General features: G+C 47.2%; 1 protein-coding gene across 4 annotated transcripts; it reads left to right on the top strand.

Annotated features, from left to right (window-relative positions):
* The first annotated feature begins 31,766 nt into the window (after positions 1-31,766).
* SPTLC1 (serine palmitoyltransferase long chain base subunit 1) lies at positions 31,767-135,903 on the top strand. Of its 4 annotated transcripts, XM_070400903.1 has the most exons (15): positions 31,767-31,851; positions 39,281-39,388; positions 41,892-41,986; positions 51,099-51,192; positions 53,345-53,417; positions 71,517-71,649; positions 97,728-97,857; positions 103,340-103,429; positions 116,487-116,594; positions 117,085-117,180; positions 117,440-117,536; positions 119,731-119,785; positions 130,726-130,843; positions 133,244-133,317; positions 134,640-135,903. In XM_070400903.1, the coding sequence occupies exons 1-15, from the start codon at positions 31,795-31,797 to the stop codon at positions 134,731-134,733; spliced, it is 1,422 nt and encodes a 473-aa protein (XP_070257004.1). In that variant the 5' UTR covers positions 31,767-31,794; the 3' UTR covers positions 134,734-135,903. The 4 variants fall into 4 exon arrangements, with proteins under 4 accessions (XP_070257004.1, XP_070257006.1, XP_070257007.1 ...); XM_070400904.1 differs by lacking the exons at positions 31,767-31,851; positions 39,281-39,388; positions 41,892-41,986; positions 53,345-53,417 and having other exon boundaries at positions 51,113-51,192; XM_070400905.1 differs by lacking the exons at positions 97,728-97,857; positions 103,340-103,429; positions 116,487-116,594; ... (4 more) ...; positions 133,244-133,317; positions 134,640-135,903 and adding an exon at positions 71,897-72,703.
* Positions 135,904-143,654: the final 7,751 nt, after the last annotated feature.

Genomic DNA, 143,654 nt, shown 5'->3' with positions numbered 1-143,654 from the left:
GATGACATCACTGTCTTTTCCCTCTCAACTGGGTTCGGCTTTAGGTCACTTTGTTTGTTTCTGCAGCTGGGTTCAGCTCTTTTTTTTTTTTTTTTAATTTTAATATATTTTATTGATTTCTACAGAGAGGAAGGGAGAGAGATAGAGAGCCAGAAACATCGATGAGAGAGACATCGATCAGCTGCCTCCTGCACATCTCCCACTGGGGATGTGCCCGCAACCCAGGCACATGCCCTTGACCGGAATCGAACCCGGGACCCCTCAGTCCGCAGGCCGACGCTCTATCCACTGAGCCAAACCGGCTTCGGCTGGGTTCAGCTCTTTATTCTGCTTCCCCTTTCATGGTCCCATCCCCAACTATCTAGCCCTCTTCCATCTCCTCACAAGCATCCAAGAAACTCAATGAACTCAAACCAATGATGAATCAAAGAGAGCCACATAAGGACATATCATAACCAGTTTTTTGAAAGCCAAGCTCAAAAAAGTAATCTTGAAAGCAGCAAGAGAGAAGGAATTTGTCACATGCAAGAGATACTCATTAAGATTATCAAAAGAGCCCTGACTGGTTTGGCTCAGTGGATAGATCATCGGCCTGCAGACTGAAGGGTCCCAGGTTCGATTCCGGTCAAGGGCATGTACCTTGGTTGTGGGCACATCCCCAGTAGGGGGTGTGCAGGAAGCAGCTGAATCAATGTTTCTCTGTCATTGATGTTTCTAGCTCTCTATCCCTCTCCTTCTCCCTTCTTCTCTATAAAATAAATAAAAAAATATTTTTTTTAAAAAAAGATTATCAAAAGATTTTTTATCTGAAACATTGAAGGCCAGAGACAATGGGCTGATATATTCAAAGTGCTAAAAGAAAAAACTGTCAATGAAGAATCCTGTATTCAGCAAAACTGTCCATCCTAAGTGAGAGAAATTACGACATTCCAGTAAGTGAAATACAAGGTCTTTTGTTACCACTAGATCTCTCCTGTAAGAAATTCCGAAGAGAGTCCTGTATGTTGAAATGAAAGGACTTGAGGCAAAGGTTTAAAGCTGCCTGAAGAAATAAAGTCTCAGGAAAGGGAAATACTTAGGCAATTATAAGAACTGGCATTATTCTAACAACAGTTTCTAACTACACTTTTGTTTCCTACCTGATTTAAGAGATTAACACACTTAAAAGCTAGTATGATTGTAACTTTGGCTTGTAACTCCAATTTTTCACAATTTCAGAGATGAATGAACTTTAAAACCAATATTTATTGGACATGCAATGTATAAAGATGTAATTCTGTGATATCAATAACTGAATGAGGTAGGGACAGAGCTGTAAGGGAGTAGAGTTGTATGTTGTTGAAGTTAAGATGGTATAAATTCAAATTGCAGTTATATCTTAAGGGTGTTTAATGTAATCCCCATAGTAACCACACACACAAAAAATCATTAAAACATGGAAGCAATGTAGTGTCCATGGTATACTAGTATGCACACAATGGAATGCTATTCAGACTTAAAAAGGAAGGGAATTCGGACACATGCTACCACATGGATGAATCTTGAGGGCGCGATGCTGAGTGAGATAACCGTCACAAAAAGACAAACACCGTGAGATTCCGCTTACATGCGGTAGTTGGAGACGTCAGGTCCTGGAGAGGGCGAGGAGGATGGTGGTTGCTGGGCCAGGGAGGGATAATAGGCCGTTAGTATTTCATGGGGCAGAGTCTCAGTGCTGCAAGATGAAGAGTTCTGCAGATGACTGGCCACTGCGGCTCAACACTTACTGCCTCTGAACAGTACAGGTAAGAGTGGTTAAGATGGCAATCTCCTAGCCACTAGGACCTAGTGTGTTCACCACATAAAGATGGGGGAAGTGGCCGAGTCCTGAGCCCTGGTGTGTGGGTGAGGGGACTGCCAGGGCATCAGAGAGCAGGATCCGGGCCAGGCATCTGCGCCCACCGCAGCCCACCACACCCTCCCCTCCCTGGGGCCCTCCCTGAACCCCTCCCTGAGCCCCTCCATGGGCCCCTCCCTGAGCCCCTCCATGGGCCCCTCCCTGTGCCCCTCTCTGAACCCCTCCCTGAGCCCCTCCCTGAGCCCCTCCCTGGGCCCCTCCCTGAACCCCTCCCTCGGCCCCTCCCTGGGCTGCATGTTGAATATTTGCTGGAGCCTCACAGTCACTCTGTGAAAAAGGCCTTCACGTCCCCCAGTTCAAAGGCCAGGAACCAAACACCCATCCCCTCACAATGGTTTCTCACGGGGAGGCCAACGGGACTTAAGATGCACCGTGTCCAGACCGCTCTCCTTGGAGACGCACCGAACCGGGACGGAGGCGAACAGGGTCAGGACCCGAGAGCGCGGGCTGGCTCAGCGGCCGGCCTCTGCGGGGCATGGGCTCCAGCGCGTGGAGGACAGTCGGTCTGTCCCCGCCACCACCCTCCCCACTTCCTCTCAGGGACCGAAAGTTCATTAGCGGCCACATTTGCTCCAGGAGAAGGAAGCGGCGTCGGGATCTGAGCCCCAGTGCCAGGAGCTCCCCTCTGTCCTGGGTCACGAGGCCGGGAGAGCGGAGGCCCAGATCCCTGAGCCCTGGAATGCCCTGATGGGAACCGCGATTGTCGACAAAGCAAAGCACGCTGCTATCTCAGCTGTATGAGTGTTATTTGTATACGTGGTATGTGCTTCAAAAGATTGCTCTAGTAACTAGAATCTAGTTCCTATTTTTGTCATCTGGCTCTTAGTTTGGGGGTTTTTTAAAATAATTTTTCTTAATTTTTATTTTTCAATTACAGTTGACACTCAATATTCTTTTTTTTTTTTTTTTTTTTTTTTTAGTTGGATCCCACGCCCCTGACACTGAGACAGAGGCTCATTCTTTATTTTCCTGACAGGCACTGGCTCTCCGAGGAGCTGCCCTGAATCCCCAGGGTCTGGGGGAGTAACAGAGGAGAGTTGGGGCCAGGCTCTGCCTCCTGCAGGAAGCAGCTCTCTGAGCGGGGCCCTCCTTCCAGCCCCTGGGCTCCCCTAAAGGCTGCATCTAGGAGAGTAGCCCAGGGTGACATGTGGGGTCAGGTGCTGCTCCTTTGCCCAGGGGATGGGACTGGGCACACGCCACAGGCACATTCACATGCAGGAGCATATGCGCGGTCTGGGCCCCAGCACAGAACAGCACGGGCAGGACTGCAGAGACCTGGAGTAGTCCTGAAGGTTCCGAGAGGCGAGGTGGGAAGGGATCAGATGGGCTGATCCTGACGGGAGAGGCTGGGGGTTACCAGTGTGTGTGCTGGGAAGAGGCGTGCAGGCTGGGCTGGGCTGGGGCCCTGACCAGGTCAGGGTGGGGTCTGCACAGTGGATCAGGTCACCAGGCCCAGTTCACCTCATCAGCATTGTGATCAGGGCCACCCAACCTGGTCACCGCAGGAGAGGCCCAGAGCAGGGCAGGAACCCCGGAGGGAGGGCGAGGCTGTGGATGGTCAGGCTGCTCCAACTCGCTGTGATGGTGGCACTGTGGGCAGAGGGCTCAGAGCAGGGATGCACTCCGGTGGGGGCCGGACCTCCAAGGGCAGGCAGCTGGCAGCCAGCAATGGGCCAGGAGCTGGCCAAGAGTCCAGACAAAAGAATGGCTTGGCCACCACCCCAACCAAGGCTGAGGGCAGGGAGCTTTGGGCCTCCCCTGGGGGGTCCCCTATAGAGCTCTCAGTGCCCAGGCCCAGTGCCCAGGCTCCTCAGCACTGCCAGCAAAGATACTGTTGGGGGAAGGGCAGACAGAGGCCCCTCACAGGACCCCCAGGGCAGCTGCTGGGGAGAACTATGGCTCCACCTGCCTGACAGCCTCCCCTCCAGCCACAGGGGTGGTTCAAATGACACTGACCCAGGACCTAAGACCCACACTGCTTCGCGCTCAAGTCAGCCACCAGGATTGTGTGAGCAGGGCTCACTCTGGGTGCGGCTGGCAGCTCCCCTTCTTCTTGGCGAGTGAAGGGAAAGTTAGGAGAACCTCGGAGCTGCAGGGAGAGGGCTCAGGGAGAAAGTCCTGCTGGGAATGAGGTGAACACAGGGAAAGACAGGGGGAAGAAGCAGCTGTCTCCGCCCCTGGATGCAGCTGTGCCTGAAGCCCATTTCCTGGATGCTCCAGCCGTGGACAACATGAAACATTCACTTCCTGAAGCCTCTTTGAGTTGTAGCCAAACCACAGCAACTGAACCCCTGGCTCTCCTGTCCTCTCTCGCCTTCCTGCCATCTGGGCCCTGGGCCCAATTCAGCCCTGACCCTCAAGGCAGGGAAATCAGACATGGCTTTTATTTCAAATCTGTGGCATCAGGAGCCATTCTGATCACACCCGAACTCTGAGCTCATCAGGATGCACCCATATCTGGCTCAGAATGTCACTAGGGAAAAAAAGGCAAGGAACAAAAAAAGAAAAATCTGCATTTCCTTATTTAAATGAGCTGCCATGGAAGGAGAAAGCAAACATTGGTTCCTTCAGAGGGTCACAGCGCTGACCCTGGAAACGTGCCTGGGCCACACTGGCAGGACAATTGCCCGGCAACTGGCCTCGGCCTCCCGGCTCCTCTCATTAATTCTCATTTTGGGCCATGTCCCCACGCACAGGGCAGAACACTGCGGGGGCAGCTGTGGGCCTGCAGTTGGTTGGAGGAGAAAGGTTTTTCTAGCACAGTGAGAGCGTGGAGGCACAGCCTGCTGCCCGTGACAGCGCCCGACACACAGGACGTGCAGAATCACAGGACACATGGGACAGTGTTTTGCTGGCCTGACACTGGTCACCCCAACTTTGTGTCTCCAGTGCAGAGCTCCCCTGGCCCCAGACCCAGAAGGAACAGGGCAGGCCGCTGCCGGCCCAGGCTCTGGTTCCAGGCCCGGGACTGGACCCTGGGGGGCCTAACAACTTCCCCGCCAGAATGTCCAATTGGCATCAAGCTCGACACACTCCTATCAGCACTCCATCATCCCTCAGCCTGCTCCACCCACAGACTCCCCGGCTCATTCCCGTCAGCACCATCCTCTGAGATGCCTGAGCCAAAACCCTGGAGTCAGCCTTGACCTCTGTCTGCCATACCTCTCACATGTCAGCTTCAGAAGACACCCATGTGCCCAGGTAAGAGTGCACCCCCTGGGGAGGGGACCGCTAACCCTGCAGAGCCCAGAGGGTGGAGGCACAATTTCCCCAGAGGGTCACTGGGAGGGGCCAGGGGCCCAGTCCCGCCTCCACCCCAGCCCCGGTGCTCAGCTGTCCTTGTTGGAGATGCGGTGCTGTGTACTTCTCATGTTAGACTGCACAGCAGGTGGTGCCCACCTGTGTCCTGTGAAGCAAGTGGCTCCAGGACAGTGTGTCAGGCAGTGCAACCAGTGCATCCTTGTCTGGGAAGTGGGCCCCAGGCCGTGTGGGATTCCACACCCGGATGCTGGTGCAGCCTTGCGGGCAGGGGTCAAGCCCACACCTGAGCAGGTGTGTGGACACTCAATATTCTATTAGTTTCAGGTGCACGGCATGTTTCCACGTGTATATAACTTAGAACTTGACCTCTGTTTCTCGGTTTTAAAGCGATGCTCACGTTGATGTGTGTGCGTGCCTGTGCGTGTGTGTTGCTTCTGGTCTCTTTGTGGGGTGCATCTGTCCATTCGGGACCCCGAGAGGGAGGCCCGAGATGGGAGTGCGTCTCGGGATGTGGGTGCCCCTGGCTCCCGTGGCCCCTAGAAGCCCTAGGAGCGCAGTGGGGAGTAGGGTGGGGTGACGGGGAAGCTGGTGGATGGCCGCGGGGAAGTTGGTTTCTTCTGTGGCGCTCGGGCTGCCCTGAATCGGGCAAAACTGGCTCCCGCTGCCGTACGAAGCTCCGGGGAAGGAGGTGCAGGTGCCGGAGACGGAGACGGAGACGGGGGTGGCGGGGGGCACGGCGTCTGCTACCCCCGTTCCTCATCTCCCTTTGCAGACCTCAGCTTTCTCCTCCCTCCACTCGCGGGGTGTTGACTAGCCTCACCCGCGCCCCCTTCTGGCCGTATGTGGGAGGTTTTCTAGACTATAAGCCCCGGAGTAGAATTCTTGGTGGAAGAGAGACATGTGCTGAGTTTCGCCAGTGCAACCAGACTGCTCTTCTCAAGAGCGGGCCTGACGGAGTCAGGGCCAGCAGTGCACGGGGTCCCAGCCAGCACAGAAACTGTTTCGGGCCCTGTCCACCGTGGGGTCCCACTCACCCACTGTCCCACCTCACATGATCAGGTCCGTTTCTCATCCTGTCCCTCAGACAGGTGGACAGTGGTATCCTATTCTGGTTATGAGTTAATTTTTTATACTTATTAACTACTAGAGGCCCGATGCACAAAATTCATGCAAGGGGCTTGGCCCTTAGAGCTGCGCAGCTTGCTTAGGCCCTCGCAGCCCCAGCTTTGTCCGGAAGGTCGTCCAGAAGGACATCTGGAAGGTCGTTCAGCTGTTTGATCTAATTAGCATATTATGCTTTTATTATTATAGATTCAGATATTTGTAGGAGAAAGAAAATACTGCCTCCTTCCCCCACACCATACACAAAAATAAATTGCAGATAATATCATTAAAATTAAGAATATTAAAATTATTAAAATACTGAAGTGTATGTTTGAAAGTTGGTAAGAAGGTAAATCTTAAAAGTTCCCATCATAAAAAAATTGTAACTATCTGAGGTGACAGATGTTAACTAAACTGACTCTGGTGATCATTTCACAATCTATACAAATATTGCGCCATTATGCTGTAGACCTGAAACCCATTCAATGTTGTACGTCAATTAATTCTCAACAAAACTGAAGGAAAATGTAAGTCTGAAGACGGCCTTTGCACACAAGATACAAAACTCAAGGGCCAAAAATAAGAACTACGGCATACTTGACTACAAAAATATTTGTAATTGTTAAAGGATACCAAAACAAAAATTTTTAAAAAGTGATGCAGTACCTGTCTGAGTGGCCATCCACAATAAGTCAACAAACATCACGTGTTGACGAGGATGTGGAGAAAGGCACACTCGTGTTTTATTGGGGGCTGATGGGATTGCACACTGGTGCAGCCACTGGGGAAGACAGCATGGAACTGCCTTATGAGCCACTGGTTCCACTTCTGGGTATACATCCAAAGAAATCCAAAACACTAATTTGGAAGATATACGCACCCCTATGTTCATTGGAGTGTTACTTATAATAGCCAAGATATGGAAGCAACCTAAGTGTCCATCAATAGACAAGTGGATTAAAAAAGCTGTGGAAACTATATACAATGGACTATTACTCAGCCACAAAAAAGAATGAAATCTTACTATTTGTGACAGCATGGATGGACCTAGGAGGTATCATACTAAGCGAAATGTCAGTCAGAGAGAGACAAATACCATAAGATCTCACTTACATGTGGAATCTAAAGAACAATATAATAAACAAAGCAGGAGCAGACTCAGACACAGAGAACAAACTGACAGTTGCCAGAGGGGAGGTTGGGAGGGCTGGGTGAAAAGAGGGAGAGGATTAATAAGTACAAATTGGCCGTTTCAAATAGCCAGGGAGACATAAAACAGCGCACAGTCAGTAACCCTGCAATAACAATGTAGGTGCCTGGCGGGACCAGACTTACCAGGATCGCCTCATGAACTATGTAACTGTCTACTCACTGTGATGTACACCTTAAACTAATATAAAATACTGAATGTCAACTGTAATTGAAAAGTAAAAAGTGATGAATATAGGAAAACAATGTAGTGCAACATGTATAAAATGAGATAAATATACAAAAAACATAAAATTATATAAGAAAATAATAACCCTCTGGGGAAATGGGCAGAAGGTATGCCCAGACGGTGAGCTGAAGAAGTTCTACAACAGGCACTAAGACAGCACTCTACTCCCTAGGACTTGGGGTGTGGTCACACCCACCTAGCAGCATTTCTCCAGCATCTGGGGACGGAGCAGAGGGCTGTGTGGGCACGATGCAGGGTGATGGGCACTTGCCAGTCCTGTGGGGGGCAGGATAGACCCAGTGAGTCTTGCCCAAGGCTCCTGGCTCTCAGGTCACAGCAGGGAACAGCACACAGAGGAGACACGGCGGCACATCAGGTCTCCCACATGTTCACGTCTCCCCTGAGAGGTTAGCTGAGTTCAAGCACAAAGTCCCTTTGCTCAAGCCTCCTGGCGGTTGCTAAGAGTCTCCCCACATCCACCAAGACCCCCTCATTCCGAGGCTGGGCAGCATGGCAGGGGTGTGGTGGGGCCCTCATTTGGACGTTTGAACATCAGAACCCTGAGCCGCTATTACAGCTCTGACTGCCAGGTGTGCTCCCAGAGTTTCCAACTCAGTGTGAGATGGGCTCAAGAATCAGGGGTCTCATGGACAGAGACAATAGTGTGGCGAAGGCCAAGGAGGGGGAGGGAGGGTGGGTAAAGTGGGTGTAAATGGGAAACTTCTGCAATAGTGTCAACATTAACATGTTTGATAAAAAAAAAATCAGGGGTGCAGATGGTAAGCATGAGAAAAACGAGGTTTTCATGATTGTATTGGTTTTCTCAGGCTTCCGTTACTGAGTACCACAGACTGGGCAGCTTCAACAACAGAAACGTGCCTCACCATCCTGGAGACTCGGCCGGCGACCGGTGAGCGGTGAGGGTGGGTTGGTTTCTCCCAGGGCCTCTCCCTTGGCTTCAGACGGCCATCGCCGCCCAGTGTCCTCAGGACTGTCCCCCGTGAGTGCCTGTGCCCTGGGTCCTCTTCTCATTGCCTCATGACAAGGCAGTTCCTCACACACCAGTCGGACTGGACCGGGGCTCACCAATGACTTCCCTTTCACTTGCTTACCTCTTTAAAGGCCTTACTCCGAGTACAATCACATTCCGAGTTACTGGATTTCGGATGCCGGCATGTGAATTTTGGAGGACACAATGCAGCCCCTCACAAGGACCGCATCCAGGATTCTGGGCCAGGTCTTGGGTTTTTTCTACTCCCTGTGGCCAGGACACCCACTCACCTCTTTTCCTATCCATGTTGGGTCACCAAAAGGAAAACTTCAGAAAGCTTTTGGGAATAGCAATTGATTCCAACACTACTTATTTTTCTTGACTGTGTAATTTATGCCCACATTCATCTCTCTCCCTTCATTGATGTCTCCCACCACCAAAATATAATCTCCATGAAGGCAGCTTCCTTTACTATTGTACTCCCAGGACCTAAAACAGTGCCTGGCATGCAGTAAGTGATCATAAATATATAACAGATAAATGAAGAAATGACTCCCCCTCCCCCAGCATCAACCCACAGGGCATGCTCATCACACACAGACACACACACACACACACACACACACACACACACACACACCTCTAATGCATACAATATCTACCCAATTTTCCAATGTGACTCATTTCTTGCAAAATCTCCTTGTGTAGCTTTTGTCTGTGAAAAGGAAACTATCGAAATGCTCGCTGTGCAGATACTGATGAGGAAATGTCCTAAGACATCTTTGACTTTTAAAACAGAAGTCACAGAGCCTTTCCTCCCTCGCCTTGTCCCATGGCCTCGGCTCTGCGCGGCTTGTCTCCTTCCAGTTCCTTGAGCGGCCTTTGCACACTCTTCCTTCCGTCTGGGCACGTCTCATCCACTCTTTAGTAGCACCTGTCAGAGCTAAAATCTTACGGGCCTGTTGATAACACTAATTATTTGTGAAATATATATGTGAGTATATTCATAAGCATGACTGTAAATGCTTTAAGACCCAGGAATATACACACCAAATGTTACAACTTTTCCCTGGCCATGTAGCCCAGTTGCTTAGAGCATCATCCCAGTCCTCTGGGTGTCAGGTTTGATCGCTAGTCAGGACACACACAGGAGCAGTCTGAACGCTTAAGTAGGTGGAACAACAAATAGAAGTTTCTCTCTCTCTCTTTCTCAAAATCAATCAATAAAAATGTTTCATGTTCACCTCTGACACAAATGAAAGTGACAATGGGGCCATGGGTAAAAAAGGGCTTTCATATTTTTCTCTATCTCCTCAAGCATTCCTTGAGTCTTTTACAACAAAAATCCATTCAGGTATTCCTTGTAGAGTACTAGTGAAAACATCAGCAGGCCTTTGGGGTTTCCAGGCCAGCAAGCAAGGAGCTTGGACGTCACCACACCATCCTCACAAGTAAAAGCTGGACAAACTGAAAATCAGCAATTCCTAGACCAGCTGCGGAGTAAGGTCACAGAGGAAACCATGGTGCCCCAAATCAGAGAGCCAGAGAATCACAGCTCACTGGAGCAGACACCTCGGTGGGGATCGGGGCTGGGCACAAAAACCTGAACTGAAATTTATGATTCGCTAGAGACTCTGAGTGGACCAGTCTGAAAGTTAAAAGCTCCAGGAGCTCCGGTCATGGGGTTGGGCTTGGGAGGGGGGACTTCCATGCTTTTGTGAGTTTTACCTCCACAAACTCCACCAGGTTCTCACAGTAAAGATCAGAGAAAAATCTCCTCCTGCTTCTGGTAGGAAGAGAAAACAGTTGTGTGAATACATGTGTGCATGGGCCAATAATCTCTCTCCCTTACCCCCACCCTCCCCTACCTTCCCTTTGAGGTTTGATAATTGGGGAATTTAAAAGAACTGTGATTAATATGCTAAGAGATTTAATGGAAAAAGTAGACAATGATAGATTGGCATTGTAAGCAGAGAGATGGAAATTCTAAGAATAAAAAGAAATGCCAGAGTTCAAAAACATCTATAATAATAAAAGCATAATATGCAAATTGACTGAATGGCTGAACAGCAGAACGACTGTCTGAATGACCATCCAGACTATCTTCCAGATGACAACGCTATGACACCCACTGGTGCCAGGCCAGTCAAGGTGGGTGCAATGCGATTGGTCGGGGGGCCCCACCATTGCCCCACAGAGGGAGGCCCAAGCCACCCTCTGTGGGATGATCAATTGGGGGGGAGCTCCATGATTGATCGCCCCAAAGAGGGAGGCCCAGGTCACCCTCTGCACAGCGATCGATTGTGGAGCTCTCGCCAGGTAGGTGGGGTCTCCCAGCAGGCGGCCACAGAGGGAGGCCCAGGCCACCCAGTTGGTGGCACTGCGGCGGGTGGGTGGGAACTCCCTCTGCATGGTGATTGATCTGGGGGCCCTGCGATCGATCACCCCACAGAGGGAGGCCCAGGCCAACCAAGTGATTGCACCCCACGCCTGTCAGCTACAGAGGGAGGTGACCGGTGGTGGGGGAAGGAGGGCAGAGCCGCACAGATGGCAAGCAGTGGCAGCGGTGGGGGCAGGGTCAGCTGCCAGCAGGCAGCCAGGGGAAGAAAAGCCCTGATAGGCCCTGATCGCTGGCCAGGCCTAGGGGCCCTACCCAAGGGGTCCTGGATTGTGAGAGGGCTCAGGCCGGGCTGAGGGACACCCCTCCCCATGCATGAATTTTGTGCACCAGGCCTCTAGTCTAACATAAATGAAGAATGCCTTTGATGGGCTCAGTAGTACTGGACATGGCTCAGAAAAGAATCTCTGAGCTTGAGGCTGTCTCAATAGAAACTTCCAAAACTGAAAAGCAAAAAGAAAAGAAGACCAAAAATAATAGAAAAGAATATTCACAAGCTACAAAAAGTTTACCATACATGCAATGGGACTACCAGAAGGAGAAGAAGAGAAAGGAACAGAAGCAATGACTGAAATTTCCCCCAAATTACTGTCAGCCACCAAACCACATTCAGAAATTCAGAGAATACCAAGCAGTATAAATGTCCAAAATAAATTATACCTAGGCAAATCATACCCAAACTTCAGGAAATCAGATAAACACCTTCCCTACAGAGGAACAAAGCGTTACATTCAACTTCTTAAAAACCATGCAAGCAAGAAGACAGTGGAGGGCAATGCAAGTTGGGGCACAGTAGGTTTACAGTTGTGAGTGCACGGAACAGTTGATTCTTGTATTATTGTGTGTTAATTATTGCATTATTTTCCAGATGAACAGCTGTAAACGTACTTGTGCCCCACCCTGTATTTAAAGTATTAATTAAAAACCACCAACCTAGAATTTGTACCCTAAAAATTACCATTCAAAAGTGTAGGAGAAATGAACAAAAATTGAGGAAATGTGTTGCAAATAGACCTGCCTTGCAGGAAGTGTTAAAGAAATTCTTCAGGAAAAGGAAATTAATATAGTCCAGAAACTTGGATCTACATAAAAAAGGAATAACCCTGGCCGATATGACTCAGTGAATAGAGTGTTGGCCTGTGGACTGAAAGGTCCTGGGCTCAATTTAGGTCAAGGGAGCCTACCTTAGTCCCAGGCTCCATCCAGCCCGTGCGGGAAGCAACCAATTGATGTGTCTCTCTCACATCTATGTTTCTCTCTCTCTCTGCCTCTTCCCTAGCCTTCCACTCTCGCTAAAAATCAATGGAAAAATATCCTTGGGTGTGGATTAACGAAACATAAAAAAAAAGAAAAGAAAAGAAGAGCATCAGAGAATGAATAATTTGAAGGTAAAATACAATCTACTGATATCCCACTCCATGCAGTTGAAAATCCATGTATAACTTTTGACTCCTCAGAAACTTACGTTGTCTCTCTGTATCTGCAGGGGATTGGTCCCAAGAACCTCCCCACAGATACGAAATCCGAGAACGCTCCGAGTCCCTACACAAAATGGCATAAATCAAAGCACACAGTCAGCACTCCACATCTGTGGATCCCAGATGCGATCAAAAAGAGTACAGGTATTGATTTTTTTTAATCCATGTATACATAGACCCGTGAAGTTCAAACCCATGTTGTTCAAGGGTCAACTGTAGTTTTTATTCTATTTTTTGCTTTATTGGGGTGACATTGGTTAATAACATCATATAGGTTTCTGTCTATAATTTTATACTACATCATCTGTATACTGCATTTCTTATTTGTATTAATCTAACAGATAAGTCTGTTAATAATAATAATAGCAACAATGTATCTGACTATGGATGCTTATGTATGGGTATATATTAAAGATACTCTTACTATACAATCCCAGAATGGAGCTTTTTTTCTTTTTACTGAAATGAATTGAAAATATATGACCCCCCCCCCAAAATCTGCACAAGGATGTTTGTAGAAGCTTTATTCATAATTACCAAAACTTGGAAGCAACTAAGTAGGTAAATGGATTAATAAACTGTGGCACATCCAGACAATGCAATATTATTTAGTGCTAAAAAGAAATGAACTTCCAAGTCACGAAAAGACATGGAGGAAACCTAACGCACATTACTAACTGAAAGAAGCCAGTCTGGAAAGGCTACATACTGTGTAATGCCAATTCTATGGCATTCTGAAAGGATAAACTAGAGAGACACCTAAAGGTCAGTGGTTGTCAAGGGGAAGAAGTGAACAGGCAGACACAGGGTTTGGGGGCAGTGAGCCTACTGTGTTCCTACAGTGGAAACAGGCCATCACACCGCCGTCCAGACCCACAGAGGGGCCAGCACCCGCGTGGACCTTCTGTAAACCATGGCTCTGGGTGATGATGATGCGTCAGTGGGATTCGTTGGTGGTGACAAGCATTCCACTCTAGGGGGCTGGGGGGGGGGTGGCTGTGCCTATAGGGGGGCAGGGGTACATGGGAAATCTCTGTACTTTCTGCTTAATTTTTCTGTGAACCTAAGACTGCCCAAAAAATAGCTTATTATTTTTTACAACCCACAAATAACAGAGCCACGAGCAACATTGTTCTGTGATTATTTTTATGGTTGAATACATTGCTGGCTTTCCTTATAGTGTTCCAGGTTAGTAAATTTCTAACCACCTACTCATTCCTTCTGGGATTCTGAAAGGTTTTAGAACTCCTATGTCAACAACACTGGTTTGGATGGGAAAACTTTTTACTCTCCTGGACACGCAGCTCCCGGGTTTAAATCCACAGGAACACAAAGGGAACAGTTAAGATGCGTGGCCTTGTAAATGTCTTAAACGTGCAAACCTGCCATTGAGCAATCCGGCTCCCGGCACTCAGCAAAGGGAGGTCAGGAGGCTGCCTAACTCGTCCTGCTCCCAGTGGGTCCTGAATGGCTGCCTCCAGAAACCCTGCACTTAATTCTACTCAAGTGACTCAAGGAAACACAGGACACTCCTGCTTTCCTTGGCCCCGTCACCATTTCCCACTCCAAGACGCGCTCTGCGCTCAGCCTCAGCGCTGCGGCGCACCTGCACACTCGCCTGTCTGGAATGAAGAAGGAGTGGTTGTTCCTTTCCTCCAGTCTGTGATGTAAAAACAAAATTAACTCTGTTTGAAAGTTTGAGGTTAAGACATGATAGAGTTTCATGTTAAAAATCTGATTGAATCCAACTCACTTTGGGTGAAGGAAGGTCTTTGGGGCTCCACCTGGGAGGGGTTGGGCCTGCATTTTTAGGGCACTTTGTCCAAGATAGAGACCAAGCCATCTTCCCAAATCAAGTAAATGTCAGGTGGGTGGGGGACTGATAGGGGCCCCAAGGGATGTAAAGTCCCCTGAGGCCTCCCTTGGCCCTGAGCGGTTCCACACCTGAGCACCTACCAGTTGGACCGACATGCTGGATCATGATGAGCAACAGCTCTGCCCGTTTCACACGTGGCTGTCTGACCGTGTCTCCCAGGCCGACTCAGTTCATTTCAGCCCGTCCTCAGGCTCATCCAGGGGACAAGGCGACTGTGGCAGCCACAGAGTGGGTGAGGGGCAGGGAATCTCGGTGAACCCCCTGATGTGCAGATCAGGAGAGGACAAAGGTCAAGAGAGGTGGAGTGACTCACCTGAGAACACTGAGCAAAAGGGCAACACACACAGAAGGTGGTCAGTCACCAGAGGGTCCCACTTATTCCCTGGGCCAAAGTGAACTGGACCAGCATCGGCTCCTTCCTTGAACTCTTCCCCCTTGACCCGGGAGGAGGAAGGGAGACAAAATTGTAAGCATGTCCTGAGTCCTTCTGCATTATGCCCGGGCCACATTTCTGTTCAAGGCGCATGCAAATGCCTTCTTCAGTCTGGATGCCACAGAGGAAGCCGCTGGCAGGCACGCCTGGTCCCGTCTCAGCTGGTCCCTCCCTGAGCTGGTTCTGGACAAACCCTCCAAAATTTGGCACAGGCTCCCGGCACATCATCCCCACTGAAACTGGGACTTTTCTAATGACAACTTCCAGTAATTGCTCCACTACTGTGCTAGGCGCTTCATGGTAATTAAACCATTTTATCTTCGTGATAACCCAGAGCACATCACCACTCCCGTGTTACTGGGAGCAGTGCATTAATTAATAATACATTAATCTTATGTAACAGTAGATTAATAGCACATTAATTTATTCCAGTCTGTAACGTAAAAATCAGAGAGAACCAAAAAAGCAGAGGGATTTTTAAAAATATACTGAAAATGTCGTAAGTGTTTCCCTCCACGTCTCACGTGGATCAGGGTTAGGGTCTGGAAGAGGAGCCGCACACAAATGAAAAAGAAAAGACAGGAGATAATTTGGGAATATTAGGGGACCAGGCGGGCAAGTCCAACTCAAGGAGAAGGACTTCCACTGTGCTCAGGCCTCACCAAGCTTTTTATAGTCAGAGGTAAACAAGGTAGTGGTTACCATAGTTACACAGTTCTTGTGAGTTTCACTTGTTTTGACCATAGTTACACTTCCTGCACTTCCTCAGCCCATTGGCTTCCCAGATAAGATCTAGGGAGTGTTATAAGGTCAAGCCTAATTATGCTAAGAGGACTGTGCCCTCTAACCTGGGACTTGTTTGTGACTTTGCCAGCAGGTCAGTCCCAGGCTTAACCCTGTATCAGTTTCCCACATGAAAACCTCAAAACTAGGCCTGGAGGCCAGACCCATCCAACGGGCTTGACTCAGAGGCTGTAGCCTCCTGTCCCCACTCCTGCTCCCAGATGAGGCCTGCACAGCCCTCCTGGGAGAGTTCAGCTTCAGCTTTCCGGATCCTTCCGTGCTCATGCCACACCTGGAGCCCATGCAAGATCCAGAGCCTCCGGTCCTGGAGTGTCTAACAGGTAAGACTGACTTGCCTACTTTGTTTCAGGACTTTCATCCAATGAGGAAATGGAAAGGAGAAAGAAGAAGGGGGAAGGGAGGGAGGGAGGGGAGAGACCTGCCGGGGCACAGGCTCCCTGTACGGCATTCCAGCCGGGCACAGTGGTGTGTCATCCACCCACTCGAGTGCGTGCTTATGTGCAGGGTGTGTGCACATACACTCGGAGAGGTAATGTCTATGTGTCCTCAGCACAGGAACCTGGAAAGGCTCTGTGTGAGTGACTATGAGTTTTTCAAAGCTGAAATGCTAAAGGCATTTGGAAGCAGCTTCCTGAATAACAAATGCACGTCACCCATCTCAGCCAGCGGGCAGGAGGCGGGCGTGGGCATCCATGACCCCCTGGCAGGGTCTGAGTAGCTCTGGCCTCTCGTCTTCCTGTCACCAGGGAAGGTCACTGACTGTGCGGGTGGACAGTGCCCCCCCCCCCCCCCCCCCCGTCCCTGTCTCTGTGCCTTTGCCCAAGCCCTGCTCACCACCTCTCGTTCCTCTGCCACCTCCTTACATGGTCCTGTTTAAGTCTTCTGATCCCAGAAGGTTTTCCTGACCCAAACAAGCGCACAGTGTTAATCTTCTTGCAAGGCAGTTATGAGAAGTCAGGAGATGAACGGCACAAGAGCTCCCAGCAGTAAGTCTAAAACATGACAGGTCTGTGCTCCAAAAGGAAGTCATTGTGACTGTGCTGAACGTAACATAGAACAGGAAGAACACGAAAAATGTAAGCTTTTGTAGAAACTTTTCATTTTAAAAAATCAGGATGTTTTTCAGACATAACAACAGTAAAGGTCTATGAATGCTGGCTGTGCCAGGCCCGCTTCGGAACAGGAGCGTATACCCTCTCATTTATCCCTACGGCCCCCGGGAGGGGACTTCTACCATGGTCCCTGCTTGACAGGTGAGGAAGATGAGGGTCACACAGCTGCGGGGAGGGGGAGGGAGGTGTCACCCACCTCCTCGCCTCTCGCCTCTCGCACCCCTCCTATCCTCCCAGGCCAGGGCTCCCTGCAGAAGGCCCTCCAGAGCCCTGCACCTGGGCTTGTGAGCAAAATACTTCACTTTCCAGAACAGCGTGCTCAGCTCCTCTCGGCACTTCTGGTCATATTGGTCCGGACCTAAACGTGTGCAACATAGTGACTATAGACTGGAGAGATGAATACATTTTATTATTATTTTAAATTGCTTATTTGGAGTATCCTAAACTGAAACTTAAAAACGTGTGCATGCCGATGGACACAGACAGCAGCGTGGTGAAGGCCTGGGTGGGTGGTGTACGGTGGAGGGGGTCGATGGGGAAACGGGGGACATCTGTATTACTTTCAGATAAATTCTTGTATTGAATATCGATTAGAAACTTGTAAACACAGCGATGAAAGTATTGACACAGCTTCTCCTTTCGCCTATGGAGAAGGCAGACATTACTCCATCCATGTGCAACCACACACTCAGGCTTCATTCCCCAAACAAGCGGTGGGAGGGGGGGAGAGCATGCAGCTGCCGGGGGAGAAGCTGAGGCCTAAAGCGCAGACACGGGGGCTGCGAGCCAGGCACAGGCACCAAGGCGCTGGCAGCGCCAAGGGACTGGAAGGGCTGGCACGTCCAGGTCCGCTCCCTCCTTCCTGGAAACCGAACCCCATTTTATTGGAGCGGTGGCCAGAGACCCCTCGGCCTCAGTGAGGGCAGGCCCAGCCTCCCGACCCGGAGAGGTCCTAATGGGCGGGCTAATGCTCCCGCCCCTCCGGGACGGGTGGGCGCCGGGAGAGAGGTTCTCCCGCCCTCCCCGGCGGCGCCCGCGGCCCAGTGGGGTCTGGAATCACACCCCCACACAAAGCCCCGGAGGCCTGCGGGCCGGAGCAGGAGGGCGGGGCTTGGCATTGTCTCCGGGTGTAGTGGAGGATCACTAACGTCCTTGTGGTCACCGCTGTCCAGATTCCTCTTACCTGTAGCCAAACGCAACCTAAACCGCACTCTGTGCAGAGGCGTCTGCTCCGCCCTCCGATGCTCTGGGGCCCTCAGACCTCAGCAGGTGCGCTGTGCACAGCTGGGCAGCTCGCACTTGGGGGCGCACAGACGTGCTCATAGGGGAGCTAGGGCTGCCTGACCCCAGTGGCTGGTGCCGGCAGCTGGCTGGGAGCTCAGCGGGGGCTGCCAACCACACCAACCACTGTGCCTGCACACGGGGCTCTTCGGGTGGCTTTAGTGTCTCACAGTATTGTGGCGCCCTCGAGGGAGTATTCAAAAGAAGGGAAGGGAAGGTAGGAGAGGGGAGGGGAGGGTGGGCGTCCCTGGAGGCTTGGTCACGTTCCCATGGCCTGCCTTTGGAAGTCACAGGGCATCACTGGTCAGAAGCAAACAGCCAGTCTAGGTTCTGGGGGAAGCGCGGGTGCGCTCCAGTGAGAGGGCCATGGAGAGCGGGCCAAATGGGAGGCCAGCCATTGAGAGGCGCCAATATAATCAGGAGGGTCAGAAAAGGCAGATGGAACAAACAACTTTTGTGGGAGACAGCTGCAGCCAGGGAGGTTACGGGAGATGGCTGCAGCCCGGGAGGGAACTGAAGGACAAACGGCCTGATAAGAAACCAGACAGGCATTAACTCACTTAGAAAGCCAGATCATTAGTGAAAAATTCCAAACTACATTCCCTCCCCGCCAAAAGCAGATAGGTATGTTGACTCACACGGCGCCAGATCTCCAGTAGAATGACCTCAGGTTACTTCCCCCGTTTGCTAAAAAGTATATAATGTGTGCTTAAACTCTTGGTCGGGGCTCGCAGCCGCTGCTCTGTGCTCAGAGTAAGCTGTGAGCCCCAGCATGCTGGAAACAATAAACCCTTTGCTTTTTGCATGAGAAGCGTCTCTTGGTTCTTTGTGACAGCGGCTTGCGTCCAGGGCGTTACACCATGCGCTCCGGGGCTGTGGTTGCCTCCCGGGGCCATTGTCCCTGGCTGTGTGTCAGCCAACTACCCCTTCTCTCCTGTGGCTGCGAGAGGGCAGGGCCGAGCCATTTGGGCTCAGGAGGCTGGAGCAGAGCTCTGAGGGTTCTGAGAAAGTCGGTTCCTTGCTCTTAAGGAAAAAACCTCAAGAAACCAATCTCTCTGGTGGCCTAGGCTTGAACATGGAACCATGCAAAACTGCTTCCCAGCAGCCGCCGTCTTAGGTCTTGGGGAGCACTGGTCTTGAGCTATCCCGATTTTGGTCTTAGAAGGACGTTCACACTGGGGAGTGGAGCAGAGATCCCGGAAGAACCGTCTTCCCAGCTTTGTTGAGCCACAGGACGAGCTGTCCAGGATGACCGAACCTCACCGTTTACTTCTTCAGGAATGACTTGCGCGATGAGTGTCGCCCCGTGTTTTGCACGGCTCCAGGTACACCTGACATTCGAGTGGGGGTGCAGGACGACACGGACTGGGAATGGGCAAGGGGACCTTGGGCAAAAGGGGAAGTAAATGGGTGGGTGAATAAATGACTACAAACTCAGTTCTCTGAGTAACTCAACTTTCAATCCCTATGGTAAAAATAATAATAATAATTAACTGAGAGCCTTAAGAAACATTATCTAAGGAAGAGTTGCAGAAATGGGTTCCAGGGTGTGCTACATATAAAACTACTGTTGGATATGTTTGTGGAGTTACAGGAGAATTAAGGGATTTTCAGAGTTAATTTTATTATGTCAACAAATATACAAACAGAAATCCAAACAGAAATCTTTCCACATCCCACTGTTTAATACACATAAATCATTAACAACAGTAACTGGCACATAATGCTAAACATGTTAGGGGAAATGTTACTAAGGACAATGAAAGATATAATTTTGGTTTAATTTTTATTTTTCTCCAAGGTGTATGTATTATAGCTTAAGAATTCAAATAAAAGCACAAGGTTTATAAGAAAAAACATTAGTCGTGGCCCACTCTTTATTCTATTTGTGTTTTCATCTCACTAGTGTTCATTAACAACTTACTAGAGTAGATAAAGATTTGGGCGAGCTGAAACCGGTTTGGCTCAGTGGATAGAGCCTCGGCCTGCGGACTGAAGGGTCCCAGGTTCGATTCCGGTCAAGGGCATGTACCTGGGTTGCGGGCACATCCCCACTCTATCTCTCTCCCTTCCTCTCTGTAAAAAATCAATAAAAAAATATATTTAAAAAAAAAAAAGATTTGGGCGACTTAAATTATCCCTGACACATTTCACCAACTCCCATCTTCTCAATATAGTCTTAATCCACTTTTTGGTTTAAGTTCATTCAGAGTGTTTTCATTTTTGGGTGTTTTTAAGCCAAATGTTGATTCCTCTCTGTAACTTTCCCCCCTGAATTTAACCTGCTTTGTGTTAGACCCCTAGGTCCATTCCTTCTACCCTCCACCCCTTTCATCCAAGGCCTGGTCCCTTCAGGCCTGTCATAGCTGTCATCCTCAGACCCTGCCGCTCTTTTTTGTGTGAGGTGTCTCACGGCATCTTCTTTCTTGTTTTGCTGACTTGTTTGGGAACAGTTTATCTCCCAGGAGTTTCTTGAGAAAGGATATCATGATAGATGAGTGTTAAAGCACATGTGTGCTAGCCATCAGTGCTATTCACCAAATATTTCTGGCTCTGTTTTCCAGGCCTGGGGTAAGATCACACCTCCTGACCACATGCATGGAAGTGGCATGTCACCATCATGCCAGAGCATGTCACTGCCAATATGCACGTGGCACTAAGGCTGTAGGTGGCTGTTATGTTGGCCTGAGTTATGAGAAGAGAAGACAGGTTGCAGAATCTCCCAAATTTACAAAATGGTGAGCAAGAAATAGACTTTTGTTGTTATGAAGCACAAAAATGTGGGGGATGGCTGTTGCTGCAGCATCACCTAACCTATCCTCACTGATATACACTGTTTGTCTTCATTCTACTTTTATTATTGACTAGAGGCCCGGTGCACAAAAATTTGTGCACTCGGGGGGGGGGGGGGGTCCCTCAGCCCAGCCTGTGCCCTCTCGCAGTCTGGGACCCCTCAGGAGATAACGACCTGCTGGCTTAGGCCTGCTCCTCGGTGGCAGAGGGCAGGCCCAATCCCTAGGTGCAGCCCCTGGTCGGGCTCAGAGCAGGGCTGATTGGGGAGTTGGGGTGCCGCCCCCTGTCATGCACAGAGCAGGGCGGATTGGGAGGTTGTGATGCCACCCTCAGTCATGCTCAGGGTAGGGCTGATTGGGGGGTTGGGGTACCGCCCCCTGTCACACTCAAGGCAGGGTCAATGGGGAGGTTGCGGCACCACCCCCTGTGATGCACAGAGCAGGGCCAATCAGGGGGTTGGGGCGCTGCCCCCGTCACTCACAGAGCAGGGCCAATCAGGGGGTTGGGGCACTGTCGTCCCCCCCCCCCCCCGTCACGCACAGAGCAGGGCCCATCAGGGGGTTGGGGAGCTCCCCCCTCTCATGCACAGAGCAGGGCCCATCAGGGGGTTGGGGAACTCCCCCGTCACGCACAGAGTAGGGCAGATAGGGGAGTTAGGGCACCGCCCCCTGTCACACACAAAGCAGGGCAGATCAGGGGGTTGGGGCACCACCACTGTCACACTCAGGGCAGGGCCGATGGGGAGGTTATGGCTCTACCCCGTCACAGACAGAGCAGGGACCGTGGTGGGGGGGGGGTGGTTGGGGCGCCACCCCCTGTCACACACAGAGCAGGGCCAATCAGGGGGTTGGGATGCCACACCCTGTCACACACAGAGCCGCAGGGCGATCGGGGGTTTGGGCGCTGCACCCTGTCACGCTGATCTGGTGCCAGGAGACCTCTCGGCTCCGCTGATCCTGGTGCTGGGAGGCATATTACCCTTTTACTATATAAGATAGAGGCCTGGGGGCCGGCTGGTTTGCCCTGAAGGGTGTCCTGGATCAGGGTGGGGGTCCCCACTGGGGTGCCTGGCCAGCCTGGATGAGGGGATGATGGCTGTTTGCAGCTGGTCACACACCCTTCAGGGTGGGGGTCCCCACTGGGGTGCCTGGACAGTCTGGGTGAGGGGCTGAGGGCTGCTTTCAGGCTGGCGGTTGTTGATTAAAGCTCCCAAACACTCCTTTTTTCTTTTTTTTTTTTTCTTCTGGGCCAGCTTTAGCTCTGGCTCTAGCTCTGAGGCTTCCGCTGCTGGTTTGTTTCGGTTCTATAATCGAAACAATGTATAACTTCAGCTCTGAGATCCCAGCAGGCTATATTTGTTACAAAGTTTCAAACTGCCAGCTCAGAGGCCAGCAAGTCAGGCGGGGAACGTTGGAGTCTGCAGTCACTGGAGCAAGCAAGCCTCATGTTTGCTTCCAGCTGCCTGGCTGCCGGCCGCCATCTTGGCTGACAGTTAATTTACATAAGGATATGCTGATTAGCCAATGGGAAGGGTAGCGGTCGTACGCCAATTACCATGTTTCTCTTTTATTAGTGTAGATTAGACTCCTTTGTTGGAAATCATCTCCTTTGGGAGCTTGAATGCATTGTTCTGGCTTCCAATAGTGCCAATGAGAAGTCTGAGGCGTCCTTACACCTGGTCCCTTAGTATGCTGTCTGTCCTCATTTTCTTTTACTTTATAACTAGGGGTGGGGCTTCCTATAATCACTGTGTGGACACCATGGGAGTCCTGAATCTGGAAACTCGTGTCCTGGGAATTTTCTCACATTACTAGAGGCCCAGTACACGAATTCATACATGGGTGTGGTCCTGGGGGGCGGGGCGGGGAGGAGACACGATCAGTCCTCCAGGTGGGCAGTGGGACGCCTTGCTGGCCCGGGATCCAGATCTATCCCGCTCTCATTCGAGTCAGTTGTCAGGAGCCACCTGGCGGCCACTTTTATATTGTTTCTTCCATGCGGAGTGTCTAGAGAGGGGAAGCGGCCTGGTGCCTGAGGCTGACTTCCAGGAGTCTGGCGGTGCTGTAGGGATCTTGCCAGTGGCACTGGTCCGTCGGTGCCTAGCCTGTTCTCTGGAGATTGGACCTGCAGGTCCACCTTGTTATTGGACTTGAGCTCCTGAAGGCTGGACTGCAGACCCTCCCCTCCCCCTCCAGGACGAGGTCAGGGTCCTGCACAGCCACCAAATCAAAGAATGTCCTGTCCTTGTCTGTTCTCAAAATGTATTTCTTTTCTGAGTCATGGACTCAGACCTGCAGGACTACTACTACTACCCGCCTGGATGGGTCGGTCAGCTGAGTGGCGCTCCTGCTGTGGGAATGCATTGACCACCAGGGGGCAGCTCCTGTATTGAGTGTCTGCCCCCTGGTGGTCAGTGCATGTCATAGTGACCAGTAGTTCTGGTTGTTCTGGTCATTCCGGTCATTCCGGTTATTTGGTTGTTCGGTCTCTTAGGCTTTTATATATATAGACTAGAGGCCCGGTGCACAAAAATTTGTGCACTGGGGGGGGGGGGAAGGGGGGGTCCCTCAGCCTGGCCTGTGCCCTCTCGCAGTCTGGGACCCCTCGGGAGATAACGACCTGCTGGCTTAGGCCTGCTCCTGGGTGGCAGAGGGCAGGCCCAATCCCTAGGTGCAGCCCCTGGTCGGGCTCAGGGTAGGGCTGATTCGGGGGTTGGGGCGCCGCCCCCTGTCACACTCAAGGCAGGGTCGATGGGGAGGTTGCGGCACCACCCCCTGTCACGTACAGAGCAGGGCCAATCAGGGGGTTGGGGAGCTCCCCCCTGTCACACACAAAGCAGGGCCCATCAGGGGGTTGGGGAGCTCCCTCCTGTCACGCACAGAGCAGGGCCGATAGGGGAGTTGGGGCACCGCCCCCTGTCACACACAGAGCAGGGCCCATCAGGGGGTTGGGGCACCACCCTCTATCACCCACAGAGCAGGGCCGATCAGGGGATTGGGGTGCCGCCACTGTCACACTCAGGGCAGGGCCGATGAGGAGGTTATGGCTCTACCCCGTCACACACAGAGCAGGGCCCGTGGGGGGGGGGGAAGGGTTGGGGCGCCGCACCCTGTCACACACAGAGCCACAGGGCGATCAGTGGGTTGGGGAGCTCCCACCTATCAGGCACAGAGCAGGGCTGATCAGGGGGTTGGGGCGCCTTCCCCTGTCACGAACAGAGCAGGGCGGATAGGGAGGTTGTGGCCCCGCCCCCTGTCACACAAAGAGCCGCAGGGCGATCAAGGGGTTTGGGCGCTGCCCCCTGTCATGCTGATTCCAGTGCCGGGAGGCCTTGTGGCTCCGCTGATCCCGGTGCTGGGAGGCATATTACCCTTTTACTATATAGGACAGAGGCCTGGTGCACGGGTGGGGGCCAGCTGGTTTTCCCTGAAGGGTGTCCTGGATCAGGGTGGGGGTCCCCACTGGGGTGCCTGGCCAGCCTGGATGAGGGGATGATGGCTGTTTTCAGGCTGGTGGGTGACTAAAGCTCCCAACCGCTCCTTTTTTTCTTTTTCTTTTTATTCTGGGCCAAGGCCTCTGCTGCTGAAAGCAGGTATCTGGTTTGTTTGGGTTCTATAATCAAAACACTGTATCATCTCCAGCTCTGACATCCCAGCCAGCTGAAAGCTGGTTTCTGGGGTTTTGTTTAGCTTCTATATTTGTTAGAATGTTTCAAACTGCCAGCTCAGAGGCCGGCAAGGCAGGCGGGGAACGTTGGAGTCCTCCATCACTGAAGCAAGCAAGCCTCATGTTCTCTTCCAGCTGCCTGGCTGCCGGCCGCCATCTTGGCTAGCAGTTAATTTGCATATCGCCCTTATTAGCCAATGGGAAGGGTAGCAGTTGTATGCTAATTACCATTTTTCTCTTTTATTAGATAGGATGTCTTAGGTCACTTTCTCCCACTTTTTTCTATGTGCTCTCTTTCTGAAACTTAAGTATTTGACTCTTGCAATTCCTAAACTGATTCTCTTATCTCTGTACCTTTGTTCCTATTTTATATCTCTGCTTTTTTGTTCCACTTTCTGAGAGATCCCTTTAGGACAATATCTCTTCAGAGAGGACTTCACTGGATATTCTCTGTAATTCTTTATCTCTAAATGCATTTTCATTTTCTTCATAGCATTTCATGACATTAAACCACATGCTTAGATATCTGCATGGTTACTTCCCTCATTTATAAGGTTGAATAACAGACTAATCAAGACTAAAAAGTGAATTATTGAGCATTTGTATATCTGCAGTCCCTAAGAAAGGGCTCAATAAACATATGTTGATGAATAAATGAATGAATGAAATGAATTCCATATCTAGAATTCTCAATAATTACCATTCCCACCAGCCTCATCCTCTTCCATACCTCAGGCGATCTCCTCGGGCGTGTTTAAACACACACCTTCTTTCTGAATACAACTGCCCCACTATCGTTTTGGTTTGCATTTTCCTAATAACCTATGATATTGAGCAACTTTTCATGTGCTTGTTGGCCATTTGTATATTTTCTTTGCATAAATGTCTATTTAAATTACTTGCTCCATTTTAATTGTATTATTTCTGTTGTTATTGTGTTGTATCTGCTTTGAACTTACAACATGTGTAGTTATAGAACTTTCTTCAGTTTTGGGTTGTTTTTATTTTTTAAGTTGGGGACAGTAGTGGGTGGCCCCACAGGGTGCCAGTTCCCTGGAATGTCCTGGTGGCATATGGACAAGTGCCAGGTGCTCCCAGAAAAGCCTGTGCCTTAGCCCTGTGTCATGAAGGAAGATGCTCCTGAGGCACACCACCTAAAGGTCCACCCTTTCCCCTCTTCATTTTTTCTCTACACTCATCACCCTCTGAGGTGACACTGAGAGACTGGGTGCTGGCGCTGCGATGGGTGAAGTTTGCTGCATCTAGAAGGCTGCACTGAGATGCCGAGTACTGTTGAATGAACAGGTGTGGAGCTGAGGGGAAGGACCAGGGCTGATGTTGTCCCATGAGGACTCACCTCACTAACTCTGGATGAGAGGCTTCCTTACAGACCCCGGGACACTGGAGGTGGAACAAGACTGTAGAAAGATAGGGTGCCTCGGGGGGGTCCATGACTCAGAAAAGAAATACATTTTGAGAACAGACAAGGACAGGACATGCTTTGATTTGGTGGCTGTGCGGGACCCTGACCTCCTCCTAGAGTTTGCCTCAGGAACGCTGACCATTCTCCGGTCCCAGGAATGGGCTGAGCTGTGTGTGACATCATAAATTAGCCACCTTGTTATTGGACTTGAGCTCTGAGCTGTGTGTGACATCATAGGTTAGCCACCTTGTTATTGGACTTGAGCTCTTGAAGGCTGGACTGCAGACCCTCCCCTCTCCTTTCCCTGTTACACTTGCTGCTCACAGCTGCACATAGCTATCTTCTCCCTCATGTGCATATAACCAGCCAACTGGCGAGGGGGTCAGAGCAGAATTTCCAGGGTGACAGACTGCTCTACCCACACTGCCGGCATTATTGGAATAAACGCTCATATATGATTCAACCCTGTCTCTGCTTAATTTGACAGGTGGCCTTGGACCCATTGTTTCAAACTCACTATGAGATGCCATTTTACACCCACATAGAATACTTATAACCAAAAAGAGAGATGGTAACAAATGTTGGTGAGGATGTGGAGAAATTGGAACCAAGATGATGCTGCAGCTTTGGAACATAGTTTGGCAGTTCCTCAAAATACTAAGCATAGAGTTAACCTCATGACTCAGCACTTGCACTCCTAGGTAGGTGCCCAAGGGGAAATAAAACAGATGTCCACACAAAACCCAGCACACAAAGTTCATTAGAGCATTATTCATTATGCTCAAAAGGTGAAAATAACTCAGCTGTCTTCATAAGCCTCACCTATCACTACCTCTGGAAGATGGCTAGGAAAATCAACTATTTAGCTCTCCTACCTTTATAGTAGAGGAAGACAGAAGGAATGGTGGTTGAATATGTGTCTGGTGAGCCAAATGAATTGCCACATTCACCAAGAACAAAATACAATGCTACAGTGTATTTATTTATTTATTTTCCCATTGAGTTTTAGAAAGAGTGGAAGGGAGGGGAGAGACAGAGAGAGAAACATGGATGTGAGAGAGACACAGCAATAGATTGCCTCCTGCACATGCCCCGACCGGTGCAGGGATCGAGTCTGCAACCAAGGTACATACCCTTGACTGGAATTGAACCCTGGACACTTCAGTCCATGGGCCGATGCTCCAACCACTGAGCTAACTGGCCAGGGCAAAGCTACAGCGTATTTAAACAATATGGAATAGTATCAAGAATATACAAAGAGCTCTCAAAACTAAACAGTAAATAACAAGCAATCCAATTAATAAAGGAGCAAATGACATGAATAGACATTTCACCTTTGCCGTCTTTATTAGGTAATTCAAGTCAAAACCATGATGCACACAGGTCACATGAACAGTAAGGAACTGTGACAGCACTGTGGACGCAGGGGAACCAGATCGCTCCGGTGTTGCCTGTGAGGGTGCGGAATGGTCACAGCCGCTACGGAACATAGTTTGGCAGTTTCTTGTAAAACAAAACATAAAATTACCACATGACCCACAATTGCACTCCTAGGAATGTAGCCCAGAGATAGGAAAGTTGATATTCACACCAAACACTACACAAATGTTCGTAGCAGCTTTATTCCCAATAGTCTCAAACTGGAAATCACTCAAGTGCCCTGCAACATGGGAGTGGTCTAACAAGCTGTCGCACATCCATAGCATGAAATACAACTCGGGAATGAAAATAACTACCGACACATGCCACCTCCAACTCACTGAGGAAATATGCTAAATTAATTTTATTTGTCTATTTCTTTTATCTCCTATCTCCTCTCCTCAGGAAACAGCACTGTTGCGTGTCTATTACATTTTATGGAGAACATCAATCTTAGGTCACAGTGTTGAGAGCTCCTGGCTTTGGTCCCATAGCTCTTGGACATGACCTGTGAATTATGCGGAATTTAAAAAGCCAATGCTTAAGGGGTCCCCTATTGTCTGATTCCATTTGTATAACATTCTGAATATGCAAAGCTATAGAAATGGGGATTAGTGGGCACCAGGGGCTGGGGACTGAGGGGGAGAAGGGAAGTGGATGTGGCTACAAAAGGCTCGTAAGGGCTCTTGGTGGAAGGACACGGTTCTGGGTCTTGGCGGTGTCAATGTCAGTGCCCTGGCTGTAATACTGTACTACGGTTTTGCCAGATGTTATTATTGGGGGAAAGTGGGCAAAGGGCATGTGCGGTATCTCTGTATTATTTCTTACAAGTCCACATGAATTTACATAGATCTCAAAATAAGCAATTTAATGTTTAAAAGCCATATTGTATTTTAATAGGCACAAACAAACAGATGAACGGAACCCAATATAGACTCCAGATATAAACTCTATTGGGTTTAGTTCCCAGAAGCAAACCATGAGATAAGAATTTGTGTGAAATGGTTTATTAAAGCATTCTCGGGGAAAACTGGAGGGAGAGTAGGGTGGTGGGATCAAGAAGGGAAGGAGGCTGCAGTGGGTTGAATAGTGGCCCTTAAAAAGACATCTCCATGTCCTGGCTCCCAGAACCCATGAGTGTGACCTTATTTGCAAAAGGGTCATAAGCAGATGTAATTAAGGATCCCAACATGAAATGATCCTGGATTATCCAGATGTGCCCTGAAGCCAATGACAAGTTTCCTTTTAGGAAACCAAGAGGAGAGACACGTAGAGAAAGAGGAGAAAGCCATGTAAGACTGAGGTAGAAATGAGAGGGATGTAGCCACAAGCAAAGGAATATCTGGAGCCACCAAAACCTGGAAGGGGCAAGGAAAGAGTCTCCCCTCGAGCCCTCGGGAGGAGCGCGCCCTTCAGACACCTTGATTTGGACATCTGACCTCCAGAACGGTAAGAGAATAAACTTCTCTTGTTCCGAGCTACTGAGTTGGGGTCATTTGTTACAGAAGCCCTAGAAAATTAATACAGATTTTGGTACTGGGAAGTGGAGTGCTGCTACAACTGAAACTCTGGATGTGGCTTTGGAATTAGGTAATGGGAGAGGCAGGAAGAACTTTGAGATGCATGAGAGAAAAGCCTAGCCTTCCTTGAAGAGACTATTAATGGAAATAAGGACTTTAGAGGCAATTCTTGTTGAGAAGGAACATGGTAGAGAAAGGGTCCTTGGAAGCACATTGGACTCATCTGGAGTGTTGGGATTAGGGTTAGGGTTAGGGCTAGGGCTAGGATTAGTGTTAGTGTTAGTGTTAGTGTTAGTGTTAGTGTTAGTGTTAGGGACAGGGTTAGGGTTAGGGTTAGAGTTAGGGGTAAGGTTAGGGCTAGGGTTTGGTTTAGGGCTAGGGTTAGTGTAAGGTTTAGGGCTAGGGTTATGCAACGGGTTAGGGGTAAATTAGGGCTAGGGCTAGGGTTAGGTTTCGGGTCAGGGTTACGTTTCAGTTAGGGCTAAGGTTAGGCTTAGGGTTGCTGTTCTAGTTAGGCCTAGAGCTATGGTTAGAGTTAGGTTTAGGTTTAGGGTTATGTTAGGGTTAGGGCCAGGGTTACAGTTAGGTTAGGGTTCAGATTAGGGTTAGGGTTAGGGTTAGGGTTAGGGCTAGAGCTATTATTAGGGGTAGGGGTAGGGTTAGGGCTAGGTTTAGGGCTAGAGCTATTATTAGGGCTAGGACTAGGATTAAGGTTAGGGTTTAGGTTAGAGTTGGTGTTAGGGTTAGGGTTAGGTTTCAGGTTTGGGTTAGGATTAGTGTTAGAGTTGGGGTTATGTTTAGGGTAAGTGTTATGGTTAGGGCTAAGGTTACATTTAGTTTTACTGCTAGGATTATGGTTAGGATTAGGTCCAGGGTTATGGTTACGGTTATGGTTATGATTATTGTTATGGTTATGGTTATGGTTAAGATTAGAACTATGGCTAGGGTTAAGGTTAAGGTTAGTGTTAGTTTTTAGGTTAGGGTGAGTGTTATGATGATGTATAGGGTTTGGGTTATGATAGGGTTATGGTCAGTGTTAAGATTAGGGCTAGGGCTAGTTTTAGAATTAGGTTTAGGGTTAGTGCTAGGATTAGGGTTAGGTTTCAGGGCTGTTTTGGTTTAGGTTTAGTGCTGGGGTTAGGTTAGGTTTAGGGCTAGAGCTAAAACTAGGGTTAGTGTTAGGATTAGGGTTAGGGCTAGTTTTAAGGGTAGGCCTTGTCCTAGGGTTAGGGTTAGGGATAGGGCTAGGGATAGGGATAGGGTTAGTGTTATAGTTAGGCCTAGGGGTAGGGTTAGGGTTAGTCTTAGGGCTAGGTTTAGGGTTAGGGCTAGTGTTAGGGTTAGTGTTATAGTTAGGGATAGGACTAGGGTTAGAGTTAGGTTTAGGGCTAGGACTAGGTTTAAGGTTAGAGTTAGTTTTAGGGCTAGGGTTAGGGTTAGTGTTATAGTTAGGCTAGGACAGTGATGGCGAACCTATGACACGTGTGTCAGAGGTGACACGCAAACTCATTTTTTTGGTTGACTTTTCTTTGTTAAATGGCATTTAAATATATAAAATAAATATCAAAAATATAAGTCTTTGTTTTACTATGGTTGCAAATATAAAAAAATTTCTATAAGTGACACGGCACCAGAGTTAAGTTAGGGTTTTTCAAAATGCTGACACGCCGAGCTCAAAAGGTTCGCCATCACTGGGTTAGGCTATGGTTCAGGTTCAGGTTATTTTAACATTAGGATTAGGGTTAGAGCTAGGGCTAGGGCTAGGGCTAGATGAGGGCGAGGTAGAGGATGAAGGCAAGAGTGGGGGTGAGGATTATTGTTTAGAAAAAAAAAAAGTGTTGTAATCTAAACCTGACATCTTTGGAGGGGAGAGAGGGCATGTCAGGCCTTACAAACATGGTGACAGAAAGTCACTACACGTGGTTAGTCAAGTCCCAGGCATTTATCTTCCTTGATAACGACCACCTTTTAGCTTAGTGAGTCCTGTCTATTATCTCTTTTCTAGGATAACAAATCTTGGAAATGCCGGTACCTTTCTCTTCCCGAGCCCTGGAAGGCGCAATCCTCAGCACACGGGCAGGAGCGCTCAGCTGCCGTGGGCCCGCACAGCTCCGCTGTGTTCCTGAGCCGATGGAAGGCCCGCACCTGCCCAGGTGAGAGCACGTCCCCGTCTCACCGCGACCCGGCAGCCCGGAGAGGGCCGCCGCCAGGGATGCCACCTAACCTTTCTCAATCTCCTTCGATGCCAATTTATAAAAGGAGCCGCAAAACTGCCCTTCTCTGGAACATTTTCTCAATTCGGGAGGCTGTTCCGGGCATGTCTTCAAAATTTTGGCTCAAATAAACTCTGATAAAATTTTCTGTATGTTGGACTTTCCTTCGTCGGACACTGAGGACACCGGAAGGTCCCACCACCCCTTCTATGCAACACTGCAAAGCCCCAGTCCGCGCGCGGCACCCATAGGTGCCGTGGAAGAGCAGCTATTTTAATTCACATTTCTGTATTTTGAATGACAATACATTCTGGGACGACTTCTGTAATTTAAGAATAAAGATCCTGGTTTTCAGTCACATTAACACTCCCAGCGCTGCAGTGTCCGCCGGAGGGCCCAGCGCGGGGCGGGGCACTAGCGGCGCGTAGGAACCGGGTCCGAGAGGCGGCGGCGACGGCGGCGGCGGCGGGGCCCTCCCCGCCTTCCCCGCGGCCGCCAGGCGCCGCTCCACCGCGCCCGCCAGCGGCCTGGCCCGTCCTCCCGCGGCCCCGGCCGCCCAGTGCGCAAGCGCGACGGGGCGGTGCCCAGCCTCGGCCGCCCCGCCCAGACGCTGACGTCACTGGTCGGCGCCGCGCAGTGTGACGTCCCTGAGACCCGCCTTCCGGAAGGAAGCCCGAGCGGTTGACGATGGCGACCGCCGCGGAGCAGTGGGTCCTGGTGGAGATGGTCCAGGCGCTCTACGAGGTGAGCGCGGCTGCCCGAGCGCCCGCGACACCCAACCCCGGGGAAGGGGCGACGCGTGCGGGCTGGTGGTCAGAGGCCGCGCGGGACTGCTTCCGCCTCGCCGGACCGCGGCGTCCCGCCTGGAAGGGCTCGTGGGCGCGCACGGTCCAGCGGCGGAGAGGGGCGAGGGACCGCCAGCGCGGAACCGAGGCCTAGGTTTGCGCTCCGGGGGCGGAGCCCGCGCGGTCTGTCGGGGCAGGGCCGGAAGGCGTGGGAGGGCCGGGGAGAGGTGGTCCTCGATGGCCGAGTTGCCCCCGGAGCGGAAGGCGTGGGAGGGCCGGGGAGAGGTGGTCCTCGCTGGCCGAGTTGCCCCGGAGCGGAAGGCGTGGGAGGGCCGGGGAGAGGTGGTCCTCGCTGGCCGAGTTGCCCCGGAGCGGAAGGCGTGGGAGGGCCGGGGAGAGGTGGTCCTCGATGGCCGAGTTGCCCCCGGAGCGGAAGGCGTGGGAGGGCCGGGGAGAGGTGGTCCTCGGAGGCTGGAGGCTGGAGGCTGGAGGCTGGAGGCTGGAGGCCGGAGGCCGGAGTTGGCCCCAGGATCGGGAGGCACAGGCTCGGAGGCCCTGGGAAGTCAGGTCTCGGGGACTGTGGAGCAGGAAAAGGGGGAGGCTTGTGGTAAGTTGAAGTTTGTTTTTATCGGGGCATGAGGTTAGAAAAGCGGAATGATTTAGGATTTAGGAATATGAGATGCACGTAGTTTGTCATTCTTCAGTATATGTCTCATTTTCTCTCGTAAATAAACAAGGCTAGCCATCGTCGTCATCTACACTAATAAAAGAGAAACATGGTAGTTAGCGTAGGGCTGCTACCCTTCCCATTGGCTAATCAGCATATCCTTATGCAAATTAACTGTCAGCCAAGATGGCGGCGGGCAGCCATGCAGCTGGAAGCGGAACATAAGGCTTGCTTGTTCCAGTGACAGAGGAAGCCAAGGTTCCCCACCTGCTGCCGCCTGCTGCCGCCTGGCTCTGAGCTCCTGAAGCAACAGCTCCAAAAGATACAATGTTTCAATTATAGAAGCTAAAAATGGCAGTTAATTTGCATATACCATTTGCGAGGGAAGACTGAGGACAACATGGAGGCCAAGAGGTACAGAAGGGAGCTAAGTAGAGGCCTCGAGGACAGAAACAGAGCCAAGGCTGCAGAGGTGGGAGGTGGGAAGTGGGAGGGCAAGCCCAGCCACAGCGGCTGGGAGGAGGGGCAGTGGCTCGGAGGGGAATGGGCAGCGCTTGGGAGCGGGAGGGGAAACCCGCCACAGCGCCCGGGAGCGGGAGGGGAAACCCGCCACAGCGCCCGGGAGCGGGAGGGGAAACCCGCCACAGCGCCCGGGAGCTGAGGGGAAACCGGCCACAGTGCCCGGGAGCTGAGGGGAAACCCGCCACAGCGCCCGGGAGCGGGAGGGGAAACCCGCCACAGCGCCCGGGAGCTGAGGGGAAACCGGCCACAGCGCCCGGGAGCTGAGGGGAAACCCGCCACAGCGCCCGGGAGTGGGAGGGGAAACCCGCCACAGCGCCCGGGAGCGGGAGGGGAAACCCGCCACAGCGCCCGGGAGCTGAGGGGTAACCCGCCACAGCGCCCGGGAGCGGGAGGGGAAACCCGCCACAGCGCCCGGGAGCTGAGGGGAAACCCGCCACAGCGCCCGGGAGCTGAGGGGAAACCCGCCACAGCGCCCGGGAGCGGGAGGGGAAACCCGCCACAGCGCCCGGGAGCGGGAGGGGAAACCCGCCACAGCGCCCGGGAGCGGGAGGAGAAACCCGCCACAGCGCCCGGGAGCTGAGGGGTAACCCGCCACAGCGCCCGGGAGCGGGAGGGGAAACCCGCCACAGCGCCCGGGAGCTGAGGGGAAACCCGCCACAGCGCCCGGGAGCTGAGGGGAAACCCGCCACAGGGCCCGGGAGCGGGAGGGGAAACCGGCCACAGGGCCCGGGAGCTGAGGGGAAACCGGCCACGGCATCTGGGAGCGGGAGGGGAAACCCGCCTGAGCGCCCGGGAGCGGGAGGGGAAACCCGCCACAGCGCCTGGGAGCGGGAGGGGAAACCCGCCACAGCGCCTGGGAGCTGAGGGGAAACCCGCCACAGCGCCTGGGAGCAGGAGGGGAAACTGGCCACAGCCCTGTCACAGGGACAGGCGTCCTCTGGAGCCAGGCCGCTCTGAGCCTGTAGGCCCGTCCATAGGCCCAGAGCGGCCGAAGTCCGGAATGCCGGGCCTACGCTTGCAGGTGCCAAGCGGCCGGGCTTGGGGTGGGAACATCCCCAGGACCCAGGCACTCCAAGCTGGCGCACACCCAAGCGGCCAGGAACGGGGTGGGAATGTCCCCTGCAGCAAGTGAGCAGACAGCAGGGCCCTGCTTGCCACTGGCCGTGGCCGCGAGGGGCAAGCAGTCCCTTGCAGGGCCCCCACAGAGAGCAGACACCAGGGCCCTGCTTGCCCCTGCGGTGGTGAGCCAGAGAGAAGACAGCAGGGCGCTGCTTGCCCCTGACCCCAGCGGCGAAGAACAGGCAGTCCCCTACAGAGAGGCCACCAGGCCTACGGTGGCCTCAAGCAGGCAGGTCCGCAGAGAGCAGAGGACCATGGGGAGCAGGTCTAAGCCGTCAGTAGGACATCCCCTGAGGGCTCCCAGATTGGAGAGGGTGCAGATCGGGCTGAGGGACCCCTCCTTCCCCGTGCACGAATTTCGTGCACCGGGCCCCTAGTATATAGTAAAAGAGAAACATGCAAATTAACCGTCCCTCCCCTATGCTCACCAGCCAATCAGAGCGAGTATGCAAATTAACCTGACAAAGATGGCAGTTAATTTGCATACACAGGTGTCAAGCGCCCCAGGAGGCAACAGAGGCTGCGGGCTCCTTAGACCATCGCTGGCCCAGGAGGCGAGGCCGCCTGCGCCTAGCCACGCCCGCAGGCTCCCAGGACCTTGCAGGCAAGAGCAGAGCGGGAGAGCGGGTGGAGAGCGGGAGGTTTGGAGGACTTGGCAGAGCAGGAGGCCGCTCAACGTAGAGCAGAGCGAGAGAGAGAGAGAGAGAGAGAGAGAGAGGGTGGCTTGGAGGGTGTGGCTCCCTCTGTCACCCCAGCTTCCTCATCATAGCTGTGGAAACTGATAGCAGGGAGGAGGAAGTCCCACCTCCCCCAGAATCAGCCAGAATCAGCCGTTGGTCAGACAGCTCTCAGCGGCCTGACAGCCAGGATTCTCATTCACCTGTGTCTCAGACCGTGACAGTAGAGAGGTGGGACTATGTCTAAAGAACAACTGTTAATACAACGTAGCTCTGCAGCGGAAAGATGCCGGCATTATCGACAGAAAATGTCTGCAGAGCAACATGCGTCTGATCTTGAAAGAAGGCGGCATCTGTGACAGAATGTATCTGACCACCAGCTACTGGAAAAACGTCGCTCAGATGCCGAAAAACACCAGCGTCATCAACAGAAAATGTCAAAGACCAACGTGCCTTTGAAGTTGAAAGAAGGCGGTGGCGATGACAGAATATGTCTAGAGAACAGTCATCAACAAGTACTACCAATTCTGGTAGGAACTGCCTTCTCAGCGAAAATGGAGTACATGAGGATGCAGTCCTCGAACATAGTTGTGGTGGAATGACTGTTTGATGTGAATTTTGCCTATCACTAGATTTCTCTGATGAAAAACCATCTGATGGGAAATTTACTTGATGTTGTAGCAAAGGGAAAGTCTGTCCAAATGATAGACATTTTCCAGATAACTTGGCATATTTATTTATTTTTTTTAATTTTTTAAATATATTTCATTGATTTTTTACAGAGAGGAAGGGAGAGGAATAGAGAGTTAGAAACATCGATGAGAGAGAAACATCGATCAGCTGCCTCTTGCACACCCCCTCCTGGGGATGTGCCCGCAACCAAGGTACATGCCCTTGACCGGAATCGAACCTGGGACCCTTCAGTCCGCAGGCTGACGCTCTATCCACTGAGCCAAACCGGTTAGGGCAACTTGGCATATTTAAAAAGATTAATGACAAACGAAGATTCTGACAGTAAAAATTTCATGGAAAATATTCGTTCCATAAATAGCCCTTTTGCTTTTGCTTCTATGGGTGCAAATATTGCATCGCCATCAGGATATGGGCCATACTGCTTTAGAATACACGGACAAGTTTATCACCGCACTGGAACTTTACATCCTTTGGATGGTGTTTCTCAGAAGTTTGCTCAACTCTATATTTTAGATACAGCTGAAGCTACAAGTAAAAGATTAGCAATGCCAGAAAACCAGGGCTGCTCAGAAAGACTCGTGATCAACATCAACAACCTCATGCATGAAATAAATGAATTAACAAAATCGTACAAGATGCTACATGAGGTAGGAAAGGAAGCCCAATCTGAAGCAGCAGCAAAAGGTATTGCTCCCACAGAGGTAACAATGGCAATTAAATATCATAACAGTGACCCAGGTAGATATCATTCTCCCGTGTAACTGAGGGTGCTGTCATATTCAGAAACAAAGATGGAGAACCTCTTTTTGAAAGGGACTTGCTCATTCATTGTAAACCAGATCCCAATAATCCAAATGCTACTAAAATGAAACAAATCAATATCCTGTTTCCTACATTAGATGCAATGACATATCCTATTCTTTTCCCACATGGTGAACAAGGCTGGGGAACAGATATTGCATTAAGACTCAGAGACAACAGTGTAATCTACAATAATACTAGACAAAATGTAAGGACACGAGTCACACAAATGTAGTATTATGGATTTCATCTCTCTGTGCGGGACACGTTCAATCCTATTTTAAATGCAGGAAAATTAACTCAATAGTTTATCGTGGATTCATATTAAAAAGTGGAGGCCAATCAGATAAATTTCATCAAAGCAAACCAATCTAAGTTGAGAGTTGAAAAATATAGTGGTTTGATGGATTATCTCAACTATAGATCTGAAAATGACAATGTGCTGATTGGTAAAATGATAATACTTCCATCTTTTTTTTTTTAATATATTTTATTGATTTTTTTTACAGAGAGGAAGGGAGAGGGATAGAGAGTCAGAAACATTGATGAGAGAGAAACATCGATCAGCTGCCTCCTGCACACCTCCTACTGGGGATGTGCCCGAAACCAAGGTACATGCCCTTGATCAGAATCGAACCTGAGACCCTTCAGTCCGTAGGCTGACGCTCTATCCACTGAGCCAAACCGGTTAGGGTCTTTCATCATCTTTTGAGGATAGTCCCTGAAATATGCAGCAGCGATATCAGGATGCTATGGCAATTGTAACGAAGTATGGCAAGCCCGATTTATTCAAAACCATGACATGCAACCCCAAGTGGGCAGATATTGCAAACAATTTACAACACTGGCAAAAAGTTGAAAACAGACCTGACTTGGTAGCCAGAGTTTTTAATATTAAGCTGAATGCTCTTTTAAATGATATCTGTAAATTCCATTTATTTGGCAAAGTAATAGCTAAAATTCATGTCATTGAATTTCAGAAACGCAGACTGCCTCACGCTCACATATTATTGATATTAGATAGTGAGTCCAAATTATGTTCCTCTAATTAATTCCCTTTCAATGTGCACGAATTTTGTGCACCGGACCACTAGTTTCAAATATGTTAGATAACGTGAAATCCAAATGTCAGTCTTAGAGAATGTTCGTTCATTTGACATGTGTTTAACCGAGCTTCACGCAGTGTCCAGTAGAACCTGTTTCTAACCATACATGGCCATTAGACACTTGAACTGTGTCTAGTGCGACTGAGAAACTAGATTTAAGTTAATTTAGATGTGTAATTAAATAATTACCTGGTGACTTAGTGCCATGGTATTGGACAGTGCAGGTCAAGACGCTGGGTGAGCTTAGATTCGTTTACAGTGGATCTCAGTTTTCTTTTGACATGACTGCTAAGTGGCATGGGTGATGATGGCGTCGACCACTGAAAGACTTACCAGGACTTGATGAAAAACAGTTGACAGAGCAGATGTGGCATAATGGATGTCCAACATTAGGTTAATTATAGTACAATAAGAGCTACTAAAATTTAATCTTTATTTTTGTATAAATGAATATTTTGTTTTTTATTTTTGCTCTCTTCTTGAAAATTGCATAACTGACCAAGAGTGACACTTGGGAGAAGTCTCCCTGGATGTAACATTTCCAGGAAAGGAAGTTGCACTTGTGAATTTTATTAATCCACTAGACAGTTAGTGTCTCAGTTTTTCTGAGTGTTCGTTCTTTGTGGAGTGGGATTTTTAGTGACGTGGGCAGATGTTTGCCTACTAGAATCCAATTATTGAAGAAACCAAACGGATATTTAGAGTCCTTATTCTTAAGAGAATTATATTCAAGGGGGATTAGCATATTTTAAAAAATCATCTTAAAGAGAGATTTCTGTTCTTGCTCCCGATTTCTGTGTGCTTGGTATGTAGAATTTGAGGAGTCTTGTGTAGTGCACCCAAAAAAGAAGTAATAGTGTGTGTATGTGTACCGAAATCTATAATTTGATGAAAGTTATTTGTACATTGACCTGAAAATTTACAAACAAATTTTTCAGTACTTTTCCGATCTCCACATTCTGGATTTTTTTAAACTGATGATTCATCATCACTTCTTTCTAATGTTTGAAAATAATTTGTGTTTACATTTCTAAATATCTCTTTTAAATTTTCCAATGACAAACTATGGGAGTAGAGCACCCTGTAACTGGCTGGGCTTCAGTTGGTACGTGAACTCTTCCACGAGCACTTTGTGTGTCTAATTGGACAGCAATTAGAAGTCACCTTGAGCTTTATCCTGAAAGAAGGCTGACATGGATAATTTCATTAAGATATCTTTATGCCTGTTTATATGGGAAACACTACAAATTTTGGGGGAACTACAATAGAAAAAAGACCTGCTATCCCTTCAAGCATTTATAAAGTCTTTTTTTCTCTGCCATGTTAGAAGAAGAATTTAAAGGGGCTATCAAAAGAATACAAAAAAATGTAGTAAGATATGCAGAACCGTGGAAACTGATTTCCAAATAATTTTGTTACCTCACACATGGTAGAAGGAGTTAAAGAAGGCTTGTGAAGCTGTGATATGTTTGTTACAGTCATTTCCCAGGTAAAAATTTAAATTACCTCTAGGATCTCATAATTGATGTTGTTTGACATGTTGGGATTCTGTGTCAGATTTATTTTAAAGAGTTCTTTTTCTAACGATATTTTAAAGCTACAATATCAGAGATTTTTAATGTGTAGAGGAAATTGCCTATTAGAAATGGGAAAAGCAACGAGTAGAAGTGAAAGGAGCTTTTAAAGTAAATTTTAAAAAGTAACAGGTTAAAGGTCATAAGAGGCAATATTTGTAGGTGCATTAAATTTTATATGCAGGTTTTATAATTGTTCATTTCACTTCTGTTTTTTATTCACTCTTAGGCTCCTGCTTACCATCTTATTTTAGAAGGAATTCTAATCCTCTGGATTATCAGACTTCTTTTCTCTAAAACTTACAAATTGCAAGAACGATCTGATCTTACAGTCAAGGTAAGAAATTAAATCTCTAGTTTATTATCTGGTGTATGATGATAGTTGCTACATCTTCCCTGAAGGATCTGTGGTAAAATATTTTCTGTACTGTAAGAAAATCAAGGGGAATGAAATACGGGACAGGCAGACTGTGGGAAAGCCAAGTACCTACCCAGAGGAGTAGCCTGGCACAGACTTCTTTACTTTACTAGGGACAAGCAGCAGTCTTATGAGTAGATGATGAAAGGGAAGCACGGGGAGCTACTCGATTTTGCCGTTTCCAAATGCAGTTACATGAGTTGTCGGGAAGGGCCCGCTGTTTCTGAAGCCTGTGAAGTTTTCCCTGTGGTCTTCATAAAGAAAACTGAGTTGGAAAGAATCCTCCTCACCCCCCACTCTCCACCTCCCCACCCCAAATCGAATTTTGATGTGTTCTGTATGGTAAGGGACCCAAGCCAGGTGAACCTTAGAAAGCAGAAGTGCCTAGACTAGAGGAACTATGGCGCTGCCCACTGCAGAGCATTGGTATGAGGGACGGGGTAGGAGCACTTAGTGACTGCCTCAGTGCCTGGGAGGCAGGGCTTGTGAGAGATGTTTTCCCACAAAAGTCTCTGAAAGTTTGGTTCACAGGAAGCATTGAGTGCAGCGCAAAGCTGAAGCACTGGGCCTTTCTCTACTTCCTGGAGCCTCCCAGGAGGAAATGCAGTGGCGTGGAATTGCCACATCGATGTGCAGTTGCTGCCCTGGTTTTCCTGACCAGCTGCTGCTGTCCTGATCATTCATATTAAACTGTCCCCTAAGAAACATGCAGCATATGTTTTTAGGGCAGAACGTCTGGCAGCCTGGGTAAAGCAGGATAAAAAGATCTCATTGCGTGATTGTCACCCTTAATATGCATATTTGAACCTCTATTTGGAGGAATACCCTACACTTGACCACAGATTTCTCCCTTTCCCCCGCCCCTTTTAATGAATACTTTGTGGGATTATCATGCCACAGAACAAACACTTTTTCTGTAGCATTGCAGTAAGACTGGGCCTTGCGGGCCAGAGTCCTTTCCATGCTTTTCCCTTTGGTATTTAGGAACTTCTTGTGGATGATTAAGTGGCCATGAAACAGATTTCTAGCCCAGCTTTTTAAAGGGTTTGATTAATCCAGATATTCTTAGTTTTAGTTTAGACATATCAATCCACACGTATATACTTTTTTTTTTAAAAAGAGCGATAGGTAAACATCTATAATAACAAAAGTGTAATATGCTAATTACACCAGATGTACTTCCGGGGTCGAGGGAAGCCCAGGTCCAGAGTGCCAGAGGGAAGCCTGTGCTGGCAGCCGGGGGAAGGAACACCTACTCTTGCATGAATTTCGTGCATCGGGCCTCTAGTAGTTTTAGAAAAATCCTCTGAAAGCAGACTTAGCTAGAACAAAATTTAGTAATCACTGACATCTACCCCTTCCAGCAGCGGGAGGAAGAAACTGAGTGCTGTGAATGAGAAGTGTCCTTCTCAGTTGGATAGACCTACAGAGGCTCTGAATGGCAGGGCATCGTGGGTGGGTTCTTACATCTCTGCACGCTAGCAAGGGGACAGTGTGCATGGCATGTACACAGGTGCTGTTCTCTTCCATGAGGTCATTGGCAGAAACAGATGATTTATTCAACCAGTATTTTTGAGCGCCTGAAAATCAGGTGTATGGATATGCTTTTGGTCTTGCTCTGGAGTTGCCTAATAGGAGAAAAATGCACAGAAGCATTTATTGGAAGTCTGAGACTAGAACTATTGGGAGAGGGTCTATTTGTGAGGCAAGAATTGCCGTGGCCACCATGTTAATTTAGGCGCCTCATCTCATCCTGTACATCCAGACACATTTTCAAAATTACCTATTTTCCTGATTCAAAAAAAGATAACACAAGATAATCAAAATACTTATAATGCATAAAGTAACAGATACAAGGAATAAAGTAGCTTTTTCTGAGAAATTCAAACAAAATCCCATTACAATAATTGTAACAGTTTTTTCCTGTGTTTTAGCTACACCTGAATCCCTGCAGATGGCTTGTAGGAACAGTGGTTGGTGATCTGGTTGATCCCTTCCCATGATGGTCACCTCCATCAGCACTTCTGGTGTGGCTTTCTGTCTTGTCTTGGGATAGAGGCTGAGCTGACCTAGCATAAATCATGCTTCTCACTTTTGTATTGTATACTTTCTTTTTATTTCACAATCAGTGTAAGTTGTACTTTCCACGATGAAAAATCCTGACTATAGAAATAAAGTTTTCTTAAATTTTCCAGTCACCTACAAAACTACATGGAAAAAAAGTATTTCGCCTATGATGATGTGAGGAGGTTAAGTGCCCAAAACTCAAAAATGATTCTATTTCATTTCTAACTACAACTAGACCTCTGGTTCTAGCAGTGTGTTCATTATGACGGTTCCATTACAACAAACAGTGTTGATACTGCTGGAGTCACTGTCCGGTAACTAGCATTGTGCTGTCTTAACACCTTTTCGCTTGTAGGAAAAAGAAGAATTGATTGAAGAGTGGCAACCAGAACCTCTTGTTCCTCCTATCTCAAAAGACCATCCTGCTCTCAACTACAACATTGTTTCAGGGTAAATCACTTTGCTACTGTTTCCTGTGGGTAAGCTCAGCAAAGTATACAGTAGTTTAATGCTATTCCTTTTTTACCTGAAATAAAACATTTAGGCCCTAACCAGTTTGGCTCAGTGGATAGAGTGTTGGCCTGCGGACTGAAAGGTCCCAGGTTTGATTCTGGTCAAGGGCATGTACCTTGGTTGCGGGCACATCCCCAGTAGGAGGTGTGCAGGAGGCAGTTGATCGATGTTTCTCTCTCATCGATGTTTCTGACTCTCTATCCCTCTCCCTTCCTCTCTGTAAAAAAAAAATCAATAAAATATATTTTAAAAAAACATTTAGGAATGAGTGCTAATCAGAAACTACCTGCTTTAGTTCCCAATATAAAACTTTCTTTTAGGAATGGTATGGGCATTTTTTGTAGCCTCCAATTTGGGCATTACAGTTTGTCCCTTTTTCTAAAAAAAAAAATTATTTTTCAAAGTAATAACACGCACATGATAATATGTCAAATGGTCAGACACACTTAAAATGAAAAGCAACACTCCTTCCCATCTGGTTTCTGATTTTACGTCTGTTGTAGGTTTCCTTCATAATAAGCTATTAACAGTTTGCTGACACTACTACTACTTGATTAACAGTGGAAAACACCTATGGACTCGCAATATGAATTATGAAACTTCAGCTCACTTATCCTACCTCTCCTTGCTTCCAGTGTCTGATCTGTTTTTATTATTAGTTCTTCTGTTGGGTATCTTTGCTTTTCGTATGTGCTTTTAAGTATTTTAAAAATACAGACACATATGTATTAATCATCCAGAATTAATAGGAATTTTGCTATCTTTACTTGAAATCTATTTTTAAAAAGAAAGAAACCATTACAAATATAGCTAAAGAAACTCCCATATATCACTTACTCTTGCCTCCCACACAATATCACCACTGTCTTGAAGTTGGTGGATATTTTACTCTTTTACATTAGAATATTTGTTTTATGTGTTTTTATTGCACATTTCGGCACTTTCTCAATGTCTGGTGGTCCTTAGCATCTTTTTATCTCCAATATGCAGAATGTTTCATTATAATTAATAGATAATATAAATAGCCTGCAAAAACCATGCACACAAAAAACATTTTGTTATTGATAAGTTTAGAGTTTTCAACTTATGCAGTTCCTCTTTATATTCAATACTGAGTTGACACAAGAGTAAGTGAATTTACTTAACTTGGATAATTTTTTTAAATTTAAATAACAGCCTTATTGCAATATCCATATACCATTAAATTCACCCTTTTAAGGTACACCATTAAATGGGTTTTAGTATATTCGCAGAGTTGTGCAACTATTGCCACCATCCAATTTCAGAATTTTCATCACCCCAGAAAGAAATTCCACATCCAATAGCATTTATTCCCCATTCCGTCTACTCCTCAGCCCCTGGCAACTATTTATTTACTTTCTCTATGGATTTGCCTATTCTGGGCATTTCATATAAAAGGAACCATTCAGTATGTGGCCTTTTGTATCTGCCTTCTTTCCTGGAGCCTAATATTTTCAAGGCTTATTATGCATGTTGTAGCATGTGCCAGTGTTTTATTCATTTTTATGGATAAAGAACATCCCACTCTGGATAGGTCACATGGTGTTTACACATTCTTCAGTTGGTGGGCATTTGGGTTGTTCCCACTTGGGAGTACATGGAAAAAGAAAATACATATAAATGTGTATGTATATGTTCAAATACTTGTGAACACATTTCTGTGTGGACATGTTTTCATTTGTCTTGGGTATATACCTAAGAGTGGAATTGTTAGTCATATAGCAACTCATTTTGAGAAACCACCAATCTGTTTTCCAAACTGGCTGAACCATTTACATCCCACCAGTAGTATATGAGAACTCCACTTTCTCCACATCCTAGCCAACCCTTATTTTCTGTCTTTTTTAATTATAGCCTTCCTAGTAGGTGGGAAGTAGTATAGCAAATGGCTAATGTTATTGAGTGTCTTTTCATGTGGTTATTGGCCATTTTCATATATCTTCTTTGGAGAATAGTCTACTCAGTTATTTATCTTTTTATCATTAAGTTGTAAGAGTTCTTTATATATTTTGGATACTAGGCCCTTATCAGATATATGATTTGTAAATATTTTCTCCCATTCTCTAGGTTTTTGTATCTTTTCTAGTGTACTTTGAAGCACAAATGTTTTTAATTTTTTAAGATATATTTTTATTGATTTCAGAGAGGAAGGAAGAGGGAGAGAGAGAGAGAGAGAGAGAGAAACATCAGTGATAAAAGAGAATCATTGATTGGCTGCCTCCTGCATGCCTCCTACTGGAAATCAAGCCGGCAACCCAGGCTTGTGCCCTGACCAGGAATCGAACCATGACTTCCTGATTCGTAGGTCAACGCTCAACCACTGGGCCCCACCGGCCTGACAAATGTTTTTTATTTTAATGAAGTCCAGTTTATCTCTTTTTACTCTTGCTGCTTGTGCTTTTGTGTTATATCTAAAAATCTTTGCCTAGTCCAACATTATGAAGATTTACTCCTTTGCGTTTTTTAAGAGTTTATAGTTTTTGCACTTAAATTAGGTCAGTGATTTGAGTTAATTTTTATAATGCTGTGAGGTAGGGATTCATCTCCATTCTTTTACATGTGTATACCCAGTTATCCCAGCACCGTTTGTTGAAAAGACTATTCTTTCCCTATTGAATTGTCTTGGCACTCTGATGAAAATCTATTTTTAAGACTGAGACACTGAAATGCTAATTCGAAGCCCTGTGTCAGTGGGCTGGGCTTCCTGACTGATAGTGGGCATCAATTTAGGATAATCAGACAAGGACCTGTCCATTTATTTGAGGGGATCCCAGATTCAGTATTTTCTGCTTTTCATGTCTTAACTTTGAATTTCATGCAGAGGAGTACTCCTGTGTGTTGGGATGGGAGTGGGGCGGTCTTAGGGGGTGCCCTTAATAAGCCTGACTTCCAGCCCTCTGGGAGCTGAGTTGGAGGACGGAGAGGGCTCAGTGTCCCATTTTTATTATGGTAAATTTATACTGATTTCTGTTTTCAGAGTGAACTGTCCCCTCACTGGTCCTTAGGAATTTTAGTTTATATTCAGCATTTCCAGAGTAAATCTCCTGCCTTCCTGCAGGACCGGAAAGGGACCTAAGGAAATGACTCCTTATCATGGGTTCCAGGCTGGGCTCCTGAGTCCCCCGCTTGTTCCCCCCTCGCCCAGGGAGCTCTGCCCCCGCCGGGGAGCATTCTCATGTCTGCTGCAGGCTTTTCCCTGTCAGTGCACTCATGCTCAGCTTTCGCACCCTCAGCTTTCTCTCTGGTCTCTCTGTTTTACCAAATACAACTTACCCACCTGCTCTCTAGTTTCCCACATTTTGTTACTGTCATCGCCTATGCCTGCTCTTGCTAAGATCAAATATTTTAGACTTTTGTAGGCATTTTTGTGAGCAGATAGGTTTTTCTATTAGGAAGTAATCGTTACGTTCCTAGGATAAACCCTATTTAAGGATGACTGTGGTTTTTGTAAACTGCAGGTTTGTTTTGCTAATATTTGGGATTTTTCACGTCTATGTTGACAAATGAATTTAGTTTCTTCTTTTCCCTTACTGTGCTGGTCCAGTTTTGGTATCAAAGATATATTAATATTAGTCTTACCATTTTCCTAGCAACAATGTGTTTCATACGGTGTTCTGTTGAGCACAGATTTTTAATCATGATCTCATTGTCTTCAATGAGTTTGTAAAGCTATTCAGGTTTCCTTAAGTTTTGCTTACCATCATTTAGTCATTGTCCATTTCTTGTGTTTTCAAATGTTTTGGCATGAGTAGTTTTAGGTTTCTTCTGGGCGTATATATAAAAAATGTATTCATAACACTTTATTATACATACACTAGAGGCCCAGTGCATGACATTCATGCACTGGGCAGGGGGGTGGCCTCAGCCCAGCCTGTGCCCTCTTGCAGTCCCGGACGCCTTGGGGGATGTCCACCTGCTGGCAGTTGGACATCTCCCAAGGGATCTTTAGCGCTGCTGTGGAGGTGGGAGAGGCTCCCGCCACTGCCGCTGCGCTGGCCAGCCATGAGCTTGGCTTCTGGCTGAGCGACACTCCCCCTGTTGGAGCGCACTGACTACCAGGGGGCAGCTTCTACGCTGAGTGTCTGCCCCCTGGTGGTCAGTGCACATCATAGCAACTGGTCGTTCCACTGTTCGATCAATTTGCATATTAGGGTTTTATGTAGGATAGGGAATGACACATCTGTGGGGCTCACGTCTCCACTGCGAGCATCATTGTGTCTCCTTCCTCACTCATTCTCCAGAGGTTTACTTCTGGTTCTTTTTCTCCGTGGCACGCCTTTCGTGGAGACATAGGCGTGACCCCTTGGCTCAGTTCCACTCCTGTCAGCACAGGCCTGAGGCAGTGCTCCTGTTTGCTTCGTTCTCAATGTCCTTTGTCCCTGGTGTCTGCCTCCACTCTCCCCTTCACTAAGACACCCACTGTAATACTTTATCATGCTTTCTATCAGCATTTTGTGTGTGACACATTTCTATGTTATTAAAATGATACATTTTATATTTATGTTGTTGGTTTAAAACATATTCTTAATGTTTTGTGAATGTATGTTTTTAATTTTGTGTTCTAGACTATTCTGATGTTTTGTTTCTTATTAATCCTCACCCAAGGATACTTTTCCACTGACTTTTAGAGAGAGTGGAAGGGAGGGGGAGAGGTGGAGAGAAACATCGATGTGAGAGAGACACATCGATTGGTTGCCTTGTGCACGCACCCCGACTAGGGCCGGGGAACCTGCGACTAAGGTACATGCCCTTGACTAGAATCAAACCCGGGACCCTTTAGTCTGAGGGCTGATGCTCTATCCACTGAGCCAAACTGGCTAGAGCTGTATTCTGACTTTTTGCAAGATTTCTGCTCAACATTTATTTTTTCAACAAATACCTACTATGTTTAAGGAATGTGCTCAGCACATTGGTTTATAGAGCAATAAATCAAAAACTTTGTTTTCTTGGGACAGACAGACCAGCAATGAAATAAATACAGCGTTTGCTGGCATTGAGTGGTCTGAGGAAATAGGAAGCAAGGCATACAGAGGTGGGGTGCCGGGGTCCTTCTTGTCATTTCCTCTGACTGCTGTAACTGAGTTCTAAATACCATCTTGGGGAGAAAGATGCCATAGAAAACCCTGTGTTAATGTCCCCTTGCAAACCTGTTTGATCCCTCCATCGTGATCTGCCCATGGACGCTCCCCTGCGTTAGTCTGTGGGGCTTCAGTTTCCTCACAGCCTGGGTTGGTTGCATTGGTTTATTTTGCATTTCTCTGATTATTTGAGCCTTTGAGTATTTACCAGCTGCTGGGTTTTGCCTTTTATGAATGCCTCCTGATATCTTTTTACATCTTTCTCCAGTGTGTCCTTTGATTAATAGAGCCATGTGCATTCTAATCCTTAGTCAGTTGTGGTTTTTTTTAATATGTTTTTATTGTTGAGAGAGAGAGGAAGGGAGAGGGAGAGAGAGAGAAACATCACCGATCGGCTGCCTCCTGCATACCCTCCACTGGGATGGAACCCGCAACCCAGGCGTGTATCCTGACCGGGAATTGAACTGGTGACCTCTTGGTTCGTGGGTTGACGCTCAATCACTGAGCCACACCAACCAGGCTTTGGTCAGCTTTTGATGTGGTACTTTATTACACTGATTCTAAAATGCACCTTTTTTTTCCCCCCTTCTATTTTAAGATCTCTGAATTGGGGGTGAATCATACAGCTGCTGCAAGTCATTGTCAGCCAAGGGGCCTGGGGCGGGGGGCTGTCACTGCCTGTGTACCAGTGAACTAGTACATGACTGTGTCATGACTGTTTACTGCTAGCACTTCAGTTGAGTTATGGGCAGCGCTGGTAAGTAAATCAGCTGATGGCAGGAGAAAGGGCCAAACCACTCCAAGTAGACTAACAGAGGCTACTGCAACTAAGGTTTGAGCGTCTCTTTGTCAGACTTCTGCTGCCTTTGGGTAATAACAGCTTACTTTCTAGAAACATGGTTCAATTGGCAAAAGATGAAACTAGGAGTTTAGTTCATAGGAAAGTTCCAGCATTAAAACGTAAAGAATGAGTGACACCAACTTGTCAGATGGTAGGAGAGCACCTGCGAAGCCACTGCCTGGGTATTCGGTGGCAGACAGCAGAATAATGTGAATGGCCACAGTGTCCGTGGCTTAGCAGAGGAGAGCAGACAGTCGGAACTTGGGCAAAGAGGTTAGGAATGTCCTGACCAATTTGAATTCCTAGTATTTTCCTTTTCAGAAGTTCAAAAGAGTGTAACCAAAGTCTGTGTCTAAGAGTACCCAACAGATCTTTTCATTAAATATAGTCTAAAAAATTCTAGATGACAAGGAAACATCTTGACCTTCTAATCCAGGGATCCTCAAACTACGGCCCGTGGGGCCACATGCAAATACAAATATTGTATTTGTTCCCGTTTTGTTTTTTTACTTCAAAGTAAGATATGTGCAGTGTGCATAGGAATTTGTTCATAGTTTTTTTTTTTTTTACTATAGCCCGGCCCTCCCAACGGTCTGAGGGACAGTGAACTGGCCCCCTGTTTAAAAAGTTTGAGGACCCCTGTAATCTAATCGGCAGTGTTTTCTTCTGTAATGGCCGATAAAATACAGTTGATGCCCTCTTAGATTCAGTGAAATACAATCAATCTCTTTATTACACACCTGTTAACTTCATCTTTGGTGTTAATTTTGACTTGATCAGTTTCATCCATTTCGGCTTCATGGTTTGCATATTTTGAGACTTGCTTCAGAGATCATTTCCTACTCCAAGGTCACAAAAACATTCTTCTACGTTTTCTTTCATTATCTTTTCCAAAATACCTTTTTGGTTTGTGACATGTCTGGAATTCACCTTTGTACATGATTATACAACTTTATTTTTTCCCATAGAGAAATATCTGTGTGTAACTAAGTCATTTGTGGGGCAAATGCTATCGTTTGCCAGGTACTCATGTATACACAGCTCTCTTGAGTTCCAGATTCACTCACTGGTCTAGTTGTCTATTCTCACCAGCGCCAAACCTGATGTTGATGGAGTCTGTAATGGTTGTTTTTCTCGGGTAGAGCACCCTTCTCCGTTTCCAAGTTCACTAAGCCACCTATGAACCTTCGTTCATCCAGGTGACCTAACAGTGAGGCTGGTGTTTTTGGTTGGGAAGGTTTTATTTTCCTTCCTCCCATTCTCTGAGGCCTTAACTGTGGAGCTGTCTTTCTGGATTGATTTTACTGACTTCTGAAAGGCGACCCTGAAGGGCCTTGCTCTCCAGGATTCCTGTGTGGGGTCCCTGCATGGGGCACAGGTATGAGCCTCCTGGTGCTCACCGGAAGCTGTTTTCCTGCCTTGTCCCAGGTGCTGGACGAAAACCGGTCCCCACATCCCGTGTCGTGCTTCAGCTGGCCTGTACTCAGGGGCTTTGGGTGTGCTCGTTCTTGATAGTTTGGTTTCTCCGTGTCACGGTTTTTGTGGAATGGTCTTGACTTTCACAGCAGCAACTATTACTGCAGGCTTGTCTATATAGGTGTTTTGTTTTCTCATCTTTTTGTGAGTGCCAAAACCTCCACACCAGGGAGGACTGGGGAAACTTTAAGAAGCCCTGAGAAGGATCAAACTAAATAACATGATGGATTCACAGTCCCAGTGGGTGAAAAGAGAAGAAGCCTTGAAGCCATAGGGAAGAAGAAAGATAATATTTAGAGAACACCTCTGTGGACCAGGCACTTTTATAATGACAGTTACCTTGAGAAAAAGGTCCTCTCCCCATTTTACAGATGAAGAAACTGAGGCTTACAAGCCCAGGTAATCTCCAAAAGTTTCTGAAGCCATCAGTAGCCACAGAGCAGACGATTGTAAATTTTTATCTGCTTTTGTGAATTTACTTGAAGTTGTCTTTCATTTCCTCCCTGGTTTCCCAGCATCTTTGTTATCTTTCTCATAGAAAACCAGTTCTGTTGATACATACCAATGAGAGCAGTGTCTTGGTCTTTTCTGGCCGTAGTGCATTTTCTAGAGCAACCCAGCATGTAGACCAGTGCAGATGTGTAACTGAAACAAGTTTCAGGCACAGTCACTTCCCTTGCTGTGACAGTCCCATTCCATTCTATTCTGTGGTTTCCTTTAGTTAAAATAGATTGATTGTGACTGACTCAATTTGGTCTTACAACCGGTTAATTGCTTGTGACCTGTAGCTTGGCCCTGTGTTTCTGAAGCATGGCCTACAGCTAGTGTTTGTCAGCAAAGGACTTGTCCTGTCCCAGTTACACTTAGATGCATACTCCTGTGGAGCTGGCCACTCTGTTTTTAATACAGTGGTCGCCAACCTTTTGGGCCTCATGGACCACCGGTTGGTGACCGCTGCTTTTATACACACACACACACACACACACACACCAGCTGGTGTGGCTCAATGGTTGAGTCTGAGGTACTTTATTTAGCTATTCCTTTTTTTTTAATCCTCACCTGAGGATATTTTTTCCATTGATTTTGAAAGAGAGTGGAAGGGAGGGAGGAGGTGGGGGGGAGAGAGAGAGAGAAAGAGAGAGAGAGAGAGAGAGAGAGAGAGAGAGAAATAGCGTTGTGAAAGAGATACATCCATTGGTTGCCTCCCACACGCACCTCTACTGGCGCTGGGGAACCTGCAACCAAGGTACATTCCCTTGACTGGAATTGAACCCTTGACCCTTCGGTCCATAGGCCGACGCTCTAACCATTGAGCAACCGGCCACGGCTAGCTATTCTTTCTTAAATGAATTGTAAAATCAAAACAAAGATTTGCCATCTATCCATTTTGAAATTCTAGCTTCTTAACTGAAGTATACAGGGTAGCCTATTAAGAATTACTGGCCAAGTATCTGATTTTAATATACCATTGTCTAATTTTACTTTTTAAAAATAAACAGTACAAGAGCTGGAAGACCGGTGCACAAGTAGTGTAGAGTAACAACACTGTGTCCTGTCTGCTGCCAGGGTAGTGTGGGAGCATGTGTGCTGTAACGTGTTGGCTGAGTAAACTATTCTCATCTCTCTTCCCCAGCCCTCCAAGCCACAGCATCGTGGTGAATGGAAAAGAATGTATAAACTTTGCCTCCTTTAATTTTCTTGGATTGTTGGATAACCCTAGAGTCAAGGTAAGTAGCACCCATATTGAAGTGAAAAGATAGCATGACTGACTTAAGAAACTGGACATAAAATCAAAGATCAATACAGAGCGTCAGAAAGGGCTAAGTGTCTGCCATTTCTCTTTTCTGGAAGAGCTGTGACCTGGATTTCCAGAGAGGGAGGCAGGAGAGTCTGTTGTGGCTTAGTGTTGTCCGAGCCAGACCTGGTGATGGTTGGAGATGTGTTTAGAAAATTGCTCCAGTTCCTGTTGGTATTGTCAGCCAGTAAATATTTTTGCTGTCCACACATGCCAAAAAGTATAAATGCATCAAATTAACCAGGATTTGATATTTGAGTTAATAGAACATGTCTGTTTTAAGTTATATCCTTAAATCTTTTTAAAAATATATATTTTTACGAGTGGCCTGGTGCATGAAATTCGTGCACGGGGGAGGGGGTGTTCCTCAGCCCGGCCTGCACCCTCTCCAATCTGGGACCCCTCGAAGGATGTCCTACTGCTGGTTTACAGGGATTGGTCCTAAACCAGCAGTCAGACATCCCTCTCGCAATCCGGGACTGCTGGCTCCTAACCGCTCACCAGCCTGCCTGCCTGCCTGATTGACTCTAACCACTCTGCCTGCCGGCCTGCTCACCCCCAACTGCCCCCCGCCGCCAGCCTGCTTGCCCCCACCTTCCTATCCCACTGGTCTGCTTGCCCCCAACTTCCCCCCTGCTGGCCTGCTCACTCCAAACTGACCCCCCCACCCCCCACTGTCCTGATCACCTGCAACTGAACCCCACTGATGGCCTGCTTGCCCCCAACTGGCCCCCCTGCTGGTCTGCTTACCCCCAACGGCCCTGCCCCCAACCAGCCTGATCACCCACAACTGCCCTCACCTCTTGGCCTCTAACCGCCTCTACCTCGGCCCCGCCACCATGGCTTTGTCCAGAAGAACGTCCGGAAGTCTAATTAGCATATTACCCTTTTATTAGTAGGCTTGGTGCACAGATGGGGGCCGGCTGGTTTGCCCTGAAGGGTGTCCCGGATCAGGGTGGGGGTCCCCTTGGGGCGTGGGGAGGCCTGGACAAGGGGCCTGTGGTGGTTTGCAGGCTGGCCACGCCCCCATGGGGTGAGGGTCCCTGCTGGTGGGGTTGGCCAGCCTGAGTGAGGGGCTGAGGGCTGTTTTCAAGCTGGCCACACCCCCTTCAGGGTGGGGGTCCCTGCTGGGGTGACTGGCCAGCCTGGGTGAGGGGCTGATGGCTGTTTGCAGGCTGGCCAAGCCCCCCAGCGGGGACCCTCACCCCCTGAGGGTGTGGCCAGCCTGGGTGAGAGGCTGAGGGCTGTTTGTAGGCTGGCCACACCCCCTTCAGGGTGGAGGTCCCCACTGGGGTACCTGGCCAGCCTGTGTGAGGACCTGAGGGCTGTTTTCAGGTTGGCCACACCCCCTTCAGGGTGGGGGGTCCCTGCTGGGGTGCCTGGCCAGCCTGGGTGAGGGGCTGATGGCTGTTTGCAGGCTGGCCACGGCCTCTGGCAATCTAGGTTCCCAGATCCTCCTTGAGCGGAGGCCACAGCAGTTGGAAGCAGGTATCTGGGATTTATTTATCTTCTATAATTGAAACTTTGTAGCCTTGAGCGGAGCCCATAGCCAGCCAGGGCAGTCGTAAAGCTTGGTTTCCTTCATTGCCAGGGGCAAACCAAGCCTCCTGTTTGCTCCAACTCCTTGGCCACCGCCATCTTGGTTGGGTTTATTTGCATACTCACTCCTGATTGGCTGGTGGGCATGGCTTGTGGGTGTAGCAGAGGTACGGTCAATTTGCATGTTTCTCTTTTATTAGATAAGATTGATTTCTGAGAGGGAGAGAGAGAGAGAAACATCCATGATGAAAGAGAATCATTGATCAACTGCCTCCTGCACACCCCCTACTGGGGTTCAAGCCTGCAACCTAGCATGTGCCCTTGACTGGAATCGAACCCGTGACCCTTCAGTCCATCGGCTGACGCTCTATCCACTGAGCCAAACCAGCTATGGCTATCCTTAAATCTTTATGTCTGCTTTTCTTTGTATCCTATTGTTAGGATGTCATAGTTCAAGAAAGGAAGGAAAAGGGGGAGGAAGGGAGGAGTTATGGGTTAAAGACTAGGAAATGCCAGTTTTGAACTGTTTCTTTCCTCCCACAAAGGCAGCAGCTTTGGCATCTCTAAAGAAGTATGGTGTGGGGACTTGCGGACCTAGAGGATTTTACGGCACATTTGGTATGTTTCAGTATTTTTCAGACTACATTCTGATGGAATAAGGTTCCATTTTATTTCAGAACTCCTTGGAAAAGGCATCCTTAGTTAGTTATGGTGTTAAGCCTGTGCGTGCTATTTCTTACCTTATTTTCTAGAACATTGTTGTTTGGAACCATTGGTTAGAGTTGAATGTCACTTGTGGAGAAGAGCCATAGTTACCTTAGGTGTGTAGTTCTTAGGTCAAAGCCTGAGCTGCTGTTTCATGTGCCCCCCCTCCCCCCCAAGGCAGCGGTGTTAGGAAACAGTTCATTTCTGTGGTGCATGACAATTGTAAGAGGAAGGGTCCTGTGTGGGTGGCTCTGCTCTTCATAATTGTGCAGGAATCGGGATCTTCCCTGTCTCTGCTCCAGTGTGGAGGGCACCATCCTTGTCTGCATGGCTGCAGCCAGGTGGCAAGTTTGGGGAGCAGGCGTGCAGGGCAGCAATACACTTTTAGGCAGGCAGGTGACCCCGCACATCACTCTGCCACATTGCATTGGTGAGACCATACCCCGGGTCATGCCTTCCTGCAAAGGGGGCAGGGAAATAAGCTCTAGCTGGAGAACCACCACGTGCCGGGGAGAAAGGCAAGAACAGACTGTGAGGCGATAGGCTGTGTAGCTCCTTTCTTTCTGGAATGAAGTTGAAGGATCATTGATTTCCCTGTGTGTGGGTGACCCTGGGACAGGCTAAGTAAATGTTAGGATGAGTGTGTGATTTCAAACACTATGAACTTCCCTAACAGATTTGTTAAAGACACCCTGGCATTTTCAGGTTGTGTTTATTACATGTATATTGTTCTTCTGAAAGCTTTGAAAATGCTAAATAATTGTTCAAATGAGTATATTCCTGGAAATAACATTCTGGCTTACAAAATGTCAGAGTGTGGGGAAAATAAAGCCAGGGAAGGCTCCTCCATCTTCTGTCCTTATTTCCATTTTTCTGTGTGTGGGTGTGTTCTTTAACAGTTATGATACTTTTATTTAAGAGAGCACTTTTCTTTATTCCTTAGCAAGTTTAGCAGTTAAATTATTTATATTGGAAACAGGTGACAGGAGTTAGTGTCCAAGAATCCTACAGCTGGAAAGGTTTTAAAAGTCATATACTCCAGGATTCCAACTATTCATAAGACAAATAGAAAGCCCAGAGAGGTTAAGTGACTTCCTCACAGTCACACAGGTCATTAACTTCTGCCCTAAAACTGGAAACCAAGTATGCTGACTCCTAGTCTTTTTTCCCCCTAATTTAATAATTCTTTCTTAAATAATTTTTTTAATTTTTCAATTATTGACATACAGTTAGTTATATTAGTTCCAGGTGTACAACATAGGTTTGTATAACTTACAAAGTGATCACCCCCATAAGTTTAGTACTTATCTGATTCCATGCATATCTATATATATAATAGGCCAGTGATGGCGAACCTATGACATGTGTGTCAGAGGTGACATGCGAACTCATTTTTTTGGTTGATTTTTTTGTGTTAAATGGCATTTAAATATATAAAATAAATATCAAAAATATAAGTCTTTGTTTTACTATGGTTGCAAATATCAAAAAATTTCTATATGTGACACGGCACCAGAGTTAAGTTAGGGTTTTTCAAAATACTGACACGCCGAGCTCAAAAGGTTCGCCATCACTGTAATAGGCTAATATGCCATCTGACCGGTTGCTATGACATACACTGATCGCCAGGGGGCAGACGCTCAATGTAGGAGCTGCTGTAAGGTGCTCGGCCATTTACAAAGAAATGGCACTGCGGACCTGGAGCCCACAAAACAACACTTGGCTTTCCCCCATCTGGGACACAGGCCCTGCCACCAACCTGGAGCCACAGCCCACCAAATTGCAGCTGATGCTGCCGGGACCCCATGGTGCAAAATGTGGCCCACAGCCCAGTCCAGCCCAGAAACGGTGGCTGTGGGTGCCAGGTAATGACGTCACATAGCAACGGCCGGCTTCCTCCTCCCAGCAACAGGCCATCTGTATATATAAAAGGCTAATATGCTTAGTGTCCATCCAACCGGTAGCTATGATGTGCACTGACCACCAGGGGACAGACACTCAACGCAGGAGCTGCTGAGCTGCAGTGACTTGGCAGCGGCAGTTCTCGGGTTATGCACCCCGAAACCAGAGAAGAGGGAGCCCGGTTCCTTGTGGGGCCGCGCGATTCCACCTTTGCCTGTGGGTTATGTTGTTGCTGGGGCACTGTCGGCCCTGAATCTGGTTTACTGCACACTTGCATTTGCGTTTCACACACTGTACGACAGCAACTTTGCAGAGTGCCCCCTCCCACTCCGGGATCCCCCGGGGGATGTCGGAGAGCAGATTTCGGCCTGATCCCCGCAGGCCAGGCTGAGGGACCCCACCTGCCTGAGGGACCCTGCTCACTCCACAGATGCCCTTCAAGCCATGGCGCCACCCCAGGTGTGGCCGGCTTGGGGGTACCGCAGGACGTTGGCTCCAGGGCGTGTCCAGTCCGCTCGCCCAGTCCTGCTCTGCCGACCACCTTCTAATTTATTTCTTTTCAGTGTGCACGGATCTGTGCACCGGGGCACTTTTTTACTATAATATTATGACTATATTCCTTATGCTATATTTTATATCCTTTTGACTAATTTTATAACTGCCAATTTGTACTTCTTAATCCTTTCACCATTTTTACCCATCTCCTCAACCCCCCTGCCTTCTGGCAAGCATCAGTTTATTCTCTGTATCTATGAGTTTGTTTCTGTTTTGTTTGCTCTTTTATTTTGAAAATTAGAGGCCCAGTGCATGAATTCGTGCATGGGTGGGATCCATTGGCCTGGCTGGCAATCGGGGAGGGACCACAAGAGGTTGGCCAGCCGCAGGAGGTTGGCTGTGGGAGCGCACTGACCAACAGGGGGCAACTCCTTCATTGAGCGTCTTCCACCTGGTGGTCAGTGTGTGTCATAGTGACTGGTCATTTGGTCGACCAGTTGGAACAGTTGCTTAGGCTTTTATATATATACTACAGGCATGGTGAACAAAAATTTGTGCACTCGGGGGGGTCCTTCAGCCCGGCCTGTGCCCTCTCGCAGCCCGGGAGCCCTCGGGGGATGTCCACTTGCCAGCGGGGAGCAGGCCTAAGCTGCAGTTGGACATCCTTAGTGCTGCTGAGGAGGCGGGAGAGGCTCCCACCACCACCGCTGTACTGGCAGCCATCAGCCTGGTTTGTGGCTGAGCAGAGCTCCTCCTGTAGGAGCACACTGACCACAAGGGGGCAGCTCCTGCATTGAGCATATGCCCCCTAGTGGTCAGTGTGTGTCGTAGTGACCAGTCATTCCCAGTCGTTCTGCTGGGATTACTGACTTGGCTACCTCCATCGCCCGGGCAACCAAGCCTCCTGCTTGCTCCAGCTTCGTGGCTGCCCACCGCCATCTTGGTTGGGTTAATTTGCATATAGTCACTCTGATTGGCTGGTGGGCGTGGCTTAGGGTGTAGTGAGTCAGTTAGGGTCAATTTGCATATTACCCTTTTATTATATAGGAGTGCCTGGCCAGCCTGGGTGAGGGGCTGATGACTGTTTGCAGCTGGTCACACCCCCTTCAGGGTGGGGGTCCCCACTGGGGTTCCTGGCCAGCCTGGGTGAGGGGCTGATGGCTGTTTGCAGGCTGGTCAAGCCCTCCCCAGTGGAGAACCTCACCCCATGGAGATTTGGCCAGCCTAGGTGAGGGGCTTATGGCTGTTTACAGGCTGGCCACACCCCCTTTAGGTTGGGGGGTCCCCACTGGGGTGCCTGGCCAGTCTGGGTGAGGGGCTGAGGGCCGTTTTCAGGCTGGCCAAGCCCCCCGGCGACAGAAGCTCCCAGCCTCTCTTTTTTTTCTTTTTTTTTTATTCTGGGATTTATTTACCTTCTATAATTGAAACTTTGTAGCCTTGAGTGGAGCTCACAGCTGGCCAGGGCAGGCAGGAAGCTTGGCTTCCTCCATCGCCAGGGGCAACCCAGCCTCCTGCTCGCTCCAGCTCTGTGGCCACGGCTGGCTGAAAGCAGGTATCTGGGGTTTATTTAGCTTCTATAATTGAAACTTTGTTGCCTTGAGTGGAGCTCAGAGCCGGCCGCGGCAGGTGGGAAGCTTGACTTCCTCCATCACTGGGCAACCAAGCCTCCTGCTTGCTCCAGCTCCGTGGCTGCCAGCTGCCATCTTGGTTGGGTTAATTTGCATATAGTTGCTCTGATTGGCTGGTGGGTGTGGCTTAAGACGTAGCGAAGGTGTGGTCAATTTACATTTTTGTCTTTTATTAGTGTAGATACACACACTAGAGGCCCAGTGCATGACATTCGTGCACTGGGGATGGGGGGGTTCCATAGCGCTGCCTCAGAGGCAGGAGAGGCTCTCGCCACTGCTGCTCCTTTCGCCAGCCGTGAGCCTGACTTCTGGCTGAGCGGCGCTCCCTCTGTGGGAGTGCACTGACCACCAGGGGGCAGCTCCTGCATTGAGCATCTGCCCCCTGGTGGTCATTGCACATCATAGCAACCAGCCCACCTCCCCTGCCCCCCGTCCCCGCTGCTGCAAGTCCCCACCCACCTGAGTCTGCTGCACATGCAGCCTGCTGAAAGGTCATTAAATGACAGCATCCCGGACAATTTGCATATTCCTCTATTGTTAGTATAGATACTAGAGACCCAATGCATGAAATTCGTGCAAGAGTAGGCCTTTGCAGCTGTGGATGCCTTGATTTTTCCTCGCAGCTGTGGTGGCTGCAGCCTGGGCTTCGTCCCGGAAGGACATCCAGAAGGGTGTCTGGTCTAATTAGCATATTACGCTTTTATTATTATAGACTAGAGGCCCAGTGCATGAAATTCATGCATGGGGGGTGTGTACCCCTCAGCCCGGCTTGCGCCCTCTCGCAATCTGGGACCCCTCAGGTAGGGTCCCTAGGCCCGGCCGGCAATCAGGACCTATTGGGGCTTTCCTTTTCCTGCTGCTGCCGCTGGTTGCCATCTGTGCAGCGCTGCCCTCCCCTCCACCACCACCGGTCACCTCCTTCTGCAGGTGACAGGCATGGGGTGCGATCGCTTGGCTGGCCTGGGCCTACCTCTGCGGGGCTATTGATCGCAGAGCCCCCCCATCGATTGCCCCGCATAGGATGTCCTGGGCCTCCCTCTGCAGGGTGATCATGGGGCAATGGCTGGGCCCCCCAACCAATGGCATCGCACCCACCTTGGCTGGCCTGGCTCTAGTGTGTGTCATAGTGTGGTTGTCCAGAAGGTCATCTGGACTGTCCTTCTGCTGTTCAGTTGTTTGGTTGATTTGCATATTATGCTTTTATTATTATAGCTATACTAGAAGCCCGTTGCACAAAGTTTCTCGCAATAGGCCTTCCTTCCCCTGGCTGCTGGCACCGGTTTTCCTCCGGCATCCGGGACCCAGGCCTTTCGTCCAGCCGCAGCAAGGCTTGGCTGCAGCTGAGAAGCCAAGCCTCTTCAGTCTTCAGTCTTCACTCCGGCCAGAGCCTTCAGTCTTCGCTCCGCGCCTGCGTATGCAAATTAACCACCATCTTTGTTGGGTTAATTTGCATAGTTGCTCTGATTGGCTGGTGGGCGTAGCAGATTGACACCAATTTGCATGTTTCTCTTTTATTAGTGTAGACTAGATGCCCGGTGCACAAAAATTTGTGCACTCGGGGGGGGTCCCTCAGCCCCGCCTGTGCCCTCTCGCAGTCTGGGACCCCTCGGGGGATGTCCACATGCTGGCTTAGGCCCGCTCCCCGGGGGAACGGGCCTAAGCTGGCAGTCAGGCATCCCTCTGGCAGCCCCAGAGCCCTCGGAAGATGTCCACTTGCCAGCGGGAGCAGGCCTAAGTTGCAGTCGGACATCCTTATCACTGCTGAGGAGGCGGGAGAGGCTCCCGCCATAACCGCTGTGCTGGCAGCCATCAGCCTGGCTTGTGGCTGAGCAGAGCTTCCCCTGTGGGATTGCACTGACCACCAGGGGGCAGTGTGTCCCCTGGTGGTCAGTGTGTGTCATAGTGACCAGTCATTCCCAGTCGTTCTGCTGTTAGGGTCAATTTGCATATTACCCTTTTATTATATAGGATCGAGGCTTGGTTCACGAGTGGGGGTCAGCTGGTTTGCCCTGAAGGGTGTCCCGGATCAGGGTGGGGGTCCTGCTGGGGTGCCTGACCAGCCTGGGTGAGGGGCTGATCCCTGTTTGCAGGCTGGCCAAGCCCCCCAGCAGGGACCCTCGCCCCATGGGGGTGTGGCCAGCCTGGGTGAGGTGCTGAGGGCTGTTTTCAGGCTGCCCACACCCCCTTCAGGTGGGAGGGTCCCGCTGGGGTGCTTGGCCAGCCTGGGGGAGGGGCTGAGGGCCATTTTCAGGCTGGCCACAGCCGCGGGCTGGAAGCAGGTATCTGGGATTTATTTATCTCCTATAATTGAAACTTTGTAGCCTTGAGCGGAGCTCTGGGCAGGCAGGGCAGGCGGGAAGCTTGGCTTCCTCCATTGCCGGGAGCAACCCAAGCCTCCTGCTCACTCCAGCTCTGTGGCCGCCGCCACCTTAGTTGGGTTAATTTGCATATTTGCTCCTGATTGGCTGGTGGGTGTGGCTTGTGAGCATGGCTTGTGGGTGTAGCGGAGGTATGGTCAATTTGCATGTTTCTCCTTTATTAGATTAGATATAGATTTCATGTATAAGTGAAATTATATGGTATTTGCCTTTCTCTGCCTGACTTATTTCACTTAGCATAACATTTCTAAGTCTATCCACGTTGTTGCAAATGGCAAGATTCACACGTGACATCTTCTTTAGCCTTTTTTTTTTATCCTTGTTAATCTTCCATATGTTGTCTTGGTTTTCTAGCCACTTGATTATTGATGAACACTTAGGGTTTTTTTTGTGTATCTTGGCTATCTATACGTCTAAAAGCCTAAGCAACTGTTTGTCCGTTTGACTGGTAGCTATTACGTGCACTGTCCACCAGGGGGAAGACGCTCAATGCACAGACATGGGAATGTGGAACAGACTGATGAATCTCAGAAGGAAGGGGGGAGGGCGGGAAGAGACTAACCAAAGATCTTACATGCATACTAGAGGCTCAGTGCACGAATTCATGTACCAGTGGGATCTCTCAGCCTGGCTTGCAGGGATCTGGCTGAAACCAGCAGTCCAACATTCCCTGAGGTGTCCTGGATTGTGAGAGGGCGCAGTCCAGGCTGAGGGACCCCCACCGGTGCATAAATCTTTGCACTGGGCCTGTAATTGTAAATAATACTGCAGTAAACATATAGATGCATATGTCTTTTTTTAATTAGTGTTTTGGGTTTCTTTGAATAAATTCCTCAGAAGAGGAATTGCTGAGTTCTTCTCTGACTCTTGTTATAGCTTTGGTTTTAAGGTCTATTTCATGTGATAAAAATATTGATACTCCAGCTTTTCTTTCACATTTCCATTTGCATGAAATACCTTTTTTCAACCCTTTACATTCAACCTGTATGTCTCTTTCAATCTAAAGTGGGTCTCTTATAGACAGCATTTGTAAGGGTCTTATTCCTTTATCCATACAGCCACCTTAGTAGTATGTCTTTATATATATATATATATATATATATATACACACACATAAACACACACACACAGGTATATATACTTACATATACATATATACACACACACACATACACACACACACACACATATATTTCAGAGAGGACGGGAGAGGGAGACATTGGAAACATCAGGGATGAGAGAGAATTATTAATCGGCTGCCTCCTTCACATCCCCTACTGGGGATTTAGCCCGCAATCCTGGCATGTGCCCTTGACTGGAATCGAACCCAGGACCCTTCAGTTTGCAGGCCAACGCTCTATCCACTGAGCCAAACCAGCTGGGGCACACCTTATGTCTTTTATTTATTTATTTTTATTTTTTTTTATTTTTTAAATATATTTTATTGATTTTTCACAGAGAGGAAGGGAGAGAGATAGAGAGCTAGAAACATCAATGAGAGAGAAACATTGACCAGCTGCCTCCTGCACATCTCCTACTGGGGATGTGCCCGCAACCCAGGTACATGCCCTTGACCGGAATCGAACCCGGGACCCTTCAGTCCGAAGGCCGACGCTCTATCCACTGAGCCAAACCGGTTTTGGCGGCACCTTATGTCTTTTAATTGGCGCATTTAATCCATTTACATTTCAAGTAATTATTGATGGGTATGAGGTTATTGCCATTTTATTTTTTAGCTTTGTTTTCATCTCCTCTTTCTCCTCCTCCTCCTCCTCATCCTTGTCTCTTCAACATTTCATATAATACTGGTTTGTGGTGATGAACTCCGTTAGCTTTTTGTTGTTGTCTCTTTATCTGACCTTCTATTCTAAATGATAGCCTTGCTGGGTAAAGTAAATTTGATTGTAGGTCCTTGCTTTCATCACTGTGAATATTTTCTGCCAACCCTTCTGGCCTGCAAAGTTTCTGTTGAGAAATCAGCTGGCAGTCTTATGGGATCTTCCTTTGTAGGTAACTAGCTGCTTTTCTCTTGCTGCTTTTAAGATTCTCTCTTTGGCATTGTAATTATGATATGTCTTAGTGTGGGCCTCTCTTGGTTCATCTTGTTTGGAACTCTGTACTTACTGGATTTGTATGTCTATTTCCTTCAACAGTTTAGGGAAGTTTTCCATCATTATTTCCTCAAATTGGTTTTTAATCTGTTGTTTCTTCTCCTTTTGGCACCCCTGTGAGGTGAATGTTGGTACCCTTGATGTTGTCCCAAAGGGCCCTTAAGCTATTTTTTCCTTTTTTTAAAATTCCTTTTTCTTTTTGCTATTCTGATTGGGTATTTTTATGTATGCTTCCTTATATTCCAAATCACTGATTCAATCCTCTGTTTTATCTAATCTACTGTTGACATTCTCCAATGTATTCTTCATTTCTGACTGGTTCTTTATGTTTTCTATCTCTATTTTTATAGTTCCAATCTTTTTGTTAAAGTTCTCACTGAAATCATTGAGCATCTTTATAACCAGTGTTTTGAACTCTGTATCTGATAGATTGTCTGTCTCCATTTTGTTTAGTTCTGGAATTTTATTTTGTTCTTTCATTTGGGGCATGTTTCTTCTCAGTTTGGCTGCCTCCCTGTTTGTGTCTACATCTCCTGGTTTTGGTAGTGGTCTTATGTAGTAGGTGTCCTATGGGGCCTGGTGGTTCCACCTTCCTGGTAACCTGCTGGGGCTGACCAGCAGACCCTGAGCGACGGATGAATGATTACCCTAACACACGTTTCAGTGAAAGAGGGGCTAAGGCACTACTTGGCTATCCCCTGTTCGCCTGCCTACTTTGGCTTTTATTGTCCTAACAGTTTGAACTAAAATTAACTCCTAGTTACAATCAGCAGGGTAGGTATCCTTGAGAAAGTATGTGCTTCTACAAGGTCGTGTCTTTAAAGACTAAACAGAGATTCTAGCAAAACACCCCGGGGGATTGAACTTGTTTGGAAAAGTCAAGGTAGGGGCTGCCGCCTTCGGCAAGGCCCTCTCAGAGGCCCCCGACTTTTCAGAGAATCCTCCTTACAGACCTTCCAACCAAGTCCCGTGCTTCCCCACAGCAACCTGAGCTGGTTGCTCCAGGACTGTCCCTTGTGTGGGTGCCTCCTGTTGTAGTTGAGCCTTGATTGCTGTTGGCACATCAGTTGGAGGGATTGGCCCTCAGGCTGGTTGGCTGTGACTACACTGGAGGACTTGTGCAGGAGCTGACCCTATGCAGCAGGATTCCCGTTAGTGGGGCTCTAGTGCCTGCCAAGTCCATCCTTTTAGTCTCTCGTTTGTAGAGGTGGTTGGGTGGTGCTTTGCTGTGGTCTGTTGCTGGCCACCAGGTGTGTTGGTTCTGGAGCCTCTTGGGAGGCACTCTGGTGTAGGCCAAGGTCAGCCACTGCCTCTGCCTTCTCCAGGGCCACATGATAGGAGCTACAGAGTGATCTACAGATGGTTGCCACTTGTGCTGGGCTTGGAGGCACCTGGAATTAATGAAGCTTCAAAATGAGGCTGGCTGCAGCTAGTGCCAGACTTAGGGCTGCTTAGGAAGAGGTATGGTCATGCCGAGGCCAGCTGCTGCTTGTTTGGTTTGTGAACCTTTGAGAGATTTTGTGAAAGTCCACAGCATGAGCCAAGACTGGCTGTTTGTATGGAAAGGCTGCTAGAAGTGGCTTTGGTGGACAGCAAATTTGATGGGGCAGGAAAATAGGCAATTACAGTTCGCCAGGTTGATGGGGACTCAGAAAAGGCGCCTGCCTGCCAGGTAGGGGGCGGGGGGGACTCAACAAAGGACTAGTGGCCTCTGCCAGCACTTGTGTTTGGAAGAAAGCAAACCACCACGGTGCTTTTTGAGCTGCAGCTCAGAGTGAGCGTCAAAGTCCATGGTGGGCTCTTTATGAGGGGTGGCTGGGACTCCAGCATCCCTGCGTCTCAGTCACAGTCTTTGCTGGTTTTCACAGCCACAAGTGATGGGGACTTCTCTTACTGGCACTGGAACCCTGGGCTAGGGAGCCTGGTGTGGGTCTGGGACCCCTCACTCTTCAGGGGAACCTCCACAGCCTAGATATCACTTCCCATTTTTAACCTCCACACACGGGTATGAGACCAGCCCCTTCTGCATCAAGGCCCTCCTTCCCGCCTCACCGTAGCTTCTCTGTACATCCTTAGTTACAGGTTCTGTTCAGCTCATCTTCAGGAGGTTCTCAGTGAGGATTGTTCTGCAGTTGAGTGGTAATTTTGATGTGGTCGTGGGAGGAGGTTTGCCTTCTCTGCCATCTTGAGCATTGCTAACTCCTGGTCTTCATGGCAGGATCAACGGCTTAAATGGGCTCCGAGCAGTCTCTCTCTTTGCTCTAACCTACTGCAAACGTGCGTTGTTTGCTTGGTTCTGATTCATTGGGAATGATTTCCTTGATTAACTATTAAAAAACAAGGAAAGGCATTTTTATGGGGTTGTTAGTTGTAATCTGATCAATAAGACTTTCTTTCTGTGACCTGCCTACTGAGGTAAAGAAGTTGCTTTCCTAAAAGCCTCTCTTTCTCTAGAATTCTATTTGCATGGGTGGCCTTGACCCCTGTTGGGAGTTCTTCTGAGATGACAGATATTTATTGCTAAATCAAGTCATGAAAAACAAATGTTTCAAATCTTCAAGACCAGTTTTCCCAAAGCCTTGGAAATATATTGTTAGAATGGCCCAGTCATCTTGCCATTTGGCTCACCTGAAATTTACTTTGCATAACAGGATGCTGTGTGCGTCCAAGCATGGGACTTTATTGGGGTTTTAGAGGAATGGTTTTTTAATTTTCTTGATTGAATTATTCAGACCAGGATATAAACTTCAATAAGTTTATAGAGATAGAAAAGGCTTCCCTTTCCCACTGCCATCCCACCACTAAAAAGACAACTACTATCAAGAGTTTGTCAGTTCTTCCATATGTAAACCACTTCCATACATATATATTTTCCCCCATTTTTACAAACATGGAAGTATGCTACACATGACCTTTACCTTGCAGTGGGAGTGACTGTTTTAAGTTGGATTTGACTTTCCAGGTGTCTGAATGTGCCACCAGAAGCAGTACAATGAGCACATTGTTGTATATAAGCTCCTCTGTAAATGACTGTTGGTCGCGGAGTCATCTTTTCCTAACTGTAGTTGAAGCCTCAAACAGACGGTGTCATCTAGCAAAGGTTGAAGTTAATTTGCAGTGTTTTTGTGACAAGGCACTAAAGCTGTAGCTTGGAGTTGTGTATAATGGTTTTCAAATACCTTGTCCTGATAAATTTCTTGTTCCTTAACAGCTACCCATGTGGACTTATCATCCTTTTCCTTTCCTTAGATGCCTATTGTCTATATTTTTCCCTTTTTGGTTCTCCAACAGGATAGTTTCTATGCTTTGCCTATTCTGGACGTGATCACTTAAATTATTGCAGTTATATTAAATTGCCTTGAAATTTTGGTGTTAGATAAGATCAGAGAAGCTACTTGAGGTCAGTAAGGCTAAATTTTAAACTTCTCAAATACCCTGTATAATGAACTTATCCTAAATATTTAGGATATTGTATATTCGCTCTTGGCACTGAATGCTAATACAGACGTCGTGACCTTTCCTCCTCTTTGTAGCTGCGTGTGTATTTGTGAGGCTGAGGGTCTCTTTCTCTGGATCCCCAAAAGGTTTTGTCTTTTTTTTTTTCTCTTCCTGAAAGTCTCAGATTCAGGCATCTGTTTTCAAAGATGAAAATACTCCCTCTTTTTGTCAACTTTTCAGATAATAAATGTAAATCACTTGTAAAAGTACATTTCCTTATTAAAACATTCTTTTTATTTCACAGTAACATATTAGATATTAGGTGATCAATACCACAAAAGAAAAATCAAACAACAGCTGAGTCAGGATTCATCTAGTTCCTTAGGCTAAGTGTTCTCCTGTGTCCTAAGGCCTGGCAGGTAGAACTAGTCAGGTTCCTATGATAGTCTCGTAAGGACTGTGTGGTGAGTTTTCCACCATCTCATTGTATTGTTTTGTGTATTGTAGAACTGAGCAAGTGATTTTATCAGATTGTGGAGCCTTCTCTCTCCCCCTTCCTTTTAAAAAAATATATCTTGATTGATTTCAGAGAGGACTAGAGAGGGAGAGAGAGATAGAAACATCAATGATGAGAGAGAATCATTGATTGGCTGCTTCCTGCACGTCCCCCTTTGGGGATCAAGCCCACAACCCAGGCATGTGCCCTTGACCGGAATCAAACCTGGGACCCTTCGGTCCGCAGGCTGATGTTCTATCCACTGAGCCAAACCAGCCAGGGCCTTCTTTCCTTCTAAGGCCAGTGGAGTCCCAGTGTACTTTGATAGTTTCTCTTGTTGAGAACTTTTTTGTTTATTTTGATTAGAATACATACATATCTCATTTACCTGTGGTTTATTGCTGATGCCCAGGATCTGCTTTGCATATATAATGCCTACTTGGCTCTTTGGTCTTAACACGTTAAGCGCCCAGTCAGTCACTGGTGACTGACACTATGCTCTCTGTCCGGAAGACAAAACAGGCTAGGCCAAGGGTGGGCAAACTTTTTGACTCGAGGGCCACAATGGGTTCGTAAACTGGACCGGAGGGCCGGAACAAAAGCATGGATGGAGTGTTTGTGTGAACTATTATAAATTCAAAGTAAACATCATTACATAAAAGGGTACGGTCTTTTTTTTTTTTTTTTTTTTTTTAGTTTTATTCATTTCAAACGGGCCGGATCCGGCCCGAGGGCCGTAGTTTGCCCACGGCTGGGCTAGGCGCTTAACGTGTTAAACTAGATAAAAAGGCAGTTAGTGGCAGGGTTCCATGGTGAGAGAGAGTGGCATTTAACTGTGTTCTAAAGCCAACAGTAAACAATTGCTCATTTGTTTATTTTTAAATGCATTTTTTTTCTTTGTTTTATAGCAGTCAGCTGAACTATGACTGCATGTTTTAGTAGGAAGAGCATTGGGTCATGGAATTCCTAGATCAGCCACTTCTTCCCCCGTCATGGGAGAGTACTTTCAGAGTGTAGGAGCAAACAGTCCTTGTTTGCATCACTCAGAACATTTTGGTAAGAATCCCATAAGATTCTGTGAAAACATTTTGAGAAACATTCAGCACCATATTTATGTTCCAATGAGTGCATAAGTGATGTTATTTTTACTTTTAAGAAAAACTGTCCAAGTCTCAAGGTATTTTAAAAAACCAACAGTGTGGAAAGCAAGCATATGGAGGCCTGAAGAGAAAACATGGTTGGTTGTTTTTTAAACTGTTCTAATGTTATTATCTGCTCTTACCAGATTAAGAGGAGATATTACATAAATGGAAAACTGAACAAGTGACTTTAATATAAGATAGTCCTTAAATACCTGGGATTTGGATAAATTAATTAGAAGACAGTGTAACTGTTTTTCCCTTTTAAAAGAAAACCATTTTTTAATTCTAAAAATACTTGTTTAATTGAACAAACACGGCCCACTTACTGTCTTTTCCATGCCAGGCTTTGTTCTGAGTTTTATAAGCATGAACTCCAGAGGTTCTCAGAACCATCCTTTGAGGCAAGTACAACTGTTCCCATTTGACAGAAGAAGGACCTGAGAGGCTCAGGGTCCACACCTGGTGATGAGGGAGCCCAGAGCTGCCCCCACCCCCCCGCCCCCGCCCATGATTGCCACAGCCAGGCCCCGTGCCGCCTCTGCCTCCCGGCACTTCCTTTCTGCCAAGGGCAGCCCGTGCTGGGAGAGACAGGCTTTCTGGCCGCCTCCTCTGTGGCCTCTTACCTACGGTGTTGGTTCCTGGTAGTGAATCAGAGAATGTAGTGCTTGCACTCCATCACACATGTGGCCCCAGTTGGTGAAGTGAATCACACACACAGCAGACAGACATCAAAGTTGGAGAACAGGCCCTGACAGTTTTCCTGTTGGCTGCCGCCCCATCCCAAGAGTTCCGTCATTGTGCAAAGTAACTATCATACATCAGGAGAAATTATGTAGCTTATTCATATTTACCTGTGACAGAACTCGCTTCGCAGGGCTGACATCACTGTCTTTAGATAGGAGAGTACAGGCCGGTCTTTTTTAAACTTTTAGGCCTGGGTAAGAACCAGTAACATTGATTTATTGACTAGAGATTCTTCTTATACTTGATGGCAAGGACATAAAAACGATTATGAATATATATAATAATGAGAGTATTCTTGGCATACAATTTTCAGCAACTAGGAAGAAACTCTGAAACAAAGCCAAGTCTGCTTTACTGTCTCATTGCTAACCAAGGAAAAGAGTTCTTTAGAGCTAAGTCTGTCGTGTGACTTAAAGTCACTTTTGTAGATAGCAAGAGGTATCTAGCATCCATAGCGTGTTTTTTCTTTATGAAATAGAGATTGAGTGAAAGCAATGCAATGTAGCTTGGTTGTCTACCTGCTAGCTAAATTGTGAAGATTTGGGGTAGCTAGTCCAGTTTAGGGGCAGCACTGTAATTTGAAGGAGGCCTTCCCCAGGGGACCTGCCTTCATGCCCGATGGGAAGTGAGAAGTGGCAGGTGGTGGGAACCTGCCTGTAGGGAGGCACCCAAAGAGCACTGCGGAGGAGGACAAGGAAGACACGCCCGAGCTCGGCTGTGTGGGGTCACTGGCTCTCTAGTGCTTTACTGCTTCCTTATTCTTGCCAGATTTTGCCTGAGTCTTTCTGTGGGTACCATCTGTCATAGCAGGGCGAGCAGCCAGGTGCTGGGTCAGATCCTCATGCTTGGTGGTGGTGATAGTGCAGGTTTGATGCTTGAAGAGCCAAGTACCCCTTTGGTGCCATTTTGATCAGATGGGATACAGTCTTCTTTGTTACTGTAAAAATCCCAAATGTGTTGATATAATGAAAGCGTCAGTTCTATAAGATGACGATAACCAATTAGTAATGAAAATTAAATGGTTTTATGTGTGTGTTTTTCTATAATAGACTATGGTAGTATACATATCTTAACTGATAAATGGGAAGAACCTCCTTAATTTTTTATCATTACTTGATTAGAATAAGATGATGATTCCTAGTAGTGAATCAGAGAATGTAGCCTTATAACATCCTATAAGAACCCTATGAGTAAAGAGAGCTTCAGTTTCTGGATATTGATTCTGAATTTTCTAATTCCTTTCTATATCTCCCTTGCCATCCAATCAGGGTTTAGTTTAGACCATCTGTGTCTTCCTGGTTTGCACCTGCCTTTGGTTCACTGTTGAGTGTTCCCTTTTCAGTCAGAAATTGCTCTGGGTGTGTTGTGGTTCTGAGTGTGGAAGGGGCCCAGGTGTTTCAGACCTGTCGGTTGAAGGCATAGGTTAACCTTGTACCTGTGCCCGGCCTGGAGTTCTCCAGTGACAGCTGCTGGGTGACCCTCTGAGCTGTGTCACTAGCTATGGCAGAAACCCAGTCCAGTGCTTATCAGAGTATCTGTCCTTATGTGATATTCACTAAATGTTTGATTAATAAATGAATTAATTGAGAAGATTGTTGGATCTCCCTCATCTGACTACTTTTTTTTAATCCTCACCCCAGGATATTTTTCCATTGATTTCTAGAGAGAGCGGAAGGGAGAGAGGAGAAAGACAGAGAAAGAGAGACATCAATTGGTTGTCTCCTGTACGTGCCCCTACTGGGGCTGGGGAACTTGCAGCCGAGGTACATGGCCTTGACAGCATCCTTTGGTCCACAGGCCGGCACTCTAACCACTGAACAAACTGGCCAGGGCCTGACTGCTTTTTAAATGTAGTCTTTTGTGAAGTTACAACTTTTATCATTCTTAATTTTGCCTTCAACTAGTTAGATAGCTTCACAATAGATTAGCTTGCCTCATAAGTCAGAGAATGGGTTCACAGATTTTGCACTTAGTCAAATATTAGAGGCCCAATGCATGAAATTTGTGCAAGGGGCTTGGCCCCGCCCCCGCCTCCACCCACTGCTGCAGCTGCCTGGCCCTCGCAGCCCAGGCTTCTTCCGGAAGGTCATCCAGTCTAATTGGCATGTTATGCTTTTATTATTATAGATGCTAAGAAAGTTGTTTCTTATTTCCTGTACCTGAACTGACCTTCCTCACTTGTCCCTCCTGGAGGGTGTGAGAACCTGGCCCTTGACGGTTCACCATGTCCCTTACAGTGGGAATATAGTCCACTCACAGTCCAGCTTTGTACCCAGCTGGTTACATCATCTCTTCTGTATATCTCAGTTCTTCAGGTCTTGTCCCTCTCCCCACTTCTCACCAAGAAGGCCCCTGAGGGGGAGGGGCATACCTGTCCCTCAGGAGTGAGGAGCTACACTTCGCCCTGGTCTCTCAGGGAGGTGCCAGTGCCCCCTGGAGGAAGGCTGATGCTGAGGGTGGTGGGGTTCGCCAGTCTCCTGGAGTGATGCTCCCTCCGACAGGGCCTCCGCATCTGGGCCAGAGTGCTGTGTCAGCCCATCAGCCCTCTGCACCTTCCTCTCTGGGCACCATCGAGGTCCCCTGCTGCTGCCTAGACTTCCAAGTTCCCTCACTGGCCGCGCTGCGGTTCCCTCTTCCATGGTCTGAAAGCCTGCCTTCCCCACCTCTGACCGCCCTCCTTTTTTCCATGAAGCACCCCCCCCCCCCCCCGGGGCACCTTTCTTATCAGCTGCTGGTTCTCCTTGCGCAGAGCGTGTGGTGAAGCTCCGGTCAGTTCTCCAGGCTTGGGTGCTGCTGTAGTCAAAGAGCTAAAGGGAGTTGTAACCATCCTTTTCTCTCCTGATAAGACCACTGGGAAGGTTTTAGGTTCAAAGCCAGTCAGTGCACTGTTTACTCTAGACATCACCGGTTCTTCCATCCGGGGCATGCAGCCTCATGGCTCAGCCTGGGAAGGTGAAAGGCTAAAGGGAACCATGATGTAAGAAAAAGAAAAAGTTTAATAATCAACGTTTGTTCCTATTATTACATCAGCATTCTTCCTAAGCTCTCTCTATAAAAGGACCACATTTCTCTTGGTACCTTAGATTTTAGTTCCCCAATACACTTAAAAAGGAATTTAGGCAGAAATTCAATCCTGCAGAGTGATGGCAGGTGCTACAGTTCAGTACTGGCACCCGCTATGGAGGAGTGACGACTGCTCAAAGCCGCTGTCTTGGTGCAGAGTGCGTGGAGTTCTTTTTAGTAAATGAACCACTTCCCCACCCCCCCTTTTCCTTTTTCTGTTAGAAGCTGGTTGACAATTGTCTTGGTGTTTGGTTTGGTACTTCTGCTAAAAGGCAGGAAGGCATTAGTAATGAATATTGTGCATCGATTGAGGGACTTCAAAGCTGGTAAAGTGGCTGGGCCTTGAATTCTTGGGCTAGAGTGGTATCAAAGCAGAACCCCAAATTGGAGCCACATTGTACGGACAGATGAGTAGCTGATTCAGTTCACAGTTTTTAGAAGTATTATTGGCCCAGAATTATCTTAATAGAGCTTATGTAATTTATAACTTGAAAACAATTACATTTTGGCCATAAGGTGACAGTATTAATAACTAAACTGTTTATTTTTATCCTTTAGTTAGTGAAAAAGAGTTACATGGCAGTTTAACCATTTAATTTTTTATTATTGAAATAGATGTGCACTTGGATTTGGAAGACCGCCTTGCAAAATTTATGAAGACAGAAGAAGCCATTATCTACTCGTATGGATTTGCCACCATAGCCAGTGCTATTCCTGCTTACTCTAAGAGAGGGGACATTGTGTTTGTGTGAGTAACCTTTACCTACGTTTCTAATCAAATTCCTTTGAAAATAATATTGGCCCTCCTAGAAAAGTCTTTTGTTAGAGGCTATCTGCCTAAAATAATATGATTTTTTTTGTTTTTAAAGAAATTCATAGTCACCACAGCTAAGTAATTCTACAGAATTTGTGAGACAGTCATTAGAAGGATGAGTACCTCAAGGTGTCGGCACTCAGTTATCTTTCATTATGATTTTATTATTGCTATCGAGAAGCCCGGAGGAGGCCCACCATCTCCCTTCCCTGCACAGCTCGGTGGCCATGTGGTAACCTTGTGAGACTCCACTTCTCTGTACCCCAGCCCAACCCTTCGTCTCTGCTGGTCTTGCTTCATGGCATGTTAAGAACACAGAAGCTACCCTGACCAGTTTGGCTCAGTGGATAGAGCATCAGCCTGTGGACTGAAAGGTCCTAGGTTCGATTCCGGTCAAGGGCATGTACCTTGGTTGCGGGCACATCCCCAGGAGGGGGTGTGCAGGAGGCAGCTGATTGATGTTTCTTTCTCATCATCGATGTTTCTAACTCTCTATCCCTCTCCCTTCCTCTCTGTAAAAAATCAATAAAATATATTTTTTAAAAAAATAAGAACACAGAAGCCATGAGTCCAGGGCTTCCTTCATTCCTGTGTGCAAATCTGCCCCCTCATGCATGTATACTAGATGGGTTGCTCTTCGCTATGGAGAGGAAGAACAGAGAGAAGTGGGTATGGCTGGCATAGCACAAGCAGCTGCCTGCACCTTCCAGAAGCCTCCAGCCCAAGCCTCTGTTGTCTTTTGAGTAGACCAATAAATGACCCTTTGAATTTAGAAACAAATTTACTTTGAATTTAAAAAAAAACACACAAATTTACACCGAGTCGTCGTGGCTCAGTGGTGGAATGTAGAGCCATGAACCAGGAGATCATGGTTCGAGTCCCAATCAGGGTACATGGCTGGGTTGTGGACTTGATCCCTGGCGGGGGGAGGGGGGAGGGCGTGCAGTGATTCTCTCCCCCTCTCTCTTCCTCTCTGAAATAAAAAATATATTTAAAAAATATTTTTAACATATTTAAAAAAACAAAAGCCTTTTCTCTCTCTTTTTTTTTAACACCATAGCCAGAATAAATTTTTTAAAAAAATACAAATCTGATTATGTCACACTTTTAAGAGCTTCCATTGTTCCTGAAGTAATGATCCAGGTCTTTATTTTGATTTTGCATGTTCTAGACTACTTTTTCAAGCTCATTTTGTACCATTTTCCCTCAGGTTGTCCTGCTGTAGGCTCACCAGCCTTAGATACTAGTTTCCCCTCACTTCAGGGCCTTTGCACATGCTAAGTATATTATTCCTTATCTCATCTCCTGTTTAATTCCTGCTCACCCTGCATGTAATATCACTTCTGCAGGAAAGTCTTCCCTTACCTCTCAGGCCAGGTCAGGACCCATGCTGCATGTGGAGAAGAACTTACCGCTACAGAGGTCTGGTGCCTTGTGAATCTAGGACACATGGCACTCGCTGCCTGTCAGAGCCCCCTGCTCCTCAGGCCTTCTCATGTCGTCAGGCGTGTGTAGCACACACACCTCTGCTCTCTGCTCATCTTGCCTCAGACTCATGGAATACAACAGTTTTAGTAGTTAATTGCCTTTTAATAGTGCTCAGTAAATACCAGTTCAGTGAATGAATGAATGGAGACTGGCGCTCAAAAGAGGGGTCGGAGTGACTGGCTTTCCCTGGCCCCTGCAGCCTCCTACTGCTTCTCACCCACTGTTGGAATTCCTGCTCGTGCAGCAAGCCCAGCCCAGGACGCAGCACAGGCTCTGCCCGGGCATCTCGGGCCACACGCTGTTCATTCTTCTATCACCCTGCAGCAACCTGGGGGCTCTCCAGCACATGGCCTGAACTAGTGTTTCCCCATGTCACGAGAATTAATGTTTTCATTAACTTTTTGCACATAGTTAAAAAAATCCAGTAAGACTCATCACAGACTTGAGAACTGCTGATTTAAAGTATTTCTGGTTTTTAGTAAAAGTAGTTACAGACAAATTCATGTCATCCAGATCCAGTATCACCTCATATAAGAACCTCACTATATAGACTTTTTGAGTTTTAAGTCCAGAAAAAGTGTACAGTTACAACTGAGTTTGTATTCTTCTTTTGTCACATAATAAGTACTATGTTATCCCTTTGGTTTTAACTGCTAGGAAAACTAGGTTAAATTCGCTTCCAAATGTTATACCCGGTGTCTTTGAACTTCAGTTTCTAGTCAGTCATGAGACAATTTACTCTTATAATTTTAAATATTTTGCCAGAAATTCAGTAGGAACATTATAGGTAAAAATATGTTTCTTTGTGTCCTCATTTTGGCAGCCTCCCTGTGTTTAGTAAATTATTTTTTATAAATTCATTATGCATAGACAGTATGTCTGAAGCTTCGTTTTCTTCCTTTTTTAGTAAACAGTGATAAAGCCTTGTCAATAGGAGGTCTCAGCACAGTGGTTGTTTATGTATTTAAGCCTTTCCTGGTCACTCTACTAAGTGTATGTTCATATTACTTCATATGTCTTTTTTAATGCAATATTTTATATTAAGATAATTGTGGATTTACATACACTTCTAAGAGATTCTTTGTGCCTTTTACGTAGTCTTTCCCAGTGGTCACCTCTTGCAAACTATAAAAGAGTTTCACACTGGGATATTGACAGTGATAAAGTCAAGACACAGAACATGTCCATCACCAGAAGGATCCTTCATGTTGCCACTCCCAACCTACCCACTATTTTTAATTTAAGTTTTAAGATGAAGTCTATTTTATATTTGATTTAAGTCAGTCTATCAAAATAGTATCATTTAACATGTAATAAACATAAGTTTTTAATGTTACTTTACATTCTTTTTTTAGCCGTTTTTTAATTTTTAAATTACAGTTGTATGAGTCTATTTCTGTTCTGCTTGTTTATTTTTTTAGATTCAATTTTGGGTTATTTTTGTTTTTTTTTAAATATTTTTATTGATTTCAGAGAGGAAGGGAGAGGGAGAGAGAGATAGAAACATCAATGATGACAGAGAATCATTGATCAGCTGCCTCTTGCATGCCCCCTAATGGGATCGAGCCCGCAATCCAGGCATATGGCCTTGACCAGAATTGAACCTGGGACCCTTCAGTCCGCAGGCCGACACTCTATCCACTGAACCAAATCTGCTAGGGCAGATTCAATTGTTGATAGATATGTATTTATTACAACTTTATTGTTCATATCTTTATCTTTTTTTTCTTCTTTAGCATTTCATATTACTGGTTTGGTGGTGATGAACTCTTCTTGCTTTTTTCTTGTCTGGGAAGCTCTTTAGTTGCTGTTCAATTCTGAATGCTAGCCTTGCTGGGTAGAGTAATCTTGGTTGTAGGTCCTGGCTTTTCATCACTTTGAATATTTCTTGCCAATAACTTGGGCCTCTTTGGATTCATCTTATTTGGGACTCTGAGCTTCCTGGAGTTGTATGTCTCTTTCATTCACCAAGGTAGGGAAGTTTTCTCTCATTATGTATTCAAATAGGTTTCTAGTTTCTTGCTCGTTCTCTTCTCCTAGTATCCCCATGATGTGAATGTTGATATGCGCTTGAAGTTATCCCAGAGGCTCCTTACACTAGCCTCACTTTTTTGGGGTTCTTTTTGCTGTTCTACTTGCGTCTTTTTTGCTTTCTTATTTCTGAATCGCTGATTTGATTGTCAGCTTTATCTACTGTATAGTTGACTCCTGTAAATTACTCGTCATTTCAGTTAGTGTCTCCTTTATTTCTGACTGGTCCTTTTTTTAAAAATATTTTTTATTGATTTCAGAGAGGAAAAGAGATAGAAACATCAATGATGAGAGAGAATCATTGATTGGCTGCCTCCTGCACAACCCCCCCTAGGGATTGAGCCTGCAACCCGGGCATGTGCCCTGACTGGGAATCAAACTGTGACCTCCTGGTTCCTAGGTCGGTGCTTACTCACTGAGTCACACCGGCTGGTCCTGACTGGTCCTTTTTTATGCTGTTGAGGTTCTCGCTGAGTTCATTAAGCATCCTTATAACCAGTGTGTTGAACTCTGCCTCTAGTAGATTACTTGTCTCGATTTTGTCTAGTTTTTTTCCCGGAATTTGTTGTTTTATTTGGGACATGTTTCTTTGTGTCCTCATTTTGGCAGCCTCTCTGTGTTTGTTTCTATGTATTAGGTAGAGCTGCTACATCTCCCAGGCTTGGTAGAGTGACCTATTGTAGTAGGTGTTCTGTAGGGTCAGTTGCACAGCCTCTCTGATCACAAGCTGGCACTCAAGATGTGCCCAGCTTTTCTTCCCCAGTGTGAGCTGTGTACACCTCCCTCTTGTAGTTGAGCCTCGATTGCTGTTGGCACATCGATGGCAGGGATTTAACCTCAGCCCAATCATCTGCAAGGACTGGCTGTAGCCACTGACCACCGACCTCCGACCACCGTGGAGGATCAGCTGTGCAGGGACCCACCGCTGCACAGAGCAGGACTTACTTAGTAGGGCTTTGATGCCCACTGAGCCTGCTCCTTGAGTGTGTTGCTTGTGGAGGTGGTTGGGTGGTGGTGCTTTGACATGGTCTGAAGGTGTCCACTGAGTGTACTGGCTCTGGGGCCTGCCAGAAGGTATAGGCCACGGTCAGCCACTGCCAGTGTTCTGCCTGGGCCATTCAGCACAAGCTACAAAGCGATCTGCAGGTGGCTGCTACTTGTGCTGAGCTTAGAGGTTCCCAGGAGAGACCAAGCTGTGACCCAAGGCTGGCTACTGCTGGTGTCAAACCTTGGGCCTGAGGTTTGGGGCATGCTGAGACCACATGCTGCTTGTTTGAGAGATTTTAGGAAAAATCTAAAGCCTGAGCCATTCTATGGAAAAGCCACTGGAACCAGCTTAGGTGGGCCCGAAATTTGGGTGGAACAGGACCTCAGGGAATCACCAGGGGAGGGTCTCAGGAAAGGAACAGTGGCCTCTGTCAGCACTTCTGTCTGGGAGAAAGCTGACCCTCCAGCTCTCTCTTATGCCGGCCAATTCAGTTCCTCCCCATGTGCTCTTTTGAAGCTGCTGCCCCAGCACTGGAGCTCAGAGGGAGTGAGTTCTAGTAAATTCGTGTGTGGGCCCTTTAAGAGTAACTGTCTGGGACTCCAGCAGCCCTCCATCTTACTCAGTCACAATTACCACTGGTTTTCAAAGCCAGAAGTTATGGGGACTTTTCTTCCTGGCACTGGAACCCTGGGATACTGGGTCTGGTATGGGGCAGGGAGCCCACACTCTTCAGGGGGACCTCTGCAGCCAAGATATCCCTCCCAATTTTATCGGCCACACATGGGTGTGGGACCAGCTCATTCTGCAGTGACTCTGCCTCTCCTACTAGTCTTGATGTGGCTGCTCCTTTAAATCCCTAGTTGTAGGACTTCCATTCAGCCAGATTTCAGGCAGTTCTGAATGATGGTGGTTCTGTGGTTAAGTTGTAATTTTTATGTGGTTGTGGGAGGAGGCAAATACTGGGTTTACACCTACACGCCTACCCACTTCTTAATCCCTGGCATCCACTAATCTGTTCTCCATTCCCATAATTCTGTCATTTTAATATTGTTGTGCAAGTGCAGTCTTACAGTAGGCAACATTTGGGGATTGGTTTTCTTCAGCATTAATTCTCTGGAGATTTATTCAAGTTCTTGTGTGGAGCAAGAGTTTGTTTTTTGGATTGCTGAGTCATAGTCCATGGTATGGGTGCACCACAGTTTGTTGAACCTCTCATCTGTTAAGGACATCTGAGTTGCTACTCTAAACATTCACTTACACATTGTTCTGCGAATGTAAATTTTCATTGCTTTGGGATAAATGCCAAGGAGTCCAGTGCTGGGTCATACAGAATTGCATATTTAGATTTTAAGAAATTGCCGAACTCTTTTTCAGAGTGGCTGTTTCATTCTGTATTGCCATTGACTGTATAAGTGATCTAGTTTCTGAGCATTTGGTATTATCACTATCATTTTATTTTAGCCATTCTGATAGGTGTATAGAGATATCTTGATCCCTAATGATGTTTACTTTTTTTTGGACTGTGTGTGGTCTTGGCATCAGAATAATACTTCATCAAATCAATTGGAAAGTGTTCTCTTCTATTTTCTGGAGAAATTGTATAAAATTGTTAATTCTTTAAACGTTTGGTAGATTTCTCCAGTAAAACCACCTGGACCTGGAGATTTATTTTTTGAAGTATTTTAATTACAAATTCAATTTTCTTAGTACTTATAAGGCTATTCAAATTATCTGTGTCATATTGGGTGAGTTTATGTTTTTCAAGGAGTTAGTCCATTTCTTTTAAGTTGTCAGATTTATATATATGACGTGCTTTGTAATATTCCCTTATTATCCTTCTACTGTCTGCAGAACCTGTAGTGACACCCCATTTCATTTATGACTGGTAATTTGTGTCTACTCTCTTTTTTGTCAGTCTTCCTAAAGGTTTGTCCATTTTATTGATCTTCTTTTTGGTTTATTGACATTTTTTTCTATTCTATTTTTGTTTTCAGTTTTTTTGACTTTTAGTATTATTTCCTGCCTTCTCATTATCAGTTTATTTGTAATGCTTTCGTGCTGTGAGTTTCCCTCTCAGCATTGCTTTAGTTGTGTCTAACAAATTTTGATGTGTTTGTTTTCATTTTTATTTAATTGTGTTTTTTTCCCTGTAAACCTTCTCTTTGACCCCTGGATTATATAGAAGTGTATTGTTTAGTTTCCAAGTGTTAGAATATTTAAATTTGTTGTAGTTTGTTTTATGGCTCATGATGTGGTCTCTCTTAAACAGTGTTCTGTTGTCACTTTATTTTTTTTTATTATTTTTTTTTATTTTGAAATATATTTTATTGATTTTTTTACAGAGAGGAAGGGAGAGAGATAGAGAGTTAGAAACATCGATGAGAGAGAAACATCGATCAGCTGCCTCCTGCACACCTCCTACTGGGGATGTGCCCGCAACCCAGGTACATGCCCTTGACCGGAATCGAACCTGGGACCTTTCAGTCCGCAGACCGACGCTCTATCCACTGAGCCAAACCGGTTCTGGCATGTTGTCACTTTAAAAAGAATATTCTGCTGTTCACTGGAGTGTTCTATAAATGACAGTTAGTTGATAGTGTTGTTGAGTTCTTTTATATCCTTGCTGATTTTCTGTCTAGTAGTTCTATCAGCTGGTGTAGTTGTGATTTGTCAATTTCTCATTTTACTTTTATCACTTTTTGTTTCTTTTCTTTTGCAGCTCTATTAATTGGTGCATATTTATTCCAAGTCTCTAGGACAGTGGTTGGCAAACTGCGGCTCAGCAAACCACGGCTCTCGAGCCACATGTGGCTCTTTGGCCCCTTGAGTGTGGTCTTCCACAAAATACCAGCTCTTCCACAAAATACTGACTTCTGCACATGGGCCGCGAAGTTTCAATCGCACTGTACGTGCGCGCCTGTACGTGGTATTTTGTGGAAGAGCCACACTCAAGGGGCCAAAGAGCCGCATGTGGCTCATGAGTCGTGGTTTGCCAGCCACGGCTCTAGGATAAGACCCTTGTTACCATTATATAATGTGCATCTTTGTCTCTGGTAATTTTCTTTGTTCCAAAGTGTACTTTATCAGATATTAACATAGGCAATTCTGCTTTCCCTTGGTGAATGTTTGCATGGTATATTTATTGTATGTAATATATATGCACTCATACCACTGTTATTGAATAATATGTGTGTGTGTGTATTTTTATTATTTAATAATAAACTACTTTTATTATTACATTTGAAGTGAATTTCTTGTAGGCAGCATATGGTTGAGTCATGTATAATCTATTCTGTCAATATCTAACTTTAAATTATATGTTTTGGCTATTTTCATTTAGTGATATATGAGGCCTTAAATCTGCCCTTTTCTTTGTTATTTGCTCTCTGAGTTTTTGTTTTTCTACTTTCTCTTTCTTTCCTCTTTGTTGGTTATTTGACCATGTATGGGGATTCCATTTCTATTTACCAATATTGTTTTTTACTGTTTCTCTTTGCATAGTTTTTTAAGTCACTGCTCTAAGTATGACATTATATATACACATAAGTTATCACATTCTACTGCTCATTTTCTTACCAGTTTAAGTATAAAACCTTTACCTTTATTTACATCCCTCTACTCTCCTCATTTTTAAAGTAATTATTTAAATACTAGAGTCCTGGATCATGCACCACTGGGGTCCCTTGGCCTGGCCTACAGGGATTGGGCCGAAACTGGTTCTCCGACATCCCCCGAGGGTCCCGGATTGCGAGAAGGCAGTTCTCAGGTGACGCACCCCAGAATTGGCCTCCCTCCTCTCTGGTTCCAGGGGCTTCACCCGAGAACCGCAGCTGCCAAATCACCACAGCTCCGCAGCTCCTGCATTGAGCGCCTGCCCCCTGGTGGTCATTGCACGTCATAGCTACCGGTCGAACGGTTGGACAGTCGTAGGCTTTTATATCTACACTAATAAAAGAGAAACATGCAAATTGACCGTCCCTCCACTATGCCCACCAGCCAATCAGAGTGATATGCAAATTAACCCAACAAAGATGGCAGTTAATTTGCATACACAGGCGCAGAGCAAAGACTGAAGACAGCAGAAGGAAGCCCAGCACTGCAGAAGGGAGCAAAATGGTGGAGAAGGGAACGGAGCCGAGGCAGCCGAGATGGGAGGGAGTGAAGTGGCGCAGAAGGGAGCGAGCGAAGCAGCAGACACGGGAGGAAGCGAGGAGGCGGAGACGGGAGGGAGCCGAGGCAGTGGAGAAGGGAGGGAGCAAGGCAGTGGAGAAGGGAGGGGGCCGAGGCGGCGGAGACGGGAGGGAGCCGAGGCAGCGGAGAAGGGAGGGAGCCGAGGCAGCGGAGAAGGGAGGGGGCCGAGGCGGCGGAGACGGGAGGGAGCCAAGACAGCGGAGAAGGGAGAGAGCCAAGACAGCGGAGAAGGGAGGGGGCCGAGGCAGCGGAGATGGGAGGGAGCAAAGTAGCGGAGACGAGAGGGGGCCGAGGCAGCGGAGACGGGAGGCTGAGGCGGGCTTCGCTCCCTTCTCTGCTTCGCTCCAGCCTCAGGAAGCCCTATTCTTGCAGGAATCTTCTTGACACGGGCCTCTAGTATATATATACACTAGAGGCCTGATGCATGAAATTCAAAAGCCTGGCTGGCAATTGAAGCGCGAGCGTCTGGTGTGGAAGGGTAGGTCCCACCTGACCTCCGGGTCTGGGCAATACCTAAGCCCCCAAGTGCCCCCCTCCGCCCGAGTCACAGCACCCGAGTCCCCATGGGGAGATGCAGTGAGCACGGCTAGATGCTGTGGGCTGTGGCGCAGCATGGGCCTCTGGGCTGCCCAGTGGCGCCACACGGAAGCCAGGCAGGCAGTGCATTCTCCCAGTCAGCCTCGCAGACCGGCTTCTGCATGAACCCTGATGAGCCCGACTGGCCCCTGCAGTCCCAGCAGCTGTGGTTCACCAGAAGAGGCCACGTGGGTGCGGGGTGGGCTCCTCATGGGCGCCTGGTGTCCCTGGGTAGGGTAGCAGATGGAGTGAGAGTGAGCCCGGCGGACACCCCGCATTCTCACAGCACCTCTGTCCCTGTCACTCCCGCCCCCAGGTAGTTGGCGAGAGGTAGCAGCCCCTGCCCGAGCACCACGGGAGGTTGGTTGCCGCGCCCTGGTGGTCAGCGCACATCATAGCAAGTGGTCAAACTCATGGATGAATGACCGCCTAAGAGGACAATATTCATATTAGGCTTTTTTAAAATATAGGATAGATGTCCTATACATACATTGAGAACCACGTCAGACAGTGTAGTTTTTGCTTTATCCATTATACTAATAAAAGAAATATGTAAATTGGTAGTCACTCCACCACACCCACCAGCCAATCAGGATGAGTATGCAGATTAGCCTAATGAAGATGGCAGGTTAATTTGCATACATAGGCACGGAGCGAAGACTGAAGTCTCCAGCCTGAGCAAAGACTGAAGACTGAAGACGCTTGGCTTCTCCGCTGTGGCCAGAGTAGAGAAGCCAAGCCTCGCTGCGTTCGGACCAAAGGCCTGGTTCCGGGTGCCGGCAGCCAGGGGAAGGAAGGCCTATTGTGTGAATCTTCATGCAACAGGCTTCTAGTCTATAATAATAAAAGCGTAATATGCTAATTAGACCGGACAGCTGAATGACCTTCTGGACATCATTCCAGACATCCTTCTGGATGAAGCCGCGGCGGCGGGGGCCGAGGCAAAGGCAATTAGGGCCAATCAGGCAGGCAGGCGAGCGGTTAGGGGCAATCAGGAAGGCAGGCAAGTGGTTAGGGACAATCAGGCAGGCAGGCAGAGGCGGTTAGGGGTGATCAGGCAGGCAGGCAGGCCAGGAGTTAGGAGCCAGTGGTCCCGAATTGCAAGAGGGATGTCCGACTGCCAGTTTGGGCCTGATCCCACTGTGGGATCAAGCCTAAACTGGCAGTCGGGCATCCCCTGAGGGGTCCTGGATTGTGAGAGGTGCAGGCCAGCTTAGGGACCCCCTTCCCATGCACGAATTTTGTGCTCCGGGCCTCAACTTGTTTATAATGCTGCAATGCACATAGCGGGCGCGTATATTCTTTTGAATTAGTGTTTCAGGTTTCTTCAACTATATCCCAGAAGTAGAATCACTGGGTCAAAAAACAGTTTCGTTTTTAATTATTTGAGGTAACTCCAGTGGCTGCACCAAACTGCATTCCACCAACAGTACATGAGTGTACCCTTCTTTTCTTCACATCCTCATGTTGTTTGTTGGTTTATTGATGATAGCCATTCTGATAGGCATGAGGTGATTTCTCATTTTGGTTTCAATTTGCATATCTCTGATGATTGGTGACATTGAGCATCTTTTTATATGTCTATTGGCCATCTACATGTCCTCTTTGGAGAAGTATCTATTCAGGTCCTTAGCCCATTTTTCAATTGGATTGTTTGTTTTCTTGGTGTTGAGTTGTATGAGTTTTTTATACATTTTGGATATTCACCCTTTATTAGATGTATCATTGGTGAATATGTTCTCCCATTCAATGCTTTTGCCCATTTTTTAATTAGGTTTTTTTTATGTTGAGTTGTATATAAATTTTGGGTATTAATCTCTTATCAGATATATCATTGATGAATATCTTCTCCTGTGGGTTGTCTTTTCATTTTGTTGATGGTTTCCTTTGCTGTGCAAAAAATTTTTAGTTTGATGTAGTCCCATTTGTTTATTTTTTTCTTTTGTTTCCCTTGCCAAAGGAGATATAATAGAGAAAGTGTTACCTGAAAATGTCCAAGGTTTTACTGTCTGTGTCTTCTTTTAGGATTTTTATGGTATCGAGTTTTACATTTAAGTCTTTAATCCATTATGAGTTTATTCTTGTACATGGGGAAAGAAAGTGTAGTTTTAATTGTTTTTGCATGTATCTGTCCAATTTTCCCAACACCATTTATTGAATAGACTGTGTTTACCCTATTGTATGTACTTGCCTTCTTTGTCCATATAGTTGTTCGTTTATTTCTGGACTCTATTGTTCCATTGATCTATATGCCTGTTTTTTTGTGTTTTTTTTATGCCAGTACCATGCTCTTTTGATTACTGTGGCCTTGTAGTATAGTTTGGTATTAGGTAGCATGATTCTTCCAACTTTGTTCTTCTTTCGCAAGATTGCTTTGGCTATTTGAAGTTTTTTGTGGTTCCATATACATTTTTTGATTATTTGTTCTAGTTCTGTGAGATAAGCCATTTTGAGGGTATTTGAGTTGAATCTGTAGATTGCTTTGGGTAGTATGGACATTTTTTTTTTTTTTTTTTTTTTTAACTAAGAAAACATTTTTTTTTCTTTTTTTTCTTTTTTCTTTTTCTCCATCACCTGATTTTGCCCTTTCAGCTACTACATTTTTATTTTTTTATTTTTTTTATTTATTTTTTAATTTTTTAATTTTTTTTTTTAGGGTGTTTTTTTTTTTAATTTATTTATTTTTTTTTAATTTTTTTATTTTTCGCTTAAAGTATTACAAAGTGTATTACATAAGTATCCTTTTTTCCCCCCCGCCCTTGACAAACCCCTACCCTCCCTTACCCCCCAGTGTCTTATGTCCATTAGTTATGCTTATATGCATGCATACAAGTCCTTCGGTTGATCTCTTACTCCCCTCCCTCCTGCCCCCCAACTCTCTCTGGCCTTCCCACTGCAGTTTGACAATCAGTTTGAGGCAGCTCTGCCTCTGTATCTATTATTGTTCAAAAGTTTGTAATGGTCTTTATTATCCATGAATGAGTGAGATCATGTGGTATTTTTCCTTCATTGACTGGCTTGTTTCACTTAGCATAATGCTCTCCAGTTCCATCCATGATGTTGCAAATGGTAGGAGTTCCTTCTTTTTAACAGCAGCATAGTATTCCATCGTGTAGATGTACCACAGTTTTCTAATCCATTCATCTACTGATGGGCACTTAGGCTGTTTCCAGATCTTAGCTATGGTGAATTGTGCTGCTATGAACATCTGGGTGCATATATCCTTTCTGATTGGTGTTTCTGGTTTCTTGGGATATATTCCTAGAAGTGGGATCACAGGGTCAAATGGGAGTTCCATTTCCAATTTTTTGAGGAACCTCCATACTGCCTTCCATAGTGGCTGCACCAGTCTGCATTCCCACCAGCAGTGCACAAGTGTTCCTTTTTCTCCACATCCTCTCCAGCACTTGTCGTTTGTTGATTTGTTGATGATGGCCATTCTGACAGGTGTGAGATGGTACCTCATTGTTGTTTTGATTTGCATCTCTCGGATGATTAGTGACTTTGAGCATGTTTTCATATGTCTCTTGGCTTTCTGAATGTCCTCTTTTGAAAGGTGTCTATTTAGATCCTTTGCCCATTTTTTGATTGGATTGTTTATCTTCTTTTTGTTAAGTTGTATGAGTTCCCTATAAATTTTGGAGATTAAGCCCTTATCAGATATGACGTTGGCAAATATGTTTTCCCACGAGGTGGGTTTTCTTGTTGTTTTGTTGATGGTTTCTTTTGCTGTGCAGAAGCTTTTTATTTTGATGTAGTCCCATTTGTTCAGTTTCTCTTTAGTTTCAACTGCCCTAGGAGCTGTATCAGTGAAGAAATTGTTTTGGCATATGTCTGAGATTTTGTTGCCTTTGTATTCTTCTAGAATTTTTATGGTTTCCTGTCGTACATTTAAGTCCTTTATCCATTTTGAGTTTATTCTTGTGTATGGTGTAAGTTGGTGGTCTAGTTTCATTTTCTTGCATATGTCTGTCCAATTTTCCTAACACCATTTATTGAAGAGACTATCTTGGCTCCATTGTATGTTCATGCCTCCTTTGTCAAAAATTAATTGAGCATATTGGTTCGGGCTAATTTCTGGACTCTCTATTCTATTCCACTGATCTATATGTCTGTTCTTGTGCCAGTACCAGGCAGTTTTGAGAACAGTGGCTTTGTAATACAGCTTGATATCTGGCATTGAGATCCCACCTACTTTGTTCTTTCTCAGGATCGTTGCAGCTATTCGGGGTCTTTTTTTATTCCAGATGAATTTTTGGAGAGTTCGTTCTAGATCTTTGAAGAAGGCCATTGGTATTTTAATGGGAAGTGTGTTGAATGTATAGATTGCTTTGGGTAGTATGGACATTTTAATGATGTTGATTCTGCCAATCCAAGAACATGGTATGTTCTTCCATCTGTTTATGTCTTCCTCTATCTCTTTTTTCAACGTCCTGTAGTTTTCTGAGTAGAGGTCTTTAACCTCTTTAGTTAAGTTTATTCCTAGGTATCTTAATTTTTTTGGTGCGATGGTAAATGGGATTGTTTTTCTGATCTCCCTTTCTGAAAGTTCACTATTGGTGTATAGAAATGCCTCAGATTTCTTGGGGTTAATTTTGTATCCTGCTACATTGCCAAATTCATGTATTAAGTCTAGTAGCTTTTTGATGGAGTCTCTAGGGTTTTGTATGTATAATATCATGTCATCTGCAAATAAGGACAGTTTTACTTCCTCTTTTCCAATTTGGATGCCTTTTATTTCTTCTTCTTGCCTAATTGCAATGGCTAATACTTCCAGTACTATGTTGAACAGGAGTGGTGAGAGTGGGCATCCCTGTCTTGTTCCTGTTCTTAGGGGAAATGGTGTTAGTTTTTGTCCATTGAGTATGATGTTGGCTGCGGGCCTGTCATATATGGCTTTTATTATGTTGAGGTATGATCCTTCTATTCCCACCTTTCTGAGAGTTTTTATCAAAAATGGGTGTTGGATTTTGTCGAATGCTTTTTCTGCATCAATTGATATGACCATGTGGTTTTTTTCTTTCAATTTGTTTATGTGATGTATCACATTTATTGATTTACGGATGTTGTACCATCCTTGCATCTCTGGGATAAATCCTACTTGGTCATGGTGTATGATCCTTCTGATGTACTGCTGGATCCGATTTGCTAAGATTTTGTTGAGGATTTTGGCATCTATGTTCATGAGGGATATTGGCCTGTAATTCTCTTTCATTGTGATGTCTTTACCTGGTTTTGGTATTAGGGTGATGCTGGCTTCATAGAATAAGCTTGGAAGTGTTCCTTCCTCTTGAATTTTTTGTAGTAGTCTGAGGCGGGTAGGTTTTAGTTCTTCCTTGAATGTTTGGTAGAACTCCCCTGTGAAGCCGTCTGGCCCTGGGCTTTTGTTTGCTGGAAGCTTTCTGATGACTGCTTCAATTTCTTCCATAGTTATTGGCCTATTGAGGTTTTTAGATTCTTCCTGATTGAGTTTTGGAATGTTGTATTTTTCTAGGAATTTGTCCATTTCCTCCAGGTTGTCTAGTTTGTTGGAGTAGAGTTGCCCGTAGTATTGTTTAACAATCATTTGTATTTCTGTGGGGTCTGTTGTTATTTCGCCTCTATCATTTCTGATTTGGTTTATTTGGGACCTCTCTCTTTGCTTCTTGGTGAGCCTGGCTAGGGGTTTGTCAATCTTGTTTATCCTTTCAAAGAACCAGCTCTTGGTTTCATTGATTTTCTGTATTGTTTTTTTGGTCTCTATTTCATTGATTTCTGCTCTAATCTTTATTATCTCCTTCCTTCTGCTCACTCTGGGGTTTTCTTGTTGCTCTCTTTCTAATTCTTTGAGTTGTAGAGTTAGATGATTGACTACCATTTTTTCTTGTTTTTTGAGATAGGCCTGTAGAGCTATAAACTTTCCTCTCAGAACTGCTTTCATTGTGTCCCAGAGGTTTTGGATTGTTGTGTTTTCATTGTCATTAGTGTCCAGGATGTTTTTAATTTCTTCTTTGATGTCATCGGTAACCCAATCAATATTTAATAACATGCTATTCAGCTTCCAATTGTTTGAGTATTTTGGGTTGTTTTTATTGTAGTTTATTTCTAACATTATGCCATCGTGGTCTGCGAAGAAGCTTTTTATGATTTCAATCTTCTTGAATTTGTGGAGACTTTGCTTGTGACCCAATATGTGGTCTATTTTTGAATATGTCCCATGAGCACCTGAGAGGAATGTATATTCTGCAGCTGTGGGGTGAAGTGTTCTGAAGATGTCAATTAAGTCCATCTGATCTAGTGAGTCATTTAGGATTGCTGTTTCTTTGCTGAGTTTTTGTCTAGCGGATTTATCCAGTGATGTCAGTGGCGTATTAAAGTCCCCTACTATGATTGTATTGTTGTCGATCTCTCCCCTGATATCTTCCAGAAGTTTTCTTATGTATGTGGGTGCTCCTGCATTGGGTGCATATATGTTTACCAGGGTTATATCTTCTTGTTGTATTGATCCCTTTAGTATTATGAAGTGGCCTTCCTTATCTCTGGTTATGGCCTTCACTTTGAGATGTATTTTGTCAGATATAAGTATTGCTACCCCAGCTTTCTTTTCCTTTCCATTTGCGTGAAAGATATTTTTCCATCCCTTCACTTTCAGTCTGTGTGAGTCCCTTCTAATGAGGTGGGTCTCTTGTAGACAGCAGATGTATGGGTCATGTTTTTTTATCCATTCAGCCACTCGATGTCTTTTGGTTGGAGCATTTAGTCCATTTACATTTAAAGTTATTATTGAAAGGTACTTGTTTGTAGCCATTTCTTTTTGTGTGTGTGTGTGTGGCTGTTTTCTTTCTGAGCTTGATATTTCTTCTTTTTACACCAGTCCCTTTAGCATTTCTTGCATGGCTGGCTTGGTGGTGATAAACTCCCTTAGCCCTTTTTTGTCTGTGAAGCTTCTTATTTCCCCTTCAATTTTGAATGATAGCCTTGCTGGATAGAGTATTCTTGGATTCAGTCCTTTGCTTTGCATCACTTTGTAGATTTCCGTCCATTCTTTTCTGGCCTGATGTGTTTCTGTTGAGAAATCATTTGATAATCTAATGGGAGATCCCTTGTATGTTACTTTCCGTCTCTCTCTTGCAGCCTGTAAGATTCTCTCTTTATCCTGAACATTTGCCATGGTAATTATGATGTGTCTCGGTGTGGGTCTTTTCGGGTTCACCTTGTTTGGGACTCTCTGGGCTTGTGTGACTTTTTTCTTCCCCACCTCAGGGAAGTTTTCTGATATTATTTCTTCGAATAGGTTTTCTAATCCATGTTCATCTTTCTGTTGTTCTGGCACCCCTATTATTCGTATGTTGTTTCGTTTCATGTTGTCCCAAAGCTCCCTTAGGCTCTCCTCCTGTCTTTTAATTTTTTTCTCCATTTGCCGTACAGTTTGAGTGTGTTTTGCTTCCTTGTCTTCTAATTCACTAATTCGGTCCTCCGCTTCTCCCAGTCTACTGTTGATACTTTCAATGGAGTTTTTTATTGAAGCTATGTCACTCTTCATTTCTTCTTGGGACTTACTTAAGTTGTTGATTTTTTTCATCTGTTTCTTCTAGCTTCTTGCATAAGTAGTTGAGTTTTTCATCTGTTTCTTCTTGCTTCTTGAACATCTGGTGCATGTACTCTAGGAACCTTATTCTGAATTCTTTTTCCGTCATGTTGCATATCTCTGTCTCACTTAGCTGCTTTTCTGGCGAGTCCTCCTTTTCTTTCCTTTGGGGGTTTCTTTGCCTACCCATGTTTGATCTCGCTGACATATGTAGATGTTGAGATGTTCAGTGGCTGCTCCCTGGGTGGCAGGGGCTCCTTGGGTTGTGGTTGCTGCTCAGACGGTTGCGGTAGCAGCTGCTTTCCAGTTGGCAGCAGCTCCTCTGGTGGGTGTTGTTCACAGCTGTGTTGGCTCTTCTGGCTGGTGGGGGGAGGCTTCACGTACAGCTGCTGTTCCACAGACAGAGGGTGTGGTGATCAGGAGGCTGTGGTGATCAGGAGGCTGCGGTGATCAGGGGGCTGCTGTTGCTTGGATCTGCTGCATTGATTTAAAGGCACAAAATACAACAGAGCAAGGCACAACGTACCAGGCACTGAACACAAGTATATTCACAATATTAATAACCCCAAATAAAGGTGACCACCCGAATTAAGAGAATTAGGGGATAAGGGAGAAAGAAGAGAAGAAGATAAAAGAGAGAACAGAAAAGAAAAAAAAGAAAAAAACAAACAAAAAAGGAGTGCAAAAATAGAATTGGGAAAAAAGAGGGGGGAAAAAAAGAGAGCGAAAAAAGAGAATGAAGTAGAAGCGGGGAAGAGACTATTGGTATGAGGAGCAAACTCCAATAGAACTGCCACTAATCTCAACAAATTCCAGCAACAGATCCCTGGAGATGAATGCAAACTACAAACCACCAATAATATCCAGAGGGGTAAGGGAAAACAGAAGCACAAAAATAACCGGGGTGGGGTGGGGGAGGGAAGGGAAAAACCAGCAGGAAAAAAAAAAAAGAAAGAAAAAGAAAAACAACCTCACAACCAGTCCTAAGAAAGAAGAAAAAACACAAAACAAAACAAACAAACAAATAAAAAAAAAAAAAAAAGCCCAATATATTCAACAATCAAGAAAACAATAGAAAGATAAGAGAGAAAAAAATGTTTGGAAAGTGAAGAAGGATAAAGAATAGGTGTATAAGGATTTAGAGCAGTAGATTGGAAATAGGATATATAAGTAGGGTGGAATTAGACAGGGGGTAAAAAGAGGGAATTGGGAAAGTCTGGAGCAGGAATAGGGTAAGCGAAACAGGACACCAAAAGGGGAAAAGTAAGGAAGAGGGTTTTAGCAAAGAGGTGAAATTGAGATAGGGAAAATTAATGCTAAAGGAACGATGAAAATAGAATGGAGAACACTAATCCCAAAAGAAAATAAAGAGAAAATAAAATGGCACTTTAAAAAATGGTAAAATGGTAGCAGTAATAATACTGGTTAAAAATAAACATGTGGTAATTGAAAAGGTAAAATCAGGTGATGGAAAAAGAAGAAAAAGAGAAAAAAAAATTGGTTTCTTAGTAAAAAGGTGAAAAAATTAAAAAGAAAAAGAAAAAGAAAAAATTTGCAGTAGTGATGGTCTTTCGGTTCTTCTACTCTTCAGCCTGGTTCGCCTTAGTCCTGCCAGGTATTTAGGAGAGTGTTGAATTTGCCTGCATTACACTGTTCCTCCGTGTTGTAAATCACAGTCCTGATTTTAAAGCAGGCCGTATTTGTGATCCAGTCTGCCTTAATTTGTATTCCCCTAAGAGTCAGTTTGTGGTTCAGCCTCTGGGTGGCAGTGTTTTTGGGTTGGCCTCTGAGGCTATACAGCTTCTCTATCCTTTTTTAATCCTTACCCTGCTCTGTGTTGTTGGTGGGACTGAAAATCCCTCTATAGGCCAGACCCTGGTAACTCCCAGGGACTATTCAGCTTGTTTTAATCCTTTATCTCATACAGGGTGGAATCTGGGTGTGGCTGTGCTCCTTGCCTAGGGGGCTGGGGGGAGGAATTCCACCCTCTGGAGGAATGGCTGCCCCAGTCCTGGGCCCAGGGGTGTCTCAGCACTCAATTCGCTGCCACCTCCTCCGGCTCCCCCTCTTTCCTCAGCCTCTCCCCAGATTCCCCTCGTCTGCACCTTCACCCTCTCTTCAGCACAGGTGAGTGTCTGTATCCGAACTGTCCTATGAGCAGGGTTCAGTGAAAACAAAGAAACAGACAAACGCCGGCCGGCCACGGAAACGCTCCTCTCTTACCGGTCTGGGAAACGCTCCTCTCTTACCAGCACTGCATGGTCTGGGAAACGCTCCTCTCTTATGGGCACTGCATGGTCTGATCAGTTCCTCAGGATGCCCCCTTTAGTCTCAGTTCTCCGCAATCACAAAATCCAAATCTCAAATCTCCTGGCGCCAGCAAACCCGCGGAACTCCTTACCCTGGTCAGGGTCTGTGTCTGTCCCAAGAGACGCGGCTGTCTGCCATGCGGACTCCCTCCGACCCTCTGGGCTCAGGTCTGGCAAACTTTCCTGCCCAGATCCCTGGTTTTTAACCTTTCCAGGGGAGGTCTGCCCTTCCCGGCTGCAAACCGTCTCACCAGCTGAGTAAATTTGCCAATTCGGGGTGGGTGTTATTAGTTTCAGCTGCTTACTCCGTTTGCTCCGGGACAAGACCTGGGACGCGTCTGCCTATATCGCCGCCATCTTGCTTCTCCAGTATGGACATTTTAACAGTGTTAATTCTCCTTATCCATGAGCACAGTACATGCTTTCATTTATTTTTAACTTCTTCAGTTTATTTCTTCAGTATCTTATCATTGACAGGTACAGGTCTTTTACTTCCTTGGTTCTATCAGTTCCAGTAGTTTTATTGTGGGATCTTTATGGGTTCCTTGCATACAGTATCATGTCACTTGCAAATAATGACAGGTTTAATTTTTGCTTTCCAATTGGACGCCTTTTATTTCTTCTTCTTGCCTGATCGCTGTGGCTAGTCTTCCAGTACCAGCCTATATAATAATCCTATATAATAAAGAGGTAATATGCAAATTAACCCTCACACCCTCACAAGATGGCTGCCTACGACCCGCCCGGCAGTGGGGTTAGTGAAGGACAACCAAACGACTGAACAAGCAGGCTGCATGGGGTGACCAGGCCAGCAAGGGGATTAGTGAGGGACAACCAAACAACTGAACAAGCAGGCTTCGTGGGGCGACCAGGCCGGTACGGTGGTTAGTGAGGGACGACCAAAACGACTGAACAAGCAGGCTGCGTGGGGCGACCAGGCCGGTACGGTGGTTAGTGAGGGGCGACCAGGCCGGCTGAACAGCAGGCTGCGTGGGACGACCAGGCCGGCTGAACAGCAGGCTGCGTGGGACAACCAGGCCGGCTGAACAGCAGGCTGCGTGGGACGACCAGCCTAGCAGGGGGGTTAGTGAGGGACAACCAAATGACTGAACAAGCAGGCTTCGTGGGGCGACCAGGCTGGTACGGTGGTTAGTGAGGGACGACCAGGCTGGCTGAACAGCAGGCTGTGTGGGGCGACCAGGCTGGCTGAACAGCAGGCTGCGTGGGGCGACCAGGCCGGCAAGGGGTCAGTAAGAGGCAACCAGGCCGGTGGGGGAGGGGGCAGTTAGGAGCAACCAGGTTGGTGGGGATGGTGCAGTTGGCGGTGACCAGGTCAGCAGGGGGCAGTTTGGGGTGATCAGCCCAGCATGCAGAGGCAGTAAGGGACGATCTGGCCAGCGGGGGAGGGCAGTTAGGGGCGACCAGGCAGGCAAGCGAGCGATTAGGAGCCAGCGGTCCAGGATTGGAGAGGGATGCCTGACTGCCAGATTAGGCTCGATCCCTGGGATCGGGCCTAAACCGGCAGTCAGACATCTCCCGAGGGGTTCCGGATTGGAGAGGGTGCAGGTTGGGCTGAGGGGGACCCCTACGTCCCCCCATGCACGAATTTCGTGCACTGTGCGTCTAGTGTTGAATAAGAGTGGTAAAAGCAGGTATCCCTATCTTGTTTCTGATCTTTTTTTATTGGCATATAATTGATATACAATATCTTATTAGTTTTAGTTTTTCCCCATTGAGCTGTGTGTCATAAATGGCCTTTATTATGTTGTGATACGTTCCCTCTATTCCTACTTTGCTGAGAGTTTTTATCCTAAACTAGAGGCTCAGTGCACAAAATTTGTGCACTGGGGGGGGGGGGGTGTCCCTCAGCCCGGCCTGCACACTCTCCAATCTGGGACTCCTTGGGGGATGTCTGACTGCTGGTTTAGGCCGATCCCACAGTCAGACATCCCTCTCACAATCCAGGACTGCTGGCACCTAACCGCTGCCTGCCTTCCTGCCTGATTGCCCCTAACCGCTTCTGCCTGCCAGCCTGATCGGTCCCTAACTGCTCCCCTGCCGGCCTGATTGACGTCTAACTGCTCCCCTGCTGGCTCGATTGCCCCCCAACTGCCCTCCCCTGCTGGCCTGATTTCACCCCCAACTGCCCTCCCCTGCCAGCCTGATTGCCCACAACTGCCCTCCCCTGCCGATCTTGTGACATCATGCGACGCCAGCCAGGCTTTTATTTTATAGAATGTGTGCTGGATAGAACCAGGCAAGAGAACCTAGCTATGATGATCACCTGAAAAAAAAAAAAAAGAAGAATGTGTGCTGGATTTTGTTGAATGCTTTTTCTGCATCTATTGATATGATTATATGACTTTTATTCTGCATTTTGTTTATATAGTGTATCACATTAATTGATTTGTGGATATTGTACAAACCTTGCATCCCAGGAATAGATCCCACTTGATCATGGTGTATGATCTTTTTAATATATTGCTGGATTTGGTTTGCTAATATTTTGTTGAGGATTTTAGCAGCCTATAATTTTCTTTCTGTGTAGTATCTTTAACTGGTTTTGAGTTAAGATACTCTGGCCTCATAAAATGAGCTTGGCAGTCTTCTCTCCTCTTGAGTTTTTTTGGAGTAGCTTGAGAACAGGTATAAGTTTTTCTTGAATTCTTGGTAAAATTCACCTGTGAAACCATCTGGTCTAGGAGTTTTGTTTGTTGGAAGTTTTTTGATTGCTGCTTTAATTTCATTAATTGTAATCTGTCTGTTCAGATTTTCTCTTTCTTCATGATTCAGTTTAGGGAGATTGTATGTTTCTAGGAATTTAACCATTTCTTCCAGATTGTCCAATTTGTTGGCAAACAGTTGTTCGTAATATTTTCTTTAAATCTTTTGTATATCTTTGGTGTCAGTTGTTGCTTCTCCTCTTTCATTTCTGATTTTATCTTTCAACTCTTGTTTTCTTGATGAGTCTGGTTGAAGGTCTCTCAATCTTGTTTATCTTTTTAAAGAACTGGCTCTTGGTTTCATTGAAAACGTTTTTTTATTGGCATATAATTGACATACAATATCTTATTAGTTTCAGATGCACACTACAGTCAATCCTTGTTTCTCAAATGTCTCCCATCTCGAACAGTTAGGTTCTGGACCAAGTTGTTCACAGAAAAAATATCTGGGTTGTTGATCAAAACTTCAGTTTTCGACCTGACAATTCTTTTATGCTGATACCTCAGCATGACAGAAAGTATCTCTCAGAACAGAGGCGAGAATGCTTTTGTTGCTGGGAATCTATGATTAGTACAATTTTAAAACATAAAGAAACCATCAAGAGTGCTAATGTTACTAAGGGTGTGAAAGTGCTCACAAAACAATCACAGGCAATTGAATAGGTAGAAAGACTGCTGTTGAGCGGATAAAGGAAAAGCAGTTAGCCAGTGATAGCGTTTCCCAGGCAGGGATATAGTAAAAATTTGTTTAAGGCTAGTAGGGGGTGGTTTTATAAATCTAAGAAGTGTTTTTTTTCCAGATCAAACAGTACATTAGACGTGCTGTATTTAAGAAAGGTTAAAACAAGGAATCAGTTGAGGGTCTCAAATGGATTCATTCAATTTACATTATTTCTAATGGGAAAAATGATTCTGTTTTCAAACAAATTACTTCTCGAACAGCCTTTCAGAACAAATTAAGTTCAAGAAACGAGGTTCCACTGTATAGTGATTTGATACTTGTATATGTACATATGAAATGATCCCCTAGTAAGTCTAATTACCATCTGTCACCATACAAAGTTATTACAGTATTATTGCTATACTAGTAGCTCTGCGCACGAATCCGTGCACCCTCCTGTAGCTCTCTGCCCACTGCCCCGCCCTCCTGTAGCTCCCCCTGACCCCCCCTCATAGCTTGCTGCCCTGCCCCCTCCTGTAGCTCTCCCAAAGCCCACTTGTACCTCGCTGGGCCACCCTCCTGCTGATCCTTGATCTGGTCGTGATGGGCTTGGTCGTTATGCCTCAGGGCATAATAGCTAATTAGCATATTCCTCTCTTATTATATAGGATTCCCTATGTTGTACATCACATCCCCATTGACTTATTTAAATTTTTATGATGGGAAATTTGTACTTCTTAATCTCCTTCACCAGTTTTCCCCAGCTCACTGAATGGGTACGCCCTCTGGTAATTTCCACTGTGTATCTGCTTTGATTTGTTTGGGTTTATTTGTGTGTGTGTGTTTTTAGTTCCACATATAAGTGCAATTATATTGAAACCGAAATGTGGGGTGTTTGAGTCCAAGTTCATTGTCTCAAGAAATCGAAGAATGAAGTCACAGACAAAAATGATTAGCGGAACCGAAGTTTATTGGGAGAAACCAGTCCTGGAACAGGTGCAGCTGGGGTTCCAGGAGCAGCCAGCATCCAGGCTTCCTTTCCATGTGACAGTCGGGTGTAAAGTCTATCAGTCCATGTGTAGAGTCCCAGTGGCCATCAGCCACATGGGCGCAGGGGTGTGCTCCCCCCACAGGAACCCATTGCGCCCTGAGAGAGGCAAAAGGGAGTGCATGCTTTTTAATTGAGGGTGTGGATACAGCCTTGCTAGCTCCTGATTGGACTTTTTATTTTTATTTTTATTTTATTTATTTTATTATTTTTTTAAAATATATTTTATTGATTTTTTACAGAGAGGAAGGGAGAGAGATAGAGAGTTAGAAACATCGATTAGAGAGAAACATCGATCAGCTGCATCCTGTACATCTCCTACTGGGGTTGTGCCCGCAACCCAGGTACATGCCCTTGACCGGAATCGAACCTGGGACCCTTCAGTCCGCAGGCTGACGCTCTATCCACTGAGCCAAACCGGTTTCGGCCTGATTGGACTTTTTAAAGAATTCTGCTTAGCAATATCCTTGGGATTGGTTTATATGCCTCACTGCCTTATGATTGGTTATTTGCATGCCTCCTGTCTTAGCAATATCCATACATTTTCAAGGTCATGCCTCTCTCAGGCGCCCTTCCTTTCCCTCCCAGTTGGTGTCTGTAACTCCACCTAGTTGGGTTCCTGTTTTGTTTTGTTTTTAAAATATATTATTGATTTTTTACAGAGAGGAAGGGAGAGGGATAGAAAGTTAGAAACATCGATGAGAGAGAAACATCAATCAGCTGCCCCCTGCACACCCCCTACTGGGGATGTGCCTGCAACTGAGGTACATGCCCTTGACCGGAATCGAACCTGGGACCTTTCAGTCTGCAGGCCAACGCTCTATCCACTGAGCCAAACCGGTTAGGACGGGTTCCTGGTTTTACTTCCTCTTCCCATGGTCCCGATTCTGACTACCTAGCTTCCTCTGTCTCCTCAAAGTGGTATTTATCTTCCTCTGTCTGACTTTTTTCACTCAGCATAATATTCTTTAATATTCCATTCTTTTTATACCGAGTGATATTCCATTGTGTATTTGTACTACAGCTTTTTTATCTACTTGTCTACTAATAGGCACTTGGAGTGCTTTCATATCTTGGCTATTGTAAATAATGCTGCAATGAACATAAGGGTGCATATGTCTTTTGAATTAGTGCTTACATTTTCTTTGGATAAATACCCAGAAGTAAAACTGCTGGATTGTTGGATAGGTCTCTTTTCTATTTTTGGAGAAAATATTGTTGCCATGATTGCTCTAAAGTTATCAGAAGTCCTGACTCCCTATCACCTCAGGATTGACATTTGTTGGCTGTTTTCTTTCATTCTGCTTAAAGACCTCTGGTTCTTGGTAAGACAGGTAATAGTTGGTTGACACTGAGGGGGTGCTTTCTCTCCCTCATTCTCCTGAGCCTCCTCTGATACAGGCCACATTCAGGAGAGAGAGGTTGCCCCTAACTGCAGGGTGAGTGGAACTTGGCATGCTCTCCATGGTCTCACTGACACCATGTTGGAGCCCCATGTTACCCATCGGCACAGATCAATGTCTCAGCTCCCTTCTCCAGCACCACCCGGGGATGCTGAGGTGCCTTGCTACAGCCTCACCAGGGTCAGAGGCTAAGCCTCCCCCTCAGCCTCTGCTGGTGCGGAGGGTGGGCCCGGTATTCCTGTGGTGTGGCTGCAACGGAGACATTATTGTCAGCTGGGAGCCCTCTTTCCTCTCCCTTTGGCTACAGAACACAGGCTTCTGTTAGAGTTGTTTTGTCTGTGTCCGTGGCATTTCCAGGTGGCCAGCTTCATCAGCCCTCAGTCTGGGAAATCCAGGAAACTCGTGTCATGCTATTTCTCAGGTCCCTACCTGGTCTGACTTTTCTCTCCATCTTTCAGTCTTAGACTTATTTTATATGTAATGTTAGGGGTTTGGTGGCACCTAGTAAGAAAAATAGGGAAAATGTGTCTACTTCATCTTCCCAGACGTAGAAATCTTGCATATACTTTTAATTAATACAACTTACTTTAAAAATATATTTCCTCCTAATGAACCCAATTTAGAAGATCTCATGGAAGTTTAATCTGCAAGATTCAGAGTTCTACCTGGTTTTGCGGATAGTCAGCTGTCCGGGATGGCTTCTCTTGAGCGTGGCATCCCAACCAGAGGTGCCGCTGGGTGCAGTGTGAGTGTTCGTGCATCTCTCAGAGAGCCCGTGCACTGTAAGGCCTTAGCCTGCTGATGCCGAGGTGAAAATACAGAAGAGTGCTGCTTAGAACAGAACCAGGATGTAGTTTCGTGGAAAGCGCTTGCAGGGGGAAGCGCAAACAGTGATGTAAAAATGTTCAGGTGTGCTTTATTTATTTGTCATGTTCACATTAACAAGTAAATGTAGGTCATCCTACTCAAATGCTAAGAATATTGACAAGCCCTTTAAACCCCAGTTTGGTTGTACTCTTCCTTACAGAGATAGAGCTGCCTGCTTTGCTATTCAGAAAGGATTACAGGCATCGCGTAGTAACATTAAGTTATTTGAGCATAATGATATGGCTGACCTGGAGCGACTGCTAAAAGAACAAGAGATCGAAGATCAAAAGGTAGGATTCTTTTGAAGAAAATTATGCAGTTCTTTTCTACTCTCTAACCAGCTAAATTATATAGGAAATGATCATTTGTCATGAAAACCTGCCTGTGGATCACATTTGGATATTAAGGATGTTCCTGCTTATTAAGTGCACTTCATGCTGTAGAGCCAAGTCTGATGTAATTGCTTCATTACTGCCAAAGTTATGTATGGCAGATCTGGGGAAGGTAACAAGGCAGCTTTCTAAAAAGGAGAGAGAGCCCGAGCCAGTTTGGCTCGGTGGATAGGGTGTCGGCCTTCGGACTGAAGGGTCCTAGGTCCGATTTTGGTCAAGGGCACATGCCAGGGTTGCGGGCTCGATCCCCAGTAGGGGGCAGTCAGGAGGCAGCCAATCAATGATTCTCATCATTGATATTTCCTTCTCCCGCTCCCCCTCTCCCCCTCCCTCCCTCTCTGAAAGCAATAAAAATATTAAAATTTTTTAAAAAGGAGAGAAAAAAACAGCCTGCCCTATGGGTGGGGGTGTATACTTTCAGCTCTGCAGGAATAGCTCCAGTAGGGCCATGGTTGGCAAACCACGGCTCACGAGCCACATGCGGCTCTTTGGCCCCTTGAGTGTGGCTCTTCCACAAAATACCACGTGCGGGCGCGCACGTGCAGTGTGATTGAAACTTGGCGGCCCATGCACAGAAGTCAGTATTTTGTGGAAGAGCCACACTCAAGGGGCCAAAGAGCCGCATGTGGCTCATGAGCCGCAGTTTGCCGACCACTGCACTAGGGTGTTCATGAGATGTAACGATTGGATTCAAAATAGATTGATTTATATCAGAATCAATCATGTATCAATTAAGTGGAAGAAACAATAACATCAGATCTGAATTTACAAATTTATGAACAAAGTAAGACTCTCTCCCCACCCCACTGTCATGTGCCTCTAAGCAGCTGCTACCTGTGAGAAACAACAGCCCCAAACTGGGTTTCCTGCCTTCTTGCCACCCATCTACACCGTTTCTTCCCCTTGAGGGAATGGGCTTGTTCCTCCGTGTGCCGTGGGAGTGTGGCAGAGGAAATGTGTTCAGAGCATCATTAGAATTATCATTTATTTTCTTCTGATGACGTGGATGAAGAAGGTAGCTCTGGTCTGTGATTCTACAGGAACTGTTACATGTAGACTGGACTAGGAACCTGGTCACCACAGCCTGTCTCAGCGTCACTTTCAAGAGGACTGTTCCAGGACAGCTCATTCATTAGAGTCACTGATAAAAATGCCCATTTTTGTGTCAATTTTTGTTTATTCAAATATTTGCATTATTCCTCTAGGATTCTGTCGTCTTTGTTAGGAGACAGCAGTCCTTACTGAGTACATAGACTCTCTGATGAACTTCCTTTGTGATACATGTGTTGTAGCTGCACAAGTAGGAAATTTTTTTTTTAAATATACTTTTTAGTGCTTTCAGAGAGGGAGGGAGAGGGAGAGAGAGAGAGGAACATCAATGATGAGAGAAAATCATTGATGGGCTGCCCCCTGCACGGCCCCTACTGGGGACTGAGCCCACAACCCGGGCACGTGGCATGTGCCCTGTCCGGGATTAGAACCGTGACCTCCTGGTTCATAGGTCAACCCTCAGCCACTGAGCCATACTGGCTGGGCACAACTAGGAAATCTTAACATTGAAACTATTCCATTGATGACTTTTCTAAAAATCATAAAAAAATGTCCCTTGTTCTGACTTAGTAATAGCATGCTACCAGACTGAAGAACATTGCCTTGAGGAATATGGCCAATGACCAGTCTGCTGTAGAGTTTATTCTGCCAAATTAGTATTGTACAAATCTGGAAAACATGATATTAAAGTTTCTGTGTGTGTGTGTGTGTGTGTGCGCGAGCGCACGCCTTACCAGATTTATATTACTTGTGAACTTTTTTATAAAAAATAAAATTATCTTGAAAATGTATTTCCATGTTATAGTTTTTACTAATTAATTTATACTATATTTTCCTGCCAAGAGTAGGTTTTCTAATTTACTCTACATTTTTATTTTTAAAGGTGATTCTTTTTCAGTTTTATATAAATGTTAAATTTTTGAATATTTTCTACTTAGATGCTTATCTTTCCTTTGAAACTGAATTAAAATATTATAGTGTAGTCCAGGTATGGATCAGATTTTTAGGGGGTGGTGTTAATTTCCCAAGATGTTTCTTGTTCCTTTTCCTACAGCATTCTCTTGTCATATATTCTTCTAAAAATAAATAAGTCAAGCATTTTATGGAAGAAATACAAATAACTAAGCATGTGAAAAATAATCTGAGAAAGATTATCAGAGAAAGTAGGCTAGCAGTTTTGACCTGCCCAATTAGGGAACATTTTTTAATCGTAATAATCAGCCTCAACACAGACATGTGTGATGAGACAGAGGGCCCTCTTGGGGGTTTCATTGGCACGGCCTTTAGACGCAGTCACATCCCAGTATTCTTAAGTAGCTGTACCCTTGGGACTGGGATGTGGGGTGCTGTTATAGAAGATAATCAGAAGTGGTGTCAGAAATTGAAAGATATTTACAATTTGACGTAAAAAAGCAAAACAAGGGAAACAGCCTAAATGGAACATTAGGAGAATTGTTAATTTATGGTAAACCTACAAGGTAGAATTTCTCCCCTAAAATCATGTTTTAAATAATATTAAGTAATGTGGAAATGCTCATAACATCCTATATAATAGAGGGCTAATATGCAAATTAGCTGAACGGTGGAACAACCGGTCACTATGATGCGCACTGACCACCAGGGGGTAGATGCTCAACGAAGGAGCTGCTCCCTGGTGGTCAGTGTGCTCCCACAGGAGGAGCGCCGCTCAGCCAGAGGCCCTGAGCCAGGCTCATGGCTGGTGAGCACAGTGGCTCCATGGCAGTGCTAAGGATGTCCATCAGGCAGGCAGGCAGAGGGGTTAGGGGCGATCAGCATGTGGACATCCCCCAAGGAGTCCCTGACTGTGAGAGGGTGCGGGCCAGGCTGAGGGCCTCCCCGCTCCCCACGCACCCAGTGCATGAATGTCGTGCACTGGGCCTCCAGTCTATACTAATAAAAAGGTAATATGCTAATTAGACCCGATAGACCGGACATCTTCTGGTTGTCCAGTCCTCCTTCCAGACAAAGGCACGGTGGTAGGGGCGGAGGCAGAGGCGGTTAGGGGTAATCAGGCCAGCAGGGGAGGGCAGTTAGGGGCGATCAGGCTGGCAGGGGAGAGCATTTAGGGGCAATCAGGGCCGGAAGGCAGAGGCAGTTAGGGGCGATCAGGCCAGCAGGCAGGTGAGCGGTTAGGAGCCAGCAGTCCTGGATTGTGAGAGGGATGTTTGACTGCTGGTTTAGGCCTGATCCTGTAGGGATTTTGTGCACCGGGCCTCTAGTCTATATATAAAAGCCTAAGCAACTGGCTAGTAGCTATGAAGCACACTGACCACCAGGGGGCAGATGCTCAACACAGGAGCTGCTAAGCGACAGAAACTTTGCAGAGTGCCCTCTTGCACTTCGGGACCTCTTGGGGGATGTTGGACTGCCGGTTTCAGCCCAATCCTCACAGACCAGGCCGAGGGACCCCACCTGCCAGAGGGACCCCGCTCACTCTGCTGACGCCCTTTGTGCCCTGGCGCCGCCCCAGGTGCGGCCGGCCTGGGAGGGACCACAGGAGCTTGGCTCCAGGGTGTGTCCAGCCCACCTTGCCCTGACCCGCTCTGCTGGGCACCTTCTAATTAATTTCCTTTCAATGTGCATGAATCCATGCACCGGGCCTCTAGTAATATCATAAAATCCATGTCCTAAAACTATTCCAGTAAAATCCTGATTTGAACAATGTAATTTATAAAGATACCAGAGGCCCAGTGCATGAAATTCGTGCACTCAGGGGGGTGGGTGTCCCTCAGCCCCACCTGTGCCCTCTTGCAGTCCAGGAGCCCTTGGGGAATATCCGACTGACGGCTTAGACATGCTCCTGGGAGCCGGCCTAAGCCAGCAGTTGAACATCCTTAGTGCTGCCACAGAGCCGCTGCGCTTGCCAGCCATGAGCCTGGCTCAGGGCTTCTAGCTGAGCAGCGCTCCCCCTGTGTGAGCGCACTGACCACCAGGGGGCAGCTTCTGCATTGAGCATCTGCCCCCTGGTGGTCAGTGCTCGTCATAGCAACCAGCCATTCTGCAGTTTGGTCGATTTGCATATTAGCCTTTTGTTATATAGCATAGGATGCTTTTTACAAGAACGACAAAAGTTATCAATGTGTGGTTGTGAAGAGCTAATTTGTTAAATTGTTTTTTGTACTTTGTTATTTCCTCAGAGTTTTACATTGAATATTTTCAAATCCTAAATAAGATACTTTATTTTTAAAAGGCAGGGAAAGGCAGGATGCCCCCATGTCCTCAGCAGACCTGTGGCCTTGAAGTTTGTGTTAATGGCAGAGTAGAGATGACCAAGCAAACTCAGTGGTGGATACTTCAGCATACTGTGACAACTTTCGGAGTGTCCCAGCCTTGGGTTCTAAGCACCCCTTAAAGTAGAGCTCTGGCATTGGAGTTTCTAGATGTCCATCAGACAGGAGCTTAGAGGCAAGAAACTTTGAGTAGGAAGGTGGTGGTAAACTTCTGTGGACCTCAGTGTTTTCAGCCCAGCACGTAGGAAGCATCTACATATTTGGCAGAGGGACTTGGAATCACCGAGGGGCAGGGCAGGTGTGTGTTGTCTGAAAAAAATCCCTCCACACCACTGCCTTCCAGCATCACTGGATGAGGTCATAGTCAGGTTTCCCTGACCCAGTAGTGCGGAGTAAAGAAAGGGGTTTCATCTGTTTTTTTGGTAAAAGAAGTATAAAGTAGGCTTTGTCTGTGTTTTTATTATGGAAAATTCTGGGCACTTTCAAAGGGAACAGAATAATATAATGAAGTCCCTATACCCTTCTCCCAGCTTGTTATCAACATTCTGCCATTCTTCTATCCTCTGAACCACAATCTAATTCCCCACTACATCTCTATGATGATGATTGGCATCATTGTTATAGTTTATATTTTAGGTAAAATTAACCGACACTGAAACGCACAAATCCTTGCCTTTTTACCAATGGTTGGAACCATATAACCCAAGTATCATGGCCTCTATCATGACATCAAACACCCTGTCATCCCAGAAAGTTCCCTGGGCACCTTCCCAGTCATTCTGAGATTGGAGGGTTTTGTTTGTGTGATAATAGTCTCAGAGTGCCTCAACCGTGTGTGTGTGTGTGTGTGTGTGTGTATGTGTGTGTGTGTGTGTGTGGTGTCTCCTAGTTCATTGCAGGAGCTGAAAAACATGTCTGAGAGGAGAAAGCACTGTTTTTCCTCGCGTAATAGCACGATCTCAAACGTGGGCTTGAAAGTCACACTATCAATTTTTTTTATTTTGATGAATAAATCTTGTAATAGATTTTTGTAATTTGGAGTTACTAAAATTTAAATGTTTATGGTTTTTCTTTTAAAGAATCCTCGCAAGGCACGTGTAACTCGACGTTTTATTGTAGTTGAAGGCTTGTACATGAATACTGGCACCATTTGTCCTCTTCCAGAATTGGTAAGCAACCATGATTTCATTATCCTAGTATTCGGACTCTTTGGCAGTTTGCCTTTTGTTTATGACCGCTTATAATGTATAACGTCCACACTGCTGTGCACAATAAGGTCACAAGCACACTCTAATCATACCAGGGAAGTAGAGTAGCATGGAATGCCTACCCTGGCCTTTAAAGAGTGATCAAGACTCACCTTTTTAACACCAACTTCATCAAGGTGTAATGCTATATAATAAAAGCCCAATATGCTAAGTGTCCGACAGTTTATTCGACCAGTCGCTATGACACGCACTGACTACCAGGGGGCAGATGCTCCGACCAGTAGGTTAGCGTGCTGCTGGGGTTCGCCGATTGGGACTAGGCGAGATAGGCCAAACACGCCCTGAGCCAGTCTCCCTCGGTCCCTCCTCAGCCTCTAAAATATTTCTTCTAATTAATTTCCTTTCAGTGTGCACAAATCCGTGCACCGGGCCTCTAGTTGACATATAATAAAATACAAAGAAAGTTTACAGTCTAAGTTTTGACAGATGTATACGCCCCTATCACTGCCCCCGTAGTTGAAATACAGAACAGATCTATCACTCTGGAATGTTCCCTCACGCCCCTTCCTAGTCAGTACACCCAAACCTGGCCCAAGGCCACCATTGATCTATTTTCAGGTCCTATAGTTTTGCCTTTTGTGTAGAACTTCGTCTAAATAAAATTATATGGTATGTATTTTGTAAAACTTAGCTTTTTAACAAGGAAAGTAATACACTGTTTTTAGAAATCATGACTATTGAGATTTTTTTAAATTGAGGTGAAATTTACATAACATAAAATTAGCTTTTTTTTTTTTTCAACTTCCAGTATCATTTTTATTTTTTCAATTTTACTGAAATGGGAAATTCACATTTACAAATACTGAGAAAGTTTATAGAACCTAAAATGAGGCTTAAATAGTATGGAGCACTGTCTTGCTACAGTTAATTTTATCCAGATTCTAGGAAAAATAAATGATACTGGAAGTTGGTAAAATTAGCTAAAGTACCCAGCTTAGTGGCATTTAGTACATGCACGGTGTGTGCACCTTCAATTCTCTCCTTCTAATTCCTTGTCATCGCTCCCAAAGAAGGCCTGTGCCATCATGCAGTCACTCCCCATTTCCCCTCCCTCATCCCTGAACAACCACCAGTCTGCTTTCTGTGTGGGTTTACCTATTCTGGGTATGGAATCATCCTAATATATATCAGGTACAGTAGTCCCCCATTATCCGCATGGGGCACATTCCAAGACCCTCAGTGGATGCCAGAAACTGCAGATAGTATCAAGCTCTATATATATATACCATGTTTTCCCTATAAATGCATATATACGATAAAGACTAATTTACAAATTAGGCACAGAAAAGATTAACAATAACTAATGATAAAATAGGACAATTATAACAATCCTATCTAATAAAAGAGAAACATGGTAATTAGCCGTACGGCCGCTACCCTTCACATTGGCTAATCAGGGAGATATGCAAATTAACTGCCAGCCAAGATGGCGGCCGGCAGCCAGGCAGCTTGAAGCGAACAGGGAGGCTTCCTTGCTTCAGTGACGGAGGAAGCCAAGCTTCCCCGCCTGCGCTGCCGGCCTCGGAGCTGCAACTCTAAGAAACATTGTAACAAAGATAGAAGCTAAACAAAACCCCAGAAACTGGCTTTAGTCAGCCAGGCTTCAGCCAGCAAGACCGCAACATTGTTTTGAATACAGAAGGTAAACAAAGGCCAGAAACCTGCTTTCAGCAGCCGAGCCTCAGAGAAAGCCGGCTCTCAGCTCTAGTGACAGCCATAGAAGGTAAATAAATGCCAGAATAAAAAAAAGAAAGAAAAAAAGGAGAGGTTTGGAGCTTCATTCGCCCGCCAGCCTGAAAACAGCCCTCAGCCCCTCACCCAGACTGGCCAGGCACCCCAGTGGGGACCCCCACCCTGAAGCAACAAGATGGTGGCTAATTTGCATACTGAAGGCAGGCGGCAGCAGGCAAGGCTGTCTGCGGTCTGGGACCCGGATCTGAGACCCTGCCAGGCGGGGGACAGTGCTTGAGGCTGTCCGAGGTCCAGGACTCAGATCTGTGACCCTGCCAGGCGGGGCGGCAGTGCTTGAGGCTGTCCGCAGTCCCAGGACCTGGATCTGTGACCCTGCCGGGCTGGGGGCACCGCGGGAGGCTGTCTGCAGTCCGGGACCTAGGTCTGTGACCCTGCCGGACATGGGGCACTGCAGGAGGCTGTCTGCAGTCTGAGACCCGGATCTGTGACCCTGCTGTCCGTGGTCCCGGGACCCGGATCTGTGACCTGGTGGGCAGGGGGGCAGCACGGGAGGCTGTCTGCAGTCCGGGACCCGAATCTGTGACCCTGCCGGGTGGGGGTCAGTGCTTGAGGTTGTCCACAGGACCAAGACACGGATCTGTGACCCTGCCAGGCGGGGGGCAGCGCTTGAGGCTGTGCACTGTCCTGGGACTCGGATCCGTGACCCTTCAGGATGGGGAGGCAGCCATCAGCGCCCAGGAGCGACTGCGCAAGATCCGCCTCCTGGCCCAGAAGGTGCAGGATCGCAGGGACAGCCACCGTGGTGGGCCAGACTGACGTCCTCCTGGCCGCACCATGGGGGTTTGCGGATCTGCAAAGCCAGAGGCCTCTGGTGTGCACATCCCCCCCTGGCGTGAGAACATCCCCCAGCACACTGTCACCCTCCCGCGCCTGCAACAGTTGCAAACCAAGGCGTGCACAAGTTCCCCCCGCCTCTCCACCGCACTTCCATCAACCCGGCATGCCTAACACCCCCACAGGATGTGCACACATCCCCTCTGATGCGCTCACATCCTTTGGAGAGTGTCTAGGTGTTCTGGGTGCTGAGAGTGGGCGCCTGTGAGATGACAGTGAGAGGGTGGAGTGGTGATGCCCTGTTCCCACGGAGGCCTGTGCAGCTACGAGATCACCTCTGGGGGGTTATTGCAGGTGCTGAGGCAGGAGCAGGTGCAGATAGACACACCTGGTGGGCACGGGCGGCCCTCGCTGAGGTGCCTTCGGTCAGCGTTCAAGATCAAGAACCCAGAGGCAGAGAGGAATTCCGTCCTCTCAGTGAAACAGTGGGATAGTCGGGGCGACTGTAGAGGAGGAATGTGTACTTTGGGTGCCAGCACCCATGAGCGTAGGCTGCCCTGACTGAGCCTCGCTTGCTTGGGGCCTAGCGCACTCCTGCCGGGCAATGGGTGACAGGACGTGCTTTTCCGAATTAGTGAGAGAAAACATTGATTCTCCTGCTGCCCACGAAGGTGGAAAGTGAAGTGGGGAGACGTGGGGAATGAGCAAGGTTCCCTGTCTGGGGGTTCCAAATCTGCTGTTGGTTTCTTTCACCACTGACTAGAGGGTGTCCCCCAAAAATGTATACACACTTTGAATACCTACTAATTCCAATGGTTTTAAGCATAAGAAAGGAACAACAATGGGAGCTGTTATCTGTTAAAAGTTTGGGCACAAACAGATAGTTGGACATTCCCTGAGGGGTCGCAGATTGGAGAGGGTGAAGGCCCGACTGAGGGGCCCCTTCTCCCCCCCACACCCCCACCCCAGTGCATGAATTTCGTGCACCGGGCTACTAGTCCTATATAATAAAAGCCTAATATGCTAAGTGTCTGTTCCAGTTGTCTGTTCAACCAATCAAAGGGTAATATGCTAATGATATGCTAAGGCCACTCAACCGTTTGCAAGGACGTGCACTGACCACCAGGAGGCAGACAGTTAACCGGTTGACCAGTCACTATGACGTGCACTGACCACCAGGGGGCAGATGCTTCGACTGGTAGGTTAGCTTGCTACTCGGGTCCAGCTGATCGAGACTGAGCGAGATGGAGAGAAACCAAGATGGCGATGGCAGCATAGGTAAACACTGGAGATTGCTGCCTCGCACAACCACTTCAAAAATACAACTAAAAGACAGAACGGACAGCAGCTTGCATTCCTTCACAGCTGGTTCCTGCTGGGAAGCCTCAGGAAGGCTGGCTGAGTGGAAATTCTACAACTAGAAGGAAAGAGAAAAGCACGCTGAGACTCATAGGAGGTGCAGTGCGGAAGTAAAATACAGAGGTACAGAGGCGCATGCGGAGAGGGCTGGTGGCTGAGGACACGGTTGTCTTTTTCAATCGGGAGGGAGTCTCAAGCTCTGACCTCCAGTTCCGGGTGAGTCTCTGGGGACCCAGACTCATACAGGAGAAACTGGACTGTCTGGCATCGGTCGGAACTCGAGGCCAGCTTTCTCTCGGGGGTGCTAGCAGCGATTGCCGGGACACTGAGAAGCAGGGCCTCTGAGGGCAGGACTGAGAGCAGCCATAACTGCTCGCTCCGCCCTGTTGACCCCCTGGGACCCCGCCCTGCCCAAGCCACGGAGGCTTTTGCATATGAAAGGCCTGGCCCTTTGCAATCTGATAATTACCTAACAAACTGCAGCTGGCCCAAGGCCCCACAGCAGCTTGCATTCCTTCACAGCTGGCTCCTGCTGGGTAGCCTCAGGCAAAGGCTAGATTAGCACCTCCTTAGAGATCCAGGAGCCAGTGTGCCCAGAGGTCAGAGTGGGACCATCCAGATTGCAGCTCCTTGGATTCATAAAGGACACACTCAGGGGGCAGACTCAGTGAGCACCAAAGCCCCATTGAAGCAAGTCTTGCCCCGGAGGGGTGTCTCCAGCACAGAAGTTCTCCCACTGCAGACACAGCTGATTCTCACAGCCAATTGGCCTGGAGGTCAATCCCTCCCAGTGTTACCTACAACAATCAAGGCTTAACTACAACAAGACTGTGCACAAAGCCCACAAGGGTGTGCACCAAGAGTGTCTACCTCAGGTAATTGGGGAGGCTGAGCCACTGGGCCCTATAGGACACCTACCACAGAAAGCCACTCTGTCAACACAGCGAAGCATAAAAAAATGCGGAGACAAAGAAACAGGACACAAATGACAGAAATGGAGGAAAGCAAACTACTGGATATAGAGTTCAAAACCACACTTTTAAGGTTTTTCAAGAATTTTCTAGAAACCACCGACAAACTTAATGAGACCCTCAAGAAATCTAATGAGATCCTCGAGGTTGTGATAAAGGACCAGCTAGAAATTAAGCATACACTGACTGAAATAAAGAATATTATACAGACTCCCAACAGCAGACTAGAGGATCGCAAGAATCAAGTCAAAGATTTGAAATATGAAGAAGCAAAAAACACCCAACCAGAAAAGCAAAGTGAAAAAAGAATCCAAAAATATGAAGATAGTATAAGGAGCCTCTGGGACAGCTTCAAGCGTACCAACATCCGAATTATAGGGGTGCCAGAAGAAGAGAGAGAGCAAGATATTGAAAACCTATTTGAAGAAATAATGACAGAAAACTTCCCCTACCTGGTGAAAGAAATAGATTTAAAAGTCCAGGAAGCGCAGAGGAACAAAAGGAACCCAAACAGGACTACACCAAGAATATCATAATTAAAATGCCAAGAGCAAAAGACAGAGAGAATCTTAAAAGCAGCAAGAGAAAAAAAGTCAGTTACCTACAAGGGAGTACCCATACGGCTGTCAGCTGATTTCTCAACAGAAACTTTGCAGGCCAGAAGGGAGTGGCAAGAAATATTCAAAGTGATGAATACCAGGAACCTACAACCAAGATTACTTTATCCAGCAAAGCTATCATTCAGAATTGAAGGTCAGATAAAGAGCTTCACAGATAAGAAAAAGCTAAAGGAGTTCATCACCAACAAACCAGTATTATATGAAATGCTGAAAGGTATTCTTTAAGAAGAGGAAGAAGAAGAAAATGGTAAAGATACAAACTATGAACAACAAATACACATCTATCAACAAGTAAATCTAAAATTCAAGTGAATAAATAATATGATGAACAGAATAAACTGGTGATTTATAATAGAATCAGGGGCATAGAAAGGGAGTGGACTGACTATTCTTGGCGGGGGGGGAAGGGGTGTGGGGGATGCAGGAAGAGACTGAACAAAAATCGTTTACCTATGGATGAGGACAGTGCGGGGGGGTGAGGGCGGAGGGTGGGGTGGGAAATGGGTGGAGGGGAGCTATGGGGGGAAAAAGAGGAACAATTATAATAATCTGAACAATAAAGATTTAATTTAAAAAAAAAAAGACTGAGCGAGATGGGCTGGACACTCCCTGGAGCCTTCCCACGGTCCCTCCCCAGCTGGAACCTCCTGCGTACCTCCCTGGCACCGGTCCTGCACCATTGGGATCCCTCAGCCTGGCCTGTGCCCTCTCGTAATCTGGGCTGAGGGACTTCCCCCCCACCCCCCCCACCCCACCCTGAGTGCATGAATTTCATGCACGGGCCCTCTAGTATCCTATCTAATAAAAGAGAAACATGTTAATTAGCCGTACCTCCGCTACCCTTCCCATTGGCTAATCAGGGCGATATGCATATTAACTGCCAGACAAGATGGCGGCCGGCAGCCAGGCCCCTTGAAGTGAACATGAGGCTTGCTTGCTTCAGTGATGGAGGACTCCAACGTTCCCCGCCTGCCTCTGAGCTTGCAGTTTGAAACATTGTTACAAATATAGAAGCTAAACAAAACCCCAGAAACCTGCTTTCAGCCAGCCGGGATCTCAGAGCTGGAGTTGAAACAGTGTTTCGATTATAGAACCCAAACAAACCAGATACCTGCTTTCAGCAGCCGAGGCCTCAGAGCTGGAGCCAAGCCTCAGAGCTAAAGCTGGCCCAGAATTTTAAAAAAAAAAAGAAAAAAAGGAGTGGTTGGGAGCTTCAGTCACCCGCCAGCCTGAAAACAGCCCTCAGCCCCTCACCCAGACTGGCCAGGCACCCCAGTGGGGACCCCCACCCTGAAGGGGGTGTGACCAGCTGCAAACAGCCATCAGCCCCTCACCCAGGCTGGCCAGGCACCCAAGCGGGACCCCCACCCTGATCCAGGACACCCTTCAGGGCAAACCAGCCGGCCCCCACTTGTGCACCAGGCCTCTGTCCTATATAGTAAAAGGGTAATATGCCTCCCAGTACCGAGATCAGCGGAGACACGAGGCCTCCCGGCACCGGGATCAGCGTGACAGGGGGCAGCACCCAAACCCCCTGATCGACCCTGCTCTGTGCGTGACGGTACGGAGCCCCAACCCCCCTGATGGGCCCTGCTCTGTGAGTGACAGGGGGCAGCGCCCCAACCCCCTGATTGGCCCTGCTCTGTGCGTGACGGGGCAGTGCCCCAACCCCCCAATCGGCCCTACCCTGAGCGTGACTGAGGGTGGCATCGCAACCTCCCAATCCGCCCTGCTCTGTGCATGACAGGGGGCGGCGCCCCAACTCCCCAATCAGCCCTGCTCTGAGCCCGACCAGGGGCTGCACCTAGGGATTGGACCTGCCCTCTGCCACCCGGGAGCAGGCCTAAGCCAGCAGGTCGTTATCTCCCGAGGGGTCCCAGACTGCAAGAGGGCACAGGCCGGGCTGAGGCACCCCCACTCCCCCCCGAGTGCACAAATTTTTGTGCACCGGGCCTCTAGTTATATAATAAAAGTTACATGAGCTCTAACTGGTTTGGCTTGGTGGATACAGCATCGGCCTACAGACTGAAGGGTCCCAGGTTCTATTCCAGTCAAGGGCATGTACCTTGGTTGCGGGCACATCCCAGGTGGGGAGTGTGCAGGAGGCAGCTGATCGATGTTTCTCTCTCATCGATGATTCTAACTCTCTATCCCTCTCGCTTCCTCTCTGTAAAAAAATCAATAAAATATTTTTCTTTTTTTAAAGTTACATGAATGTGGTCACTTGTTTCAGGGGTCCCTGGCTGAAGTTTTCATGTGAGTTCAGTGCTTTCTGGAGCAGCATGTTACCATCAGTTGGAACATCTTTTCTGTTCAAGTCTTCTACCTGCAAATTTAACGTCTTTTCTGTCTTAACTAAGCACTTACACACTGTGGCTGTAAGTTTTGCAGACTGAGAACAGCAAAACTAGCATGGATTTCTTTCTTTTTTTAAATCCTCACTCAAGGATATTCTCCCATTGATTTTATTTTTAGGGAGAGTGGAAGAAAGAGGAAAAGACAGAGAGAAACATCGATGTGAGAGAAACACCAATTGGTTGCCTCCTGCACATGCCCGGGCCGGGGAGAAGCCTGCAAGCTAGGTATTTTCCCTTGACCGGAATCGAACCCGGGACCTTTCAGTCTTTGGGCTGATGCCCTACCCACCAAATCAAACTGGCTAGGGCATCTTTTTCCTTCTTCACAAATTCACAGTTAGAAGATCATAGATCTTAGCAACCTAAGCATACGATTTTTTTTTTCTTAAGTCAAGAACTTTCACTTTTTCACATAAAGGAAGTACTTTACAGTTTCTCTTCGGACTGGCAGGATAGCCAGCACCACTGCTGTAGCACTGCGGGGCGCCAGCACTGCAACACCTCCACAGTCGATCCGATAACAGACAGCTGCTGTGTGTCCGGTACTACACGGGTACCCTGGGCAAAGGATGGCGCACGTCCTGGGCAGGACTGAGGGTGCGCGAGACTTCACCACACTGCTCAGAAGGGCACGGGCTGTTTATTAAATGATTTGTTTCTGGGATTTTCCAGTTAATGTTTTCAGACCACAGTTGACTATGGGTGATGAAACCATGAAATGTAAACTAAGCTCAGGGGAGACTATTCACACATGACCTTGGTGTGTGGCTTTGTTCCCTGAGCTCCGTGTTCTCCTAGTCCCGTGGTCGGTAAACCACGGCTCTCGAGCCACATGCGGCTCTTTGGCCCCTTGAGTGTGGCTCTTCCACAAAATACCACGTGCGAGCGCACACGTACAGTGTGATTGAAACTTGGTGGCCCGTGCGCAGAAGTCAGTATTTTGTGGAAGAGCCACACTCAAGGAGGCAAAGAACCGCATGTGGCTCACGAGCCGCAGTTTGCCGACCACTGTCCTAGTCCTTCCACTTGTGGCATGGACCAGCACTTCATTCCTCTGGAGTGCTAAGTAACACTGCAGTCTATGGATACATTGCATTTTGTTTTTCTGCTGATAAATATTTGGGCTGCTTCCACCTTCTGGCTATTGTGAATAGTACTGCTATGAACATTTGTGTACAAGTATTTCTTTGAATCATTTGTTTTCAGAAATTGTGTCTATATATATAGCCGTGTAATTGCTAGATCACATGGTAGTTTTATATTTAACTTACTGAGGAACTGCCATACTGTTTCCACCGTGGCCATACCATGCTATTAATATGGTATATTACATGGATTGATTTTCCTGTGTTGAGCCACTCTTGCATTTGACTATGAAAATTTGAATCTATAAGTCCATCATTTTGAATAAGGATTTAAAATAAAGGTTTCATAGCTAATTTTAAAGTTTTTGCTATGTTTTGAGGAAATACAGATACATCCTAAATATCAATGAAAGAGTTGTCTTTGTTTTCCTCTCGTTTTCATGAGTATCAAAGACTGATAGAATAATGAGCGGGGACAGGGGCACAGGGGGCCAGGGGGCCAGAAGAGGCTAGAACAGGGGTGGGCAAACTTTTTGACTCGAGGGCCACAATGGGTTCTTAAACTGGACCGGAGGGCCGGAACAAAAGCATGGATGGAGTGTTTGTGTGAACTAATATAAATTCAAAGTAAACATCATTATATGAAAGGGTACGGTCTTTTTTTTTTAGTTTTATTCATTTCAAACGGGCCGGATCCGGCCCCCGGGCGTAGTTTGCCCACGGCTGGGCTCTAGTCTGTTGCAGGACTAGGATCCCAGAGCAGTGCGGATGGGCAGCAGGGAAGCAAGACCGCAAGTGAGGGAGAGGTCAAGATGTGCCAGATCTGAGTATAGAAAGGTTACAGGACACAAAATAGGGTTTGAATGTGGATTCCTCTTTGAGTGATTTGTTTATTTGTGTACCAGTACTGTCATAATACTATTAAACTAGGGGCCCAGTGCACTAATTTGTGCACCTTGAAAGGAACTGTGGGCCACAAGGCTGCAGTGGGCACAGGGGTGGGTCTCGGCCCATCCTCCGCGCCCCTGCCTGGCCACTCCTGCCGCAGCCTCTGGTCCCCTCTCTGCCGGTAGCCCCGCTCCCACTGCCGCCGCTCCCACGCGCTGATGGCGCCAGTCCAGCTCGCACCGCTGTTGGCACTGAGCGATTGAGGCTGGCGCCAGCAGCAGGTGCAAGCAGGGCCGGCACCATCAGTGGGTGCAAGTGGCAGCTTGCTGCCCCGATTGCCCTTCAGGAGTGATTGGGGCTGGCGCTGGCAGCGGATGCGAGTGGCAGCTCTGGTGCTGGCAGTGGGTGGGAGCGGTGGCTCCTGTGCTGGCAGTGGGTGCAAGCGCCAGGCGGGACCGTGGCGTGTGGGAGCAAAGAATTTTCAGGAACTACCAAAGGCTCGCCCTGATGACAGCGACTGGCGGCCTGCCTTGGTCTGGCGCCCCCGTTCACCTGCTCCACCATCTCACCACAGCCAACACCCACCATGTTCCACGCATGCCCCCTGATGGTCAGCACACGTCATAGTGACCAGTTGTTAGGTTGTTCTGCCATTTGGTTTATTTGCATATTAGCCTTTTATTATATAGGATATACTCTATGACTTTTAAAAACTTTCTCATTCATATTAATGGATGGAAAAGAGTGTTGAAAAGATGTAATTCTCCCCAAATAAGTTTATTAATTTTTAATTAAAATCCAGCAAAAAGCTCAGGTGTGCCCCCCCGAATTTGATATTGATTAGCAAGATTAGCCAATAAAATCTTGATTAAAAAATAAATTATCACCCAGGCTGGTGTGGCTGAGTTGGTTGGGCATCGAGTCGTCCTGTGCACTACAAGGTTGCTGGTTCAATTCCTGGTCAGGGCACTAGCCTGCGGATTTGATCCCCAGTCAGGCCATGTGCAAAAGGCAACCAATCAATATTTCTCTATCTCTTTCTCTCTCTCTCTCTCTCTCTCTCTCTCTCTCTCTCCCCCTCCCTCTTCCCTCCCTCCTTCCCTCTCTCAAAATCAATAAATATTTTTTTAAAATAAAAATCAATAAATTATCTGAGACTTGGGACACATTTTATACATTACTAAAGGCTCGGTGCACGAAATTTGTGCGTGGGGTGGAGGGTCCCTCAGCCCAGCCTGCACCCTCTCCAATCCGGGATCCCTCAGGGGATGTCCGACTGCCTCTTGCAATCCGGGACCGCTGGCTCCTAACCACTCACCTGCCTGCTTGATCGCCCCTAACTGCTCCCCTGCTGGCCTGATCGCCCCTAACCACCTCTGCCTTGCCCCGCACCCGGGACTCAGGATTCCCTCCTCCAGCTGCTTGCAGGCACCCGGGACCTGGGCTTCCCTCTCTCTGAATGGCCGCAGGCACCCAGGACCCGGGCCAGCTTCACCCAGGCCAGCCACAGCCTCAGGGGACCATGGGTGGGCGGCTTGTCCCTCTCCTGGGCCACAGCCTGGCTGGTCCTCATTCCTCTCTCGCAAACTCATTTGTGCCTGGCTAGTCCCCATTCCTCTCTCCCCATTGTTGAGTATCTGGGCCGTGACGGCATGAGGGCATGACAACATTTGCATATTAGCTCTTTATTATATAGGATTCCTATAGTTTCGATGTAAAAAGATCCTTTTTTTTCCAAATCTGTTTTTATTGATTTGAGAGAGAGAGAGAGGAAGTGAGAGGGAGATAGAAACATTGATTGGCTGCCTACTGCATACTCCTTACTCGGGGGGTCAAGCCCATAACCTGGGCGTGTGCCCTGACTGGGAATTGAACCGGTGATCTCCTGGTGCATGGGACGATGCTCACCCAGTTGAGCCACACTGGCCAGACAATGTGAAAAGGTCGTAAAATTAAATCTTTAGTAATCAAAATACATGAGTCATGGGAATGTTTGAGAGGTCAACTTCTCATATTATATATATAAAAATTTAGTGGTTTATAATCTCTGTATTTTAATTCAGTTGTGAAATTGATCCTGTACATATATGGGGTAAACTCTAGAGGATAAAAAAAACCTATAAACAAACATGCACATGTCCAACTTCCCACAGTGTAAACAAAAATATAAAAGACACAAAATGCTTAGAAGAACATACAGATCAATACGCATCCAAACCTTGATGGGAAAGGACTTTCTTCTAAGCCTGAAAGGAAAGGGGAAATCTTTTTCTGCATTAAAAAATGACATGGATCCACAATTAAAACACACAGTGCCACTGAGGGAGGGAAGAGTGAGTGCGTTTCCCCAGGAGTCTGTGTGATCAGACCTGTACTTAACTGACAGGTTATATGTCTATACTCATAATGGCTCACCTTGTACTTTTTTAGAAATTACATTTTGAAGCATCACAAGTCAGTGGATTGTCGTTACTGATGGTACTCAGGTTCTGTAAACCTGCTGCAGGCACTGAATTACAGACTGTGAGCTGTTGCTCCTGGGCAGACACAGGCTGGTTCTCGGCAAGCCTCTGCTCACCACCTTCTCCTCAGTCCTTGAGTCCCAGCCTCATCTTGTGTGTTTCTGTTTAAAGACACCCTCTTTCATTGATAGTGTTGATTCACCGGCGTTGAGCTCTGGCCGACAGCGCTGTGACTCCCACCTGCAGGAAACTCATCTAGCTCACGTGTTTTCTCCACGGGGCACATCACAGCCTCTCGCTGAAGAACAGCACTCGGCACTCCACCTGGGACCACTTTAGACAACAGGGTCACCAACAAAAATCACAGAATATAAGAAAATGTGGCAATAAATAGACTGTGAAAAGAGCACTTGCTTACAGTATGAGCTGAAGCCGCTCCTATGCAGCACAGCTGGGAAGGGCTTGTCAGGTGACTCGAGTTCCCACTGCTCTGCCCTGGGCCTGGAGGACGGATTTGGGGTTACAGCTCCATTTCAGCAAGTGGGCAGTTCACAGATAAGAATGTACCTGTGTTGAGGAGCAGCTGCATGCTTTTCCTCCCTTGTCATGTTAGGGTAATTTGTTCTTCCCAGGGTGTTCTCTTCGCTCCTCCTAATCAGACTTGTAAAGCTCTGTCTTATTAACACTTAGGTTCAGTTAAAATACAAATACAAAGCCAGGATCTTTCTGGAGGAAAGCCTTTCGTTTGGAGTGCTGGGGGAGCATGGCCGAGGAGTCACTGAGCATTTTGGAATCAATGTAAGTTTTCCTTTTTTGGAACATGCCTCATACTGGAAATGCGCGGTCCCATCCTGCTGGGCAGGTTCACAGCACAGGCAGTGCATGCACGTGCAGGGCCCACCGCTCTGGTGTGTCTCCTCACAGAGCCACGAGGGTCGGTCCCCGCAGGCTGCCAGCTCAAAGCGCGTCATAGAGTCTGTGCTGTGTTCATCGGGTAGCATTGGATCGGGGTTCCGCATCTGTGCTCTAGGAACAGTTGCATTTGCCTCGCATTGTGTGTAAATCGTTCATGATGAAGTGGCAAAAGGGATAAAGTGAAACACTTTCGGGAGTGCTTTGAACTGTCCGTTCTTTTAACGATCGATTGTGTGTGTGTCCGTCCTCTGTTTTCACATACGTAGCTTGTAGAGCCCAGGTGTTGACATGAGTATTGCTGAAATCTCACTAGGCTTGAAATTAGTCTGTTTTTAATGGAGGAATAATTGACACGGTCGCTCTTTTCTGGCAGATCGATGATATTGATCTCATCAGTGCCAACATGGAGAATGCACTTGCTTCCATTGGGGGCTTCTGCTGTGGCCGGTCTTTTGTAATCGACCATCAGGTAGGTTCTTTCTAAAACAAGCTGCAGCTAAAACTCCTCCTTGGTCACCACGAAATGTGACTTATAATTAACATTTCATTCACAGTTAATCACAATTTTTTTGTTGTTGTTTTGTTTTGTTAATCCTCACCTGAGGTTATTTTCTCCATTGATATTTAGAGAGAGTGGAAGGAAGGGGCAAAGGGGAGAGAGAGGAGGGGGGAGGAAGGGAGGGAGGGAGGGAGGAACGTATTTATGTTTTTAACTTGTTTCTTCTCAGCGCCTATCCGGTCAGGGATACTGCTTTTCTGCCTCGTTGCCGCCCTTGTTAGCTGCTGCTGCCATTGAGGCCCTCAACATTATGGAAGAGAATCCAGGTATAATCTTCGAACCCAGGAAGTCAGACTGCAGGTTACATTAGCCCTGGTCCTATGTGCTTTTTGGAGGAATTAGCTAGAGGAGATGATGTGCCAGACACCTATGGGCTAAGTCTCACTCTCGGCCTGACTGGAGAGGAGCAGGGCAGCGTGCTCCTGTGTCTGCCATCCTGGAGCTAAGCTGGAGCGGAGCGCTGCTTCCCGTGTGGGTGGGCGCAGTGCTGGGCCTGTGTCGTCTGTTTATCTCTTTTTTTAGAAATTAGCCCAAGTGTGCTACTAATTTTTGTTACATATAATTTTATGACTGTCTAATTTCCCTTCCGCTTTTAAATCATTAATTGGATTCTAGTTTACGACCATTAAAATCAACTGAATTTAAAATGTGGCTTTGGTTGTGATCATGCCTCCTCACCAAAGCCTGAAACAGAATTTGAGAAATAGGCATAACCTGGTATTTCTTGAATTTCAAATTTTCTAAGTTTCTAAATTTTCAACTTTGGGTTTAATTCAGAGAATTGGGAACCATGAGTGTTTTCTGGGCACTTTCCCACACCTGCCTGGCAGGTGGCCTGGCCCTCCAGCCTCCTGCTCAGGTAGTTTAGTTTTTCAGTTTTTCTTGAGGAAATGGAAAATATCAAGGAAAAGATCATAAAAATTATTACATACAGTCTCTATTTTTTACCAGATTGTTTACCAATTTGATATTTCTGTAACAAATATCTTGGGTACCCTTTTATCCTTAGCCAAATTATTTGTAGAATTTTGATAAGAACAAGAGCCATTGTTTTGCTGTGGAAAACGTCATCCCAGATTTGCTAAGAAGGATGAACAGGTATCGGTATGTGCCAAGGACGAAAGCTTGGCCTCCGGAGGCGTTTCTGGCCGCCTGTCTGTGTTGTTAGTATGTGGAAGGATTTGCAGCATTTTAAATTGATGAACTTGAAATGGATCTTTTTAAAAAAATATATTTCTTTTATTGATTTCAGAGAGGAAGGGTGAGGGAGAGAGAGATAGAAACATCAATGATGAGAGAGAATCATTGATTGGCTGCCTCCTGCATGCCCCCCACTGGGGCTCAAGCCCGTAATCCAGGCATGTGCCCTTGACCGGAATCAAACCTGGGACCCTTCAGTCCGCAGGCCCATGCTCTATCCACTGAGCCAAACCAGCTGGGGCTTGAAATGGATCTTTAAAAAATATTTTTAGATTAGTAATACCAGATTTTCCAAATATGTACTTGACCTTGAACAACATGGGTTTGAACTTCCCAGGTCCATGTGTATGTGATGTTTTTCAATAAATACCTGCACCATCTTCCATTGATTTGAGGATGCTGAGGTCCTACTGTGTGCATTGAACTGTGCCATGTCATACGCATCTGCGGATTTTGGTATTCCCCACAAATGCCAAGGGACAACTTAAGTTTTTAAAAGTCAGAAGTTAAACTCAGCCTGGCCAGTGTTGCTCAGTGGCTGAGTGTCAGCCTATGAACCAAGAGGTCAAGTTTCGATTCCCAGTCTGGGCACATGCCCGGGTTGCAGGCTCAATCCTTGGTGAGGTGAGGGTAGGGTGTGCAGGAGGCAGCCAATCAATGATTCTCATCATTGATGTTTCTATCTATCCATGAAATAAAGTAAAACTATATAGCCCATCTAATAAAGCGGTAATATGCAAATTGACTGTCACTCCAACACACAAGATGGCCGCCCCCATGTGGTCAAAGATGGCCGGCCAGGGAGGGCAGTTGGGGGTGATTGGGTCGGCAGGGGAGGGCAGTTAGGGGTAATCGGGCTGGCAGGGGAGCAATTATGTGTCAATCAGGCCGGCAGGGGAGTGGTTAGGGGGTGATCAGGCTGGCAGGGGAGTGGTTAGGGGGTAATCAGGCTGGCAGGCAGAAGCGGTTAGGGGCAATCAGGCAGGCAGGCAGGCGAGCAGTTGGGAGCCAGCAGTCCTGGATTGTGAGAGGGATGTCCGACTGCCCGGTGGGATCGGGCCTAAACGGGCAGTCGGACATCCCTCGACGAGTCCCAGATTGGAGAGGGTGCAGGCTGGGCTGAGGGACACCCCCTACCCCCACCCCCGCACGAATTTCATGCACCAGGCCTCTAGTATATTATAAAAATCTTTAATTCAGGTTTTTTAACCCTTGCATTGTCCAAGGGTCACCTGTACTGAGGAATGTTTTTTTCACCAGGTATTTTTGCAGTGTTGAAGGAAAAGTGCAAACGAATTCATAAAGCTTTACAAGGGTAAGTTTTCTGTTTTCAACCAGCTTAAAGTTTACCTGCTCCACATATAAACAATTACTGAAAAATTTTCAATGTTGTCTCTGTAGTTTGGAGTATATTTGATAGGCTCGGGTCAGTTTGACTGAATTGCAACTAAGAAACCAAAACCTCAGTTCACTCAGATTTGTCTGTCTGTATGCATGAAACCAGAGCATCCGCTGTGTCGTTATTTTAAGGAATCATGATTGTTTTCTAAAGAGTGATACAAGCTCAATAATCAAATATGCTAGCAGTGCACAAGATAGAAACAACGCATGCCCGAGCGCGCAGCCGCCAGAGTGGTCAGCGAGCTCTGGGCATGCCACGCCTGTAGGAGCAAGCGGCCGGCACGTGCTGCAGGTTGGTGACTGCGCGTACTCTCCGCAGGCCTTAGGAAATTACTAAGCTGTATTTCAAGTTCATAGAAAAAGAAACAAGTGAAGTTGGAGTGAGCCTGATGAGTGGCTTATTTGTTTTAATGACACGAGAACTTCAAGATTCCTCGAGTGAGAGAAAATGGAGGCTGGTGATGTTTCAGGCAGATCTCTGGTCTTACAGAACATGATCTCACAGTGCCCAGGGGGTTTCTTCCTGCCTTTTCTAAGGTGAAACCTGCCCTTTTGGTGATGTAAGGCATCTCTCTGTTGCCAGATATGGAAACTAGAAACTTTTGTAAAAGAAAAGGCCAGGTGAAAAGCGAGCAGCTCACAGCTGTGCCAGGTAAAGGAGGGCAGGAGTGAGTCACGTTTGGGTGTGTCTGCCTCAGCGTAACAGCAGTTCTTGCATGATGTATGGTGGAGAGGCACAGTGTGTGTGCTTCCAGTCTCGCTGGTGATGAAATGTGAACGTACAGCACAGCACAGCCGGGCGTCCCGTCAGCCCAGGAGCAGGTGCCTTCTGCTGCTGGCAGGGTGCTGTGCTCCGTTGGCAAGGCTGGCCTCCACTCTCCCCAGCTCCTGGCCACCTTTTCCTCTCTCCAGTGTGTTTACCCCTCTGTCTCTCCATCTGCGTTGAGCTGCAACCATGCCTCCTGCTCTCACTGGGAACTCCCTCGCCTCTCCTAACAAACCCATGCACTGCTGGGCTCTGAACCCGTCTCCCCTTGTGTTACAGCCAAAGAAATGTTCTCCAGGCATCACAGCTCTCTTTCTAAAGGCAGGGGTGGCTTTGGTGTGCCTCCTCCCCGTCCTGAGTCGTGTGATGAGCATTGAGCTACACTGTCCTCTCTGTAGTGTACATTCCTTTCCCTGACCTCTCCTTCACCTCCGGCAGCTAGCCTACTCTGCTTCTCCGTGTAGCTCATCTCCATGCCCTCGCCCCTCATCTACACTTGAAACTCCTGAATCTGCCTCTGCTCACACGCTTCTCCCAGACGGTGCCCTTGGAGGCCACACTGACTGCCTCGTTGCTGCATCCGGCACAGTCTTCTGAGCTCCTCTCCCGTAGCACAGGAGCCTTCAGCACAGTGACCGCTTTCCTCCTTGCGGCTCTCTTCTCTGGGTTCTGTGACAGCACCGGTTTTCCTCTGCTTCTGAATCGCCTCATGGTTGCCTTTGAAGCCTTTCTGTTAGCACCCTCCTCTTCAGGGCGTCGTCTACGCTCCTCTTTCCTCCGGCACCTCCTTGGAGGATTGTGTGCTTCCATCCTGGACTTCCATCGTGACCCCTCTATGTGGGCAACTCACGGATTTGCATCTCCAATGTATCCCATTCTTTAGGGCTCCAGGTCTCACGTCCAGGGCTTATTACTGAGTAGTTCTACGTGGAGGACTCCACAGGTACCTCAGACCAACCCGCAGTAAGGCAGGTGTGGGAGCACATCACACAGGTACCCAGATATTTAGAGATAACAGGAGATAAAACAGCGAGGACACCAGTGTGGCAAGAGGGAGAAAGGCCAGGGCATGCAGGGCTTGGAGGCCGTGACAAGAACCCGGCTCAGATAGGAAGCTGTGGCCTGGTTCTGAGCAAAAGATGGCAGGATATAGCGGGGGGTCCTCTCTTTTCCGCGTCTAGCACGGAGAGAATGATCCGGTTATCAAAGTAGAGGCGCTGGGGATTGAGAAATGAAATAGACAAGACACAAAAATAGAAGGAAAAGCTGGGGCCGGGTGGGACCGCTGTCCTCTTCTGACAGCACTGAAGCAGCGTGTTTATTTTATAGCCCAAATACCAGGAAGTTACGCCAGTAAAGGGCTGGCCGGCTGGTGGGCTTGACGAGCAGTCAGGAACCCGAGGGCATGGCTTCACCTCAGGGCCCCTCCCACAGGGCGGGGCACTTGGTGTCTCTTGGCCACTAAGCCAGGGATTGGGGTCAAAACTGGCTTGCCAGTCAGAGAAAGGAGGGTCCTATTCATTCCTGGTGCTTGGCTGGCTCTACAATAATAAAACCCACTCCCGACACCTGGGCAGCAAAGATGAGAGTCACTGCTGAGAACACATCCATCTTGGTAAGATGTGTATCCAAGGCTCGGCTCTGCCAGTCACCTTGGGTTCAGCTGACAATATTTTAGGAAGCATGCCCATGTGTCTTCCCTAGGGGGCCCTCTACAGCAGGACATGACTGAAGGCATCTTAGCAAAGCCACTCTTGTGCTGTGTGAAGAAGTAGATAATATTCTACAGTAGCGAGGACCAGTGAAGAGACCAGTGAAGAGGTTGTACAGTGCTGCATGTAAAAGATGACGGTGACTTTGGCCTTCCTACCAGCAGTGGATTTTGGATGGAGTTTGAAGCTGGATTTGCCAGAAGTTCATATTCCAGTGAGTGAGAAAGAGAAGACGCAAGCTTGAGCTTAAGGTTTTTGGTCTGAGTAACTAAGCAGAGTTGCTAGTCAGCGAGATGGTTAGGACTGCTGGGGGCAGTGTGTTGGGCACTGTCAGTGGCTGTGTTAAGCTCGAAATGCCATCAGATGTCTGGGAGATCTAGCCGCTTAAGTTTAAGGGAGAGGCCTCGGGTCAGTTGCATATAAATAGTATTTCAAGCATTTCCATGTGAAGCGATCAGGAGCCAGAAGGAGACTGAGAAAGAGTGAGGAGAGTCTAGTGAAGAAAGTGGCGCAGGCCACAAGTCCCCGCTGCTGCGAGCTGGGCCTTCGTTTCCCGCCTGGAGGCTGAGCACTGTCGGGAGGAACAGGTGCAAAGGCCTGACAGAAGCAGGATCCGGAGAGACTGGGAGGGGGAGATGGGACACAGTCACATGACAATTTTGAGGAGTTGGGCTGTTCAGAGAGACAGAGAAAGGATGGTGCCTGGAGGAAGAAAATGAGTCAAGAGAAGGAAGTTTGTTTTGATGTTCGCACAGTCAGTTTATAAAAACACCACCTCCTTTCTTCACTGGTTGGTCTCTGTCATATACCAGTGTCTCACTTGTACCTGAATCTGGTTTTTAGCCATCTTTTCTCCTTCATTGGTTTATTTGTTCAATCCTCAGGCTGTTTTAATTACTATCTGTTTTTATCACTGTATAACTTTTGGTATATGTGCTGCCAGAGTGAGCACAAATCACCATATAAGTTTTAAAATAAGTTCAAGTTTCACCAAAAATAATTATTAGAATTTTAATTGTAATTGCATTAAATGTTTTGATTAATGTGGAGTGTATTTGTATCCACTTAATTTGGATTTTCCTTTGTGTCCTTTAATGGAAATTTAAAATTTTTCTCTAAAGCTTTTTTATCTTATGGACTGTTAAAGGTAATTTGTAGGTATCCTGATGATTTTATTTCTATTATAAATAGGATTGTTTTTCTTTTATATTTTCTTTTTAATTATCACCCGAGGATATTTTTCCATTGATTTTTAGAAAGTGGAAGAGAGAGGGAAAGACAGAGAGAAATATCGATGTGAGACAAACACATCTATTGGTTGCCTCCTGCACGTGCCCTCACCAGGGCCCAAGTCGGGAGGAGCCTGCAACCAAGGTTCATGCCCTTGACTGGAATCAAACCCGGGACCCTGCAGTCCGCAGGCTGACGCTCTATCCACTGAGCCAAATCAGCTAGGGCTATATTGTTTAACTATTGCTGACTTACAAGAATGTTCTTGTTTTCTCTAAACTAATCTTACATTCAGCAGTAGTTCTTTTCTCTAATCTTAAATTCTAGTAGTTCTTTTCAGTCTGTTGTGATGATGCACATAGAAATCCTATTATCTGCTACTGGAGGCCTGGTGCATGAAATTCGTGCACGGGAAGGGGGTTCCCTCAGCCCAGCCTGCGCCCTCTCCAATCTGGGATCCCTCTCACTATCAGGGACTGCTGGCTCCTAACTGCTCACCTGCCTGCCTGCCTGCCTGATCGCCTCTAACTGCCCCACCCCCCCGCCCCCCACCGACCTGGTCGTTCCTTACTGCCCCCCGCCAACCTGGTCGCCCCTTACTGCCCCCCTGCTGGCCTGGTTGCCCCTAACTGCACTCCTCTGTTGGCCTGGTTGCCCTTAACTGCTCCCCCCCCCCCCCCACTGGCCTGGTCACCCCTCACTGCCCTCCCTGCTGGCCTGGTCGCCCTCAACTGCCCCCCTGCCAACCTGGTCTCCCCCAACTGTCCCTCTGCTGGCCTCGTCACCCCACGCAGCCAGCTTGTTTATTCGTTTGGTTGTCTCTCACCCCCCTGCTGGCGTGGTCGCCTCACGTGGCCTGCTGTTTGGTCGTTACTGTGACAGTGTCCCGGACAATTTGCATATTCCTCTATTATTAGTGTAGATAATGTTTTTTCTCTTCGTAATCCTTTAATAATTTTAATTATTTTTCTTCTTTTATTGCATTGCTCTGGGTCTACTGAACAGGCAGTTGTAGCAAACATCCTTCTCATTGCCAGTATAAAAGTGTTTTCTTTATTCAATATAAAACATCATACAATAGGGTTTTGGTGGGTGGCCTTTTTCAAATTATTCCTAGATTTGGAGACTTTTTAAAAATTATAGATTTGTCTCATGCTGAATTGCACTGATATTTATTTATTTATTTATTTACTTACTTATTGTTGACAGTATTACAGATGTCTCCCTTTTCCTCCCTCTTTGCCCCCTCCCATACAGCCCTGCTCCGCCCCAGGGCTTCCCCATGCTGTAGTTTCTGATGGTAGGCCTCCCTTGCATTTCTGACTAAACTCCTACTCAATTGCAGTAAGTTTCTACACTAATATATTTAGTTAGCTTGTATTTTCATTTGAATTTTTATATCCATAATTGTAATTTAAATGGACCTGGGGAATATTATGCTAAGTGAAATAACCCAGTCAGAGAAAGACAAGTACCGTATGATCTCACTCACATGTGAATCTAGTGAACAATATAAACTAACAAAGTGGAGACAGACCCATGGATACAGAGCACAGACTGACAGCTGTCGGGTAGAGGGTAGGGGGCCAGGTGAGAAGGGTGAAGGGATTAAGCAAAAAAAAAAGAAAGACTCATGGACACAGACATCAGTAAGGTGACAGAGGGAAAGGGGGTGGGGGGAGGTCGGAGGGGGTAAAGGGGAGATAAGTGGTGGTAGAAGGAGACTTGACTGGGGGTGGAGAAAACAATGCAATATATAAATGATGTTTTATAGAATTGTATGCTTGAAACATACACTGTCACCCCAATAATTTAAATAAATAAATAAATAGTCCTATTATCTTTTTTGTACCAACCTTTCGTTCTGGTAGCCTCAGTAAATGAAGGAACAGTGTTTCCACCTTCCCTGCGTTTTGAAGCCATTGTGTAAGACCAGGTCCCCCCTAAGGTTCTCCAGCCTTGGGCCTTTGTATTGGGTTTAGTCCGTGGTAATCTCTGTGTCTGCATTATTTCCTCATTATATTTCATGTTTCTTTATTTTGCATTTTTATGGTAAACTTTCCAGAAATTTGCCTAGCTCATTTTCTTTAAATTTAATTTTGTTTCTGTTTTTATCATATTTCCCTTTTTTTTTCATTGATTTCTTTCTAGTTTTTTTGCCTTCTTGGAATTTATTCTTACCCTTTTTTTAGCTTCTTGAATTTAGGTTACTGGTTTTATTTATTTTCCAGTAAAGATAAATAGTCTCTAAGGCAGTGATGCGGGGTCACTTCCATGTAATTTTGTGAGTCCCCTCTAATCAGCGATCCTCCTCCTCGTCTCAGAGGCTGCGCACCTGGGGGAAGGCAGCAGCCTGTGCTCGTCTGATCCTGGGACACGAGTGGCTGCGTTCCAACAGACACTGTGTCCAGCCCTCCCCAGGCTGGGGGCACGCACGGGCCTCGTCTGAAAGGCTGACTGCTCTGTCCTGGCACCTAGCCAGTGCTTAGTATTTAAACATTTTGATAAAATAATATGCTTTCGAGAATTTTATTTAAAAAGTTGAATAGGCCCTGAAACAAGTTTTTAAGCTTCTGAGCTCAGGCTATAATTCTGTGTCCACGTGGTTTTAATTACACTTTCATCTGCTCTTCAGTCGTGGCAGCCAGAGAAAGGGCACTGCGTTTCCTTCTCCCAGCAGCCTGCCCACCTGCTGGGTGAGGGAGCCCTTTGTTTGAAGCACGGGCTCAGGTGGGCTGTAGGTGTCCTGTGTGTATTACGGAAAACCCAGGCCTTTTCATTAAAGTCCCCCTGAGAATATATGACCTAAAAACAGTTGGTACTTTCTTATGGACAAGTTTAACACATTTGGAGTTCACATAGGATATGGGTTTTGAACGCATATTATTTTGCTTGTACATCAATAAAGAAAACTAATCTAGAAGGTTCTCCACTCTCCAGAAGCCCTAGATTCTAAGACTCGATGATTCCAGTTTGCAGCCTGGCTCATTGAGAAGTCATAGCATGGCGCGTGACATTCAAAGAAAGGAGGCAGTTCAGTAATGTGCAGGGAGGTTTGAGGCCGGGCAGGTTCCTTCCAGCAGGGCGCATGCTGCGTGGCGTGTGGTGGACAGGCTACTAGTAAAAGCTGTGGAGTCCTAACCTGTCTGAGGAATCAGGCATGCTACAGGTGCTTTCTGTGCTCACTTAATTCTGAGGGAAGGATAAGTCTTTTCGGGTGAAACAAAATGAATGAGAGCAATCCAAGGTGCTTAGCCTAATCTATAATAATAAAAGTGTAATATGCTAATTAGACCAGACAACTGAACGACCTTCCAGACAGACCTCCTTTCCGACGAAGCCACGGTGGCGGGGGCCACGGCAGAGGTGGTTAGGGGCAATCAGGCAGGTAGGCGAGCAATTAGGGGCGATCAGGCAGGCAGGCGAGTGGTTAGGGGCGATCAGGCAGGCAGGTAGAGTGGTTAGGGGCGATCAGGCAGGAAGGCAGAGTGGTTAGGGGTGAGGCAGGCAGGCAAGCGGTTAGGAGTGCGGGGTCCCGGATTATGAGAGGGTGCAGGCAGGGCTGAAGCATGCACCAGGCTTCTAGTGTCACATAAACATGCATTACCATTGGTACCAGGAGATGGGTCAAAATCACCCTTAAAACCATTCTCCCTGAGAGAGGTTTCCTAAGAAGGAGGAACAGAAGTGTTAGCTCAAGTAAAATTTAAAATTAAACATGCAAATAAGGACACTTTTCAATCAAAACATATTGCTGGTAGTCAGATTATACCATTGTCAATGTCAGCAATTCTTCCTGTAATTTATGAGATTAAAGATGAGGTACAGACTAAAGACTTAGATGATAAGCAAGGACACAGTGTTGCCAGTGGTGATGCGCAGTCGAGGAGGGAAGGAGACAGTAGTGTAGACCATGCATGTCGAACTCAAAGGCTAACGGGCCAAATAAACAAGGTTTAAGTTTATGTGGGCTGCAAAAAAATAAAAGCTTCAATTTTCATAGAAACATAGGTTTATTTCAATAGAGACGTGTTGAATACAAAGGGCTGAAATAAATGATTCATCGTTAACATAAAATAACTGAACGTTTTTATAAAAATTAATATTTTTTCTTGAACATTAACATACCAAACACTGAATAACTGCACAAATTAATAAGCATAATGGAAATAAACCTATTTTTCTTGTTCTCCAAAAGCAAAATATTTCCTATTGCGCACACCAAACAAGTCAGTCTAAGACTAATGACGTGGCAATCAGCTGCTAAAATATTCACTGCTAGTATTAGTGGAGAGAGATGGTGTGCCTGCACGTAAGGCGTGTAAGGGAAATGAATGCAACACGATTATAGTAACCAGTCATTAGCAAACATTGTAGTTCATTATTATTAACTAGGGGCCCTCGCCCTGACCGGTTTGACTCAGTGGATAGAGCGTCGGCCTGCGGACTCAAGGGTCCCAGGTTCGATTCCGGTCAAGGGCGTGTACCTTGGTTGCAGGCACATCCCCAGTAGGGGGTGTGCAGGAGGCAGCTGATCAATGTTTCTCTCTCATCGATGTTTCTAACTCTCTATTCCTCTCCCTTCCTCTCTGTAAAAAATCAATAAAATATATTTAAAAAAAAAAATAACTAGGGGCCCGGTGCACAAAATTTGAGCACTGGGGGGGCATGTCCCTCAGCCCAGCCTGCCCCCTCTCACATACTGGGAGCCATCAGGGGATGTCCTAGTGATGGCTTAGGCCCTCTCCCTGCTCCCCTTGGGGATAGGGCCTAAGCCGCAGTCTGGCCTCCCTTTGTGGGAGGTGACCGGGCTGATCAGGGGAAGGCACCAGCCCCATCACCCTGCTGCTGCAGCCACTGCCAGTCACTGCAGCCAGAAAGGTTTTTTCATCAACGCAGATTCCAGTCCCTTCACCATGAAAAAAATGACAACTTTCTTTAGGCATTTTCAAGATGTGTCTTTCATATAACAACTAGAGGCCCAGTGCACGAAATTTGTGCACTCAGGGGGGTCCCTCAGCCTGGCCTGCGCCCTCTTGCAGTCCAGGAGCCCTCGGGGGAGCAGATATCCTTAGCGCTGCAGGTGGAGGTGGGAGAGGCTCCCACCACTGCCGCTGTGCTCGACAGCCGTGAACCCGGCTTCTGGCTGGGTGGCACTCCCCCTGTGGGAGTGTACTGACCACCAGGGGGCAGCTCCTGCATTGAGCATCTGCCCCCTGTTGGTCAGTGTACGTCATAGCAACCAGTCATTCTGTTGTTCGGTCGATTTGCATATTAGCCTTTTATTATATAGGATTTCTTTATTATTTTTTTTATCCTCACCTGAGGATATGTTTCCATTGATTTTTAGGGAATGTGGAAGAGAAAGGGAAAGACAGAAACATCAAAGTGAGAGGAACACTTTGATTGGTTGCCTCGTGCGTGAGTCCTGACCTGGGCCCTGGCCAGGGAGGAGCCTGCAACCTAGATACATGCCCTTGGTTAGAATTGAACTCAGACCCTGCCATTGGCAGGCCAAGGCATTATCCACTGAGCCAAACCGGCTGGGGCAGAATATGACATTTCTTAGCCCTCCAGCAGTGGACCTTCGTTTTTTTAGCCAGGAGTGTGGTGAAAAACCTAGATCACCTTTTTGGATTCTTATTACCCAAGTTACTAAGAATGTTACCAGTGGCATACAGGGAGCTTAGCCAATGAGCAGTCAGAAAAGGTGTTTCCTCTGTAGTTCACACCAATCGCCGGCTTGGACCCCCCTCCACCACCCCCCCTGCCCCAGGCCTGACGCCTCTGGCCCAGGCGTCAGGCCTGGACAGGGGACCCCCATCTCCCTCCAATCGCCAGATTGGCCCCTCGCCCAGGCCTGACGCCTCGGCCAGAGGCATCAGGCCTGGTCAGGGGACCCCCAGACCCCTCCGATTGCCAGCTCCGCCCCCCGCCCAGGCCTGACGCCTCTGGCCCAGGCTTCAGGCCTGGGCAGGGGACTCCCACATCCCCCTGATCACCGGCTCGGACCCCACCCAGGCCTGATGCCTCTGGCCCAGGCGTCAGGCCTGGGCAGTGGACCCCCTCCGATTGCCGGCTCCGCCCCCCGCTCAGGCCTGACGCCTCAACCAGAGGTGTCGACCTCCATCACCCTCCGATCGCCAGATCGGCCCCTTGCCCAGGCCTGACACAGGGGACCCCCATCTCCCCCCGATCACTGGCTTCTGGGGCTTCTGGGGTCAGCCTGCAGCCTGGGATGGCGGCTGGCGCTGGCCCCTGCGCTGTCCCGCCCTGCCTGCAGTATGCAAATTAGCCGCCATCTTTGTTGGTTAATTTGCATATTGCGCTGATTAGCCAATGGAGGCATATCGAAGGTACGGTCAATTACCATGTTTATCTATTATTAGATAGGATTACGTATAACAGGATATTGTAAAAATTAAGTTATGAAATTTTTATTAAAACATTCTTACATACTGTTATATTGGCTGGGCCGCAAAAATATTCGTTGTGGGCCGCAAGTTTGACATGCTTGGTGTAGAGCAGCGGTTCTCAACCTTTCACAGGGGTCGCCTAAGACCATCAGAAAACACATATGTAATTATACATTGTTTACAGTAGCAAAATTACAGTTATGAAGTAGCAACAAAAATAATTTTATGGTTGGGGGTCACCACAACACAAGGAACTGTATTAAAGGGTCATGGCATTAGGAAGGTTGAGAACCACTGGTGTAGAGCATGATGGTGCAGCCCCTCCCTGCACTGGGAGTGACAGCTGAGACCAGGAGCGACCAGCGCTGGCCACCAGAGGGTGGGAGAGAGCAGGTGAGGAGAGGAAACAGCAGGGCGGAGGCCAAGGGGCTCAGGACCCATGAGGAGACACCTGAGGAGGGGCCACCTGAACCTGTGACATGTGACCCAGAGGTGTCCAGCAGCCGGGTCCTTCCTCCCAGCCCGCTCGCAGGAGCGCGAGGCGGGGTTCTGGCCTGCGAGCACTGCCAGAGCATGCATTTGACTTTGGTTGAACCGGAATCCCCCCTCCGGAGGTTCCTGTAACAGTCAGTGTGAGTGGCGTGCACTAGTGCAGACCGTGGGCAGTGACTTGTGTGGAGACGCCGAGCTGGCAGGGGTGGGGCTCTGACTGTGCTTGTCTCCCCTCCAGCATTTCTGGGCTGAAAGTGGTGGGGGAGGCCCTGTCCCCAGCCTTCCACCTGCAACTGGAAGCCAGCACTGGGTCCCGTGAGCAGGACGCCAAGCTGCTGCAGGAGATCGTCCGGCAGGTGAGTGCCAGCCCCCCAGCGGTTCTGCTTGCCCCACGCCTCCCTGACCCGAGCAGCCTTTTCTGTCATTTCACAGCTCTCTTTGCCCCGGGGTAGGGGGAATGGAAGAGTGTGGTCCCCCTCACGGAATGGTGCTCGTCCCCAATTGAGTCTAGCATGTCTGACAGGGACAGCTCACGCCGCTGGTGGTTTCAGCTTGCACTGAGGACGCTGTGTTCTGGGCCACATTGTATTCACATGTAAAATACTCTTGCTTCTACTGAGTCACTAACCTTCCAGAAAACCCTTTTGCTCACCATGTACAGCACCAGGCTTTCTTACACGTGGTGGGGCCGCATGGTGTGTAGTGACCCCAGGCAGCACTGGACAGCTGACTGTCAGGGTGAATCCCAGCATCGCTCAGAAACAGGCCATAGTGACCTCGTAACGGAAGGCCACTTGGTAGCCATGGCTAAGTTGGGTGTCAATGTATTTAATGTCTGAGAGGCAGTTTACTACCAATTGTAACTCGGTTACTAACCAAGAAGAGACCCCTGGGGAAGACCACTTGCCCTTTTCTGTTCAGCAGCCCCCTACCCCGCCCCCACTTCCCTCCATGCTGCTCCCCGCAGAAATGCCCAGGGGCCCTGCGGCTCCGGAGCCTGCATGCCTTGCACTTCCATCAGGAGCACACACGGGAGTGAGACGAGCTGCACGCTATTCTCCACCTGCTCTCTCCGCATCCCTCCGCCCGGCATCAGCGAGTGTGATGGCTGCCGTGTGGCTGCTCAGGATGGGCGCAGTGCGGCCACCTCTGGCTCACGGCTTGCCTCAGACGTCCTGCGTCCTGCGGTGTGTGTACCACATCACCTGGAACCACAGGTTCCTGGGCAGCTTCCTGCAATCTGGCCATCTGGGGTCAGTCCTCTTAAAAAACGGTCTCACCAGACACGGAACATGAGATCCCTGATGAAGCTGGAGTGCTCTCACCTGCCGAGGGAGGCAGTGTCATAGCTGTCCCCTCCGGTCAGACAGCTCCACAGACGTGAAAAAGACAGGCTCTCAAGGGACCAGCGTCCTGTCAGCCAGTGCCTGCCTCGGTGTTGTTATAAGTGTACAGACAGGAGGAGTGACAGCACCCGTGATACCAAAGCAGGTTCTAGCTTAAACACCAGCCGAAGGGACAAGCCAGGCGGTCAGTGCGATCACAGGGCCTTCCTGTGCGGTGAGTTAGCTTCCCAGGCAGGAGTCGCCGCTGCAGAATGGGCCTGGAACCGCGTTGGGGTTCATGGCGCCGTTCTCTGCACGTGTGCGTGCGGGACATGGGCCTTCCCTCAGGCCGGGACCAGAGCCCCACTCCGGCTGTGTATCTCGCTGTCCCTGCAGAGACAAGACGGGAGGGAGGGCGGCAAGATCGCCCTCTAGCAGAGAGCCTGGCGGGCTGTCTTCCAGCCACGGTGGGTGGGCAAGGGAGCAGGGCGGGCTCTGGGGACGGCACTGTCTGCCACGCGCATGTGGGAGGCGGGCAGAGCTCTCACGTGGGTGCCTCGCCACAGGTTCCACCTCAGGGCCGGTGGTCCCGCCCTCCCCCCTCTTCCCAGTGCCTGAGGGACAGGAGACCGGAGCTGTGAGCCTTAAGCTTTGTAGAACTAACAGGGTTTGTCGAGTTGGTCTGTACACACTGAGGTGGGTTGGATGCTTCTTACTAGCCAGGCTGGGGGCAGCCGGGCAGGTGTCCACTTCTGGACACAGATCAGCCCGTGCCATTGCCCCTCAGAAACCCTGCCCTGCCACTTAGAGAATGCCCCTCCTGCGGCTGCCTGGCCGCCACGCACAGGTCACTCCTTGTGCCGCCACGTGCGCTTTTTCACAAGTCTGACTCGACTCCAAACGCTTTCGTCACCCCAAAGAAGAAACCACGGTAACGCACTCCCTTCCTCTGATTCGTTATGCCTTCGTTTTGATAGATTGTGTTTCCAGTTCCAAAGTGTCAGCAGGTGACGGCGGCCTGGAGAGCGGCCTCAGACGTGTGCAGCCGCCTGGCGGGCCGGGCACTGGCCAGGGGGAGCAGGCGGTCAGAGAGCTGAGCTCCGAGCCCTCTCTCTGCTGGCGCCAGGCCCAGCCCATCCTGCGGGCTTTGCTGGCACGTGCCCCTGTCCCAACTCTGCTTTGTCTGAAATGACTGCCAGCTGCCGTGGCCGTGTACATGTCAATGAAGTCGACCTAACGCTCCGGCTCTGGTGGCTCCCGCCATATCTTTAAGTCCTGCCGGCCACGCGGGCTCCGCCGTGGTGGGTGGTGGAGGGCTCCGCGTACGGTGCTGCCCTCACTGGTCTCCAGCCGTTGGCATCGGACCGGGCGCCAGACCTGCCACAGGGGTGCCCCTTGCGCCTGCTGTGGCTGACTGCCCTCTTCCTGCAGTGCATGGACCGGAGCATCGCCCTCACCCAGGCACGCTACCTGGAGAGAGAAGAGAAGTGCCTCCCGCCTCCAAGGTTGGTAGACGTTGAAGTATGGCCTCACTTTTGTTCCTTCTCTAACATCTGGGTGAGATGTGTCATGGTTTGAAGTTTTTGAAAGGGCGAGGAAGAATGTTTATCATTAAAATAGAGTACATCAGCTCTTGTCTGTTTTCAAACTAGATGTTTTCACATTTTAACTGAAAAGCCCCCAGGACTCACAATGCCCTCCTAGTTGACTGAGAAATGTCTGAGGTCCCAAGAACTGAGATGGCAGGTACTTCCCACCCTCACAGCACACGGTGTGCGGCAGTGTCCTCCCCCTTATAGAACCCAGGCAAACAGCAGTGGCGGGATCGGAGGGGCGGAAGCCAGCGTGGGGATGCGCCTGGACTCCTGGTTTAACACAACACCCCCCCTCCCCCCCGCCCCGCCCCGTCCGCGTCCAGTGCAGTGAAGGAGGGAGACGCTGAGGCATGGTTTGCAGGGCACGGCATGGGGTCAGTGAGGTCACAGAGAAGTAGGCCTGGGAGGGACTTGGGCTTCCGAGAGCAGCTGACGTGTAAGCTGAGCCCAGAAAATCGAATATGTCAGACAGCCTGGTGGGCATGGAGCCTTCCAGAGGGAGTAGAGTGTACGTGGCATGGCGCCCCCGGGTGCAGGTGGGAGCCAGAGCTCAGGCGTGAAAGGCAGCAGCAGGAACGAGCTTGGAGCCATCCCGGGGGGCCTCGTACATGGGAGCCAGAGACGGTGCGCTGGGTCTGCAGGCCCCCAGCAACAGCTCACAAAGCACCCTTAGGACGCTGCCCTCCTTCCTCGCTGCGCCCAGGCAGAGGTGTGACTGAGTGTCAGGACAGGGGCCGTGTTGGCCTTATGCCCTGGGCTCCATGCCCAGCACAGTGCAGCTCAGCAAATGTGTCCAGTCGATACAGTAGATGTTTGTAGGGGACAGAGGTAGAACTGCTCAGAGGAGCTATTTGTCTTCAATTTTCTGCCAATTTGAAAATGTTTGCCTTGCTGCAAAGTATTGTAGAGCTTCCACATGACTTACTGAATTACACCAGGAGCAACCAGACAGTCCATTAATTGGAACTTTGGCCTGGGGTCTGGGACTGCTGAAGCAGTCGTTTACGTAATAAAGACCGGTTTTCTGGTGTTGCTGGGCGGAGCCCCCTGCCAGGTCACGTGGAGTAGACACACTAGCCGTTCAGGCAGGAGCCACGAGCTCCTGTGACAGGTGGTGTCAGATGTTTGGGGCCTGCAGGACCCAGGGCCCTGCCCCACCCGCACCTGCTGTCATGGTGAGAACAGGCGGCAGGCTGAGCAGGGGGCGTTTTGTCTCCTTCCCCATCTCGCAGCATCAGGGTGGTGGTCACCGTGGAGCAGACGGAAGAGGAGCTGGAGAAAGCTGCGGCCACGATCAAGGAGGTAGCCCAGGCGGTCCTGGTCTAGTCCCGGAGGCTCAGGGCTGGCCACCCGCACACAGCCTCGCCACGCGTCGGAGGCCTGCACCGACTGATGGGCATCGGGCGCGGTGGCTGCGGCCTCGGCATGACCATGCGAAGGATGCTGGTTATTTTTACAAAGAAAACATCTAAAAGCCCAGGAACTGCTGGTTGTTTTTTAAGGAAAACTGGTGAAAGCATACAACTGTGTGAAATCATGCTGTTTAGTGCTATCTAAATGTTCATTATACTAGTATTTTATATTCTTCCTTTTGTTCTTGTCATTGTTTAAAAATGGAGCTTCAGTTACCGTCCCTCCCTCCTGGTGAAGACTGGACGTTCCTCAGGGCTTCCGAGGGAGCGCCCAGTGCGGCCTGGAGAATCCGACTGCAGGTCCAGCTCCGCCCCTCGCTGTAGGCTGCGCCTTGGGCGCTCAGTGTGGCTAACGTACAAAGGAACACTTCTCTGTGCAGTTATTATAAACTTCTCATTCCATTTGAATCCTGAAATTCTTACAAACACTACGTATTGCCATTACGTCATTTCTGACAGCTAGTCTTAGCCTCTCTACCCAGAGAATAGCATTAGACTTCCTGTGTGAGAATTTAAATCAGATCCTATTCTGTTTTCATGATTGACCTTTCTGTTTATTACGGGGAGATCTAATCTGTTTTAGGAAGAGGGTTATTGTGACGATCCTGTGAATCATGCCCTCAATGTTCTAGAATATTGTGAATGGATTCCTAGGGACATAGAACTGCAGGCTTTGTCTAAGCTAAGGAAAATGAGAAGTTTTTTCTTTTCAGTTGATTGATTCCAAATATCCAAAAATAATATAAAGCACTAAAAATTACATTATGAAGCTGTACCTCAGCTGTTTTCCCTTAGCAAACCCAGTGAGGTGGTGTGAATATTTGTTGCAGGCACCCATGTTGCATAAGTATTAAACCTTTTTTCCCTCTTACTAACAGTGAAGGAATGAAATTGTAGAAATGTCATTTTTATAATCTGTGTTCATCCTTTAAAATAACACCTTTTTAAAATGTGGTTTTGATTTTGCTTGAGGTACTTCGTCCAATACGGCCTTGTGGCTGCTGCTGCTGCTCACAGGTGCAGGGCTCTTCGCAGGGTGAATCTGTTTTGTTTGTTAACAAAAATAAAGTTACATTCCTGATAATGAGTCTATTTGTGTATGTAACATACTCAACAGAATATTCTCTTGATTTTACTTTTCTACAAATCTAGGATGTTATTTTTGTGGGAATTGGGTGAGGTAGAAAAATATTAACTTCTTAGTACTGTGAGAAGTGGTGTCAGGTGTCTGGAGCCTGCATAATTTCAGTAATGTCTCTGAAATTTCCTACCTTCCTACTAATTTAAGCCTTGGCCACATAGAACTACAAACATACAAGAACCATTAGTTTATAAATGATGAGGATAGTAACTTTTAAACTGCTTTGTACTTTCCAAGTCAAAATTGTAACAGCTGTGTTTATTGCTACTTCTAAAAAGTATAAATTCCCGGGAAAGATGGTAGAGCACATTATTTAACTTCAATCCCCAAAAAATACCAACATTTTAAACAAAAATAATGTTTTTAATTATTTCTATAAAATGACCACAATCCAATAATGTAAATGCCAAAAAATGTCAGTTAGGCAAAATGTTGAGGAAAACACTCAAATCTGATGCAGGTTCCGAATTTCTTCCAGAAACACAGGGTTCTGAAGTGCTCGGGAAGGACGCTCTATTGAGAGAGGCGGCGGCTGCGACATGGGGAGCCTGTGTCCACCGGGCACAGCGCCAGGGTTGGCGCCGAGCGCTGCCCTTCCTGTTGTCTGCAGTGAGGGTGCACTCAGGAAAGCAGCTGACGCAAGTCGGACAGAGAGACAGCAGCGCCGCAGCCGGACCAGGTGCGCGGATGTGCGCTGCTGTCTGTGATATGCCACCAGGTGTATGACGCAGTTCAGTGTCAGGTAATGTGGATGGGAAAGGTGCATCTTTACATCTGAAATAACAATATTCTGATGTGTGGGCCTGATGCCATCTTTCCTGTGGACATAAAACCTTCGTCCCAGAAATAGAGTGTGTTTGAGGATGCTGATAGGCACCTAAATCTGATTATCTCCATCTGAACTATCCTTATGAAGACAGCAAATAAAGCCATCTATAGCCACACCTACTCTATGGATTATGTTGTCGAGAATACTTACACTTTATTTCCCTACTTGTTATCTGATGAAGAGAATGCACTGGGAGGCTTAAGGAAGATGAAACACAGATAAATCAATAAAAATTCCCCCAACAGCAGTATACAAAGCAAAACAAAAGTGAAGCAGCATTTTGAAGAGATTCAATGCAAAAAAAATGAATGTGAATCAAGGACTTTATATCCAGAAAAGCTATCTTTCAAGTAACATGTTTATAGAAAAACAAAATTAGAGCTCAGCCAGGCTAGAGTGGGTCAGTGGTTGAGCATCGACCTATGAACCAGGAGGTCAAGGTTCAGTCCCTAGTCAGGCTGCATATGGGAGGGAGCCAGTCTCTCTTCCCCCTTCCCCTCTTTCTAAAATCAATAAACATCCTCGGGTGAGTGTTTTGTGTGTGTGTGTGTTTTTTTTTTTAAGAATTATAATGGGCCCTGACTGGTTTGGCTCAGTGGATAGAGCGTCGGCCTGCAGACTGAAGGGTCCCAGGTTTGATTCCGGTCAAGGGCATGTACCTTGGTTGTGGGCACATCCCCAGTAGGGAGTGTGCAGGAGGCAGCTGATCGATGTTTCTCTCTCATTGGTGTTTCTAACTTACCCTCTCCCTTCCTCTCTGTAAAAAAACAATAAAATATATATATTTTTTAAAAGAATTATAATGGGAAATTTCAGCAAAAGGACAAATAGGAGCAATGGATATATTTAATTAGACTGAAGTAAAGATGTGACAAGTAGAAAATATATAAATGTTACTTTAACAAAGTAGAAAGAAGTGATACTAATAAAATGTGGAAGGAAAACTTCGAATAAGCTCATTGTGTAGATACAAGAGACAAACCTAAACTCATGATTCAGAAAGGCTAAACAAAGGAAAATGGAGCCCTCACTGGTTGCTCAGTAGTTAGAGCATCAGCCCACAGACTGAAAGATCGCGGGTTCCATTCCAGTCAAGGGCACATACCTTAGTTGCAGTCTTGGTCCCCGGTCTCAGTTGGGACATGTGCAGGAAGCAACCAGTCAATGTTTCTCTCTGTCTCTCCCCTCCCCTCCCTTCTACTCTTTCTAAAAATCAATGGGAAAAGTGTCCTCAGGTGAGGATTAACAAAAAAAAGGAGAAATGATCATCCTGAGAGCACAAGGTAGAATTCAAGCCAATAGACATTAAATATGTATTGCTAAAGGGCACAATTTAAAATAATGATATGACAGTTAACAAATAATTTTGCGCTAAATATTACAACCCACACCTGAAGTATATATTATGTAGATAGATTCAACGGAAAGTAGAAATACACTTAAGAGTAAGAGGTTTGAACTTTTAGTCCAACACAAGTCAAGTGGGAAAAAGTAGGGCTATGGAAGACCTAAGTAATATAATACATAGATCATATAGCAATACCAAGCTTTATACCTGCAGAATAGAGAAAAGGCTTATTCTCAAACACATGCAATTCACAGGTATTGATCACGCATGAGAAAGCATGGATTAATTTCATAGATTACTAGGTTTGCAAAGAAATGAAGTGTGACTATACTCAGGGGAATAAAGCAGCCAGTAGAAGTTATCTTGATCATCCCCATATGATGAATTTTGTAAAGATTTCAAGGCAGTTAAAGTATAGGAAATCATGTTTATAAAAAGTAAAGGAAATTATGATGATAATCACAAAGAAAAATTGTTTTAAAAGACTTAACATGGAAATTTTGGAGTTGAAAAATAAGAAAACATAAAATCACTAAGAGGGCCATCACAGAGGATCAGTAACTGGAAGATAGATAAGTAGGAAACAACAACCTGAAGAAAGGAGAATATAATGATGTTTTAAAAATATTTTTTACTGATTTCAGAGAGGAAAGGAAAGGGAGAGATAGAAACATCAATGATGAGAGAGAATCATTGATTGGCTGCCTCCTGCACGCCCCACACAGGAACAAGCCTGCAACCCAGGCCTGTGCCCTGACCAGGAATCAAACTGTTGGCCTGTTTCATAGGTCGGTGCTCAACCACAGCAGCGGGACCCACATTTTATTTATTTTTTAATGAATCTCACATTGAAGAAGCTGGCAAAGTATGGTGTAAACATTCACATCCAGACACATCGTAGTGAAAATGCTGAGAGACAAAAAGAACCTTGAAAGCAGCAAGAGAAAAGCGACTCACCAAGTGCAAGGGGGCAGCATGATTAACGCTGGTGTCTCTGGGGTAACAGAAGCCAGAATGCAGAGCAGGCATTCAAGGTCCTAGAACAAGAAACCCATCAACCAAGAATTCAGCATCAGCAAAATAATCCTTCAAAAATAAAAGTGAAGAAAGACATTCCTAGGAGAACTACGAGAATTCATTGCTAACACATGCCTCACAAGAAATACTAAAGGAAATTCTTCAGGATGAAAAGAAGTGAGAGCAGATAGGAAGTCACATCTGCAGGAAAAAATGAAGATCTCCAGAAATGGTAAATCTGTGGGTAAATTTTTTTAGACTATAAATATATTTCCCATTTCTTCCCTTTACTCTTTTAAAAGATATGAGTGCCCTAACTGATTTTGCTCAGTGGATAGAGCATTGGCCTATGGACTGGAGGGTCCTGGGTTCAATTCCAGTCAAGGGCCCATGCCCAGCTTGCGAGCTTGATCCCCAGTAGGGGGTGTGGAAGAGGCAGCCGACCAGTGATTCTCATCAATGTTTCTATCGCTCTCAGAAATCAATAAAAAATATTTTTTAAAAAGATATGAGTGTAACCTCAGCCTTTCTCAGAGTAGAGACTCTGCTTGTAAAGTGAACTCAGGGCTTTTTCTCCTAGCATGGAACCAGGCATGACCTCCCTAAACTGGCTACTTGCAACAGACTTTCTTCAGAGATTTCTCCAAAGGCTTTAAAATATTCCAAACGTGGAAACAAGATGCTGGCGTAGGTAAATGACTGTACTCACCACCTCCCACAACCACATCAAAATTAGAACTAAAGTACAGAATAATCATCACCTAGAAGTGCCTGAATGCTGGCTAATGGGAGTCCTACAACTAGAGAAGTAAAGAAGAAAGCACACTGAGACTGGTAGGAGGGCGGAGGCGCAGAATGGGCTGGTCCGGCACTCACATGTGCCCCTTTTTTAATTGGGAGGGAGATTGTCTCTGCGGAGGCTGCCCATGAGGAGCAAGGGGTCCCAGCCCCACACCAGCACCCCTAGCCCAGGCTCTCAGAGCTGAGAAGAGAAGTCCCCATAACTTCGGGCTGTAAAAACCAGCGGGGATTGTGGCTGAGTGACAAGGAGGCTGCTGGAGATCCAGGTGTCCCTCTTAAAGAGCCAGCACACAAACTTACTAGGACTTGATCCCTCTGAGCTACAGAAACAGGCAGCTTTGGGGGTCCTAGAGACATACAGGGAGGAACTGGGTTTTCTGACATCAGTGCAGGAACTAGGGAGCAGCTTTCTCCTAGATGGGGGTCCTCACAGAGGTCATTGTTCTTGTGCTGGGACCTCCCCTGTCCCAGAGCTGACTGGTAGCCCTATCTGAGTTTCTATCACCCTGGCTCACACTGTTTGCTCCACCCTGGTGATTCCCTGAGACCCCACCCCATCCAGCTTGGAGCCCCACCCAAGCTGTTTGCAGCGGCTTTTCCATATGAATGGCCTGTCCTGGCTCAAGCTTCAGATTTTCCTAAAATCTCTCAAACAAGTGTGCCCCTAACCTATCAATTAAATGCCCAAGACCCAGGAATAGCACCAGCCTGCCTTGCTGCACAGCTGGGCCTCGCCTGGGCACTTCCAAGCCCAATACAAATAGCAAGTAGCAGCCATCTGCAAATCCCTGTTAGCTCCTACTGGAAGGCCCCAGAGCCAGTGCACCTGGTGGGCAGCTTCAGACCACACCAGATTACAACTCTACACACCCACAGGTGGCACACTCAAGGGCCAGACTCAGTGAGCACCAAAGCCCCACTGAAGCAAGTCCTGTTCCATAGGGGTGTCCCCTGCACAGTAGCTCTTCCACTGTAGTCACAGCTGGTCCTCACAGCCAATGGGTCTGGAGGTCAATTCCTCCCGGTGACACCAACAGCAATCAAGGTCAACTACAAGAGAGGAACCAAATGGCGGCATAGGTAAACACCGGAAATTGCTGCCTCGCACAACCACTTCAAAAATACAACTAAAAGACAAAACGGACATCATCCAGAACCACAGGAAGGCTGGCTGAGTGGAAATTCTACAACTAGAAGGAAAGAGAAAAGCACACTGAGACTCAGAGGAGGTGCGGAAGTGCAGAGGTACAGAGGCGCACACGGCAGGGGTTGGCCACTGAGGACACGGTTGTCTTTTTCAATTGGGAGGGAGTCTCAAGCTCCCGACTGATCTGAACTCCAGTTCTGGGCGAGTCTTTGGGAACCCAGACTCATACGGGGAGAAACTGGACTGTCTGACATCGGTCGGAACTCGAGGGCAGCTTTCTCTCAGAGGTGCTTGCAGCGATTGAGATTCGGGGCCTCTTAGGATAGGACTGAAGATCAGCTATAGCTCTTTGCTCCACTCTGTTGATTCCCTGTGACCCCGCCCCACCCAAGCTGTGCGCAGAGGCTTTTGCATATGAAAGGCCTGGCCCTTTGCAATCTGAAAATTACCCAACAAACTGCAGCTGGGTCAGAGAGACCCAGAACTTCCAAAAGAAGGCCCAAGGCCCCACAGCAGCTTGCATTGCTTCACAGCTGGGCCTCATCTGGGCACCTCCAAACCCCAAACAAAGAAGAGGAATCTACAGATCTCTCCACAGCTCCTGCTGGGTAGCCTCAGGCAGAGGCTAAATTAGCACCTCCTTAGAGATCCAAGTGCCAGTGTATCCAGTGGTCAGAGTGGGACCATCCAGATTACAACTCCTCAGATCCATAAGGGACATACTCAGGGGGCAGACTCAGTGAGCACCAAAGCCCCACTGAAGCAAGTCTTGCCTCATAAGGGTGTCTCCAGCACAGAAGTTCACCCACCGTTGCACAGCTGATTCTCAAGCCAATTGGCCTGGAGGTCAATTCCTCCCAGTGATACCTACAACAATCAAGGCTTAACTACAACAAGACTGTGCACAAAGCCCACAAAGGGGTGCACCAAGAGTGTCCACCTCAGGTAATTGGGGAGGCTGAGCCACTGGGCCCTATAGGACACCTACCACAGAAAGCCACTCTATCAACACAGGGAAGCATAAAAAATTCAGAGACAAAGAAACAGGTCACAAATGACAGAAATGGAGGAAAGCAAACGACAGGATACAGAGTTCAAAACCACACTGATAAGGTTTTTCAAGAATTTTCTAGAAACCGCCGATAAATTTAGTGAGACCCTCAAGAAATCTAGTGAGACCCTCGAGGATATGAAAAAGGACCAACTAGAAATTAAGCATACACTGACTGAAATAAAGAATATTATACAGAGTTCCAACAGCAGACTAGAGGATTGCAAGAATCAAGTCAAAGATTTGAAATATGAAGGAGCAAAAAACACCCAACTGGAAAATCAAAAAGAAAAAAGAATCCAAAAATATGAAGATAGTATAAGGAGCCTCTGGGACAACTTCAAGCATACCAACATCCAAATTATGGGGGTGCCAGAAGAAGAGAGAGAGCAAGATATTGAAAACCTATTTGAAGAAATAATGACAGAAAACTTCCCCTACCTGGTGAAAGAAATAGACTTACAAGTCCAGGAAGCACAGAGAACCCCAAACAAAAGGAATCCAAAGAGGACCACACCAAGACACATCATAATTAAAATGCCAAGAGCAAAAGACAAAGAGAGAATCTTAAAATCAGCTAGAGAAAAAAGTCAGTTACCTACAAGGGAGTACCCATATGACTGTCAGCTGATGTCTCAACAGAAACTATGCAGGCCAGAAGGGAGTGGCAAGAAATATTCAAAATGATGAATACCAAGAACCTACAACCAAGATTATTCTACCCAGCAAAGCTATCATTCAGAATTGAAGATTGGATAAAGAGCTTCACAGATAAGAAAAAGCTAAAGGAGTTCATCACCACCAAACCAGTATTATATGAAATGCTGAAAGGTATCCTTTAAGAAGAGGAAGAAGAAGAAAAAGGTAAAGATACAAATTATGAACAACAAATACACATCTATCAACAAGTGAATCTAAAAATCAAGTGAATAAATAATCTGATGAACAGAATAAACTGGTGATTATAATAGAATCAGGGGCATAGAAAGGGAGTGAACTGACTATTCTAGGGGGGTGGGGGATGCGGGAAGAGACTGGACAAAAATCATACACCTATGGATGAGGACAGCCGGGGGGGCGGGGGGGGGGGGGGGGGGGGTAAGGGCAGAGGGTGGCGTGGGAACCGGGTGGAGGGGAGCTATGGGGGGGAAAAAGAGGAACAACTGTAATCTGAACAATAAAGATTTAATTAAAAAATAAAATAAAAATTGAGAAAATGAAAAAAAAAAGGCTCAACTACAAGACTGTGCACACAGCCCACCCAGGGGTGCACCTAGAGTGCCCAGCTCAGGTGACGGGGCAGGCTGTGCCACTGGTCCCTACAGGACACCTACTACACAGGCCACTCCACCAGTTCCAGGAGACATAGCAGCTCTACCCAATACATGGAGACACAAGCAGCCAAAATGTGGAGACAAAGAAACATTTCACAAATGAAAGAATGGAAGCAAGCAAAATACTGGATACAGTTAAAAACTGTGGTTATAAGGTTACTCAAGGG

Source organism: Myotis yumanensis, unplaced genomic scaffold (assembly GCF_028538775.1).
Source record: "Myotis yumanensis isolate MYYU_CA2020_CCGP unplaced genomic scaffold, mMyoYum1.0.hap1 SCAF_21, whole genome shotgun sequence".
In the NCBI taxonomy this organism is placed as follows: domain Eukaryota; kingdom Metazoa; phylum Chordata; class Mammalia; order Chiroptera; family Vespertilionidae; genus Myotis; species Myotis yumanensis.
This window is presented reverse-complemented; position numbering and strand designations above follow the sequence as displayed.

Coding starts and splice junctions, on each gene's coding strand:
- SPTLC1 (XM_070400903.1), top strand. CDS start 31,795: ATGGCGACCGCCGCGGAGCAGTGGGTCCTGGTGGAGATGGTCCAGGCG. Junction 71,650..97,727: donor AGAGGGGACATTGTGTTTGT/GTGAGTAACCTT, acceptor TCTTCCTTACAG/AGATAGAGCTGCCTGCTTTG. Junction 116,595..117,084: donor CTGAGCATTTTGGAATCAAT/GTAAGTTTTCCT, acceptor CTTTTCTGGCAG/ATCGATGATATTGATCTCAT.